This window comes from Xenopus tropicalis, chromosome 3 (assembly GCF_000004195.4).
Source record: "Xenopus tropicalis strain Nigerian chromosome 3, UCB_Xtro_10.0, whole genome shotgun sequence".
Taxonomy (NCBI): Eukaryota; Metazoa; Chordata; class Amphibia; order Anura; family Pipidae; genus Xenopus; species Xenopus tropicalis.
This window is the reverse complement of record NC_030679.2, coordinates 138,532,003-138,653,898: the sequence shown is the minus strand read 5'-3', so window position 1 is coordinate 138,653,898 and position 121,896 is coordinate 138,532,003. Positions and strand designations below refer to the sequence as shown.

At 45.2% G+C, this 121,896-nt stretch overlaps 1 protein-coding gene across 5 annotated transcripts; it reads left to right on the top strand.

The window, feature by feature from the left end:
• The first annotated feature begins 4,758 nt into the window (after nt 1–4,758).
• Nucleotides 4,759–66,995, top strand: kcnt2l (potassium channel, sodium activated subfamily T, member 2 like). 5 transcript variants are annotated; one of them, XR_001924274.2, is made up of 30 exons: nt 4,762–6,722; nt 6,926–7,110; nt 31,051–31,130; nt 32,429–32,531; nt 32,780–32,827; nt 33,724–33,772; nt 34,033–34,092; nt 34,423–34,497; nt 36,647–36,730; nt 42,685–42,779; nt 43,222–43,402; nt 46,869–47,033; nt 47,317–47,453; nt 48,862–48,925; nt 50,102–50,210; nt 50,913–51,021; nt 52,055–52,204; nt 57,394–57,629; nt 58,056–58,272; nt 58,451–58,556; nt 58,716–58,888; nt 60,143–60,214; nt 60,468–60,602; nt 61,152–61,263; nt 61,461–61,562; nt 62,806–62,889; nt 63,104–63,232; nt 63,408–63,712; nt 64,397–64,481; nt 65,098–65,187. XR_001924274.2 is itself a non-coding variant. In XM_012953117.3 (30 exons), exons 2-30 carry the CDS (start codon nt 7,025–7,027, stop codon nt 65,207–65,209), a joined length of 3,480 nt encoding a protein of 1,159 aa, XP_012808571.1. In that variant the 5' UTR covers nt 5,348–6,722; nt 6,926–7,024; the 3' UTR covers nt 65,210–66,995. The 5 variants fall into 5 exon arrangements, 3 of the variants coding, with proteins under 3 accessions (XP_012808571.1, XP_012808573.1, XP_031755262.1); XM_012953117.3 differs by having other exon boundaries at nt 5,348–6,722; nt 63,408–63,729; nt 65,098–66,995; XM_012953119.3 differs by having other exon boundaries at nt 5,349–6,722; nt 63,408–63,717; nt 65,098–66,995.
• Nucleotides 66,996–121,896: the final 54,901 nt, after the last annotated feature.

Here is a 121,896-nt window from a genome sequence, read left to right as displayed (position 1 = left end):
TGGGATAGCAGGTATAGTAGGGAGAGATGGTGCCTATAGTAGCAGTGGGGGATAATAGCCTCTGGGAAGGGACTGGGGGCTGTGGGATAGCAGGTATAGCAGGGAGAGATGGTGCCTATAGTAGCAGTGGGGGATAATAGCCTCTGGGAAGGGACTGTGGCTGTGGGATAGCAGGTATAGTAGGGAGAGATGGTGCCTATAGTAGCAGTGGGGGATAATAGCCTCTGGGAAGGGACTGTGGCTGTGGGATAGCAGGTATAGTAGGGAGAGATGGTGCCTATAGTAGCAGTGGGGGATAATAGCCTCTGGGAAGGGACTGGGGCTGTGGGATAGCAGGTATAGCAGGGAGAGATGGTGCCTATAGTAGCAGTGGGATAATAGCCTCTGGGAAGGGACTGGGGCTGTGGGATAGCAGGTATAGTAGGGAGAGATGGTGCCTATAGTAGCAGTGGGGGGATAATAGCCTCTGGGAAGGGACTGGGGCTGTGGGATAGCAGGTATTGTAGGGAGAGATGGTGCCTATAGTAGCAGTGGGGGGATAATAGCCTCTGGGAAGGGACTGGGGCTGTGGGATAGCAGGTATAGTAGAGAGAGATGGTGCCTATAGTAGCAGTGGGGGGATAATAGCTTCTGGGAAGGGACTGGGGCTGTGGGATAGCAGGTATAGTAGGGAGAGATGGTGCCTATAGTAGCAGTGGGGGGATAATAGCCTCTGGGAAGGGACTGTGGCTGTGGGATAGCAGGTATAGTAGGGAGAGATGGTGCCTATAGTAGCAGTGGGATAATAGCCTCTGGGAAGGGACTGTGGCTGTGGGATAGCAGGTATAGTAGGGAGAGATGGTGCCTATAGTAGCAGTGGGGGGATAATAGCCTCTGGGAAGGGACTGGGGCTGTGGGATAGCAGGTATAGTAGGGAGAGATAGTGCCTATAGTAGCAGTGGGGGGATAATAGCCTCTGGGAAGGGACTGGGGCTGTGGGATAGCAGGTATAGTAGGGAGAGATGGTGCCTATAGTAGCAGTGGGGGGATAATAGCCTCTGGGAAGGGACTGGGGCTGTGGGATAGCAGGTATAGTAGGGAGAGATGGTGCCTATAGTAGCAGTGGGGGGATAATAGCCTCTGGGAAGGGACTGTGGCTGTGGGATAGCAGGTATAGTAGGGAGAGATGGTGCCTATAGTAGCAGTGGGATAATAGCCTCTGGGAAGGGACTGGGGCTGTGGGATAGCAGGTATAGTAGGGAGAGATGGTGCCTATAGTAGCAGTGGGATAATAGCCTCTGGGAAGGGACTGGGGCTGTGGGATAGCAGGTATAGTAGGGAGAGATGGTGCTATAGTAGCAGTGGGGGATAATAGCCTCTGGGAAGGGACTGGGGCTGTGGGATAGCAGGTATAGTAGGGAGAGATGGTGCCTATAGTAGCAGTGGGGGGATAATAGCCTCTGGGAAGGGACTGGGGCTGTGGGATAGCAGGTATAGTAGGGAGAGATGGTGCCTATAGTAGCAGTGGGGGGATAATAGCCTCTGGGAAGGGACTGGGGCTGTGGGATAGCAGGTATAGTAGGGAGAGATGGTGCCTATAGTAGCAGTGGGATAATAGCCTCTGGGAAGGGACTGTGGCTGTGGGATAGCAGGTATAGTAGGGAGAGATGGTGCCTATAGTAGCAGTGGGGGGATAATAGCCTCTGGGAAGGGACTGGGGCTGTGGGATAGCAGGTATAGTAGGGAGAGATGGTGCCTATAGTAACAGTGGGGGGATAATAGCCTCTGGGAAGGGACTGGGGCTGTGGGATAGCAGGTATAGTAGGGAGAGATGGTGCCTATAGTAGCAGTGGGGGGATAATAGCCTCTGGGAAGGGACTGGGGCTGTGGGATAGCAGGTATAGTAGGGAGAGATGGTGCCTATAGTAGCAGTGGGGGATAATAGCCTCTGGGAAGGGACTGGGGCTGTGGGATAGCAGGTATAGTAGGGAGAGATGGTGCCTATAGTAGCAGTGGGGGGATAATAGCCTCTGGGAAGGGACTGGGGCTGTGGGATAGCAGGTATAGTAGGTATAATAGGTGCCTATAGTAGCAATGGGTCCCTAAACATGGCCTCATCCTTTCTCACTGTAGCTACTTGATGGTTTGGTCAAAGCAATTAGAATGAAAGGCCAGACACACACAGTCTATGTAATATGAGATGTTGATTGTCTAAATTCATGCTCTTCTGTCTCTCTCTAAGCAGCCCATTTTCTGCCTCTCTGTAACCCAATTAAGCTCTCAGGTTGGAGAGATATTATTTAACCCCCACCCCTCGCTATTGCAGACTTCTCTGAATGAGCGCCCTACAGTATCTCAGCTTAAAGGCACAGTTGTTTACCTTTAAGCTTTTAATAAGGTAAACACAGAACTGGCACCAGCAGGTAAAGGGTGGGGCTCTAAAAAGTTTTTGCTGTGGGGTCCAGTTACTACTGAATATGAGGATGGCCACCTTGCTAATATCTGAGTCCTTCTCCTTCTAAATGCTACCTGGTTGCTAGTGTGACTGACCTTAGCAACCAAGCAATAATTAAAAAAATCAAGATAAATAGGGCTTGGATAGAAGAATTAGTAACAAGTACTAATATCAGTGTAATTCTCATTTTAAAGTCAGTTTCCTTACTGTTTGCCATAGCAGATCATTTACTAAGTTGCTTATATCTATCTGCAAGGTAATAAGTGCTAATTTAAAGGCAAAGTCTGCCTGCTAGCTGCACCACTGGTTAATATTAAGACGTCTAACATAATTTGCCCTCTCTGCACTACCCTAAGGCTACAAGCAGTCTCTCAGAGCTGTCTCTTGGAAGCATCTCCGGCAGCAGCTTGTTCCTGTCTCTTTGTACCTCAGTGCCCCCAAGCAAACTCTTGTTAGCCCCTGTTCATCTGTGGGCTCTGTATGGCGGAATCTCAGTATAGGACAAGTGCTCCCTCTCTAAGCCAGGTGCTCACTGCGGGCAGTCTTACATCTGACATCGACTAGCACTCTCTCAGCCTTGAGCGTCTCTCTGAATACTAATCTGGATTTGCATTCGGCTCTGTGAATCAGCCTTTCTTTCCTACTCTCACAGAATACCAATCTGACCGGCCTTTGCTTTGTGCTACTGTCACTTACATGCTCCCTCTACCTTCCTCGGCCCTTACCCTTTCCTTCATTTTTATAAATCATTCCATGATTCTCCCACTTTCTTTATTCACAGGTCACTGTCATTCATCTAGAGTTTCATTCATTAAAGGGCACCAATCATCAAAAAATGGGTTCCCCCAGTGGGGGTGTGTTTTAACAGAGCCCAGGGAAACCAATAGTATTTCCAAAAAAAGCCCCTTGTATGTGGTACCAGGGCTGCCTTCAGAAATCATGGGGCCCCCCTCCCATGCCCCTCCCCCAGAGCAACTCCCCCAATGGCTCCTCCCATCAGTACAAAGGGAACACAGACATTGGTAGCCAGCAGTGTCCCCCTAATACATTGGTAGCCAGCAGTGTCCCCCTAATACATTGGTAGCCAGCAGTGCCCCCAAATAGAATAGTAGCCACCCCAGCAGTGCCCCCCTAATACATTGGTAGCCAGCAGGGGCCTCCTAATACATTGGTAGCCAGCTGTCCCTCCCCTAGTACATTGAAAGCCAGCAGGGGCCCCCTAGTACATTGGCAGCCAACAGTCCCCCCCTAGTACATTGATAGCCAGCAGGGGCCCCCTAATATATTGGTAGCCAGCAGGGTCCCCCTTGTACATTGATAGCCAGTCCAGCAGTGCCCCCCTAGTACATTGATAGCCAGCAGGGTCCCCCTAGTACATTGATAGCCAGCAGGGGCCCCCTAATACATTGGTAGCCAGCACTGCCCCCCTAGTGCATTGGTAGCCAGCAGTGCCCCCCTAGTACATTGGTAGCCAGCAGTGCCCCCCTAATACATTGGTAGCCAGCAGTGCCCCCCTAGTACAATGGTAGCCAGCCCAGCAGTTCCCTCCCCCTAATACATTGGTAGCCAGCAGTGCCCCCCTAATACATTGGTAGCCAGCCCAGCAGTGCCCACCTAATACATTGGTAGCCAGCAGTGCCCCTCTAATACATTGGTAGCCAGCAGTGCCCCCCTAGTACAATGGTAGCCAGCAGTGCCCCCCTAGTACATTGGTAGCCAGCAGTGCCCCCTAATACATTGGTAGCCAGCAGTGCCCCCTTAGTACAATGATAGCCAGCCCAGCAGTTCCCCCCCCTAATACATTGGTAGCCAGCCCAGCAGTGCCCCCCTAATACATTGGTAGCCAGCCCAGCAGTGCCCCCCTAATACATTGGTAGCCAGCCCAGCAGTGCCCCCCTAATACATTGGTGCCAGCAGTGCCCCCCTGATACATTAGTAGCCAGCAGTGCCCCCCTAGTACAATGGTAGCCAGCAGTGCCCCCCTAGTACATTGGTAGCCAGCCCAGCCGTGGTACCTGCAGTGAGAGGGAATTCCTAATGCAGGCAGCCATGTTGGGGTGCCCCAGCTCTCACTATGAGTATGCATGTCAATTAAGATCAGGGGGCGCATCCACTGCCGCTACTGGGATTTCCCTCCCCAGGGGGCTGGCATAACACTGGCTACAAACAGTTTTTGGACAAAATATTAGCGTCCCCCCCTGGGAGTGTGGGCTTTTCTCACTGGGGCATCTGGTGGGTGGAAACAATGTTTTAATTGATTGGTTCTCTTTAATTCCTGAATGCATTATGTATAAATTATGTACAAAGTTACTTTCACCCCAATAATCCACCTCTATAACTTTGCCCTACCCTCCATTTCCTCAATCCATCTCTTTACATCATGGCCACACCCACTCCTGGCCCAGCCCTAATGTTACTTCCTCATCCCATTTCCTTCCTAGCCAGTATAACCAAAGGCTCCACCCCTAGGTGAAGGATATGGTTGGGATGTACCGGGGGGCAGTCAGTGATATAAGGAAGCAGTGTAATGGCATAGGGGGGTTATTGGGTGGAGATTGGATCAGAGCAGGGCCCAGCAGAGTAGGGGTTTAATGCTAAAATGGAAGCAGGGATTGGAGAAGATCATCGCTCAGGTGAGAGGGCCGGGGCAGAACACAAGGGAATGACACTGTTATGTGGTACTGTTGGTAAATTTATTACACATACCCCAGCCTTTCATAGTGTTTTACCAACAAGGCCAGTGAATAGCAGCCAGGTATAGGGGCAAACAGTGTGTGGGGCAGTGATGCAAGGGGGCAGATGGTGGGAAATGGATAACTCATTGGAAAGAAGTCTAGCAGATTGGTGGAAAGCTATGATGGGAACAGGGATTGGGGCTGATCAGGGGTAGAACTGGGCAGGGGTGGAAACATGGGGTGTTACATATTTAGTGGAAAGTATATTGCTGGCAAATATGTAGGACAGTCCCCAGCCTTACCAACAACCCTCCAATGTCACCTTAGGGTGCAAAATGGAATTCTGGGAAAAATATCACATTTTGGGTCAGATTCAAGTAATTAAAAAAACATTATTTTCAGGTTTATCATGTGAAAACATTTAATTACCGGAGAGAAAAAACCTTTATCCTACGTCAGTTCCAGTTTTTCCTATAGGCTATAGAGAGGACTATAGAGACGTTATTCATATTGACTTACTTAACCCTTTGTATCAAAGTTTCTATTTTATAGAAGGAGGAGACAGCCCTAAGCAGAAAACACCATCAGTCCGGATAAATCATTTTTAATTCTTCTGCAGAGACTTTTGTGGAAAACTTCGATTTTTGCTTGATTTGAGATTGAAATGGAAGGAGGAGGGACTTATTTATTTTATTTACATTATCAATATGGCGGTTATTTGTGCTAAGGCTTGCGGTGAATTGACACATGAACCCGAGGACCAATCAGGTCACTTGCTTTCCCTGAGCCACCAAAACAGTATCAACGACATTGTCTTTATCCCGCCAACTCACACAGTTTATCTTCTAGGGATTATCTACAGGGGCTCCTCTTCCTCCTCATACTTATCTCTCTGTCATTTTCCTTCTATATCTTCCTGACTGTAATGTCTTCTCTTTATTATACTGGATAATTCTCCCAATCCCTCACCCTCAGAATAACTGCCCTAATTTACCAGCCCCTCACATATCTCTCCTATACATCACGTTCTCATTATATCTGTCTTTCTCTCCTGTCTGTGCATTCCACTCCAGCCTATTCTCCCTGTCACTGGCATCTCTCTCATCTTTCTATTCTCTTCCCTCCCTATATTCATTCTGTCATTTCTCTTTTTTTTCCGTTTCTTTTCTAAGAGCTTTCTCAGAATAAAGAGCACCGTTCTTTTTAATGTCTTCCTATTTCCCTCCTCCCTCCATCTCCCCCCTCCTTTCCGGCAACTCTACAGCCAAGCATATTACACATATATAGAGATATACTGGTCCTAGCAAGGACCAGGCACTTATCTTCCATTCTCTTGCTGGGCATATATCTCTATGGACTTTGCCGGCTGCTCTCCCTCTCTTGTTTCCTTAACTCATCTTCACAGCAGGCATTAACCACTCCAAGCTTATTAAATGAGAACATCTCCCCTAAACGCACTGACACCCTCAAAGGAATTAGGATCTAAAGAACTTTCATCGACAAAAAGAATGTTGTAAAGATTAGCGCTGGAGAAATGCCTGATCTGTGGTGCTTATTCCTGCAGATACAAGACCCAAACTGCTGTATTTCACTGCAGCACCCAACTCCTACAGGTATGTAATGTGTTAACCCTCTCTCCTCTTCATCGTATGTCCCATAGACGTTTTGATCCTGCTGCCAGATCACCATTGGCTTCTTTAAAGGGGAACAAAAATGCTAATTTAAGGGTGGGGGCAGTGCCTGGAAATAAGCAATAAAGAAGGAGGGGGTAGGATCCTTGCTATTAATATAAAAACAATGTTTTCCGCTCTAATAGACATTTCTTCAAGGAATGGACATTGCTGATTGAGCCCGAAGAGCATCAGACCTCCTGATCATAGAAAAGTTTCTGCAGGGGAAAGAGAATATCATTACTATGGAGCTGGAGAAAGATGTGCAACCTTTGCCTCCACGCTATCGATTTCGGGACTTGTTGATGGGTGACTGGCAACAGGATGACAGGTAAGGGTGTCAGTGAGGGGGGCAGTACTTCTTGCTGATAAAAAAAGCGTTAAAAGAACCTTTACAGTATCTTTCACCAACCTAAATACTAGTCGGCTTTCTCTCTTGATTGACATGTTCACTTTATATTTACTTAGCCACGTGTTGCATAAGGGTTATATTACGTAATACCCTATGCTGGAGACAGTAGGATTCTGCACGAGATATGAGATTCTATTATTTGTCATTTAATAATTGTTCCAGCGCTCTAAACTATTATTTGGTTGCTGAGGTCCCACTTATCCTAGCAACAGAATGACAGGCTGCAAGATGGATTGGAGAGGGACTGAATAAATAGATGCATAATGGCAAAAAAAAAAATCGTATCAATAAATAATCTGCTTTCTGCAAGCAGACGGCATTTTATATCTCAGGCTGGAGACAGGCAGAATACTAAGGCAAATAGTTCAGAAATCCCAGCACAATAAAACTGGAGACCATTTGTTATAATGTCAGAATATCAGCATTTATTTTTATTTACTTATATGGCAACAACATATTCTGCAGAGATATACACAGACTGTTCTTCATTCACATCAGCTCCTGCACCAGTGGAGCTTACAATCTAATGTCTCCATCACAAACAATGTGGTCTATTTAATCAGGAGCCAGTTATACTACATGCATGTTTTCAAAATATGTGAAACCCTCACAGGCATGGAGAGAACATACAAATGCCTTGCAGACAGTGCCCTGGCTGGTATTGAACCTAGGACCCTAGCACTGCGAGACTACCCACTACTCCTCCATACTGCCCATCATAGCTTTAAATGAAACCACTAGTATTTGGCCATCACTGCCTCAAAACTAGTGTATGGGCACCCCCAATGGGCCTCCACGACCAACATCTGGTCTAAAATTGGGCAGATCTGGATCAGACAGGTTTGACTTTTCCATCAGATCAGGGACCACATTGTTGATAGGGTCCCCAATCCAATGGTGTCTATGCCCGCCCTTATAATTTGATCGCTAGGCCCTAGGGCCAAACAATTGAATTAGCCCAATAGCCCACCCATAGGTACGGAGAAGTTCCGCTTGCTCGGCCAAACGAGCGGATCATACAGTGTATGGCCACCTTTAGACTTTCAGATCAAGTCCACTTTAAATAAGGGTGATATGCCCCACCCCAGAGGGGGGGCGCCTGTATAACTGTAAAAGAAAGGGGCCGTATAAATGCGCAGATATTACTGGGATCCCTCCCCAGAGGGGGGCGCCGCGTATAACTGTAATAGAAAGGGGCCGTATAAATGCGCAGATATTACTGGGATCCCTCCCCAGAGGGGCGGCGCCTGTATAACTGTAATAGAAAGGGGCCGTATAAATGCGCAGATATTACTGGGATCCCTCCCCAGAGGGGCGCCGCCGTGTATAACTGTAATAGAAAGGGGCCGTATAAATGCGCAGATATTACTGGGATCCCTCCCCAGAGGGGCGGCGCCGCGTATAACTGTAATAGAAAGGGGCCGTATAAATGCGCAGATATTACTGGGAGCCCTCCCCAGAGGGGCGCCGCCGCGTATAACTGTAATAGAAAGGGGCCGTATAAATGCGCTGATATTACTGGGATCCCTCCCCAGAGGGGCGGCGCCGCGTATAACTGTAATAGAAAGGGGCCGTATAAATGCGCAGATATTACTGGGATCCCTCCCCAGAGGGGCGGCGCCTGTATAACTGTAATAGAAAGGGGCCGTATAAATGCGCAGATATTACTGGGATCCCTCCCCAGAGGGGCGGCGCCGTGTATAACTGTAATAGAAAGGGGCCGTATAAATGCGCAGATATTACCGGGATCCCTCCCCAGAGGGGCGGCGCCGTGTATAACTGTAATAGAAAGGGGCCGTATAAATGCGCAGATATTACTGGGATCCCTCCCCAGAGGGGCGGCGCCGTGTATAACTGTAATAGAAAGGGGCCGTATAAATGCGCAGATATTACTGGGATCCCTCCCCAGAGGGGCGGCGCCGCGTATAACTGTAATAGAAAGGGGCCGTATAAAATGCGCAGATATTACTGGGATCCCTCCCCAGAGGGGCGGCGCCGCGTATAACTGTAATAGAAAGGGGCCGTATAAATGCGCAGATATTACTGGGATCCCTCCCCAGAGGGGCGCCGCCGTGTATAACTGTAATAGAAAGGGGCCGTATAAAATGCGCAGATATTACTGGGATCCCTCCCCAGAGGGGGCGCCGCCGTGTATAACTGTAATAGAAAGGGGCCGTATAAATGCGCAGATATTACTGGGATCCCTCCCCAGAGGGGAGCGCCTGTATAACTGTAATAGAAAGGGGCCGTATAAATGCGCAGATATTACTGGGATCCCTCCCCAGAGGGGCGGCGCCGTGTATAACTGTAATAGAAAAGGGCCGTATAAATGCGCAGATATTACCGGGATCCCTCCCCAGAGGGGCGGCGCCGTGTATAACTGTAATAGAAAGGGGCCGTATAAATGCGCAGATATTACTGGATCCCTCCCCAGAGGGGCGGCGCCGTGTATAACTGTAATAGAAAGGGGCCGTATAAATGCGCAGATATTACTGGGATCCCTCCCCAGAGGGGCGGCGCCGCGTATAACTGTAATAGAAAGGGGCCGTATAAATGCGCAGATATTACTGGGATCCCTCCCCAGAGGGGCGGCGCCGCGTATAACTGTAATAGAAAGGGGCCGTATAAATGCGCAGATATTACTGGGATCCCTCCCCAGAGGGGCGCCGCCGTGTATAACTGTAATAGAAAGGGGCCGTATAAATGCGCAGATATTACTGGGATCCCTCCCCAGAGGGGCGCCGCCGTGTATAACTGTAATAGAAAGGGGCCGTATAAATGCGCAGATATTACTGGGATCCCTCCCCAGAGGGGCGGCGCCTGTATAACTGTAATAGAAAGGGGCCGTATAAATGCGCAGATATTACCGGGATCCCTCCCCAGAGGGGCGGCGCCTTTATAACTGTAATAGAAAGGGGCCGTATAAATGCGCAGATATTACTGGGATCCCTCCCCAGAGGGGCGGAGCCGCGTATAACTGTAATAGAAAGGGGCCGTATAAATGGGCAGATATTACTGGGATCCCTCCCCAGAGGGGCGGCGCCGTGTATAACTGTAATAGAAAGGGGCCGTATAAATGCGCAGATATTACTGGGATCCCTCCCCAGAGGGGCGGCGCCGCGTATAACTGTAATAGAAAGGGGCCGTATAAATGCGCAGATATTACTTGGATCCCTCCCCAGAGGGGCGGCGCCGTGTATAACTGTAATAGAAAGGGGCCGTATAAATGCGCAGATATTACTGGGATCCCTCCCCAGAGGGGCGCCGCCGTGTATAACTGTAATAGAAAGGGGCCGTATAAATGCGCAGATATTACTGGGATCCCTCCCCAGAGGGGCGGCGCCGTGTATAACTGTAATAGAAAGGGGCCGTATAAATGCGCAGATATTACTGGGATCCCTCCCCAGAGGGGCGCCGCCGCGTATAACTGTAATAGAAAGGGGCCGTATAAATGCGCAGATATTACTGGGATCCCTCCCCAGAGGGGCGGCGCCGCGTATAACTGTAATAGAAAGGGGCCGTATAAATGCTCAGAAATTACTGGGATCCCTCCCCAGAGGGGCGGCGCCGCGTATAACTGTAATAGAAAGGGGCCGTATAAATGCGCAGATATTACTGGGATCCTCCCCCAGAGGGGCGGCGCCGCGTATAACTGTAATAGAAAGGGGGCGTATAAATGCGCAGATATTACCGGAATCCCTCTACAGAGGGGCGGCGCCGCGTATAACTGTAATAGAAAGGATTTATACAAATGCACTAATGTTAATGGATTTTCCCACCATAGGGGGCTGCACTATTTGGGTATAACTGTAATAAAAACAAATAAAATGTTAACATTGTATATGACATTGTATATTGTTAAATTCACAGATATCGCTGTAAACTGCCCCTGTATGTGACTGTGTGGGTAAATATAAATGCAGATACTGACGGAAAGATTTCAGGCCTAGGAGTTAATGCATGGATAGCCCTAACGTATTTGTGAATATGACTAAATGGTTTTATATTTCTGATCTGTAATTGAAAGCCTGCAGATTATATGTAGACAAATAACGAGCAATATCCTCTTTATAATCCCTGGGCAAACTCCGGATGTTGACAGGCTGCAGCTGGTGTGACCTGCCATGCACGAAGCTAGTTAGCTTAATACCAGTTGGGTGCGCTAATGGGAGGAGAGCTTGTTATCTGCGGGTCTGTGTCCTGGAAAGTGTGATTGTCTTACACAAACTGAAGCAATTAATGAGGCCATTTTCTAATTGGAGAGATGGACCTTCTAATTTCTATTAGATGGGTATAAAAAAAAGGCTTCTAATCAGGCCCAGATCTAATCTTGGGGTGTCATGCTACCCGCGTTTTGCATCTCCTGGGGACTGGAATTTCCCACTTGCCCAATCACCAGTGGGGTGACCCCACTCTATGGGTGCATGATTTTTATATCTGCCTCTGCTTCTAATGGAGGATAACTGTTCCCCAACAGGGGAATACCACCCCAATAACCTCTGTGTCTGCTTGCTGGGTCCAAGAAAATCCTGCCCAACGTATAGCTGATCCATAAAAAGCAGGAAAAAGTTCTCCAAGTTGGATGGTTCTTTCTTAACTCCAATTGTCAATATGACCAGTCCCAGGATCTACTTGGTACTAAAGGGTAGATGTATCGAAAATCAATATTATTTCTTAGTATTCAAGGCATGCTAATGTGATCTATTAAGGATCTACTGTTGAATAAAGCATCAGAGAGTTTATTGGTTCCAGTGTCAGGCTAGTCCATTGGGATACCAGGAAAAACCCTGGTGGGCCCAGTCCTTTTGGGGTATTCCAGGGTCGGACTGGGTGGTGCAGGGCCCACCGTGTCCCCTGCTTCGTCCCTCGACGCGCCCCCTAACCCCCCACAGGGGCCCCCTCCCGACTTCCTCCCCTGAGCGCACATATGTGAAACGCATCAGGGGAGAACACCGGCAGCTGGGGGAGCGGCAACAGGCATTGGGTCTGGGCCACCAGGGCCCACTAGGTTTTTTTCCGGTGTTCTGGTGGCCCAGTCCAACCCTGGGCTATTCTGGCCCAAACACCCCTGACTCAACCCAATAGTCGCAGTGTCTGAAGCTGATGACGTCAGCCATTGGTGGGCTGGGTACTCCTATCGAACTGGGCCCGAGTTAGGAGAGGGTGGGGTTAGGTGTGCATATATACTTACATGTGGGTGGCCACTTGTTTGGCCAGTGGTGGCAGTTCTGGTGGGCCCTGGGTACCCAGTCGTACGCTTATTGTATTGGCCTCTTATATATTTATACACAGACATCAAGGCTAATTTAGTCCAAAGTGTAATTTAGGGCTGCAAATTACAATGTTTTTCTTTTTACAAATAATGCAGCTTTTTCTTTCAAAAAATTCTACTGACATAGGCTGCAGCCTAATAAAAAACACATTCTACTATAACAATATAGCTTTTTATGTTATACCCCAATCTATGGGGGTGAAGAGAGCAACTGCGGAAAGAAAAATTCTTTACAATTACAGGTATGGCATCCCTTATCCGTAAACCCGTTATCCAGAAATTTCCGAATTACAGAAAGGCCATCTCCCATAGACTCCATTATAAGCACATTTTTAAAAATGATTTCATTTTTCTCTGTAATTATAAAACAGTACCTGTACTTGATCCCAACTAAGATATAATTACCCCTTATTGGGGGCAGAACAGCCCTATTGGGTTTATTTCATGGTTAAATGATTCCCTTTTCTCTGTAATAATAAAACAGTACCTGTACTTGATCCCAACTAAGATATAATTACCCCTTATTGGGGGCAGAACAGCCCTATTGGGTTTATTTAATGGTTAAATGATTCCCTTTTCTCTGTAATAATAAAACAGTACCTGTACTTGATCCCAACTAAGATATAATTACCCCTTATTGGGGGCAGAACAGCCCTATTGGGTTTATTTAATGGTTAAATGATTCCCTTTTCTCTGTAATAATAAAACAGTACCTGTACTTGATCCCAACTAAGATATAATTACCCCTTATTGGGGCAGAACAGCCCTATTGGGTTTATTTAATGGTTAAATGATTCCCTTTTCTCTGTAATAATAAAACAGTACCTGTACTTGATCCCAACTAAGATATAATTACCCCTTATTGGGGCAGAACAATCCTATTGGGTTTATTTAATGGTTAAATGATTCCCTTTTCTCTGTAATAATAAAACAGTACCTGTACTTGATCCCAACTAAGATATAATTACCCCTTATTGGGGCAGAACAATCCTATTGGGTTTATTTAATGGTTAAATGATTCCCTTTTCTCTGTAATAATAAAACAGTACCTGTACTTGATCCCAACTAAGATATAATTACCCCTTATTGGAGGCAGAACAGCCCTATTGGGTTTATTTAATGGTTAAATGATTCCCTTTTCTCTGTAATAATAAAACAGTACCTGTACTTGATCCCAACTAAGATATAATTAATCATTATTGGGGGCAAAACAAGCCTATTGGGTTTCTTCAATATTTGAATGATATTTAGCAGACTTAAGTTATGGAGAGATCCCTTATCAGGAAAACCCCAGGTTCCGAGCATTCTGGATAATAGGTCCCATACCTGTTCTAAAAAGGTTATACTGGGTATTTTTTGGTTGCCAGGATAGGGGTGTTGCATTGTAGCCGCGTTGCTGCATTTAATCACGTCCTTTTTAAAAACAAAAAAGAAAAAAACCCATAGTATAAGTCACAGAATAGTCAAGAATTGAAGTGTTCTCTGGAATATATGGGGTTTCTATGGTTGCTGAGTCCCCCCCAGCATGGCTAAAGCCATATGAAGAGCCACCAATCCAATGTACTACATGCCAGCGTTTAAACCTTAATGGTTTTATTCAAATGGAAATAAGTGCCTCCAAACAAGTGTTTTTGTGTAAAAAGGGTAATTATGTGATAACATCATCACTTTGTAATTAGTTAAGGAACCCCCTAGTGCTTCTCCAACTTCTAATGATCGATAATATCTTCCAGTAGCAGTTAATTGCTAAGAAAGTCTCCTGTGTGCCAGCAAAAAGCCAGAGACAGCCTTCTTCTTCTCTGCTAATAATTGATGAACCCTCTTTTGGCATCCTTAGCTTCTGAGTCAGTTCCTAGATCAGCGGGAGACAGCCACCTCATCGTTATTAGATCTTCATGCTCATAAAGTTATTATCGCACCAACTTTATTCCCTACGTTAAGTTTTCAGCACTTTCTTTGCTCCTGTTAGAGATGAGTGGGTGCTGGTTTGAGACAGGAGATGTGCCAGGACAAGGCACCATGGCTGATCCCCTAGAAGGCTCAGTGGGACTGGTCGGTCTCCAGGCTTTCGACTGCTCTCGCAACTGGCTGGAACTTTACACTAAAATGGTCAACAAGAGACTTGTCTACAGAAAGTAATGCTGTAGGGCTAGAAACTGTGGAGAGTTCTTGACAGCAATGCTACTGCCATAAGTAGCCTGCCAAGTGCCTTTGCTGGTAGTAACTGCTAGACCACAGCTACTAAATAGTCCCATAGTCCAATAAATAGTGACTGTCTGTGGCATCTTATACCCCTCAGAATCCACAGATTGCCAGTACGCCTCTACTAGTGGCACTTCTTATTGCTCTCATTTTGGTTTCCCAATTACCCCAACATTAATGGGAAAAGTATTTCTCAATACAGAATGTCCTTAATAAGGCTGTTAAATCACCTAGACCCCTATCTAGCAACAATGGATGCTATTAGCCAGCCAAGCATTGAGGTTACCGATTCCCCCATTATTTTAACCCCACGACCCATGCTCACCATTAGAAACATACTTGGCAGTCGAGGTTATTAGGGCCATTTCCCAGCTCTCCTCACTTTCCACAGTCCCAGGAATGGCCGGGCCCTGTATACAACTACATTCTCTACCTTTCTGTTGTGTGTCTGAACCTTCCCTAGAAGGGATACCAGTATTCCTGACACCATTAACCTTTCATCTAAAGTTCAGGGACAGAGGGATTTAACATTCCTTGACCTTTAGTACTGGATGGAGTACAAGCCTTTGCCTGTCTATCAACTGGTGAGACTCCATTAACATTGAAAGGGCTGCCTGGAGATCCCTTAGAGAGTGTTCCTCTAGGACAAGACGGCATATTAAGTAGGAGAGTGTTGTATCGATGGCAGTGCTCTCCTCCCTGCCTGTATCCCCCCTTCTGGCTAGGTTTTACTGCTGGAGTCAGTGCGCTTGACCTCTTGTTCCTTCCCTCACGTGCCTATGATTACCTCTTATCAGAGGAAAGAGCACAAATCAATATTAACTCCTGCTACCAGCTAGATAATACAGAGCCTGGGAGATCTGCCAGTAGGGTTTCCATGGAAATCTCAGGTTTAGAACCCCCCCAAAAAATCCTCAATCCTCCTCATTCTGTGTGTATCGGGCAAGTGGCAGAGGCAACCTGTTCTCCTGGGGGCCCGTAGCTTATATTAAATAGAGAACAATTTAGAGAGAAATTAGTGAAGGGTTTTCTCATTTTCCAGACACAGTGGGTTCCTATAACGTGATATATGAATTATGGGCCTTATTACACCCAAGAGGGGTATAAATATGGTTGACTCCTGAAAATCCAGTTTTGACAGCGTTGTATAAATGATTATTATTGTTGATAATGATAATAAATGAACATTCTACATCTATGCTTATAACATAAGCCGACTTACAGGGTGTTAATGTTTCCCCACAGTATCAGTCTGGGATGCCAGTGACCCAGCAGAAAACCTTGGGCCCACTTTCCAAATTCCCCCTCCCCTTGCTCAGTCTATTCATTCTTCCAGTATCTTTTCTTTATATAGTTTTATCTGTCCCTTCATCCAGTTCTTCTTTCGTTCCCAAACAGAAATGGACAATGACCCGCCGGACCTGCGGGTTGGGCAGGTTTGGGCCGACCTTGCAACATCAACTGTGGGTTCTGGGAGAGTTCGGACTGACCTTGCCACATCAACTGTGGGTTTCCGGGCGGGTTCAGACCGACCTTGCCACATCAACTGTGGATTCCGGGCGGGTTCGGACCGACCTTGCCACATCAACTGTGGGTTCTGGGCGGGTTCGGACAGACCTTACCACATCAACTGTGGGTTCTGGGCGGGTTCGGACCGACCTTGCCACATCAACTGTGGGTTCTGGGCAGGTTTGGACCAACCTTGCCACATCAACTGTGGGTTCCAGGTGGGTTCAGACTGACGTTGCCACATCAACTGTGGGTTCTGGGCGGGTTCGGACCGACCTTGCCACATCAACTGTGGGTTCTGGGCGGGTTCGGACCGACCTTGCCACATCAACTGTGGGTTCTGGGCGGGTTCGGACCGACCTTGCCACATCAACTGTGGGTTCTGGGCAGGTTGGACTGACCTTGCCACATCAACTGTGGGTTCTGGGCGGGTTCGGACCGACCTTGCCACATCAACTGTGGGTTCTGGGCAGGTTGGACTGACCTTGCCACATCAACTGTGGGTTCTGGGCAGGTTTGGACCAACCTTGCCACATCAACTGTGGGTTCCAGGTGGGTTCAGACTGACGTTGCCACATCAACTGTGGGTTCTGGGCGGGTTCGGACCGACCTTGCCACATCAACTGTGGGTTCTGGGCGGTTCGGACCAACCTTGCCACATCAACTGTGGGTTCTGGGCAGGTTAGACTGACCTTGCCACATCAACTGTGGGTTCTGGGCGGGTTCGGGCAGACCTTGCCACATCAACTGTGGGTTCTGGGCGGTTCGGACCAACCTTGCCACATCAACTGTGGGTTCCAGGCGGGTTCAGACCGACCTTGCCACATCAACTGTGGATTCCGGGCGGGTTCGGACCGACCTTGCCACATCAACTGTGGGTTCCGGGCGGGTTCAGACCGACCTTGCCACATCAACTGTGGGTTCCAGACAGGTTCAGGTTGAGCACTTTCACTCACCCTCCCCACCCGCAACCTTACACTGCCGGCTTCCTCTTCTGGCTCTATAATTTATAGGCGTGCCCGGCATGCCCCACCCCTTTTGTGACATCATTGCAGGGCGGTGCAGGCGCGGGTCTATAAAGAGAAGGATGAAGCCGGGTCGGGTAGGGTTCCGGTTGGGAGGGTGCGGGTTTAGTATTTCTCGACCCGTACATCACTATAGGCCAGCGACTGGGGCACTATGTGCAAGGAGGGCGTATATACTTCCCGTGTACTCATGGGTCCCCTCCCACACCCCAAATACAGGCAGGTTAATTAACTCCTAAAAAAAACTATTTACATTTACAAACCATAAAACCAGTGAGAATGAGAAAAGAATGGATATTGGGAAGTTGCTTAGAATTACATTTTCTTTAATTATCCACTTTTTGGGTGGATTTCCCCTTTATGATAAATGTATAGTTTGTTCATCAAGCTAGGGGCAGGCTGTCAGCTATTGGCCTGGGGGGGGTTAAAAGAGAGATCAAGTGGCAAGTAGGCCCCCAAATCCATTAGCCGCTCGCTGAGTAAATCCCACTGCCGTGTGTTTATTCTACGATATTCTGAAAAGCTTGACTCCTTATCTTACATGTTGTAAAGCAATCCGTGCCGACTGCGCGCCCATATTTGTTTAGCATCTCGGAGCACATCAAAGCGCCTGGGTCTGGGCGGCAGACATCTGTGCTTTATTTACGCTGGCGTTTTATCGGAGATGAACAGCTAAATTTGTTTTGGACAGAAGGAGGCGAGGATGTTTACCAGAGATTCAAATTAAAATCACGTCACCCAAAATAGGATTTTTTTTTTCCTCCATGAACTTCTAAGTTAAAAATGTCAGGGTAATATCTACACTCAGTGCTGGGGACGGCGCGGTACTGCTGGACAAATGTGGCACATTGTATCAGTGACTGACTGGATCAGGGCCGGAACTAGGGGTAGGCAGAAGAGGCAGCTGCCTAGGGCGCAAAGATTGGGGGGCGCCAGGCAGGAGCCTCTCTTGCCTACCCCTAGTTTGTGCTCCATTTTAACTATCCGTATCGCCCCTGTATCTGCGCTATCGCATCTGCCACCCAACCCCGCCCCGCGTGCAAACTGCACATGCGTGCCAAAAAACACAGGCGGCGCCTGTTCGGCTCGGCCCGCCCCTGGACTGGATTAGCCATGATTCCAAAGTTGGGTTGTGTGGCCCTAGAATCGTCAATGGGTACAATCAGGGTTGGACTGGGTGGTGCAGGGCCCACCGGGGTGCCTCCTCCGCACATGTCCCCCACCGCCGCGCACCCCTTATTCCCCCCCGCAGGGGCCCCTGTCCGACGTCGTCCCCTGAATGCGCGTATGTGAAATGCATCAGGGGAGGACCCGACCAGGGTCAGGTCTGGGCCGCTGGGGCCCACCGGGTATCTCCCAGTATCCCGGCGGCCCAGTCCGACTCTGGGTACTACAGTATGTGGCCGACTGCAGTCATTTTCTGTACGCACTAGGAATGCACCCAGTCCACTATTTTAGGATCCGGCTGAACCCCCAAATCCTTTGTTAAAGATTCGTCCGAATACCGAACCAAATACGTGTCCTAATTTGCATATGCAAATTAGGACAAGGAAGGGTTAAAGAGAACCATGCGCTTTTCATACTGTTTTGCATGCGGAATTTCAGCTCCATGTTTATGTGACAAAAAGTTTCAAGGCAAATGAAATGTATATCATTATGTACAACAATCAGCCTGATTCTGTACTGGAAGAAATAAGCTGAGGTAGGAGGAAAGGGGATTCCACTATCAGGACAGAAAGGCTTCTTTTACTCAAAGGGCACTTCATGGGCATCATGAATCCAATAATCATCTACCTACCTTTATACAAATATGATTATGTCCAAATGAAGTAGGGATGCACCAAATTCCAGATTCGGTTTGGGATTCAGGCCGAATCCAGGCTTTTTTCAAAGTATTCGGTTTCAGCTGAATTCTCGCTCTGCGACGAACCAAATCTGAATCCTAATTATCATAAATGAGCATATGCTAATTAGCATTTGGAAGGGTTAAATGTTAGGGGTAAAGAAAATTCTTTGTACCCTTTTTTTTAACCTTCTCGATCCTAATTAGGATAAGCTAATCAGGATTCGGTTCAGTATTCCCGGAGTCTATTAACGGCCGAATCCGTCGGGATAGGTTTGGGGTTTCGGCTGAACCCAAAAATGTGGGTTTGGTGCATCCCTAAAATGAAGTGCTTTAAGGGTGAAGACACACAGAGCTACTAGTTGCAGCTACTTCTTGTGGCTACTAAAGCTGGCCATACACGTGGCGATCTGACAATGTTTCGTGCGACCATCGGTCGCATGAAACATCGTCAGATCCGCCACACACAGTCAGGGCTGAATCGGCAGGTAAGGAGGTAGAAACAATAGGATTTCTACCTCCTTCTGCCCATTCAGCCCTGACGGCAGATTTTGGTCAGGCGCCTTCTATGGCGCCCGATCAAAAATTTCTAACCTGGCCGATCGGCGAGTCGTCCAATATCAGCAGCTTCCTGCGATATCGGTCGGCTCGCTGACATGCCATACACGCACCGAATATCGTAAGAAACGAGGTTTCGTACGATAGTATCGGTGCGTGTATGGCCAGCTTCAAATGGACAATGCTGATCATTTACTGATAATTGTCTCTACGTGTGTTTTAGCAGAGGCAATTCTCAGTATTGTCTATGGCAGGGGATTTTCTGGCGTTTAGTAGCTGTGACAAGTAGCTGCTACTAAGTAGCTCTGTGTGTCTTCACCCTAAAGCATACGGCATACGAAGGGGATTAGTAACTGCTACTTGATCAGGTGTCAGTGTTTACAAGAACCATTCAGTACTCGCTGAGATCAAGGAGATGAGCCGACATTTCCTGCAGGCCAAACAGAGTTAATACACTCTTTGCCCTAGAAAAGCTTCTCGCTGCTCCCTGGCGGGTAGGGATTCCACTAACTACCCTATAGATTGCTGCTGTGTTGCTACATGGGAAGCTTCTGGCCATATCCTTGAGAGAGGCACACTTATTATTGGTGGCTGCTGGTCACCCATCTGCATGGAGAGATAAAATAAATTAGCAATGCCACCCAAATCCCTTAATATCCATATAATCCCAATGCTTCACGCTCATTAGTAGCTAATTAAGAAGTTTGCATGGCTTAAATGAATGTTGGTTACTGTTCTGATCAGGCCTAATACAAACAACTGCATCATTGAAGTAAAGGTGGCCGTACACGGGCCGATTGTAGCTGCTGATATGGGTCCCTTAGACCAATTCGGCAGCTTATTGGCCCGTGTAGGGGCAGAAATTGGGCAGATATCAATTGGGCAGGTTAAAAGATTTAGTCGGATGTGCCATTGCTGCCGTTAGAATTTGATCGTTTGGCCCCAGGGCCAAAAGATCGAATTAGCCTACATTTTCCTGATATCGTCCACCCATAGGTGGATCCGAGCGGATCTTAGTGTGTATGGGCACCTTAAGTGTGTTAATAAGTAGGGTTTGGGCAGTATTGCCAAAGATTTGGTTGGGGAGAACTACCTATGGGATCGTTGCTCTGGGACTGCTAGTTACTTGGGGCAACCTTTATGGGCTGATAGTCCATGATGTCCTCTTGGAAATATGAAATAAGTTATACAGCAATATATAAGCTAAGAAAGTCTTTTATTTTTAAGTCTAGAGATTAAATAAAGGCATCTGCAAGAATTCAGATACTGTCAGAGCCATTGATGCTTGCATCCAAACTAATAATCCTTGGGATGTTTCATTCTCTACAGCAATCACTGTTGGGACTGATGAAGCTCCACTTACAGGCCCAGCTTTTAGCCAGGGCCCCCGTAGTGCAAAATAAGGTTACAGATATTGGAAAATATTGTTATATAAGTCATTCAGCCATAGTTCCAAGAATGTCTAAGACAGTGAACAATGAGTTTTCACCCAAACATTCAACCCTAGTTGGCCTTCAGGTTGGGCTTCAGGTTAAACTAGGAGAGCACTGCAAATAGGCATTATATGAGCATATATAGCAGTTGGTCTCCTTTTGGAGAGGTTAAGCCACCCAAAATATTTATTGATTCCCCACCAATTGATTATTCACCTCAAATATCACTCTAACTGGACTTTAGACTGAGCTCCTGATCCTACAGGGGGCAAGCATCACAGTTTGGGAGCCACTGCTTTACAGCATACATGGGACTACTGAGATGTGTCCTCAGGAACTAAAGCAAAAACAAATATTATGTGACTCCAAGTAGAACCGTCTATTTCTGTGGTATTTCATTTGCGCTAAAGTAGTTTTGGCTGGCCTCCAGGACCACCAGTAGTTAGGGAGTAATGCAGCCCCCCAAAAAATGTAAAACAGCATTTAGTGGACCATGCTGGTGATGGGCTTGTGTAGAAATGGATGAGCTTTGTGGTGGAATTCTGGCTTAATGGAGTGGATCAGTGGTGTGGTTGTACATGTGGAGGCCATTCTATGTGTTTCCAGGGTTCTCCACCCAAGGGCCCAGATACCTAATGGGTTACTAATAAGGACCCCCTGGGGGGAGAGCTGTGCTAAGGTAGTAGTATGATACCCCATAATTCCCTACTAGCCTCAGACTGGGAACAGTGATATAAAGTGTTGCTGCCAACATCTTGCCTTACTATACCTGATATCCCCACTCTTCCACTTCTTGTTCTTTGGGGACATCATGAAATCAAGGACCTGTATTTATGTCCCCCTTAAACCACATGCTGGGTTACATTTTCCATGATAGGTCCAATGGGAGCTGAGGGCTGCTTCATTATCCTCTCTTGGTGCCCCATCTTTCCACTTGGCAATTCAACTCTCCGTCCAACTACTGCACAAGTTAATAGCCCTACACTTGGATATAAGGAGCTCGCTAATAGGGAAAAAGCCCTCATTTGGGTTATCAGAACCACGGTCGGCTCAGAATAACATCTGTTGAGCCCTTTAATGTATTTCTAACGTGATTTCCCATCTTGTGCTATTCAATCCCTATATTTAATTTAGAGAAGTACCAGGGGCTGGCCTCCTGTGCAGGCCCATATTGCCATGGCAACCCCCCTTAAGCATCAGTGTCCCTGCTATGGTCTCTGTCATCCTAACGAGGTGGCGTTCGAAAAAAAAAAAAAAGAGGGGATTTAAACCTATTACACAATGTGGGAGGGAATTAAAGAGAAGCCAAATTGCTAACAAGCCGTTAATTTTCTTCCCTTCATTTGGCAGGGAAAGCTTTCTTGTTCTGTATCTGTGTTCTTGTGCTCCACATCTTTGCATTACCACTTGTTTTTTTTATTTTGCTCCAATTAAAAGAAGAAATTGCAAGTTGCTTAGAAAAAAACAGGGGGTTCAGATTGTCCGGGGGGTGTTGGAGACGGCGGTGTTTATGGCAAAAAGTTGGGATCTGAAATGTGGGTTGGATACAAGTCAAAGCTGTAGGCCTGAAGCCCAGCCGCAGGTGTATCCCTAATATGCTGAAAGCGTTGGACTGAAGGAGAACTTGTGCATAGAAAGAATATGGTGGATCTAAAGTTCTTTGGGGGAGTGAATTTCCCCGGGCCAGCCGTGGATTCTGGGTAAGTGGTGACAAAATGATCTTCCTCTGTTTAGTCAGGGATTGTTTCATAATGTGCGAAACTTTAATGGCAATGCTGTGAATAATATAGAGAATGTAGTTTAGCGGAAAGGAATATCAGAAAGAATGGAAGAATTAAAGGGCAAGTTATACCTAAAATGGAGTTTAGGTCGTTCCCCAGTCAAATGGACCCTAAAATGGAGGTTACCAGAAAGTGTGTGGGGTTCTGGGATTTATATTAACATGCCAAGTGAACTAGGGGATTTGGTGTAAAATGTTCCAGTTTTTTACTTACAAAGGCTGAAAGGTATAGGTCTGAAGCCCTTGTATTCTAGGCAGCTTGTCCTTTATTTACTGTGCAAACATGGGCTCTATGGTGCTGAAGGAACTTGAATGGCAGCCAGGGGCAATTCTCTTCTCCCTGTCACCTGAAGTCACAGACCAATGCTGCGCCAGTTAGCTGTTCTGTACTCACTGTACTCACACTGGGGCGAGGGAGGCATTGCCAGCGCACTCTGACTGGCGGCCCACATGGCCGTATAGCCATTTATTTATATAGTCCAGATTTGTGTTCTACAGTAAATAAACCTTTTTACTAGTACAGGTTACAGAAAATTCTATGTAAATAAATGGTTTCTGGCTCTTTAATTTGGCTATACAGGTTGCCAAATTTACTTATACTTGATTGGATCAGAGATGGGGCAGAATGATTGGTTGGTGGGATTTTCAGTCAAGCTCAATCAATATCAGAACAAGCTTTGATCAAATATCATTTGGAAGGGGATTTTTCTAGGCATTTTCACAGCTCTATTACAGGGGGGTTCATCTTTAACTGTTAGTATGTTATAGAATGGCAAGTTCTAAGCAACTTTTCAATTGGTCTTCATTATTTATTTCTTATAGTTTTTAATTATTTACCTTCTTCTTCAAACTCTTTGTAGCTTCAAAATGGGGGTCACTGACCCCGGCAGCCAAAAAACTATTGCTCTGTGAGGCTACAGCTTTAGTGTTATTGTTACTTTTTATTCAGGCCTCTCTTATTCATATATCAGTCTCTCTTTCAATGCACTCCCTGGTTGCTAAGGTAACGTGGACCCGAGCAACCAGACTGAGCGAAAATTTAAATAATTAAAAAACTACAAATAAAAAATGAAGACCAATTGCAAATTGTCTCAGTACATTACTCTACACCATACTAAAAGTTAACGATTGTAAGCTCTTTTGGGCAGGGCTCTCTTCACCTCTTGTATCGGCTTTATATGTTACTCTGTATGTCCAATGTATGTAACCCACTTATTGTACAGCGCTGCGGGATATGTTGGCACTTTATAAATAAATGTTAATAATAATAATAAACTCAAAATTATACCCCCAGAATGAATATCAGTGAATATTGCTATTTTACATCTTTTACTTTGAGCCACCATTTTGTGATGGTCTCAGAGATCACATGACCAGAAATAATGCAGCTCTAAGTGTAACAGGAAGTAGTGTGGGAGCAAAAGGCAGGAGTCTGTCCATTCATTGGCTGATGGGGCCTAGCATGTACAGTGGCTTGCAAAAGTATTCGGCCCCCTTGAACTTTTCCACATTTTGTCACATTACAGCCACAAACATGAATCCATTTTATTGGAATTCCACGTGAAAGACCAATACAAAGTGGTGTACACGTGAGAAGTGGAAGGAAAATCATACATGATTCCAAACATTTTTTACAAATAAATAACTGCAAAGTGGGGTGTGCGTAATTATTCAGCCCCCTGAGTCAATACTTTGTAGAACCCCCTTTTGCTGCAATTCCAGCTGCCAGGCTTTTAGGGTATGTCTCTACCCGCTTTGCCCATCTACAGACTGAAATCCTTGCCCATTCTTCTTTGCAAAACAGCTCCAGCTCAGTCAGATTAGATGGACAGCGTTTGTGAACAGCAGTTTTCAGATCTTGCCACAGATTCTCCATTGGATTTAGATCTGGACTGTGACTGGGCCATTCTAACACATGGATATGTTTGGGTTTAACCCATTCCATTGTTGCCCTGGCTTTATGTTTAGGGTCGTTGTCCTGCTGGAAGGTGAACCTCCGCCCCAGTCTCAAGTCTTTTGCAGACTCCAAGAGGTTTTCTTCCAAGATTGCCCTGTATTTGGCTCCATCCATCTTCCCATCAACTCTGAGCAGCTTCCCTGTCCCTGCTGAAGAGAAGCCCCCCCAGAGCATGATGCTGCCCCCCCATATGTGACAGTGGGGATGGTGGGTTCAGAGTGATGTGCAGTGTTAGTTTCCGCCACACATAGCGTTTTGCATTTTGGCCAAAAAGTTCCATTTTGGTCTCATCTGACCAGAGCATCTTCTTCCACATGTTTGCTGTGTCCCCCACATGGCTTGTTGCAAACTGCAAACGGGACTGCTTATGGTTTTCTGTTAACAATGGCTTTCTTCTTGCCACTCTTCCATAAAGGCCAACTTTGTGCAGTGCCCGACTAATAGTTGTCGGACAGATTCCCCCACCTGAGCTGTAGATCTCTGCAGCCCCCCCAGAGTCACCATGGGCCTCTTGGCTGCATTTCTGATCAGCGCTCTCCTTGTTCGGCCGGTGAGTTTAGGGGGACGGCCGTGCCTTGGTAGGTTTACAGTTGTGCCATACTCCTTCCATTTCTGAATGATCGCTTGAACAGTGCTCCGTGGGATGTTCAAGGCTTTGGAAATCTTTTTGTAGCCTAAGCCTGCTTTAAATTTCTCAATAACGTTATCCCTGACCTGTCTGGTGGGTTCTTTGGACTTCATGGTGTTGTTGCTCCCAATATTCTCTTAGACAACCTCTGAGGCCGTCACAGAGCAGCTGTATTTGTACTGACATTAGATTACACACAGGGGCACTCTATTTAGCCATTAGCACTCATCAGGCAATGTCTATGGGCAACTGACTGCATTCAGACCAAAGGGGGCTGAATAATTACGCACACCCCACTTTGCAAATATTTATTTGTAAAAAATGTTTGGAATCATGTATGATTTTCCTTCCACTTCTCACATGTACCCCACTTTGTATTGGTCTTTCACGTGGAATTCCAATAAAATTGATTCATGTTTGTGGCTGTAATGTGACAAAAAAGTTCAAGGGGGCCGAATACTTTTGCAAGCCACTGTATGTGTGCCTTGGCTTGTTTGTGTGCACTGTGAATCCTATGATCCCAGGGGGCGGCCCTTAGTACTTAAAATGGCAGTTTTCTATTTAGGTTTACCCAATGGCACATACTGCTAAAAATTATATTTGTATGAAAATGGTTTATTTAGAAGAAGCAGGGTTTACATATGAGCTGTTTATGCAATATATTTTTATAGAGACCTACATTGCTCAGGGTATAGTTGCTCTCTAAGAAAGAGCCAATCACTGCTTGGGTACAGATGCTTAAGTTAATAGACATGTAAAGGTGTCAGGCAGAGGTAGAATTTGGAAGGCAATGGAGGGAATGTGGAAAAGAACAGCAATATTGAAACTTGGTCAGCCCTCTGACCCATATGGGGAGCAGAAGTGCCCCATCCAAAGGTGGCCCTGCTTATGTACAGCATGATGTTAGGGCAGGATAGGTCCCTAAGGGTCTATTTTTTCCAAACTATGCCTTTTGTCAAGCACCATTTTGTGGACTAAGTTAAGAAGAAGCTATGCATCGAGCCAAAATCTTGTTTATGTAGCGGAATAGCGGAACCTGATACACATGGCCATGCACAGGCTACACACTTAGCTGGTGGGGAGGGAGGGGGAATGAGAGGAGTGCAGTGACATGTAGAAAGTGCTGAATGAAAAGTGAAAGTAATTGTCTGCCCCACCTTTATGCCTAAGTCATAGAGGCGGGACGGGCAATGTAAGATCGACAGCTGGGATTTTTAAAAGCCTTTATAATGGGTATGGCTATTTTAATACGAATAGGAATTTAGGTTTCATGTTTAATTTGAACAGGACTTTTATAATATAGCTTTTCATGTCTGGGTGACAGTTCCCCTTTAAGGCATGGCCAGACCTCTCCTTGTTGGGTTTTTAGAAAATTGGGTTGGATAGGAGGAAAGAGTGAAGGCCTTAATCTCCAAACCAGATAAACAGTAATATCTGTGAAAGTAGAAACTGTATGGACAGATAGAAACCTTGTATGGATGAAAAATACAGTACTAGCTTCTAAAGTTCTTAACGCTCCCCTTTCCTTACTCGCTTGGGCAGCCATGGATTTGGGGGATCAATACATTTTCCTCTTTATTACATGTCCCCGAGTTACAGAGAACATACCTGTAAGCAGGAATGATATTATGCCTGGGAATTGGGAACTGGGCCGTGTATGTGTAATACCCATAGAGCAGTAACACTAATGGGGGATATCGCCAGTTTACTGACTTGTCTTTCTGTTGTCATGGGTGGCTTCAGGCCACAAAGTCTGATCAGGCAGTTCAGTAAGAGGCAGGCAGATGTTGGGCAGTCGGACGAGGCACAGTTCAGTAAGAGGCAGGCAGATGTTGGGCAGTCGGACGAGGCACAGTTCAGTAAGAGGCAGGCAGATGTTGGGCAGTCGGACGAGGCACAGTTCAGTAAGAGGCAGGCAGATGTTGGGCAGTCGGACGAGGCACAGTTCAGTAAGAGGCAGGCAGATGTTGGGCAGTCGGACGAGGCACAGTTCAGTAAGAGGCAGGCAGATGTTGGGCAGTCGGACGAGGCACAGTTCAGTAAGAGGCAGGCAGATGTTGGGCAGTCGGACGAGGCACAGTTCAGTAAGAGGCAGGCAGATGTTGGGCAGTCGGACGAGGCACAGTTCAGTAAGAGGCAGGCAGATGTTGGGCAGTCGGACGAGGCACAGTTCAGTAAGAGGCAGGCAGATGTTGGGCAGTCGGACGAGGCACAGTTCAGTAAGAGGCAGGCAGATGTTGGGCAGTCGGACGAGGCACAGTTCAGTAAGAGACAGGCAGATGTTGGGCAGTCGGACGAGGCGCAGTTCAGTAAGAGACAGGCAGATGTTGGGCACAGTTCAGTAAGAGGCAGGCAGATGTTGGGCACAGTTCAGTAAGAGACAGGCAGATGTTGGGCAGTCGGACGAGGCACAGTTCAGTAAGAGGCAGGCAGATGTTGGGCAGTCGGACGAGGCACAGTTTAGTAAGAGACAGGCAGATGTTGGGCACAGTTCAGTAAGAGGCAGGCAGATGTTGGGCACAGTTCAGAAAGAGACAGGCAGATGTTGGGCACAGTTCAGTAAGAGGCAGGCAGATGTTGGGCAGTCGGACGAGGCACAGTTCAGTAAGAGACAGGCAGATGTTGGGCACAGTTCAGTAAGAGGCAGGCAGATGTTGGGCACAGTTCAGAAAGAGACAGGCAGATGTTGGGCACAGTTCAGTAAGAGGCAGGCAGATGTTGGGCACAGTTCAGAAAGAGACAGGCAGATGTTGGGCACAGTTCAGTAAGAGGCAGGCAGATGTTGGGCACAGTTCAGTAAGAGGCAGGCAGATGTTGGGCACAGTTCAGAAAGAGACAGGCAGATGTTGGGCACAGTTCAGTAAGAGACAGGCAGATGTTGGGCAGTCTGTCAGATGTTGGGCAGTCAGTCAGATATTGGGCAGTCAGTCAGATGTTGGGCAGTCAGTCAGATGTTGGGCAGTCAGTCAGATGTTGGGCAGTCAGTCAGATATTGGGCAGTCAGTCAGATATTGGGAAGTCAGTCAGATGTTGGGCAGTCAGTCAGATGTTGGGCAGTCAGTCAGATGTTGGGCAGTCAGTCAGTAAGAGACAGACAGTCAGTCAGATGTTGGACAGTCAGTCAGATGTTGGACAGTCAGTCAGATATTGGGCAGTCAGATGTTGGGCAGTCAGTCAGATGTTGGGCAGTCAGTCAGATGTTGGGCAGTCAGTCAGTAAGAGACACACAGTCAGTCAGATATTGGGCAGTCAGTCAGATGTTGGGCAGTCAGTCAGATGTTGGGCAGTCAGTCAGTAAGAGACACACAGTCAGTCAGATATTGGGCAGTCAGTCAGATATTGGGCAGTCAGTCAGATGTTGGGCAGTCAGTCAGATGTTGGGCAGTCAGTCAGATGTTGGGCAGTCAGTCAGTAAGAGAGGATGATGGGACAGACAGGCAGGGCAGTGCAAGAGGAAAGCACATAAACAGATCACAGTTCAATCTCATGCATATAAGGCAGCCATATTTCAAGGGAGGACATTCTGCCCCGGGCTAGCGCCCCTTAGCAACCTATGAGATAATTTCCTTCACACAACTCCCCAATTACACCTGTTGAATATTTGGCCCGACTGCCCCAGTGACAAACCTGCCAATTGTGGCGCTGAGTCACCAGGTGCAAAACCACTAATTCCCACTTAACCATTCCCAGCTATTGATTCCCTTTCTTATCTGTCTCCACTGAAAGGCTAATCTTCTATATGGGGCACCCCAGGGAATTCTGGGAGATGTAGTTCTCCAGCATCAGGAGGCCCCCCTTTAGTTTGCTTTGCAGAGGTGCCACTTTGCTCCTGATTTTCCCATTTGTCTCTGTGATTTTCCGCCTGGTTATCTTTCCACTTTAATTCTGTTCTCTCTGCTCTTTTCCCATCTCTGCTCTGTTCCCTTCCTCCACCCCCGCCCCCCCATCCCTCTATCTCCTTTTCCCTCCATTGCCCCTTCTGTTCCCAGCCTGCTATTGTACTTTCAAGTCCCTCTCAAGCATGAAATTACCAGCCAACCCTGAATAAACACATTGCAGAATTCATTATCACACGGGTGGGATTTCTTTTCCCCGGCAGCTCCTTCAGCAGCCAATTCAAGCGCAGGATGGCTGGCTCATTAGCCCACTCCATGGCATTAGTGCCCACGTAGCTCTTATTATGGTGGCACCCACCCATGGGACGGCTCATACGCCGTGTCATGTCACCCTGCTAAGAACTTACCAACTTTGGGTCAAGGAAATGGAAACAGAAGGCTGAGACGTCTTCCTTATGTTTTATTCAGGGAAACAGCTCGGCGAGCGGCGCGTATCTGTGCTTCATTACAGGCCGCACACTTGTGTTTATTGCCAGTAGCGGTGGGGGCAAGTGGTTACATTGCATATACAAGTAGTGCTATATAAATAGAATTATACATACATTGCACTGTGTGCTTACTGCTGTGCTAGAGCACCCTAATCCAGGCCCGGACTGGCAATCTGTGGGTTCTGGCAAATGCCAGAGGGGCTGCTGTAAGGTGCCATAGTCACTCACTATTTATTGGGCTGCTGGGGGGGCTGTTTGGGCCTCTGTGTACTGAAAATCAGGCCCAGACTGGCAATCTGTGAGTTCAGGCAAATGCCAGAGGCAATCTGGCCCGGATTTTCAGTACACAGAGGCCGAAACAGCCCCCCCATAGGCCCAATAAATAGTGAGTGTCTATGGCACCTTACAGCAGGCCCTCTGGCATTTGCCTGAACCCACAGATTGCCAGTCTGGGCCTGAATTTCAGTACACAGAGACCCAAACAGCCCCCCCCAGCAGCCCAATAAATAGTGAGTGACTATGGCACCTTACAGCAGCCCCTCTGGCATTTGCCTGAACCCACAGATTGCCAGTCCGGGCCTGATTTTCAGTACACAGAGGCCCAAACAGCCCCCCATAGGCCCAATAAATAGTGACTGTCTATGGCACCTTACAGCAGCCCCTCTGGCATTTGCCTGAACCCACAGATTGCCAGTCCGGCCTGATTTTCAGTACACAGAGGCCCAAACAGCCCCCCATAGGCCCAATAAATATTGAGTGTCTATGGCACCTTACAGCAGCCCCTCTGGCATTTGCCTGAACCCACAGATTGCCAGTCCGGCCTGATTTTCAGTACACAGAGGCCCAAACAGCCCCCCCCATAGGCCCAATAAATAGTGAGTGACTATGGCACCTTACAGCAGCCCCTCTGGCATTTGCCTGAACCCACAGATTGCCAGTCCGGGCCTGATTTTCAGTACACAGAGGCCTAAACAGCCCCCCATAGGCCCAATAAATAGTGAGTGTCTATGGCACCTTACAGCAGCCCCTCTGGCATTTGCCTGAACCCACAGATTGCCGTAATGGACCTGAAAGGCTCTTACAGTGCATTTTGGGTTTAATATTTTCAACCTACTTATTAGTAGATGGATATAGCAAAGTTTGCCCAGGTCTAGTTGCCCACAGCAACCAATAAGATATTTGCTTTCACTGTTCTAATTGCACTGGACACGCAAGCTAACTGCTCATTAGTTTCCTATGTGTTCATGAGAAAACATGAAGATTCTGATTCTTCACATTGCGAAAATGCATGGATTTCTAACCCTCTTTTTTATTTTATCTTTGTTTAGGGTCCATGTGGAATTTTATGTCAATGAAAACTCGTTTAAGGAACGACTAAAGTTATTTTTTATAAAGAATCAGAGATCAAGTAAGTGTTCCTTCCTTTCCCCAGAAGAGACACTTTGTGCTTCCGGCTATAAGGTACCAAAGGGGCCGCTCTGGCTTGAAATAACTGCTCAAACAAGAGTCCATGTTCCAGTCGGAGCTTCATGAACCCCGTAGCCTCTCCTGCATTCCCTGCCATAGATTCCTTCAGGTCAATAACCACCATGGCCAAGTGAGCCATTAGCCAACAAAGAGAGGATTAATGTGATCTGTCAGCTATTGGTGATAAATGTGCAATTTAGCCACTCACCTGTGTAACCAGCGGGTCAGCCCGTGTGTCTCCGGCTTTAATCGTTGCCCTCTAAATGCACAGAGAAGTCATTTCTGTCATTAACCCCATCCTGCACTTGTTTCATAAGCCGTAACAGTGTTTCTTTTAATCATGGGGTTTCAGTTCAGTTCTGTAAAGCCCATGTACTGGGTTCACATTGTGCCAGTCTGTACCCGCGCTATGGGTGGGGATCCTCTCCTTTCCCCTAGACACAAAGCCCACCCAAGTGCAATAACCTATAGAAATCAATCAGATGTTTGCCTTTAAACAGGCACTTTCTGATTGGTTGCTATGTGCTACTGCCCCTGACTTTGTGTTTTATATTAAATAACCAAATAACTGGGGCACCCCCCACTTTCCTTCTCCTTTAAAACGTTAGCGTAATAACTGATGTACTTTTGTTGCAGACAGGAGAAGCTAAGGCACTTTGCACTGCATTCTATGGCCAAACTTGAAATGGCAATGACATTTGGCTGTTGGTCAGGGTCGGACTCGGGGGTGAAGGGCCCACCGGCGCTCCCACCCCAGGAGCCCTGCAGGTGCCCCGCCGGCCCCCCTCCCCCCCGCACGGGCCCCCCTAACCCCCCTCTCAGGGCCCCCCACCCGACGTCCTCCCCTGAGCATGTACATTTAACACGTCAGGTAAGGTAAGGGTTGGGTCTGAGGTGCCGGGGCCCACAGGGATTTTTCCTGGTGTCCCGGCGGCCCAGTCCGAATTTGCTGTTGGTGGGCGGAGCTTGGGAAATACATGGAGGCTTTTGATTTGTGGCAGGGCTTTGGGACATGATGACCGTGCCTGGTCATTTATACAACGTAGGCCTCCCTAACCTGCTGCCCTTCAGCTGTTATTGAGATACAGTTTCAAGAACAACTGGAGGGCAGCAAGTTGGTCAGCACAGATATGAACAATAACTGCTGCCATTTTGCCCTAGTGGTTTGGCACTATGTACCAACATGTGCACTCCCGGTCCTTCTCCATTCTCACCCACTGCTTTTTGTTTGTTCTACAGGTTTGAGAGTCAGAGTCTTTAACTGTTCCTTAAAGTTACTGAGTTGCCTCCTCTATATTATAAGGGTCCTTCTGGATGATCCGAGAGAGAGCAGGGGCGGATGGTGAGTTTGTTGTATATTCCTTGTTCTTCCATTTCTTCCCACTTACTGTATATCTGTGGCCCAGTCTTATATATATATATATATATATATAATATATTCCTCACTAGCTCGTTCACATATGTGTCCAGTCCAGTAGCTCTCACTGATTCAGTCAGCCAATCAGCACATTATCCCTAGCTCTGTAATCAACTGTCTTCTGAGTCCCCTCACGCCTTGTAACTCCAATCATTTTTTTCCTCTTCTTTCAGCTGGGAATGTACCAAACAGAATTACTCTGCACAACAGAAATTTGACTGGTAAAAGAAAATGTTCTGCTTGATATAGTTTTAGTGATACAGTGACACAGACAGGAGGGAGCTATGGGACACGGAGTCTGCCCCTCCCACTGCAGGGTGATACAGTGACACAGACAGGAGGGAGCTATGGGACATGGAGTCTGCCCCTCCCACTGCAGGGTGATACAGTGACACAGACAGGAGGGAGCTATGGGACATGGAGTCTGCCCCTCCCACTGCAGGGTGATACAGTGACACAGACAGGAGGGAGCTATGGGACACGGAGTCTGTCCCTCCCACTGCAGGGTGATACAGTGACACAGACAGGAGGGGGCTATGGGACACGGAGTCTGTCCCTCCCACTGCAGGGTGATACAGTGACACAGACAGGAGGGAGCTATGGGACACGGAGTCTGCCCCTCCCACTGCAGGGTGATACAGTGACACAGACAGGAGGGGGCTATGGGACACGGAGTCTGTCCCTCCCACTGCAGGGTGATACAGTGACACAGACAGGAGGGAGCTATGGGACATGGAGTCTGCCCCTCCCACTGCAGGGTGATACAGTGACACAGACAGGAGGGGGCTATGGGACACGGAGTCTGTCCCTCCCACTGCAGGGTGATACAGTGACACAGACAGGAGGGGGCTATGGGACATGGAGTCTGCCCCTCCCACTGCAGGGTGATACAGTGACACAGACAGGAGGGAGCTATGGGACATGGAGTCTGCCCCTCCCACTGCAGGGTGATACAGTGACACAGACAGGAGGGAGCTATGGGACACAGAGTCTGCCCCTCCCACTGCAGGGTGATACAGGGACACAGACAGGAGGGGGCTATGGGACACGGAGTCTGTCCCTCCCACTGCAGGGTGATCCAATGACTTGATTAATTATTTAATTTCTTTCTTGTTAGGACCCCAATTATTTGGGTAAATAGACCTCTTCCCCTGTGGGGGCTTCAGGTAAGCAAACTGTAGTGTAAGTTGTTTAGTTTGTTCCTTTTGTAAAGAATGTCAAATTCTAGGGGTGCCATTGCCTTAGCACCCCCTTTGTTCCCCCCGCATTGCTGGTGGATACTCTTATTAGGAAAATCTGGTAAGGACCACTGTAAATATGGAGGTGTGTGGAAAGTACCATCATAAGAACTGTCTGAACTGAACAAGGGTTTGCCTTGTCCCATTAGTTACCTTGTGTTTAATTCTCCCTTCCTCCCCACAAACAGGTACTCGTGGCGCTAATTAGCTTCTGGGAAACAATGCTTCTCACCTACCTTGGCTACAAGGTTAGTTGCCTCATTCTTGCATATAAATGTAGGGGGGGGGGGTAAATTACATATTCACATATTCATATTCCCATTTAGCAAATACAGAGGGATAATTATAAAAGTTTGCTGGCCCTTTAATATTATTTGGCTGGGAACCAGCCAGCAGTGTCTGTAGCGCATTGAAGTGGCCAATCTTTTCCCGAAGGAGACCAAGTCCGCGGGGCCAAACATGTTTGCAAATTGCCGTATTTACGGCTCTTCCTGCCAATGACAGGCTTGTGCCGCTAATTAAAGCTGTGACTAATAAATGGGAGTACTGACGGCTGACACGCTGCTTTATTTTGCCAGGGAAACATATGGGAGCAGCTCCTCCGGATCCCCTTCATTCTAGAGATGCTGAACACCCTGCCTTTCTTTGTCACGGTGAGTAGTCGCTTCCTGCCGTAGCCGTTATTTTGTGCGCGTATTTATATCCCTTGTTCTCCGTCGCCCTTTCTCCATCTGTGCCTGCCGACGCCAGCCGAGGGGGCGCTTAGTGAAGCAGATCCCAAATACCTATGTTAGGGGGTGGGTAGGGGGTAGGTAAGGGGATGCCTAATGCAGGTACCCTGGGTCTCTGTGTGTGAGGCTATAGTTTCCATTGTGCTTCTTCTTCCTTCAACATAAGGTGGCCATACACGGTAAGATTCACTCGTCTGGCGAGGTCATCAAATGAGCAGACATCCCAACATCGCCCACCTTTATAGCCAAATGATTGAATGATATTGGCAAGCATAGGAGCCGTCGGACCACATCAACGATCCAATGCGGCCCCTGACCCAACGGGAAATTAAACCTGCCCAAATGAGATCTGGCCAATTTTATTCCAGATATCGGTTGGGTAGGCTCATCGGCGGTGCCCATACACGGGCAGATAAGCTGAAGGACCCGAATCAGCAGCTGAAATCTAAATCTGCACCTTTAAGGTGGCCATACACGGCCCGATTGTAGCTGCCGGTATCGGCCCCTTGGACTGATTCGGCAGCTTATCGGTCCGTGTATGGGCAAGAACGAGGGGCCTTCCCGACTGATATATGGCCTGAAATTGGGCAGATATCGATCAGGCAGGTTAAAAGATTTAGTCGGATTGGGGACCGTATAGGCTCATTGATGCAGTCCCCGAACCGACTGCCCCATTGCTCCCGTTATAATTCGATCATTTGGCCCGATATCGCCCACCCGTAGGTGGGGATATAAGGAGAAGATACGCTCGCTTGGCGACCTCGCCAAGCGAGCGGATGTTAACGTGTATGTGCACCTCTCACACTCCCTACTTCGTTCCTTCTACTCTACTTTTCCAGCTTCCCACTCTCGCGCTTTCATGGTACCTAAATAGAACCTGTCAGAGAGGCCCCGCATCCCACTCACTGTGGGTGTCTCTCTCTCTCTCTCTAAATCACACACTCACCAGATAAGGGACGACCGGAACCGCGCGCTACAGATCTCATCTCTCCAGCAGCTTAAGCAAACATGGCCTGCTCTCAGAGACAGCGCTGCCGCTTTCTTTTTATGTTCATCGCTCAGATTTCCCCTTTAATTGAGCGGGTTATTTTTTTTTTTATCCTCCAAATGCCAAGAGCTGGCACAGGCTTAAGGTCCCCATACACGGGCCAAGCGAGCGGCTCTTCTACCGATATCCCCACCTACGGGGCCAGATATCATTCGGGCAGGCCGTTTAGCTGCCCAAACTGTCTAAGGGACTAATATCGGCAGCTAGAATCGGCCCGTGTATGGGGGCCTTTATGGGAGACTTGCTGATCAGATCAGGACCACCATCAGTTACTACTGAGTCAGCAGGGCCCCCCTCCCCAGGTAGCCTATAATTCTTAGTCTGTTTATCATCCATGCCTCCTGGTTGGTGTGCCCAGCAATCAAATAAAAGGGGGCCCATTGAAAAGAAAAATCCCCCCTTGCACACCCCTAATCTTCCATGACCACTAGTGAAAAATTGTCTTTTTTTGACACAACTTCAACATTTTTTACACAACCGCGACTTTTTTTGAGGTGATCCTCAGAAAAGCAACCCCCTAACAATGGGATTTTTATACCTACCCGATAGATATCTGCCTGATTTTCAGGTGGCAAATCTCTCTTAGTCCTTCACTAGAATAAGCAAAACATTTAGGACCACTAGGGGGGGCTGTTACTGCTGCGCTTTATGTTAAAAACCTGACAAGCAGTATGGCAGCTCCATACTGAAACAGGATGAATGTTCTATGCACACAGTATTATCTTTCCATCTGTCTCTATGTATTTCCAAGCACAATAGTGTGAATTCAGCTACTTCCACCCTAGAAATTTTCATTTTGCATTCCATCAAAGGCTTCCCAGCCCTCATGTGTGTATATGTATTATTATTGCTTGGGCAATTGTCTGGGGGAAACTGCCTGCTATCTTACAGTCCCACATTACCATAGATATTGTGCTCTTTGTAGTTTCCATACAGGCAAAGGGATATATTGTGTCACTGCTCCTCACTCATTGATTTCCTTTGGGTTTTCACTGACAGTGAATCTTTTCTTTTGTTTCCCAGATTTTCTGGCCTCCGTTGAGGAATGTCTTCATTCCTGTTTTCCTCAATTGCTGGTTGGCTAAACATGCGCTGGAGAACATGATAGTAAGTAAAAGATTTGGGTAAATGAAATTGGGAGGTGCATGGTTGCTCCAGGCAAAGTAATCCATAGTTACCATTAGCATTTACCATGTTACTGCTCTTAAAGGTGGCCATACACGGGCCAATTGTAGCTGATGATATCGGTCCCTTAGACCAATTCGGCAGCTTATTGGCCCATGTAGGGGCACAAACGACGGGGTTGCCCAACGTGTGGCCTGAAATTGGCCAGATATCGATTGGGCCAGTGAAAACATTTAGTTGGATCGGGGACCGCATCGGCTTGTTGATGTGGTCCCTGAACCGATTGCACCCATTGCCACTGTTATAATTCGATCATTTGACCCCAGGGCCAAACGATCGAATTAGCCTAAATTTGTCCGATATCGCCCACCTGTATGTGGGGATATCGGGAGAAGATCCGCTCGCTTGGCATCATCACCAAACGAACAGATCTTAACGTGTATGGCCATCTTAAGAGTAATGAAAGCAAACATCTAATTATGTGTTAGGTGGGGCAGGTTTGGCCTCCAGTCTGTTTGACTAGATGGGGTTTGGCCTCCAGTCTGTTTGACTAGATGGGGTTTGGCCTCCAGTCTGTTTGACTAGATGGGGTTTGGCCTCCAGTCTGTTTGACTAGATGGGGTTTGGCCTCCAGTCTGTTTGACTAGATGGGGTTTGGCCTCCAGTCTGTTTAACTAGATGGGGTTTGGCCTCCAGTCTGTTTGACTAGTTGGGGTTTGGCCTCCAGTCTTTTTGACTAGTTGGGGTTTGGCTTCCAGTCTGTTTGACTAGATGGGGTTTGGCCTCCAGTCTGTTTGACTAGATGGGGTTTGGCCTCCAGTCTGTTTGACTAGATGGGGTTTGGCCTCCAGTCTGTTTAACTAGATGGGGTTTGGCCTCCAGTCTGTTTGACTAGTTGGGGTTTGGCCTCCAGTCTGTTTGACTAGATGGGGTTTGGCCTCCAGTCTGTTTGACTAGATGGGGTTTGGCCTCCAGTCTGTTTAACTAGATGGGGTTTGGCATCCAGTCTGTTTGACTAGATGGGGTTTGGCCTCCAGTCTGTGTGACTAGATGGGGTTTGGCCTCCAGTCTGTTTGACTAGATGGGGTTTGGCTTACAATAACAACTGTGTACTGCAACTGGTTTTCCCATCCTGCCACCATTTATAGGTGGGATACTGTTGTGCTGTGCCCTTTCTGATGTCACCATAAAGGATAGGATGGTGCAGGTATAAAACTCACTTCTCATGTTTAGGCTGTGTCAGGCATGGCTTGGGTAGGGGCTGCTAAGGGCAGATATGGGTTGGGAAATTCCTTACCTGTGCATCACTAATACATGTTGTTACCATTTAGTAACATAGTAAGTTAGGTTGAAAAAAGACACATGTCCATCAAGTTCAACCATAATGCCTATATATAACCTGCCTAACTACTAGTTGATCCAGAGGAAGGCAAAAAACCCCATCTGAAGCCTCTCTAATTTGCTGCAGAGGGGAAAAAATTCCTTCCTGACTCCAAGATGGCAATCGGACCCGTCCCTGGATCAACATCTCCCATAACCCTGTATTCCCTGACCTGCTAAATACCCATTCAGCCCTTTCTTAAAGCTATATAATGTATCAGCCAATTGGAACTGGCAATTGGCTCTGTTCACATTTACTCTGATTGGTTAAGTGCCTCTGTAAACTTGCCTTTCCCCCCATTCTTCTAGAATAAAGATAGATATATATATATGACTTAACTCAGATGTAAAGTATTTAATAGAAATGAAGAGGACAGCATTGAATAATGACAAGTCAGAGGGGACAGTGTTGTAAAGCAGCAATCAAGAAAGCAAAAATGAGGAACACATTGCTTCACTTGCACAGACTAATTCCAAAAACATGTTAAAAAGATATCTGGCTCCATTAAACATTGAGATATTTGGTTTCAGGTAACTCTGAAAAAGCAAATGATCCTAAGGGAACAGTTCAATGTAAAAATAATACTGGGTAAATATGCCGTGCAAAATAAAAAATGTTTCTACTTTCAGCTCTTTAACCTCTTACTTAAGGTGCCCATACACATAAAGATCCGCTTGCCTGGCGAGGTCACCAAGTGAGAGGATCTTCTCCCAATATCCCCACCTACGGGTGGGCGATATTGGGGGAATTGGCTGGCACATGATATCATAACTAAATCTCCTTCTAGATTGTAAGCTCTTTTGGGCAGGGCTCTCTTCACCTCTTGTATCGGTTATTGATTGCTTTATATGTTACTCTCTATGTCCAATGTATGTAACCCACTTATTTACAGCGCTGCGGGATATGGTGGTGCTTTATAAATAAATGTTAATAATAATAATGTTTAAGCAAAAATAAATGTGAATAAAGACCCAAGACCTGATGGAATACGCCCTTGAGTATCAGGTATGGTACCAATGGATTGCAGTAAAGCAGATGTATTTAAAAAAAGGGATTATGATCTCTGCCTGGCAATCATAGGCCAGTAAGCCTGACATCTGTGGTGGTCAACTTATTGAAAGATCTGCTAAGGGATCACATTCAAGTTTATCTTCTGGAGCAGTGCTGTCCAACTGGCGGCCCGCGGGCCGCATGCGGCCCGCGACCCCCCTCTGTGTGGCCCCCCACCTGTCTGGCTGCTTTGATGGCTTACCTTTGAGTAAGCTTTAAATGCTATCAGTACTGAGATTAACTGCCCCCCTGCATGGTTCTCACCTCAGATTCAGGCTGTAATCAGGCTGTATTGTTTAAATATGTAATCCCCTGTGTTGTTCACACCTTTTAATCTCTGCATTGTTCAACCCCTGCAGTGTTTACACCTCAGGCTCAGGCTGTAATCACCCACATTGTTCCCCTGTTCACACCTCAGGAGCAGTAGAAACCCACAAATAATCCCTGCACACTACAAAAGGAACATATACTGAGGTGGTACTGCAATTAAAAAGTTTTTTAATATATAGTTATTGTGCAGACTGTAGGAGCAGTGCCAGCATTGTGTCACTGTAGGCTGCCTGTGTGTGCCATACACACAGGCATCATAGGGCAAGCAGAGTATGGCACACACAGGCAGGGTAGGGAAGGCAGAGTATGGCACACACAGGCAGAGTAGGGAAGGCAGAGTATGGCACACACAGGCCAAGTATGGCACAAACCAGCCAAGAATGGCAAACACAGTGAAAGTATGGCACATGCAGGCAGGGTAGGGAAGGCAGAGTATGGCACACACAGGCAGGGTAGGGCAGGCAGAGTATGGCACACACAGGCCAAGTATGGCACAAACCAGCCAAGTATGGCACACAGGCAGGGTAGGGAAGGCAGAGTATGGCACACACAGGCAGGGTAGGGAAGGCAGAGTATGGCACACACAGGCAGGGTAGGGCAGGCAAAGTATGGCAGGTTTTTGCTGTACTACAACCATTAATATGGGTATGGTCATGTAATAACATGGGTGTGGTTTCAAGTGGGTGCGGTTTCAAAAAGGGGAGTAGTCAAAACTGGCTTCCATTATCGGCCCTCCACCACGTAGGTCGGAAAAATTCCGGCCCTCGGTACAACAGAAGTTGGACAGCACTGTTCTGGAGAATGACAGTAATTCCCATGGCTTTATGAAGGACAGATCATGTCACAAACATTATTGCTTTTTATGATGAGGGAAGAAGGAAGTTGGACAGTGAGGCACAATAAATCTGCTTGGATTTAGCCAATACAGTGCCATATAAATGTTTGCTTATTAAACTGACGTCTGTTAGTCTTGTTAATGCTGTTTGTACATGGATAGAACACCGGCTAAAGGATTGTGTACAGAGGGTGGTTGTCTGTCCTCGGAGTAAAGTTCTCATGGGGTGCCACAGGGTTTGTATTGGGCCCAATTTTCTTGAATTTGTTCATTAATGACTTGGGGGAGGGTATTGTAAACAATGTATTGTGCTTAATGATGACACAAAACTATGCTGGCCAATTAGGGTGTGGCATCCTTGCGGGGGATAAAGACAACGTGGCAAACTGGGTGGCTAAATGGCAGGTGAGATCAAATGTTGGTGTAAGGTTAATGGGACTGCATTAGGCAAAATGGAGAGGGACCTGGGAGTATCTGTGTATAATAATCATAGCAGGAGTCAGTCAGCAGCAAGGGCCAGCAAGGTATTGTCCTGTATCTAAGGGGAGGCTCACCTTAAGAGCGAAGACACACGGAGTTACCTAGTAGTAGCTACTTGTCACCCAGCCATAGAGAATACTGAGAATTGCCTCTGGTAAAACACATCTACAGCCAGTTGAGCTGTGACAAGTAGCTGCTACTAGTGGCTCGTGTATCTTCACCCTTAGATTTGTTTGATGTAGACAGTGATATTCTGAGATAATTTGTATTTGGTCTTTATTTTTTAAGTTTGGTATTTCAGCAGCCATCTGGTTGCTAGGGTCTTATTTTCCCTAGCAACCAGGCAGTGGTTTGAGTAAGAGGCTGGAATAAGCATAGAAAAGGGACTGAATAGGAAGATAAGTATTGAAAAGTAATGAAATGGTGGTAGGGTATTCCTCTATACATTGGGGAGACAAAACAACCTCTCTGTAAGAGAATGGCCCAACACAGGAGGGCAAACTCCTCAGGCCAACACTCAGCAGTCTGTCTACATCTCAAGGAAAAGGGACACTCCTTTGAGGACAGTAACGTGCTTATTTTGGACAGAGAAGCCAGATGGTTTGAAATTAGTGTGAAAGAGGCCATTTATGCCAGCCTGGAAAAACCATCCCTGAACAGAGGAGGGGGCCTGCGACACCGCTTGTCAGCAACTTACAATGCCGCTTTGACATCCTTGTTTCACAACAATTCACACTTCCAGTCATGTACTTTGAAAGATTAACACCTGCCTCAATGAGAATCATTGTACCACCGTGACTGGAATATACTTTCTCACACCTCTGGGTTTCAGCCAACACCTAACTGAATAAGTTCAATGGAACCATTGTGATCGGTGGTGAAATGTTCTCAAGAAAAGTCCAGTTGTTTTAGACTTCTACTATATACTGTATATCACGACCTGGATGAATGAGAATCTTGCCAGACATAGAAGAAGAGTGACTGAACTAATTAAGGCAATGGAAGCTCTTAGTTACGAGGACAGGTTGGCCAATAGAATCTGGATTGGCATATTAGACCCAATGAAAACTCCCAGTTTGCCCAAGCATTTCTCCAGCTAGTGAGGCTCTGCCCGGATAACCTACTTGCCAAGTCTGACAATGAGGCCAAAGGGGCTTAAAGACAGACATTCTGTAGGAGGAGAAGGAATAAGGACGGAATAGGAATGTGGAGACAAGAAGGGTTCAAGAAGGGGCTATGAACCTGCAGGGTTGCACAGTAGCTCCTGACCTCATGTGGGATCTTGAACCACAAAAGATAGGTGTTGAGGACCCAATCGACAACCCCACACTGAGGGGCTGGGATAAGAACACTAGTGGCCACAGGGGGAGTGGGAATTTTGGGCTAACATCTGATGTTGCATCTGGGCCTTGGACCTCTACTTAACTTCTCAAATACCTAGATTGTGCTATTGTGCTATAGTGTGCTATTGTGCTATTGTGTGCTATTGTGCTATAATGCTATTTTGTTGTCTACTGACAGCTCCTCATTGGAGGCTTCCATTCACCTAGTCATGCAAACAGGTTACTAGGCCTCAAATATTAAACCAGGTAGAGCAGTACAGCAAGATGCAGCTTCATCAGCCAATGGGATATAAGCTTTGATAGGTCTAGTCCATTCTAGTGTATTACAGCTGATGCACCATATCTAGAATTGGCCAACTACCAGCATTTTTGAAAATTAATCTGAGCTTCAAGCCACATTTTTTCTAAAGTACATTGTATTGGGTAATCATAAAATAACCTAATAATGATAGATTCTGTGCAGACTTACTATACCTTCATATGTTTCTGATTACAAGTTTGTTCTTTTCTCTCCCAGAATGACTTGCACCGAGCCATTCAGAGGACACACTCGGCCATGTTTAACCAGGTCTTTATTCTGATATGCACCCTCATCTGCCTCATGTTCACTTGGTAAGCCTCTCTGCGGCTTTGCTATGTATTGCCTTGAACTGAATTTCCATATAATTTACTGGATGGATGTCCAGACTAAGGTGCTCCGACTGTAGTTGCACTACAACTAGCATTTTCTGTAAGGGAAGGCTGGGGGTTGTAGCTAAAGGAAGCTGGAAGGTTGGAAGTCAACTCACACAGGGGGGCCCTCCTCTCTAACGAGTGGAAGTCTGTAACAATTACAAATTATTGATGCACCTTGACCTGCTTAATGACTCCACCAATCAAATACCCATTTAAGTCACTGAAGGTGTGACCACCATTTTGGAGTAGGTACCCTGTTATATCTGTAACTGTCCCATATTTAGAGTGAAAGCAATTATGTCAGCCATACCGATGATGTCATCTTTGTCATGATGTCATATTCTCTGCCATCTTGCTTAATTTATTGCTCCTCTTTCAGCATCTGTGGGATTCAGCATCTGGAGAGAGCGGGCAATAACCTCACCCTCTTTGACTCCCTGTATTTCTGCATTGTCACTTTCTCCACGGTGGGCTTCGGAGACGTCACCCCAAAGATCTGGCCGTCACAGCTCCTGGTTGTCATTATGATCTGTGTGGCACTCATTGTGCTGCCCATCCAGGTAACAACGGTCACCCTCTGGTTGTCAGGATTCCAGGCACATGTTCCCCCCTGGATTACCCTATAGCTTGGTCCTTAGTGCCTCTTCCAGCAAAGCCAAGTAATACTGGCACCATCACTGGTGTATTAGAATTAGGGTGGCGTAACTAAAGCTAAGTGCAGTATTTGCACTCAGGCCCCCCAACCCTCCAGACAGGCCCCCTTGTGGACACTAAGGTTGCCACCTGGCTAGTATTTCACCGGCCTAGCTGGTAAAATATCAGCCAAGGGCAGAGCCAGTATCCACCCCCAGCCAGCCTCTAATGTGCCCCTTTATCCCCCTCCTCATGATGTCATGACTCATGCCTGTGTGATGTCAGGACCCTGCCCCTTGATGTCATGACTCCACCCATCAACATCTCAGTCCACCCCCTTATGGACCCACCCCCAGTCCCAGCGTATATCGATATTCTAAACCCTAGTGGACATGCCCCCCTGTACCTTCCCCTACCCCCGTGCATGATTGGGTACCGGCATGTTTGCGATTGGTCTCATGGAGGAATGGGCTTGGCGTGGGCCTTCCTGGCAGTTACACCGCTCTCCCCAGTGTTAGTGTGAATAGTAAGTGTGCCTGTGCTGACCTGCTAGTACACTGTGTTAGATACTGACATCAAGTTGTTATCCTTAAACTACATCTCCCATGTCTATGAAGATTTTCATTCATCCAGGTCATGGTATATCTAGTATAAATAAATCTAAAGCAACTGGACTTGTTAAGTAATCACTGAAGACGTTTCACTACTCATCCGAGCAGCTTCTTCAGTTCAACTGACTGGTATGGGAAGTCCTCAGCATATATACTCTTCCACTAATCCAATCACAATGGCACTATGTTGAAAGAGGTGTAAAAGAGGCCATTCATGTCAAAGTGGAGAAATCATCCCTAAACAGAGGCGGGGGACTTCAACACCATCTGTCTGCTACATACAATGCTGTTCTAACATCTGTACCCCGGCAGTTTCAGAACTCTTCACACATCCATTCATGCAACTCTAACAAGTAACACCTGTTTGAAGACTTGCATGATACTTTGGTAATCATAGTAACTCCACAGCATTCACACCTCTGTGAGTTTCAGATGTCACCTTTCTGAAGAGTTACATAGTGCCATTGTGATTGGATTAGTGGAAGAGTATATATGCTGAGGACTTCCCATACCAGTCAGTTGAACTGAAGAAGCTGCTCGGATGAGTAGTGAAACGTCTTCAATGATTACCAAACAAGTCCAGTTGCTTTAAATTTATTTATACTAGATGTACATCTCCCATCATCCCCTGACAGCCAAGGCCCCTCTCTTCTCTAACGCTCACCCTGATCACATGGAGCCTCTGTGTTTCTGTATCTGCTGTCACATTTCTGACTTGTTTTTTCTGTTCTTCGCTCTGCCTCGTACATTCCTCGGATAATGATGGATTTCTTGTCCCCCTCTCTCTCCCTTGTGTCTGTATGACGAGCTGTATGCGGGACACACGCTGGGCTTCCCGGCGCCATCTCATCCGCCGCCGATGACACTTGTGATTAGATGAGCTGACAGATAAAAGAACAGGGGAGAGAGAAAGGAAGACAACAAAACCCTCACTGTCACCTACTCCCCTGACTAAGGGCCCGTGTAACAAGTCATGTTTAAAGGTTAAAAACAATGTATCGCTTAACCTGCCTGAAAGCGCCTCTGCCTCTCCTGCTTGGCTGAATGTTTAAAGAGATACCATTGGCTCATCATTCCTACATTTTTTTTGTATTATTCCATTAGGGGTTGTTCACCTTTATGATGATATTCTGAGAATTTGCAATTGGTCTTCATTTTTTATTATTTGTGATTTTCAAATGATTTAGCTTTCTATGTAGCAGCTCTCCAATTTGGAATGTAAGCAGCTATCTGGTTGCTAAGGTCCAAACTACCCTAACAACCAGGCTTTGATTTGAATGAGAGACGGGAATATGAATAGGAGAGGGACTGAATAGAAAGATAAGTAATAAAGAGTAGCGGCAACAATAAAATTGTAAGCTCACGCAACAATAGTCAGTGACCCGCAATTGAAAGCTGGAAAAAAGCAGAAGAAAAGGGTAAGTAGATCAAAACTAAAAATGAAGACCAATTGAAAAGTTGCTTAGAATTAGCCATTCTATAACATACTAAAAGGTAACTTAAAGGGGAACAACCCCTTTATGTTTTTCGACAATTTTAAAGGGATACAGACATTTTTCTCTCTTATCTCTCCTATGCTTTTAGTTATAGCCATAAAGCTGACCACACACAGTGAGATAAAGCCTGCCATCTTTTTCCAGAGGGGCTCATGTACTTACCCAAACCATTATTCTAGCCATCGGGCAGGTTTGAAAATTTCAACTGGTGAGAGCTGCATCAGAACTTTCATGCCGTCTCCTCTCAACAGGCATTATTCTGTGCTAGGATCCAGTCATTGGTCCCTACCCAGACCCAGTACCCCAGCAGGCCAGTCCGACACTGGGCAGAAGAGGCACGTGCCTAGGGTCCTAGCACCCCCCTCCCCATTGTTGCACCCTAGACAAGTGCCTCTTTTGCCTACCCCTAGTTCCAGCCCTACCAACTATTGACAGAGGTCCACTTATTTGCCAGCCTCATCAAATGGTGAGATCTCCGAATGAGTGGATCTTTCCACCAATATGGTGGCTGATATCAGAGTAATTCAATGGTTTGGCCCTCATGCCCAGGGTCAGACTGGGGGGTGCAGGCCCCAGGGGCCCTGCAGGTGCCCCCCGCTGGCCATGTCCCATAACTCCCCCCGCAGGGGCCCCCCTAACCCTCCGCAGGGTCCCCCACCCAACATCCTCCCCTGAGCGCTCGTAAGTTTAACGCGTCAGTGCAGAAACAGTTGGGCAGGGGGAGCGCCAGGAAGGGTTGGGTCTGGGCCACCAGGGCCCACTAGAGCCGGGGCCCACTGGGATTTTTCCTGGTGTCCCAGCAGCCCAGTCCGAACCTGCTCGGGCCAAACCATCAAATTGCAACAGCGGGAATAGGAACCGTCAGAACAAGAAGCCAATGCGTCCCTGATCTGAAGGAAAAATCAAACTTGCCCGATTGACACCTGGCCAATATTTTAGCAAAGTATCAGTCAGAGAGACCCGTTGAGGGTCCCCATACATGGTCTGAAGGACCCGAATCAGCTGCTAAAATCTGACCTTGTGTGGGGCACCTTTAGATTGCCCAAAGCCTTTACAGAGAAATACTATAAAAGAATGTCAGCATAGGTGTTCCTTGTACTAAGCACAATTCAGCAGGAACAGCCCTATAACTTTGCTTATAGCCTGCCAGAAACACAAGGGCTGTAACTAAGGGGAAGCAGACCCTGGGGTTGCAGGGGGGCCCAGGAGTGTAGAGGGCCCACTTAATGAGCAATATCAATATATCTTTGCACAAAGTGATACTAATGGACTTCTCTGTATATCAGTTTGAGCAGCTCGTCTTCCTATGGATGGAAAGGCAGAAATCTGGCGGGAATTACAGCCGATACCGAGCGCAGACGGAGAAGCACGTGGTCCTGTGCGTCAGTTCTTTGAAGATTGACCTGCTTATGGATTTCCTCAATGAATTCTATGCTCATCCCCGGCTTCAGGTTGGGAAATCCAGGCAATATTAAAAATACTGTATAGTGAATAGGGAGGCATAAATGGCAGCTGTGAGAGTCCCTCTAGTGGAAGGAGAGGGGAGCGGCTAAAACCCTGTTGAATATAAATAGATGTGAGATAACATTACACTCAGTTACCTTATTGGATCCAGAGGAAATGAAAAATAAAACCCAATTCACCCCGGCAGGGAGAAAATGTCCAGTCTGTAACAATTTTATAATAGGATTTGTATGTATTCAGTACCATAATTCTCTATCCCTTTATTTGCAGGACCATTATGTTGTTCTCCTGTGCCCCACTGAGATGGACCTGCCTGTGAGGAGAGTCCTGCAAATTCCTCTCTGGTCCCAACGAGTCATCTATCTGCAGGGTTCTGCCCTCAAGGACCAGGATCTCATGAGAGCCAAGTGAGTGGGACTCTATAAAGCGCCCTGCACTGTTATCGCTATGCTCCTGGGCCACTGTCTGCCCTTCATATAAAGCAATGCCACATAGCCACAGTGCCCAGCTACACGCTAAACTCTACTGCTGCCCAGCTCTTCACATCACACCCATGAGGCATTATCCACCTTAGTGGGTAACTCCCAATCATACCTTCTACTGCTATTCATACTGTCTATACCATGCCCACCCCCACAAACAGGGCTCTGCACCCATGGGGGTCCCGCACCAGGGGGAATAAGCCCCCAACAACTATTGCCTGATAATGCTGCTATGTGTTCTGGGACATTAAACACAAAGTGGGCACTGAATTCATACTGTTACCCCAGGGTATGCACTGTGTATAGTGTGCCTGAGGGCCCAATAATCACTGTCTTTCACTGTATATAGTATGCTTGGTGTGCCAGTGTCCAGCGCTTGGGGCCCACAATGTGCCATGAAATGTTGGAGGCCAATGAAAAGGCAGGGTTACACCATCAGTCACAGAGCAAGAGGCAGGGACTATTTGCCCACCCAGCCCTGGAACCATGTGGCAGCTGGCAACACCTTGTGTAGCGGCCCCCGCCAAAATGGTTCCAATTGAGCCATTACTGTCTTCTGAGTAACAGGCTACTTAACTAATAACTCATCTACCCACTCAGTCCCTAACTAAACTAACTAGAACTTTTGCACCCCCTGAGATGGCATGATTTACAAATTAACAATCTAACAAATAAAATGGCCACTGCCAAATCTAGAGAGACTCTTTGCTATTGCTCACCTCACAAAATGGAAGCTGGCAAAATCCTCCCTCACACACTTGAAACTAAAGCTCCTCCCACCACCACCTATAATCTTTACCCTAATTTTACTTAATCATACTTCCCAACTGGCCTGATTTTCGTGGGACGTGAAACATATTATCAGATGTTGGGAGGTGTGTAACCTATCCCTGCTCAGTAGTCTGAACTTAGGCCATTTCTCTCAGGCCTCACTCAGGAAGTCAGTCAGTGGCATCATTACTAAAACCTGGGCAGCCATATTGTGACCGGCCACTCCTGCCTTGTGGGATTCCTGGCACCCTGTATAGCTACTTGTGCCCCATAATCTGTTTCTACAACATGGCTGACACATTTAACGGCTTCTCTCAGAACCTCCCTTTTGTTCATTATTTCACATTGTTTATGCCAGTAACAATACTAACCATATCTATTCTGTATGTGTTCCCTTTCTTACTGCCCCAACCTCCCCCTCCTTGGTAAATAACCCCATCTTGCCTTAATTTCCCTCCGACTCTCACCCTATTCCCCTCCTACTCCCTGTCGGCTTCCCTTATGAGCCCCTTCACTTGTTTTCCCTCCCCTCTCCTCTCTTTTTCTCCTGCTTTTTTCCTAGAATTGATGACGCAGAAGCCTGTTTTATACTCAGCAATCGTTTCGAGCGAGACCGCATCGCAGCTGTATGTCTAACGGGGCTTGGGGATGAGGGTGGTGACTGCCATTAGATTTCCTGCTAATAACTGTGATTCATCTAAGTACTGCGGACAGAAAAGAGTCCGTCCTTCCCCCAGCAGGTGGAGAGACTGGCACAAACCATAGATATGGAACAGCCAAGGGCCAATTTACTGGGGAATCAAGATGGACTGCCAAGTTATTAACAGTTTTGTGGCACCTACCATATAGAAATGGGAGCGCACGTGTATGACATCGGAATGGGGGATGTGTCGTACAACCCTACATGGCATGTATTGAAATAATGAGTGAATTGGGGTCCTTACTCATGCACATGTGTGTGCCCCAACATGGCCACCTGCACTGTGAGCTCCCTCCCAGTGAGGGGGTCTTACCGCTCATGATCAGCGCATATGTAGTATAGTTTTCATACCTCACATGTGCCGATTGCCAGGCAAATGAGTACCTCCCATAGAATTTCTATATTTAATTGTGAAATTTCACATGGGGCTAGCCATGTAATTCATTTCCCAGGGTGCCACAGTCATGTGACTTGTGCTCTGTAGTGATGTGTGGGCCGGCCCGATACCCACGGGACCCGCGGGTTTACATTTGAGCATCGTGGGTGAGTTCAGGTTGAACTCTTCTGCCTGCTGCACATCACTAGTGCTCTAATAAACTTCAGTCTCACTTTACTGCTACGTTGTAAGTTGGAGTGATACCCTCCCCCCCCTCCCAGCAGCCGATCAGCAGAACAATGGGAAGGGAGCAAGATAGCAGCTCCCAGTAGGTATCAGAATAGCACTCAATATTAAGAAATCCAAGTCCGGCTTGGGACTCCTCCAGTTACATGGGAGTAGGAGAAACAATAGGTTAGCTGAAAGCAGTTCTAATGTGTAGCGCTGGCTGAAAGCTCAGACTCAGGCACAAGGTACTGAGATGGCGCCTACACACCAATATTACAGCTACAAATACATTTGTTGGTTGAAGAATAAAAGTTTAAATGGCAGAGGGAATTATTTGCTATGTAAACAGTGTAACTAAGAAATTGGAAACTAAGGCCCATACAATTACTGCTTACACCATCCACCTCCATTCCAGGGTACCACCAGGTGTAGCTGACTAGGAGCAATCCATTCCTTGAGGAGAGAGATAATATCTGCCATACTCTTCCTCACCTGTAGGACCATCAGACCATCCTCCGTGCCTGGGCCGTGAAGGACTTCGCACCAAACTGTCCCCTCTACGTTCAGATACTCAAACCGGAAAACAAGTTTCACATCAAATTTGCAGGTACTGTCACGGCTCAGTCCCTCGTGTAGCAAGAAGCTCCGTGCCCTGCGGGTTATAGATCCAGAGCTGGGGGCTAGTAATTGATATCTGTATAAGCAAAATGGGCAACTAAAACGTTTATCATTTATAGACACGCATGTATATTCATGGGGAGGTTTGATGATAAAAATATATTGATTTCTTGATGATTAATGCAAGGGTATGCCATGTTATGGTGCGTTACGTCCTTATATAATAAATACAGCGGCAGCCATCAGTCATGTTTGTTTGCTCTGCTGCTTATAACATAATAACATAAATATATTGTTACGCTCCAGTGCTGCATTCAGAAATAATCCATTTATGAGAGTTGCAGTCTACAAAGGGGAAACCAATGGGGAGTTTTCACTGGTTGCTCTGCCTCTTATGAGGAACAGTCAGTATGGCAGCTATGCCAGACAACTAAACAAGGGCCCGGGGCAGAATTAACCTACAGAAAATAATAATAAATAAATAAATAAAGGTTAATGCCAACCCTGGTCATAATAAGACCTGTTTTCCTTTCCTTTTCCTTCAGCTGGATACTGGGGGTATTCATGGCCTGTGTGTGGTTATTAGGTGAAGCCAATTTGGATCACAGTGTCTGGGTAATGTCATTTACCACTAGACCATGTGTAATATTTCTTCTTCTCTTACCTTCTGTTCTCTTATTCTCTTCTATAGATCATGTGGTCTGTGAAGAAGAATTCAAGTACGCCATGTTGGCTCTAAATTGCGTCTGCCCAGCGACTTCCACCCTGATAACTCTGCTCATCCACACCTCTAGGGGGCAGTAAGTGGCAAATGTTCTTTATTTCTGGTCTATTCTCTACTCCTCACATCCTGCACTACTAATTTTTTCTCCATATCATTTTTAGTGTGGACTTTGGGGGGGATGTAGCAAATAGAATGCAGAAAAAGAAAATAATTAAGAACATACTTTTTGAACAATTTGATATTATTTGCGTCAGGAAAAGAATCAATCATTGTTTCCTTTGTCTTCCATTTTAATTTAGAACCTCCCATGCTTATTTTCCACTTTCTCAGGACCGCCCCCACGGAACAGTTACATCAGTATAATTTAATTAATAAAAGCTGCAGGTTCGGACTGGAGGGTGCAGGTCCACCGGGGCTGCTGCCTCAAGGGCCCCTGCACCCCCCACATGGGCCCCTTTAGAAACCCCACAGGGGCCCCCACCACCCATCCGACCCCCTCCACTGAGCTTGCTTAAATTAAACTTACTTTTAGTGCGTTGGGGGAGGGAGAATGGAGATTCAGGGGAGTGCCCTGTGGGGATCGGGTCTGGGCCAAATCCGACCCTGTACAGCTGCCTCAGAAGTACCCCCTGATCTGCCTCAGAAGTACACCCTGAGCCCCCATAATCTTCCCTCAAATACTCACTAACCACTTCTTTTCACCTCTCACTCCACACTTACTGTCACTTTACACACCAACATGAACTCTAACTACTAGCCATGCTAGTTACCCTGACCTTATGTCTCAGCCGCCCTCCCTTTAGAATGTAAGCTCTTGTGAGCAGGGCCCTCCCCCTAGTGTCTCCGACCCTCATCCAATGTAACTGCAAACCATGTTTGTGAATTGTTTATATGTACATGTTAACTGTTATGTCTTTGTACCCCTTTACTCTGTAAAGCGCTGCGTAAATTGATGGCGCTATATTAATAATAATAATAATAATAATAAATCCCTGGTAGGCCCTCTCTAAATAAATTCCCTACAGATTATAGGGAAGGTTTGCCTCTTTTCTCTACCAGTCTACGGCTTGTTTACCTAACATAAAGATCTTTCTATTTTGCCTTTCTAGAGACAGTGCCAGTTCTCCGGATCAGTGGCAGAACACCTACAGCCGCTGCTCGGCCAATGAAGTTTATCACATCCGACTGAGTGAAAGCAAATTCTTTGGAGAGTATGAAGGGAAAAGCTTTACCTATTCATCCTTCCACGCACATAAAAAGTGAGTATCCCTTATTAAAATCACTTCTCTGAGTGGAGTTGATCACAAAGAGGCGCCTGCCTAGAGCATAATGGTGGGGTGATTTGTGCATATCCTTCTGCACCCCCTTTATACAGTCTCTTGTCCCCCCACTGCTGCATGTAAACAAGTGTATGTGGTATACAAGAGCAAAGCTTTTGGAGCACACAAGAGCACCCTTTGATAATACTAGTTCTGGTCCACTTGGAATTAGGAAATATTTTTCCTACTTCTAGGGCAGCTGCCCCCGGGGCTACACAGCGGGGTATTTATATAAACTATAGTAGGGTTTCTGTAGCAAACACCCCAGCTGTACCAGTGCAGGAATGGCTGCCCCCGGGGCTACACAGCGGGGTATTTATATAAACTATAGTAGGGTTTCTGTAGCAAACACCCCAGCTGTACCAGTGCAGGAATGGCTGCCCCCGGGGCTACACAGCAGGGTATTTATATAAACTATAGTAGGGTTTCTGTAGCAAACACCCCAGCTGTACCAGTGCAGGAATGGCTGCCCCCTGGGGCTACACAGCGGGGTATTTATATAAACTATAGTAGGGTTTCTGTAGCAAACACCCCAGCTGTACCAGTGCAGGAATGGCTGCCCCCGGGGCTACACAGCGGGGTATTTATATAAACTATAGTAGGGTTTCTGTAGCAAACACCCCAGCTGTACCGGTGCAGGAATGGCTGCCCCCGGGGCTACACAGCAGGGTATTTATATAAACTATAGTAGGGTTTCTGTAGCAAACACCCCAGCTGTACCAGTGCAGGAATGGCTGCCCCCGGGGCTACACAGCGAGGTATTTATATAAACTATAGTAGGGTTTCTGTAGCAAACACCCCAGCTGTACCGGTGCAGGAATGGCTGCCCCCGGGGCTACACAGCAGGGTATTTATATAAACTATAGTAGGGTTTCTGTAGCAAACACCCCAGCTGTACCAGTGCAGGAATGGCTGCCCCCGGGGCTACACAGCGGGGTATTTATATAAACTATAGTAGGGTTTCTGTAGCAAACACCCCAGCTGTACCAGTGCAGGAATGGCTGCCCCCGGGGCTACACAGCAGGGTATTTATATAAACTATAGTAGGGTTTCTGTAGCAAACACCCCAGCTGTACCAGTGCAGGAATGGCTGCCCCCGGGGCTACACAGCAGGGTATTTATATAAACTATAGTAAGGTTTCTGTAGCAAACACCCCAGCTGTACCAGTGCAGGAACGGCTGCCCCCGGGGCTACACAGCGGGGTATTTATATAAACTATAGTAGGGTTTCTGTAGCAAACACCCCAGCTGTACCAGTGCAGGAATGGCTGCCCCCGGGGCTACACAGCGGGGTATTTATATAAACTATAGTAGGGTTTCTGTAGCAAACACCCCAGTTGTAACAGCGTAGGGCACTTATATTGGAATTACCTTTCTACACTTTCATTTTTTGGTGTTACTGTTCCTTTAATAAAGTAACAAGTAGGAGTTTCCCACAGAAAGAGCTCGTCAGTATTCCCCCTACATCACAGAACTATTAGAAGGAAATAAAATGCCCATTAAACGCTATTCTCAGCATTCTACCTTCAGCGCTCCCTCTGCGTACAGAAATAGCCTGGCCTCCGACCTGCATTCAGCTAGACTCGGAGCTGCATTATAGGAAGGTCCAAGCCTCAGCTGCAACAGAGAAAAGCAAATCAGATAACTCCAAGTCTTCAAAAATTGAATTTTCTTGGGGGACACCCTGCTAAATGTTCCTTGGGTCGTGCTATCTCCCTATACTGCTTATTGATTTTATTTTCCAGGCTTGCTGCTACATCTCCTGCATTTTAAACCCACATGAAATGGTTATTTCTACCCATTTATGTTGCATGTTTTGATTTGTTATGGTTATGCATCCAAATGTTAGAGGCCACGCCACCGATCTACCCCAGATCCACCCCAGATCCACCACAAACCATGCCCATTTCTGTGAGCCCCCTTTCTTTTGGGGGTCCATGAATTAGACAAGTCTTGCCTAAACAGAGACAGCTCAGAGGTATTGTATGTGCAGGGTTTTCAATATTCCCATCTACCTCTTTGTTTTTTATCCCAGGAGTCCAGGGGCAAGCCTTTATCCTGATAAATGTAGGCCTCCTATAATGCAGGGTCTTGGTTGATCCCTTCATTTTTGGGATTTTATTACTCAGGATTAAAGCTGCAGGTTCCAAGCCCAGATTTATTTTGTTTCTCTATTACAAGCCTCTGAACTGCAGCTCTTTTACTGACTTCCTAGTGTGAAACTTCTCCCCTTTTGCTTTCTGAGCATTCCTTCTCTCTCCAACTATAAAGACCCCAAAGAGCTGCCTACTGTGCATGCCTGATTGATTTTAATTGGAGCAAAGGCAGTGAGCATGCCCAGTAGGCACCTCTTTGAGATCTTCATAGTCAGAGAGAAGGAGGGCTCAGAAAGCAAAAGGGGGCAGAGTTTCACTCTAGACAAGGAAGTCAGTAAAAGAGCTGCAGTTCAACAGCTTGTAATAGAGGGGCAAAATAAATCTGCATGTAGGGAAAAAGGGGTGTTATTCCGGGGGTTGTACAGAGTACAAGATTTAAAAAAGAAAATAAAAAGGTTTACTTACTCTTTCAAGGCCCTCTTTAATTCACCCAGATACTGCAATCATAAAACAATCAAATCTGATTGCAGCTTCATTGTCTCAGAAAGAGGTGGGCAAACCCAGTGATTGTAGCTCTGCAATGTAAAACCCAAACTGCTTCCATATATGATTAAAATCAGCACCCAGGGCTGGCCAGGCGTGATGTCCGCCTCTTGTTTTACATACATCTCCATTTGTATTTCCTCAGTGTTTCCAATTATACATTATCATACGCAAACATTATCACTGCTGTGCAATTTCCTTCTGCGAGCGTCGTGACTGCTGTACGTTTGTTCAATATGGATTTATGGACAAATACATGGCACTGCGGCTAATAATGGGGATTGCTTATCTATGGGATAATGTGCCCCTCGCTATGTAAGGATAATTAGATTTGCTTATGTGCATACATTACTCACAGTACATCCCAACTAATCTTAAACCTGTTTTATAAATCTGTGGTGGTGGGCCCTTCGATATTTTATTTTCTCAGTGGAGCTTACAATCTAAAGGTGGCCATACATGGGGCGATTCTAGCTGCCGATATCGGTCCCTTAGACTGATTCGGCAGCTAATCGGCCTTTGTATGGGCACTACCAACAGGCCTGCCCGACCGATATCTGGCCTGAAATCGTGCAGATCTTGATCAGGCAGGTTAGAAAATCTAGTCGGATTGGGGACCTGCATCGGCTCGTTGATGTGGTCCCCGAACCAACTTTGCCTATACCCGTTGTTATAATTCGATCGTTTGGCCCCAGGACCAAATGATCGAATTAGCCTGGATTCTCCCGATATTGCCCACCCGTAGGTGGGGGATATTGGAAGAAGATCCGCTTGCTTGGCGACATCGCCAAGCAAACGGATCTGAAGGTGTATGGGCACCTTAAGGGTCTCACATTCACACACAATTGGCATTTTCGTTAGGAGCCAATTAACCTGATTGTATATTTGTGAAAACTAGAAACTCACAGAGACAACAGGGTGGGCCCATCACTAGGGCATTTAGTTCCATTCCAGGATGGAATACAGCTCCTTTAGTCAAATTCCAGGATGGAATACAGCTCAGGGTCCCAGTGCTGCAAGGCAGTGACCAGTGAGCAGGCCTACAATCAGGAGGTACTGCAGTCAGGGGCCCCATAGCGTAAGCTGACTAACCATGGTCAAGGTTTTGGCAAAATGGGACATGAATGGGGTGGATCAGGGGTGTGGCTTTGGGCGCCCGGCCCATTTTTTAATTTGGGTGTCCATTCTACTCATTGGCGGGGCCGTCTTCAAAGGTTAACAGTTGTGGCTTCTTGGAAGGGGCTCTCTGATTCCTGATGGTGACCTTGTCAATGAGCCACCATGGCATTCACCTGTAAGATAAGCTGCCCCTTAGTTTATAGAGTAAAATGAACCTTATAACATGTTATAAAGATTTTATATGTTTTGCTGCAAGACACTAAGGTATATTTTGCTATAAATGGAATAAAAAGACCCCTAAATTCTCAACTGTGTGTTAAGTAGAGGGACATAACTTCCCTAACACTAAATCATTCTTTTTTTTGCCTAATCTGAAATATGTGGGTTGCAGTTATCTGTACCTAAGCAGAGAATGTGCCTATTACTGGCATTCTAATTCGATTGTTTGGCCCCAGGGCCTAACGACCGAATTAGCCTGAATTAACCCGATATCGCCCAGGGGAGATATCGGGAGAAGATCCGCTCACTTGGCGACCTCGTGTAACATGTATGGCCACCTTAAGCATGAAATGAAAACCCTAGGGAGGTTCCCCTAAATGACTCTTTCTTAACTGGTAATTTTAAGACCACCAAAAATGTCTTCATGCACCTTAAGTTTCAAAATGCTTTTCAAAGGTAGCTTGGTGAATTGAGTAGAGATGCAAAAAAATCGAGGATTCTGCTCAGTACTCAGCCTATTCCTGGTACAGAGATTTAGATGAATCCTTTGGGTTGAGTCATAATTCAAATTCATGTGATTTCAAAACACAGGAAAGCTGATAACATTTCTAACACATTTTTAGTATTTTCTTCAAAATGAATAGATTCAGTTTCAGTTTCTCCAGAACTGAGAACATTTCCATCCACCTTTGTTTGCACTTCCTAGGACAAATAAGAAATACTTAGCAGGCCTGAATACGAGACATGCTTGTTGGGTTTGTTGGACCTCTTGGCTCGTAACTTTCTCCTTTTTTTTTTTCATCACACACCAGATGAGCCCCTCTTCATCTACAGAGGCCATAACAAATAAAAGAAAGTACAATATGCATATTGTGTCTTGGTTGCATGCTCTTTTCCACTGCTCATGTTACCCTTCATCAGGACACTGGCAGAGAGAGTCTTCAAAAACCAACAAGGGTTGATTAGGATTATATGTAGGCCCTATTTTATTCTCCTTCCGGCTCCATTACTGATTAATACAGCAACAAGGGAAGAGTCACAGTCCATGTACATTATTACAACCCTATCTAAACCCAGTGGTATATAAACCGCCATGGTCAGTCACTACAAACTAGATATTATTGTCATTTGTGACCCATTTGGTATTCACAGGTACGGGGTCTGTTTGATTGGTGTCCGTCGGGATAACAAAACCAGCATCCTGCTGAATCCAGGGCCTTGCCATATAATGTCCTCAACAGATACCTGCTTCTACATAAATATCTCAAAAGAAGAGAACTCGGCATTCAGTTTGAAAGACAACGAAGAAGCCAAGAAATCCGGGTACCCAAAGTCTACCTACCATGGGCTGACAAGGCTCCCTGTTCACAGCATTATAGCAAGCATGGGTAAGTCCCAAGATATTGAGTATAAATAAATCTAAAGCAACTGGACTTGTTAAGGAATCATTGAAGATGTTTCACTACTCATCCGAGCAGCTTCTTCAGTTCAACTGACTGGTATGGGAATGGATTGAAGAAACGTCTTCAGTGATTACTTAACAAGTCCAGTTGCTTTAGATTTATTTATACTAGATACTGTATACCATGACCTGGATGAATGAAAATCTTCATAGTCGTAAGTCCTATGAGTTTCTACAATAAACACTGCACAGTGTAACTGGAGAAAGATATGCTTTGTTCTTCAGATCTGAAGCTAAGTTAATATACCCATCTTTACCTCAACGTCAGAAGAATTGATGCTTCAGGTTTATCAATCAATAGTGTTTGTTTCCCCACTGACACAACGTCTAACCTCTCTCTCTCTGTCTATAGGAACAGTGGCCATGGATCTCCAAGGCTCCAGAAGCCCAGAGAGTGTGGATGGGAATATGCTGAGCCCACCTGCTGATGGAACTCATACAAGGAAACACAGTATAGACGCAGTGCTAGATGTTGTGGATGGCGACACCAGTACAAATTTCGACCTTTTGAGTGACCAATCAGAAGATGAGACCAGCCAGTCAGACGAGGAGCTGGATTCCTCCATCAAGTAGGTGCTATGAAAGTAGGCGTGGGGGCTTTTATTTAAGCAAAAGGCTTAAGATGCACAGTAACATGGTACCAAACAGTTTCCATCAAAAGTGTTTGTTTATGTAGAAGAGGCAGTCGCTATAATATTCAGTGGGGAAAAAAAGAATAGTTTAATCTTCAATATTATATCTCCTCAGCCTGGTTAAGGGATACCCCTCAAACACACCGTACATTGGCAGCTCACCCACTCTGTGCCACTTGCTCCAGCAGAAGAATCCATATTGTTGCCTGCGTCTTGACAAGGTACCAGAGTCTGTCAATGTATCTGTCCAGTCACCTGCCTAAATGTATTCTATGCTCTGTAATGAGTATGTGTCTGATAAATGAAATGGCCATCTTGCTTGCATTCTACCTCCACCATTGGCCAATATTCCATATTAACTATGTCTCTCTTGTGCGCAGAGCTGCCAACATTACCCATATGAAGATGCAAGGGCATATGGCTTTAGAAATGCACTGGTGATAGTGTCTGCAGAGCATGCTGGTAACGGGCTGTATAACTTTATTGTTCCACTAAGAGCTTACTACAGAGGCAAGAAGGAGCTAAGTCCCATCATCCTGCTTCTGGAGAACCCGTAAGAACCAGTATACAAGATGCATTAATTATGTAGTGCAATTGTAGCAGTTATAGGGAAGGTTAGGTAGAGACACTGGAGGAATATGGAGCAGTATGAGGAGTTATAGGGAGGGGTTATATGGAGCAATAGGAGGAGTTATAGGGAGGGGTTATATGGAGCAATAGGAGGAGTTATAGGGAGGGGTTATATGGAGCAATAGGAGGGGTTATAGGGAGGGGTTATATGGAGCAATAGGAGGAGTTATAGGGAGGGGTTATATGGAGCAATAGGAGGGGTTATAGGGAGGGGTTATATGGAGCAATAGGAGGAGTTATAGGGAGAGGTTATATGGAGCAATAGGAGGAGCTATAGGGAGGGGTTATATGGAGCAATAGGAGGGGTTATAGGGAGGGGTTATATGGAGCAATAGGAGGAGTTATAGGGAGGGGTTATATGGAGCAATAGGAGGAGTTATAGGGAGAGATTATATGGAGCAATAGGAGCAGTTATAGGGAGGGGTTATATGGAGCAATAGGAGGAGTTATAGGGAGGGTTATATGGAGCAATAGGAGGAGCTATAGGGAGGGGTTATATGGAGCAATAGGAGGAACTATAGGGAGGTATTATATGGATCAATAGGAGGGGTTATAGGGAGGGGTTATATGGAGCAATAGGAGGAGTTATAGGGAGGGGTTATATGGAGCAATAGGAGGAGTTATAGGGAGAGATTATATGGAGCAATAGGAGCAGTTATAGGGAGGGGTTATATGGAGCAATAGGAGGAGTTATAGGGAGGGTTATATGGAGCAATAGGAGGAGCTATAGGGAGGGGTTATATGGAGCAATAGGAGGAGCTATAGGGAGGTATTATATGGATCAATAGGAGGAGTTATAGGGAGGGGTTATATGGGGCAATAGGAGGAGTTATAGGGAGGGTTATATGGAGCAATAGGAGGAGTTATAGGGAGGGGTTATATAGAGCAATAGGAGGAATTATAGGGAGGGTTATATGGAGCAATAGGAGGAGTTATAGGGAGGGTTATATGGAGCAATAGGAGGAGTTATAGGGAGGGGTTATATGGAGCAATAGGAGGAGTTATAGGGAGGGGTTATATAGAGCAATAGGAGGAGTTATAGGGAGGGTTATATGGAGCAATGAGGAGTTATAGGGAGGGTTATATGGGGCAATAGGAGTCACTGTGTATCTGCCCACACAAGCATTATTAAAATGTCTTCGCAAATTGTGAGTATTAATTTGAGCTCCTCCCCCAGGCCAGATGTTCAGTTCCTGGAAGCCATTTGCTGGTTCCCTCTGGTCTACTACATGGTTGGATCCATCGATAAGTAAGTAACTATGAGTCTGTGTTTACTCAGTAGCTCTCGGGGTGACACTGATATTGTATTAAACATAACATTATGAGCTAGGGCTTTAGTTTTTTGACTGATGATTTCCTGGCCAAAACACAGCATGAAAACCTCATAGCTAGCTGCTATGGCCGCCCTAAAGTCAAGGGCCAGGCATGGGTGAGGTTAGCCCAAAACTGAACACTTTCGATGTTGGTGTATGGCAGTGATAATGATCCCACTCTCTCCCCAGTCTAGATGACATGCTGCGCTGTGGGGTCAGTTACGCGGCACACATGGTAGTTGTTGGAGAGGAAAGCTCTATGATTGCAGAAGAAGACTACATGGCTGACGCGCGCACTATTGTCAATGTGCAGACTTTATTTAGGTATAGTGGCCTGAATTAACCAGAGAACCCTTGTGCATTATGGCTTTGCTTCTCATAAAGAACCAGCGCTTTGCTGTGATTCAACCCACTGGCACAACAGGTCACTGTGTTCTCCAGCTCCCATGGCTTTGTGGGTGGGTTTCGATGGGATTGTTATTACAATGGTTGTTTGTTCACATATGACCAACTTTGAAGTCGATTGGCTCTGCCCAGCCTGTGTGCAAAAGAAGCATAATGTGCTAGGGCAATATGGCTCCCCTTCCCCCCGCAGGTCTTCCCACTCCATTTATGCTGTTATATGGAAGAGTGGGTCAGGGGAGCAATGGAAGCATCCCTCTTATGGCTCCCTACCTGACCCCTCTTCTTCAAGACCTTCAAGATGGAAGGTCCATACCTTCCACCTTGAAGGTCTTGAAGAACTTGAACTCAAAATTCAAACAACCACTACTCAGTATTAATGCATTGCTAATAGCGCATGAGAATATGGGTCGTTATGGGTTACAGCTGGCCATGTTATTATATTATTCCTGACTTTTCTTCTTTTCTTAGGCTGTTCCCAGGGTTGAACATCATCACAGAGCTAACGCATCCTGCAAACATGAGGTTCATGCAGTTCAAAGCCAAGGATAAATACTCCGTTGTACTCTCCAAGCTGGAGAAGGTACCGATACCTACTGCTGTAACCCCTTCAGTAATCACCATCATCTTCCCCTCTCTTTAATATTCTTTTAATATCTGCGTCTCCCCTCTTTCTCCTCCCTCTGGCTCTTCCGCTCCATCTTTCCTGTTCTCACCCATCCCTTCTGTCTTTCTTTCTTTTTCCTTCTGTCCCTTCTTCACAGCTCTCTCCTCCCACAGAGGGAACGGGAACGGGGCTCGAACCTGGTCTTCATGTTCAGACTGCCCTTTGCCGCTGGGAAGGTTTTCAGCGTCAGCATGTTAGACACCCTCCTATACCAGGTACTGTATATACCAGTATATATATACTGTCATATGGGTGCTGATATCCCCCTGTGTAACACTAAGGGTAATGGCACAAAGGTACCTCTGGGTGCTGCGAGTGACATTTTTTTTTGGGCACCAAGATTCTCTACCCCCCTTTTGTGCTATGTAGTAGCCTTAACGTGTTCCTGCAGCCACTGATGAGTGCATTTCCATCTTCACACCGGGCCATATACACACTTTGCCTAAACAAATATGGTTGGTCCAGTCATTGTGCCTGGCTCCAGTGCTGTAACAATAGAGGAGGCAGATCCTGACCCCGGGGGGCTCGGGCTACAGGGTCTGCTTTCTCTATTTAGTAGGTAAATCTCCACTCCACCAAGGTAGGAGAATGGGTAGGGAGCGGGGATTTACAGGCCAATGGGTGGGGGACACGTTAGAGCTGAGGGACGATGCGTCAGGGCAAGGGGGCCAAAGTGAGTTTGCTGCTCTGCGTCGGGCCCCTCTGAAGATTTTTTTGCAGGGGGGTCCAGTGCAGAGTAGTTACGCCACTGCCTGGCTCTTTTAGGTCCTTTAGTCGTAGAACTGAAGAGCCACTTATTGCAAACAGGACTAGAACTTTAGCTCCATGTGCCCCTACTGCCTACTTATTAGTTGTTATGGGTTACTAGACCTGCAGCACTTGGCACCTTATGGCTTATACCCTCACTTGGCCCCTCAATATCAGTGTTTAAGGCCCCTATTCAGTTAATTGATTCACTTTGTCTAGCCAAAGCGCTCTCAGTATAGTACCCTACCATCCAGAGTCCCTACTAAGGAGATAGTGACCCCTTGTGGCAGGCTGAGAAATAACAGCAAATAATTCTCAAAATACTGACTATTGTATGAATCTGTTCTATATCAGTGATCCCCAACCAGTGGCTCGGGGGCAACATCTTGCTCACCAACCCCTCTGATATTGTTTCCAGGGTCTCAAAATTGGTGCCCATTTTTAAATTTTTGGCTTATAGGCACATTTTAGAAGCACAATGACACAATTATACTCCTAGCAGAGCCTCCCGCAGGCCAAGTAGCCAATCACAGCCCTTATTTGGCACCCCCAAAGATGCTTGTGTGGCTCACCAACACTTTCTTAGTGTGGTTCATAAGTAAAAAGTTTTGGGGATCCCTGTTCTACACCCGTTATCCATCTATATAAAGTCACACTACAACTTTACCTAGTTATAACTTGATTCTTCTGCTTCTTCCTGGTATTGTGCAGTCATTTGTTAAGGATTACATGATCTCCATCACACGACTGCTGCTCGGCCTGGATTCCATGCCTGGTTCTGGATTCCTCTGTGCCGTAAGTCTCTCCTCATCTATATGGTCCCCTTTCCCCTTACCTTGGCCTAGATCACACTACACTGTTTATTGGACCTGTAAGGGTTGTTTGGGCCTCTGTGTACCAGAACTGTCAGAACCTATTTTCAATCCCAGTCTGGCCTGGGCACAGCTGTTGATATTTGTCTTGTCTATGTTGCAAAGTTTCTGACTTTTCTGACGTGGCGCCACTTTAGCTCCGAGTGACAGAAGAAGACCTGTGGATCCGTTGCTATGGGCGGCTGTATCAGAAGCTCTGTTCCACTACAGGCGATATTCCCATTGGGATATACCGTACTGAGACACACTTGCTGCCTGCCTCTGAGGTACATCTGATGCCCTTCATTCACCCCCCATTTTACCCCATTTGGCCAGATCAGAACTGGTCGATCTGCTTTCATTTTGCCCATTTGGCCCTGATTTTCTTTGTATTCATATCTAATTATTTTCCTTTTTTCTTCTCTTCTCTCTAATATTCACCTTTTACAACCCCTTATGAAGTCTCAGGTATCAATCAGTGTTGAAGATTATGAAGATACAAGAGAGACTCGATGGGGAGACCCTAGCCAGGGGCGACCCCTTCACCGGAACTCAACCTCCAGTGACCAATCAGAGCACCCCTTACTGCGCAGAAAGAGCATGCAGTGGGCCAGAAGGCTAAGCCGCAAGGGAGCAAGGCAGCCTGGGAAATCGGCTTCGGAACGAATCAGCCAGCAGCGAATGAGTCTGTACCGGCGGTCGGAGCGGCAGGAACTCAATGCACTGGTCAAGACCAGGATGAAGCATTTGGGGCTCTCCACTGCTGAGTACAGTATGAAACAGAGTACACCCAACACTAATGTGGGATATATATATACTGGGGGATTGTATCATCTACATCAAGAGCCATGATTAGCCTGTAAATTATATGCTTATAAACAGTGCTTAGTGATGTCTCTCATGTATTATAAGGGATAATGTACCCCCTACTGTAAATGATAAGGATATTAGCAGTCACTGAGGGGTTCTGTGCCCCCCATATAAAGGCACAAGGCTGCAGGCTGAGTTATACAGGGAACTCTGAGTATCACTCATGTATTATAAGGGATAATGTACCCCCTACTGTAAATGATAAGGATATTAGCAGTCACTGAGGGGTTCTGTGCCCATATAAAGGCACAAGGCTGCAGGCTGAGTTATACAGGGAACTCTGAGTATCACTCATGTATTATAAGGGATAATGTACCCCCTACTGTAAATGATAAGGATATTAGCAGTCACTGAGGGGTTCTGTGCCCATATAAAGGCACAAGGCTACAGGCTGAGTTATACAGGGAACTCTGAGTATCACTCATGTATTATAAGGGATAATGTACCCCCTACTGTAAATGATAAGGATATTAGCAGTCACTGAGGGGTTCTGTGCCCATATAAAGGCAATGAGATGTATATTTAGCATGGGTATGAGTATTATTATTTTAACATCTGAAACTTTTCTGCTTTTTTTACAGTGGACATTATGGACACTGACAACACTTTGTCCTATATCCTAATAAACCCATCTCCAGATACCAAACTGGAACTTAATGATGTTGTGTAAGTTTCTCCCTGTTTCTTCCCATGATAACGGTCTCATGTTTATACCCCTCTTTCCACTGTTAATAGCCCCTAAATTCCTGTCACCAGCCCAAGCCCTGTACATACACACATGGGGGCTCATAAAGCAACGCTCTTCATTATTATTATTATTAATATGCCCCTGGGCCCCAGTGGGCCTCGCACACCGTAGTCCAACCCCCATCCCAGTCGTGAATGCTGCGGTTTTCTCTTTACAGTTGATGTATTTTGTTGTTTTTCTCAAATCTGAATATGGTATTGGATTCATTTGATAGAGTATATATATACAGTATATATAATATACAGTTTGTTTATTTCCCTATGGGACCAAACTGTAAATTATATCCTTATAAACGGTGCTTAGTGATGTCATCAGTTATAATCGGAGCTTAGTGATGTCATTTCTGTCACATGACTCACTAAAACTTGAATATTATAATAAATAAAGTACCCCCTGTTGTAAAATATGAGGATATTAGAAGTCACCCCGGAGTTCCATGACCTTTATATGGTCATGAACTCCCCGGTGACTTATAATATCCCTATATTATACAATAGGGGGTACTGTATTCACTATATATTGTTTCCTTTGCAGTTACCTCATCCGACCAGACCCTCTTACTCTGGTGTCTATGAAGTCCCGTAAAGCTAGCGTCACACGCTCGGAAGGCACGGTATACGACATGAAGGACAGCACCCATCTGTGATGTCACATCTTGCGCAATAACGGCGTGAGATTCTGGAAGTGGAGGACAAGGAAAGGTCGTGGTGTTGGGGACATTGTCTCGCTTGGGGCTGACGGTGACAATATTTAGAGGCCACAGTGTCACATCCTGGTAACATGCAAGGATCTCAACCCTACTCATTGTCCCTGTCAATACCTTTTGTCCTGCTCTGTGGCTTCCCAGACGTGCAGGCTGCTCCCTGGAACCTCTGCTTATATCACAAGCGACTAGATGAATGTATTAAACGAAGGGAGATGATTGGCCAGCTACAGTAGCCCCTCAGTTCAGGATTTGGGGGCCCAGGTGCTATGCTTCTGGGTTAATGGCTGCTGAGCTGAGAAACTGGCTGGTAGCCATGATAGCCCCTTCTGGAAAACGAGTCTCAATCAGAAGTAGTAGAGTAGGTATATAATATTTTTGCTAGACAAACAACTGAATAAACCCCTAGACTTTATAAAATCAAAAGATTCTGCTTATTTTTGCTACACAGAGGTCTGAAAAAGTTATTTCTGCTACCCGGAGTCTGTTTGTTGGTCCAATCAGAAAGTAAGATTTGCCCTACAGGGTTTCCATATCCCTCTGCACACTTTAAGCTCCTCCCTCCCAACATTATATGTCCCAAGCCACATTGAAGACTAGTGTGCTTTTATCTAAAGCCGCAGCCTTGGGTATGGGGCTAGCTACTGGAGCCACAGAGCCATTGTAATTGATAATGTCCTGGAAAGGCTAACAGCGGCCCTGGCTTATAGCACCATGGAATCATCACTTTGGTTGATGGCCATAGACCAGCAATGAACATCAGAACCCCAGTATTTCTGGGTGTCCCTGAGGGTTTTCATATAGAGGAGACCCTAGGATTTCTACACAGAAACATTCACCAGCAAACGAGGGGACCAAACCTTAATCTCCAGACCTAAAATAGTAAAGGAGCCTCCTAGGCCTCCTTTCCCCGTATACAGATTACATGAGGAACATCTAAAGGTACCAAGCTCAGACTGCCCTTGGTTCAGTGTTAGAGATGCCAGTCTTAAGCCTTAGACGACGTGCCAAACATGTGTAAATGCACATTTGAGGTTTTTAGATGTTAAGCCACCGTACCAACATCAAGGTAACCCCCATAGAGTGACCCTAAGCCTTTAACCTTTGGTCATCATTTTTATAGGCTTGCACCTCCCTGCTTGGTCTCCTCACCAAAGCATTGGTCCTACAGGCTTATCCTCCCTACTGTAGCTCAGACATCTCCACGGCCTACATCCATTTGTAAACCCATAAGCCCACCATTAAAGGAACAGGTGTTGGGGGTGCATGTATTTGATATCCAGGCAACCAACAAACTTCAATGCAGTTGCGGCAAACTGATAACCATCCCCTTAAGGCAGTGTGAAAGTGAGTGCTGGTCTGTGAGATACACAGGTACAACAGTGGTACAGTATTGTGTATATGGCCATCCCATAACTTGGTAGACATTGTTTGTCTTGATTGTATAAGTGTAAATCTGTATCTGTACATGATCAGGATCCTGTGTGTAATGTTGTGTTTTGAGTCTTGATGCGCAACTCTTGACCTATTAAGTTGTCTATTGTGTCCAGCCTTGCCGAGGGCGAGCTACATTCCATCTGTGGGGTAGGGGAGATAGGCTTGGAAGCTCTGTATCCAGCCCTGCGCAGGTTGCTAGGCACAGAAGGTGCACATGATTACCCTATGGGAGTAAGGAGTAACATATTTTGCCATTAATCACTGTGAAATAAAGAATGTGCCCAAAAATCTTCTTACTGGTCTTTGTTTCCTTCTTTTACTAGAGCCTTACTATCCCATTACTCCTCAGTGGAACTAAAGTCTGATGCTTCTAGACCAGGGCAGTCCAACCCAATAGTGGGCCAGCTATTACTCACCATGTTCAAGCGCCTGATTATATGAAAATGATGATACAGGTATGGGATCTGTTATCCAGAATGCTCGCGACCTGGGGCCTCAGGATAAGGGATCTTTCCATAGTTTGAATCTCCATGCTTTAAGTTTACTAAAAAATCATTTAAACATTAAATAAACCAAATAGAATTGCTTTCCATCCAATAAGGATTAATTATATCTTAGTTGGGATCAAGTACAGGTACTGTTTTATTATTACAGAGAAAAGGGAATCATTTAACCATGAAATAAACCCAATAGGGCTGTTCTGCCCCAATAAGGGGTAATTATATCTTAGTTGGGATCAAGTACAGGTACTGTTTTATTATTACAGAGAAAAGGGAATCATTTAACCATGAAATAAACCCAATAGGGCTGTTCTGCCCCCAATAAGGGGTAATTATATCTTAGTTGGGATCAAGTACAGGTACTGTTTTATTATTACAGAGAAAAGGGAATCATTTAACCATTAAATAAACCCAATAGGGCTGTTCTGCCCCCAATAAGGGGTAATTATATCTTAGTTGGGATCAAGTACAGGTACTGTTTTATTATTACAGAGAAAAAGGAATCATTTAACCATTAAATAAACCCAATAGGGCTGTTCTGCCCCCAATAAGGGGTAATTATATCTTAGTTGGGATCAAGTACAGGTACTGTTTTATTATTACAGAGAAAAGGGAATCATTTAACCATTAAATAAACCCAATAGGGCTGTTTTGCCCCAATAAGGGGTAATTATATCTTAGTTGGGATCAAGTACAGGTACTGTTTTATTATTACAGAGAAAAAAAATATTTTCTAAAAATTAGAATCATTTGTTTAAAATGGAGTCTATGGGAGATGGTCTCTCCGTAATTTGGAACTTTCTGGATAACAGGTGTCCGGATAATGGATCCTATACCTGTACAATAAAAAGTCTATGGAGCCCTTGTGTAGACTGGGGGGCTCAGAAATCCTTTGAAGGGCCACATTCAGCCAGTGGCCTCCAGTTGGACAGCCCTGACCATCTGCACATAGGATCGAACAACCCTGGATAATTTTCATTAATGGGGCCCTGATCTTTTTCCTCTTCTGTCTACTGTTGCAGTAGAGCGAAAGACATCTTTTTGCGTCTACATTTGAGTGTCTGGTCCTGTCTGGACCAGAACGAAGGGAAAGCAGAAGAAGCTGAGGAAGATGGCGATGGTGCAGGTTTTAGCGAACAGAAGCTATTCTGAGACAATTTGCAATTGGTCTTCTTTTTTCCATTATTTGTCATTTTTGAATTATTTAGCTTTATATTCAGCAACTCTCCAGTTTGGAATTTTAGCAGCTACGTGGTTTCTAGGGTCCAAATTACCCTAGCAACCAGGCAGTGGTTCGAATGAGAAACTGGAATGCGAATAGGAGAGGCTCTAACTAGAAAGATAAGTAATAAAAAGTGTGTGTGAGTTAACGGAGCCAGTTCTTCTGGCCTGAGGCTGTACTCACTTTTTTGTGGGCTCCGACCCAGCTCCCCATCCTACAGGCCACAAACATCCGGCTCAGAGGCAGCACCCCGTAACTAGAGGAGGCAAAAAGCCACTCCTGGTAACTTTATGAGCCAAATTTCTGCTGCCCCCCCCCCCAGGATGCTGTCCGGCACAGTGTGACCTCAGGGTGGCACAGGGTCTAGAATCGCCTGTTTGCACCCTAGACACATCTCTGCTGTTTGCCCCTAGTTCCGCCCCTGGTGCATCAGCCCATTAGCTATTGATGAAAGTCACTTTCCCCGGTGCCAGTGTATGTGGGCACATATGAGAGGATGGCGCTGCCCATGGAGTTCAGCTGCACAAACCAACAATCTCTCTCTGTCGCGCAGCAGGTACTGACATCCTGGAGGGAAAAGGCAACAGGTGGATTGGGGAAACGCCAGCAAATACTGGGTGAGATAAAGGATCAGTGTGCTAAGGGGCAACAGGTGACCCGAGATATTGTTCAGGCAAAGAAAGGCACATTATTCACAATGGCACTAATGGAACTACGGCTGGAAAAAGGTGACTGGCTGCCCCTGCTTTTGTACTGCCACACAGCCTGTTGCATAGAGCACCTGGGAGGGGAGAAATTAACCCATGAGAGCTATCGGCAGCCATTTTATCATCTTAAAACTCAACCGCGCTTTATAATACTGGGGGGTGTCCCTGTGCGTGGGGTACTGTGCCCTGTATACAGCATCGCTGTGTTAATTATTGTTATGTCCTACATTCTCTGTGCTCTCAGCTAGCAGTGACTGTTTGGCCCCACTCCCTACCCGTACTCACCTCTCACAAACCCCTGCACACAGCAGCAGGTTCCTAGTGCCACTATTAAACTTGGGCAGTAATATAATTAGTTAAATACAATAATACCAAACCTTGCGTTTCTACCTATGACTACGTGTTGAAAGACACGAAACGCATCAGGATTATTGTGAATAAAGCTATATCTTAACCACCTTCACCCGTGTCTGGAGTGCGTACCCATGGAGAAATTGTGCCAGGGATATAATTAATATAAATATAATGTGTACCTTGCAACCATTCCCCACCGCTAACTCCGGGCAGGGGGGTGGGTGTCGAAGTCACAGGGTGGGTACATCACAGGGCAGGGCAATGACATACCAGGTGGGCAGTTTTGTCCTGGGCAGCCCTTCTTAACACCGGGCTCTCTGAGTCAGAACCAGAGGGGTAGCGAACCCTGGCCCCTATCCTCCTTACTGTGATGCATCTCCTATTGACCCTCCAACAGGCCCAGTGCCCCAATATCAACACCTTGTTGCTGGTTGGACAGGGTTCCTCAAACTAAGGGCCATGATTCAAATAGCCCGATATGGCCCACCCGTAAGTTGGGCATATAGGGAGAAGATCCGCTTGCTTGGCGAGGGGTGGATCTTCCCCTTTGGCCTGCATCTGTTGAACCAGGTGGATGTCCCGCTGACTGGTATAGTACACTCTAGGAGTGTAAGGCAGATAGATTGAGCTAGAAAGAGCAGTTCTGAGCTCCAACATAGGAGGATAGATTGGAGGTATCTCTCTCACTGCCTGTTAGTGTAAAAGAAAATCAGGTTAGAAGATTTCCCTGAGGTTCCACTGGAGGTGATCCAATTCAAGTGGAATCCTGCCATGTCTGTCCTCAGAGAGGAGTGTCCAGTGTCAGACTGGCCCACCAGGATACCAGGAAAACTCCCAGGGCCCAGGCGCCGGTGGGCCCTCTTGCTTCTATCTGTTTAGCCAATTGCATGGCCATTACCTATTTCTGTATTGGGAAAAAGAGATGGAAGGACAGAGACTTGGATAATAAAGAGGTTGAAAGAGGAGAGGGGGAATAATAAGTTTAGAGAGTGGGCCCATGGTCCAAGTTTTTCTGGTGGGCCCCTGGCATCTCAGTCCGACCCTGGGAGTGTTAGTGTGTGATATGCTCTGCAATTGTATATTGCTGTGACCACTTTACCTTAATTCTGTCAGTGGTACTACATGAGTATTTTACCTTATGAGCTAAATAAATGTTTGCTATTGGCGTAAGAACTCCTGCTGTCCAGAAATTCCGTTTGTGCAGCTGAGAGATATTGTTCTGCAACACCTCTTTCTTCCTTCACTAAATGCGAGGGCCCAGCTGAGACAGAAGGACTAATGTAACCGGTGCTCAGTCTACACTATCCGTTACTATTACGTTAAAGGAGAAGCAAAGTCATTTTGGCATTTTACTGCCAATAGATTTGCCACATTAGTGCCACCTAGAACTCTCTATTTATTCTGCAGAAACCATTACCATACCTGGGTAAACAGCTTTAGAAGCTTTCTCTGTTTGCTTAAGATAGCAGCTGCCATTTTAAGTAGCTTCCTGCTGCAGCTCTAGCTGTTATAGCTCAGATCACACATTCCTAAGGGAGGGAGTTATTAGCATTCTCACAGGAGGGGGAGCAGGAGAGGGGAGAGAGGAGAGAACTGTGCAGACTCTGGCAATGGGAATTAAGGATGTTTCTGAGAGAGGAAGTCAGACACTGGAACATCATGTTTACAAAAAAAGAGACAAGAAATCCTGTGTTTCTTTTGATAGAGGACTCTCTGTGAGTGCTGATGGCTGCATTTACACAGACCTTTCATCTTACTGAGTTTTTACCTTTCCTTCTCCTTTAATGTAGGCCACGGGGATGTTTATTTCTAAAGAGTAACACCTGTATTTAAGTAAATATTCTATGTTCTGTCAAGGTGAGACGCTACAACACAATCTCTGAGGCAACTGCAGCAGAAGTCACCAACACTGCACAAGTTGAAATATAGCTGACTTATTTCTTAAAGGGACACTACACCTTATTTTCTATACATATTGGTCAGAATGTATATTATGATATTAGCCCCAGCTTTAGCTTTAGTTTTAGTAAAGGAGTTACTGACTCATTTAGTGCTTTACAGCCCCCCCCCCCCCATACCCTTACTGTCCTATTATAAACCCCCAGCAAGAAACCAGCTGGGAGATGATTCTCTGCTTGTAGTTCAATCGCAGCTTGAGAGCCTTTCATATACTCTAAAATTAGTAAGTTTTAAGATGGCTCCCAACCCTTGGATTCCAGCCAAAAAAGGGCCACCATTTTGGGTGCAGGTTGGGTACCAGTCACTATTGCTCACCACAGAGCACAGAACTAGGTATACACAGAACTGGGTTCCAGATCACTTAGCTTATTGTTGGTGGGATTGCATTCCCAGACCCTCCACTCTGACATCTTATGGCAGCTCTGGGGTGGGCGGGGCTTAGGTTTTCTTGTTCCTTCTTGACCTTAGGCCGGATAAGGGTAAGTGTGGGTTGGAAAATTTCCTACCCACAGATTTCTAGTAACTATTGCTTAAAGCTTAATGGGGGCTACTGCCCTAGGAAGAATATCAAGCTGTTTGAAAGGTGGGCCAGTACAGGCCCCTGGGCTAGAGTCCTGCACAGAGCCAATTTTTGAGCTATGGACTTGACCCAGACCCGCAACCAATGACTCAGTGACTCGCAACCTGCATTTTTACTTGCTTTGACCTGCCACCCAACCTGGCCCACAACTGCCTTATCCACATCCCAACCACCATTAAACAGGAAGTGCTGTTGCTGCAAACCAGAAGTGACATCATCAGTGGGTGGGGGTAGGATAATTTTTTTTAAAAAAAATGTTAGTCGTAAAATACAGATAATATAGCTAATATAATATAAGAAATATAGACAAGACCCTCAACCTGACCCCTGACATGCTGACTCCCATCTATACCCACATCTATATATCCTACCCACAGGGTACCCGGGGGTGGGCGGAGCTTAGGTTTCTTGTCCCTTCTTGACTTCTAGATTTCTAGTAACTATTGCTAATGTGTTTAACAAAAAGCTTAATGGGGGCTACTGCCCTAGGAAGAATATCAAGCTGTTTGAAAAGTGGGCCAGTACAGGCCCCTGGGCTAGAGTCCTGCACAGAGCCAATTTTTGAGCTATGGATTTGACCCAGACCCTCAACCAGTGACTCACAACCTGAATTTTTACTTGCTTTGGCCCGCCACCCAGCCTGACTCACAACTGCCTTATCCACATCCCAACCACCATTAAACAGGAAGTGCTGTTGCTGCAAACCAGAAGTGACATCATCAGATGTTTAAAGTCATAAAATACAAATAATATAGGTAACATCAGGGCCGCCATCAGAAATCACGGGCCCCTCACAACAAAATTTTCTGGGCCCCACCCACCCAAGCCCCCAATGGCCCCTCCCACACCCCCAATGGCCCCTCCCATCAATACAAGGGACACACAGGCATTGGTAGCGAGGGCCCACTAAAACCTTGGTAGCCAGGGCCCCCCTAAAACATTTGTGGCCAAGGATTACGTTTTGCATTAGTGCCAGTGCCCCTAAAACATTGCTAGCCTGCCCAGGGCCCCCTAAAACATTGGTGGTCCTCCCCCAGTGTCCCCATACAATGGCCCGCTCTCCGCTGCTTCTTGCCGCTCCCCCCCACCACCACCCCCCCACCCCACAGAATCCTCCTGCTTCTTCCAGGGTCCCCCAAGCATCCTGCTGCTTCCTTCAGGGGCCCCCCCAAGCATCCTCCACCTTCCCCCAGGCCCCCCCCAAGCATCTTCCACCTTCCCCCAGGGCCCCCCCAAACATCCTCCACCTTCCCCCAGGCCCCCCCCAAGCATCTTCCACCTTCCCCCAGGGCCCCCCCAAACATCCTCCACCTTCCCCCAGGCCCCCCCCAAACATCCTCCACCTTCCCCCAGGCCCCCCCCAAACATCCTCCACCTTCCCCCAGGCCCCCCCCCAAACATCCTCCACCTTCCCCCCAGGCCCCCCCAAACATCCTCCGCCTTCCCCCAGGGCCCCCCCAAGCATCTTCCACCTTCCCCCAGGGCCCCCCCAAGCATCTTCCACATTCCCCCAGGCCCCCCCAAACATCCTCCACCTTCCCCCCAGGCCCCCCCCAAACATCCTCCACCTTCCCCCCCGCCCCCCCCAAACATCCTACACCTTCCCCCAGGCCCCCCCCAAACATCCTACACCTTCCCCCAGGCCCCCCCCAAACATCCTACACCTTCCCCCAGGCCCCCCCCAAACATCCTACACCTTCCCTCAGGCCCCCCCCAAACATCCTACACCTTCCCCCAGGCCCCCCCCAAACATCCTACACCTTCCCTCAGGCTCCCCCAAGAATCCTCCAGTCCTCTACCACCCCCCCCCCCCCGCCAGCATCTTTTTGCATCCTCCGGCTCCTACTCCCCTGCGACAGTTGTCCAGGAGGGCCCGGGTGTTTAAAGGGGCCCGGCCGGGCTCTGTTACTGTTATTGCTGGTATCCGCTGTGATGTCCCGAACTCGCCGCTACATGTGCGCTTTTATAGGGTTGCGCCCCGTGCGTGTGACGTCAGTACGCACAGGGCGCAACCTTATAAAAGCGCACACACAGCAGGGAGTTCGGGACATCACAGCGGATACCAGCAATAACAGTAACAGAGCCCGGCCGGGCCCCTTTAAACGCCCGGGCCCGGGACAACTGTCCCCCCTGTGCCCCCCTGATGGCGGCCCTGGGTAACATAATAAAAGAAATATAGACAAGACTCGCAACCTGACCAGTGACCTGCCGGCCCCATCTATACCCGCATCTATCCTACCCACCACCCGCTTTTCTTGCTTGCAAAGTGCTGGTACCAGTGGGTACCTGCAGTGAAAGTGGAAAGTGGAAACTAATAATACAGTGGCTCTATCTGAATATACACAGAGTGGCCTGTGGCCCCGTTTAAAGTGAAATCCTAGTCTAGAGGTAATTTGCCATCCACAAACAATACCCCAGAGCTGTTATTAGGAGCCCCAAGTAAGAGCAACAGAGCCGGCAGGTCAAACTGGTGTTTTTGGGGCTCTATGCAGCCCCCCAGTTGTCAAGGGATATAGAAATGCTTGCTGTGGACCCCTAAGATATTCACCTTATACTAACTAGCATGTAACCCTAGCCTTACTCTTATCTTTATAAGGTTGCCACCTTGCCATACTAACTAGCGTGTAACCCTAGCCTTACTCTTATCTTTATAAGGTTGCCACCTTGCCATACTAACTAGCGTGTAACCCTAGCCTTACTCTTATCTTTATAAGGTTGCCACCTTGCTATACTAACTAGCGTGTAACCCTAGCCTTACTCTTATCTTTATAAGGTTGCCACCTTGCCATACTAACTAGCGTGTAACCCTAGCCTTACTCTTATCTTTATAAGGTTGCCACCTTGCCATACTAACTAGCGTGTAACCCTAGCCTTACTCTTATCTTTATAAGGTTGCCACCTTGCTATACTAACTAGCGTGTAACCCTAGCCTTACTCTTATGTTTATAAGGTTGCCACCTTGCTATACTAACTAGCGTGTAACCCTAGCCTTACTCTTATCTTTATAAGGTTGCCACCTTGCCATACTAACTAGCGTGTAACCCTAGCCTTACTCTTATGTTTATAAGGTTGCCACCTTGCCATACTAACTAGCGTGTAACCCTAGCCTTACTCTTATCTTTATAAGGTTGCCACCTTGCCATACTAACTAGCGTGTAACCCTAGCCTTACTCTTATCTTTATAAGGTTGCCACCTTGCCATACTAACTAGCGTGTAACCCTAGCCTTACTCTTATCTTTATAAGGTTGCCACCTTGCCATACTAACTAGCGTGTAACCCTAGCCTTACTCTTATCTTTATAAGGTTGCCACCTTGCTATACTAACTAGCGTGTAACCCTAGCCTTACTCTTATCTTTATAAGGTTGCCACCTTGCCATACTAACTAGCGTGTAACCCTAGCCTTACTCTTATCTTTATAAGGTTGCCACCTTGCCATACTAACTAGCGTGTAACCCTAGCCTTACTCTTATCTTTATAAGGTTGCCACCTTGCCATACTAACTAGCGTGTAACCCTAGCCTTACTCTTATCTTTATAAGGTTGCCACCTTGCCATACTAACTAGCGTGTAACCCTAGCCTTACTCTTATCTTTATAAGGTTGCCACCTTGCCCATATTCTACTACTTCAGCTTGTAAAAATGATTCCGGGTACTACTTATATTTGTATAGAATATAAAAAGAACAGGAACCGGAAGGCTGGTATTTACTCTAACCATATCAAATATTAGAATGTTTCCTTTTGTGCGGTCAGTAATCTGGCGTTATTGAATAAGAATGTTTTGGATCCGGCATAGTTTCCTTATGTGATCTCTCAGGGGGCACAAGGCAATAACCGTAAAAAATAAGGCAATTCCAAGCTAAAGGGGCCAGCATGAACAGAATCCTCAAGGCAATCTTTATATAATATACTGTATATATATGCTTGGGACTGGTTATCCAGAATGCTTGGGACCTGGGGTTTTTCAATAATGAATTATTTGATTTAAACTAAGTCTATGGGAGATGGCCTTTTTTGTAATTCAGAAATCCAAATAATGGATCCTTTGCCTTGTATTATACATATATATAAATATACATAGGGCATACATATAAAGAAGGGCTGATTCAAACAATGAGAAACTCGGCCATATTCCCTATATTTGATGTGGCAGATGTGGAGAGCAGGGGCCGTTGGTTCCATGACTACATGGCCTGGAGTGACGCTGAGACCTGATGAAACCCAAAGCTGGCTGTAGGACACAGATTTAGGCCTAAATCAGCTCCCCTGTATTATCATCAGCGATCACTGCCTCAGTCCAGCGCCAGTCCAGGCATTTATATTGCTTATTTCAGGCAACTTAAGTGCTTTCTTGCTCAATATTTCCTCAAGCATGGAAAATTCTGATGCACCCATATGCCAAATGTTGCATCACACAAGGCAGGGTCTGCCATACTGACTAGCCTCCCAGCAATGAAATGATCCATGGCTTAAGGGCACCTAGTAAGAAAGAGGCAAGGCATGTGTAGCCAAGGGGTGGAGAACAAGGCACATCAGTTAGTGTGCCTCTCCCTCATTCAGTACCAGCTGCCTCTGTGCTCTGCATTTGCCTTTGTGCCCATCTCAATTCAGCAGCCCCTGCAGGCTGGCTACCAGGTAAGGAACCTAATTACCCCCCTCCCTCGGGGTGAGATGGTCTCTACTCACCTGCCCCCACCTACTCTCCCAATAATTTCACCCAAGGTGCCCCTCTGATAACCTGCTGCTCCTTCATCTCTGTTTCTTTATAGGGTATGTACTTTGTATACACAGCTTTCTTTCTTTCTTTCTTTCATCTTTCTTTCTTTGTTTTTGTCTCTTATTCACCTCCTTCATTACTGTATATGTACTTTTTATATACAGCTTTCTTTCTTTCTTTCTTTCTTTCTTTCTTTCTTTCTTTCTTTCTTTCTTTCTTTGTTTTTGTCTCTTATTCACCTCCTTCATTACTGTATATGTACTTTTTATATACAGCTTTCTTTCTTTCTTTCTTTCTTTCTTTCTTTCTTTCTTTCTTTGTTTTTGTCTCTTATTCACCTCCTTCATTACTGTATATGTACTTTTTATATACAGCTTTCTTTCTTTCTTTCTTTCTTTCTTTCATCTTTCTTTCTTTGTTTTTGTCTCTTATTCACCTCCTTCATTACTGTATATGTACTTTTTATATACAGCTTTCTTTCTTTCTTTCTTTCTTTCTTTCTTTCTTTCTTTCTTCCTTTCTTTCATCTTTCTTTCTTTGTTTTTGTCTCTTATTCACCTCCTTCATCACTGTATATGTACTTTTTATATACAGCTTTCTTTCTTTCTTTCTTTCTTTCTTTCTTTCTTTCTTTCTTTCTTTCTTTGTTTTTGTCTCTTATTCACCTCCTTCATCACTGTATATGTACTTTTTATATACAGCTTTCTTTCTTTCTTTCTTTCTTTCTTTCTTTCTTTCTTTCTTCCTTCCTTTCTTTATTTTTTCTTTCTTTCTTTCTTCCTTCCTTTCTTTCATCTTTCTTTCTTTGTTTTTGTCTCTTATTCACCTCCTTCATTACTGTATATGTACTTTTTATATACAGCTTTCTTTCTTTCTTTCTTTCTTCCTTCCTTTCTTTCATCTTTCTTTCTTTGTTTTTGTCTCTTATTCACCTCCTTCATTACTGTATATGTACTTTTTATATACAGCTTTCTTTCTTTCTTTCTTTCTTCCTTCCTTTCTTTCATCTTTCTTTCTTTGTTTTTGTCTCTTATTCACCTCCTTCATTACTGTATATGTACTTTTTATATACAGCTTTCTTTCTTTCTTTCTTTCTTTCTTTCTTTCTTTCTTTCTTTCTTTCTTTCTTTCTTTCTTTCTTTCTTTCTTTCTTTCTTTCTTCCTTCCTTTCTTTCATCTTTCTTTCTTTGTTTTTGTCTCTTATTCACCTCCTTCATTACTGTATATGTACTTTTTATATACAGCTTTCTTTCTTTCTTTTTTTCTTTCTTTCTTCCTTTCTTTCATCTTTCTTTCTTTGTTTTTGTCTCTTATTCACCTCCTTCATTACTGTATATGTACTTTTTATATACAGCTTTCTTTCTTTCTTTCTTTTCTTTCTTTGTTTTTTGCATCTTATTCACCTCCTTCATTATATGTACTTTGTATACACAGTTATCTTTCTTTCTTTCTTTCATCTTTCTTTCTTTGTTTTTTTGTCACTTATTCACCTCCTTCATTATAAGCCCATTATACATTCCTTATTTGATTATCCTCTGATTTGAAGTTTAGGGTTAGTTTATTATCCGGCCACTTTCTTTCATTTGAACAATTAACTGTTTTTTTTTATTGACTTATTGACTGATTGGGTCACGCTTGTTGTGGGCAAAAGTCATACCAAAGAAAGCAATTCTGCCAATAGATAACTGGTGTTTGTAAGGGCAGTGGTAGGGCATTGCCGCGATGTCCCGCAGTTACCCGAAGTTTTCTTCGTGGACAACTTCGGGCGACGCGTATATGATTTACATTCTAGCCAGCGGGATGGCATTGCGGGGGGCAACTAGTCTCCCCGTGTACCACTGCCCTAAGGGGTATATCAAGTGTGGCCCATTAAAGAGGTGTTGTGCACTGTATCATTCCAGCATATTTAGACATGGGCCTGGGTATGAATAGTGGCCCCAATTTGTGCCCCTTATCCTTTCTTTCTGCCTGTAGGGGTTAACTCACGGCCTTCCCTCTTTTGTGCATATTTCCTTCTATTTAATTCTTGTTCCTTAGACTGAGCCCCCAGGCACCCTCTTTGTTACCTTAAAGGAGAAATAAACCCCAAAAATAAAAATGGCTACAAATGCTGTACTTTACTTACTGCCCCAGCCTAAGGGTTCAGCATCTCTATAACAGAAATAATCCAAGCCTTCAAAGTTGAGAACAGGAGCTCCCCTTGGATTCTGCTACCGTAGGAGTGTCAGTGGCACTGCACATGCTCAGTGGGCTCTGAGAAGCTGTTCGGAAACTAGGCTAGGGGTCGTCACAAATTATCATTAAGGAGAGATCTGCCTGCCATAGAAGCTAATGCTACAGGGCTGATTATTAAAATTTTCATTGAGTTTTAACAGTACAAAGAGAAGGAAACAATAGCAATCATGAAGGCATAAATACAGTGTTGAAAAATAAAATATTACATGTCATCAGTTACAGCTATTCCATTTCTTTGCATTAAGTATCTTAATGAGTCTGGTTGTTACATTCTGATACAAATTGTTCTGTTTTATGAGCTGCCATGTAATTAGAATCTGAATTAATTACTAACCAACCTGACATTGTGCCATTTATATTCTGTATATACAGTATAGTGTGAGCGGGCCCCTAAGCTCAGGTTATATTGTGCCATTTATATTCTGTATATACAGTATAGTGTGAGCGGGCCCCTAAGCTCAGGTTATATTGTGCCATTTATATTCTGTATATACAGTATAGTGTGAGTGGGCCCCTAAGCTCAGGTTATACTGTGCCATTTATATTCTGTATATACAGTATAGTGTGAGTGGGCCCCTAAGCTCAGGTTATATTGTGCCATTTATATTCTGTATATACAGTATAGTGTGAGTGGGCCCCTAAGCTCAGGTTATATTGTGCCATTTATATTCTGTATATACAGTATAGTGTGAGTGGGCCCCTAAGCTCAGGTTATATTGTGCCATTTATATTCTGTATATACAGTATAGTGTGAGTGGGCCCCTAAGCTCAGGTTATATTGTGCCATTTATATTCTGTATATACAGTATAGTGTGAGTGGGCCCCTAAGCTCAGGTTATATTGTGCCATTTATATTCTGTATATACAGTATAGTGTGAGTGGGCCCCTAAGCTCAGGTTATACTGTGCCATTTATATTCTGTATATACAGTATAGTGTGAGGGGGTCCCTAAGCTCAGGTTATATTGTGCCATTTATATTCTGTATATACAGTATAGTGTGAGTGGGCCCCTAAGCTCAGGTTATATTGTGCCATTTATATTCTGTATATACAGTATAGTGTGAGTGGGCCCCTAAGCTCAGGTTATATTGTGCTATTTATATTCTGTATATACAGTATAGTGTGAGTGGGCCCCTAAGCTCAGGTTATATTGTGCCATTTATATTCTGTATATACAGTATAGTGTGAGTGGGTCCCTAAGCTCAGGTTATATTGTGCCATTTATATTCTGTATATACAGTATAGTGTGAGCGGGCCCCTAAGCTCAGGTTATACTGTGCCATTTATATTCTGTATATACAGTATAGTGTGAGTGGGCCCCTAAGCTCAGGTTATATTGTGCCATTTATATTCTGTATATACAGTATAGTGTGAGTGGGCCCCTAAGCTCAGGTTATATTGTGCCATTTATATTCTGTATATACAGTATAGTGTGAGTGGGCCCCTAAGCTCAGGTTATATTGTGCCATTTATATTCTGTATATACAGTATAGTGTGAGCGGGTCCCTAAGCTCAGGTTATATTGTGCCATTTATATTCTGTATATACAGTATAGTGTGAGCGGGCCCCTAAGCTCAGGTTATATTGTGCCATTTATATTCTGTATATACAGTATAGTGTGAGCGGGCCCCTAAGCTCAGGTTATATTGTGCCATTTATATTCTGTATATACAGTATAGTGTGAGTGGGCCCCTAAGCTCAGGTTATATTGTGCCATTTATATTCTGTATATACAGTATAGTGTGAGCGGGCCCCTAAGCTCAGGTTATATTGTGCCATTTATATTCTGTATATACAGTATAGTGTGAGCGGGCCCCTAAGCTCAGGTTATATTGTGCCATTTATATTCTGTATATACAGTATAGTGTGAGCGGGCCCCTAAGCTCAGGTTATATTGTGCCATTTATATTCTGTATATACAGTATAGTGTGAGCGGGTCCCTAAGCTCAGGTTATATTGTGCCATTTATATTCTGTATATACAGTATAGTGTGAGTGGGCCCCTAAGCTCAGGTTATATTGTGCTATTTATATTCTGTATATACAGTATAGTGTGAGTGGGCCCCTAAGCTCAGGTTATATTGTGCCATTTATATTCTGTATATACAGTATAGTGTGAGCGGGTCCCTAAGCTCAGGTTATATTGTGCCATTTATATTCTGTATATACAGTATAGTGTGAGTGGGCCCCTAAGCTCAGGTTATATTGTGCTATTTATATTCTGTATATACAGTATAGTGTGAGTGGGCCCCTAAGCTCAGGTTATATTGTGCCATTTATATTCTGTATATACAGTATAGTGTGAGTGGGCCCCTAAGCTCAGGTTATATTGTGCTATTTATATTCTGTATATACAGTATAGTATGAGTGGGCCCCTAAGCTCAGGTTATATTGTGCCATTTATATTCTGTATATACAGTATAGTGTGAGTGGGCCCCTAAGCTCAGGTTATATTGTGCCATTTATATTCTGTATATACAGTATAGTGTGAGTGGGCCCCTAAGCTCAGGTTATATTGTGCTATTTATATTCTGTATATACAGTATAGTGTGAGTGGGCCCCTAAGCTCAGGTTATATTGTGCCATTTATATTCTGTATATACAGTATAGTGTGAGTGGGCCCCTAAGCTCAGGTTATATTGTGGCATTTATATTCTGTATATACAGTATAGTGTGAGCGGGCCCCTAAGCTCAGGTTATATTGTGCCATTTATATTCTGTATATACAGTATAGTGTGAGCGGGTCCCTAAGCTCAGGTTATATTGTGCCATTTATATTCTGTATATACAGTATAGTGTGAGTGGGTCCCTAAGCTCAGGTTATATTGTGCCATTTATATTCTGTATATACAGTATAGTGTGAGTGGGTCCCTAAGCTCAGGTTATATTGTGCCATTTATATTCTGTATATACAGTATAGTGTGAGCGGGCCCCTAAGCTCAGGTTATATTGTGCCATTTATATTCTGTATATACAGTATAGTGTGAGCGGGCCCCTAAGCTCAGGTTATATTGTGCCATTTATATTCTGTATATACAGTATAGTGTGAGCGGGCCCCTAAGCTCAGGTTATATTGTGCCATTTATATTCTGTATATACAGTATAGTGTGAGTGGGCCCCTAAGCTCAGGTTATATTGTGCCATTTATATTCTGTATATACAGTATAGTGTGAGCGGGCCCCTAAGCTCAGGTTATATTGTGCCATTTATATTCTGTATATACAGTATAGTGTGAGCGGGCCCCTAAGCTCAGGTTATATTGTGCCATTTATATTCTGTATATACAGTATAGTGTGAGTGGGCCCCTAAGCTCAGGTTATATTGTGCCATTTATATTCTGTATATACAGTATAGTGTGAGCGGGCCCCTAAGCTCAGGTTATATTGTGCCATTTATATTCTGTATATACAGTATAGTGTGAGCGGGCCCCTAAGCTCAGGTTATATTGTGCCATTTATATTCTGTATATACAGTATAGTGTGAGCGGGTCCCTAAGCTCAGGTTATATTGTGCCATTTATATTCTGTATATACAGTATAGTGTGAGCGGGTCCCTAAGCTCAGGTTATATTGTGCCATTTATATTCTGTATATACAGTATAGTGTGAGCGGGCCCCTAAGCTCAGGTTATATTGTGCCATTTATATTCTGTATATACAGTATAGTGTGAGTGGGCCCCTAAGCTCAGGTTATATTGTGCTATTTATATTCTGTATATACAGTATAGTATGAGTGGGCCCCTAAGCTCAGGTTATATTGTGCCATTTATATTCTGTATATACAGTATAGTGTGAGTGGGCCCCTAAGCTCAGGTTATATTGTGCCATTTATATTCTGTATATACAGTATAGTGTGAGTGGGCCCCTAAGCTCAGGTTATATTGTGCCATTTATATTCTGTATATACAGTATAGTGTGAGCGGGCCCCTAAGCTCAGGTTATATTGTGCCATTTATATTCTGTATATACAGTATAGTGTGAGCGGGTCCCTAAGCTCAGGTTATATTGTGCCATTTATATTCTGTATATACAGTATAGTGTGAGTGGGTCCCTAAGCTCAGGTTATATTGTGCCATTTATATTCTGTATATACAGTATAGTGTGAGTGGGTCCCTAAGCTCAGGTTATATTGTGCCATTTATATTCTGTATATACAGTATAGTGTGAGCGGGCCCCTAAGCTCAGGTTATATTGTGCCATTTATATTCTGTATATACAGTATAGTGTGAGCGGGCCCCTAAGCTCAGGTTATATTGTGCCATTTATATTCTGTATATACAGTATAGTGTGAGCGGGCCCCTAAGTTCAGGTTATATTGTGCCATTTATATTCTGTATATACAGTATATAGTGAGTGGGTCCCTAAGCTCAGGTTATATTGTGCCATTTATATTCTGTATATACAGTATAGTGTGAGTGGGCCCCTAAGCTCAGGTTATATTGTGCCATTTATATTCTGTATATACAGTATAGTGTGAGCGGGCCCCTAAGCTCAGGTTATATTGTGCCATTTATATTCTGTATATACAGTATAGTGTGAGTGGGTCCCTAAGCTCAGGTTATATTGTGCCATTTATATTCTGTATATACAGTATAGTGTGAGTGGGCCCCTAAGCTCAGGTTATATTGTGCCATTTATATTCTGTATATACAGTATAGTGTGAGTGGGCCCCTAAGCTCAGGTTATATTGTGCCATTTATTTTCTGTATATACAGTATAGTGTGAGTGGGCCCCTAAGCTCAGGTTATATTGTGCCATTTATTTTCTGTATATACAGTATAGTGTGAGCGGGCCCCTAAGCTCAGGTTATATTGTGCCATTTATATTCTGTATATACAGTATAGTGTGAGTGGGCCCCTAAGCTCAGGTTATATTGTGCCATTTATATTCTGTATATACAGTATAGTGTGAGTGGGTCCCTAAGCTCAGGTTATATTGTGCCATTTATATTCTGTATATACAGTATAGTGTGAGTGGGCCCCTAAGCTCAGGTTATATTGTGCCATTTATATTCTGTATATACAGTATAGTGTGAGTGGGCCCCTAAGCTCAGGTTATATTGTGCCATTTATATTCTGTATATACAGTATAGTGTGAGTGGGCCCCCTAAGCTCAGGTTATATTGTGCCATTTATATTCTGTATATACAGTATAGTGTGAGTGGGCCCCTAAGCTCAGGTTATATTGTGCCATTTATATTCTGTATATACAGTATAGTGTGAGTGGGCCCCTAAGCTCAGGTTATATTGTGCCATTTATATTCTGTATATACAGTATAGTGTGAGTGGGCCCCTAAGCTCAGGTAAGTGACAGCAGCACAGAGTATGCGCAGGGGAATCAGCAGGAAAGAAGATGGGGGGCTACTGGGGCATCTTTGGGGGCACAGATCTTCCCTGCTAAAGGGCTTGGGTTGCGTTGGGATGGTACAGAATCCCAGTGGTGGGAGGTATAGGGGCCCCAGTGGTGGGAGGTATAGGGACCCAGTGGTGGGAGGTATAGGGGCCCCAGTGGTGGGAGGTATAGGGACCCAGTGGTGGGAGGTATAGAGGACCTAGTGGTGGGAGGTATAGGGACCCAGTGGTGGGAGGTATAGAGGACCTAGTGGTGGGAGGTATAGGGACCCAGTGGTGGGAGGTATAGAGGACCCAGTGGTGGGAGGTATAGGGACCCAGTGGTGGGAGGTATAGGGACCCAGTGGTGGGAGGTATAGGGACCCAGTGGTGGGAGGTATAGGGACCCAGTGGTGGGAGGTATAGGGACCCAGTGGTGGGAGGTATAGAGGACCCAGTGGTGGGAGGTATAGGGACCCAGTGGTGGGAGGTATAGGGACCCAGTGGTGGGAGGTATAGGGACCCAGTGGTGGGAGGTATAGGGGCCCAGTGGTGGGAGGTATAGGGACCCAGTGGTGGGAGGTATAGGGACCCAGTGGTGGGAGGTATAGGGACCCAGTGGTGGGAGGTATAGAGGACCCAGTGGTGGGAGGTATAGGGACCCAGTGGTGGGAGGTATAGGGGCCCAGTGGTGGGAGGTATAGAGGACCCAGTGGTGGGAGGTATAGGGACCCAGTGGTGGGAGGTATAGGGGCCCCAGTGGTGGGAGGTATAGGGACCCAGTGGTGGGAGGTATAGGGACCCAGTGGTGGGAGGTATAGGGGGGCCCAGTGGTGGGGGGGTATAGGGGGGCCCAGTGGTGGGAGGTATAGGAACTCAGTGGTGGAAGGTATAGGGACCCAGTGGTGGGAGGTATAGGGGGGCCCAGTGGTGGGGGGTATAGGGGGGCCCAGTGGTGGGAGGTATAGGGGGGTCCAGTGGTGGGGGGTATAGGGGGGCCCAGTGGTGGGAGGTATAGGGGGGTCCAGTGGTGGGGGGTATAGGGGGGCCCAGTGGTGGGGGGTATAGGGGGGCCCAGTGGTGGGAGGTATAGGGGCCCAGTGGTGGGAGGTATAAAGGGACCCAGTGGTGGGGGGTATAGGGGGGCCCAGTGGTGGGGGGTATAGGGGGGGCCCAGTGGTGGGAGGTATAGGGGCCCAGTGGTGGGAGGTATAGGGACCCAGTGGTGGGAGGTATAAAGGGACCCAGTGGTGCAATGACAGTTTAATGTGCAGCCTTCAGTAACACTGCAGATGGGAATGAAAGAGCAGGAATTAGCTCTGCACACAGTAAGTAGAGAGAAACGCCCCAGTGCTGATATTACAGTTAGTGGGTTAGTAGTGCACATTTACATTTGCTGAGTAAACTAGTAGTGAAAGAGTAATCAGCACTTATTGTTAAATGTGATGATGATGTGTCACTCCAACAGGCAATGATGTCAGTCCCCGATCACCCGATTGTTCCCAACTCCCTCTGTCACTGTGGGTGCCGGGGTGCATAGTATTAGGCTGGATCATAGCTAGAAAGGTTACACCCAAACACAACTTAAAGCGATAGTGACACCAGAAATGAACCTTTATCTATCATAACGCTGTCTTTGCATGCAATTTATAATGTTGCCTTATGCCCACTGCTGCTACATTAGATTCTCCATCTGATCCCCCATGTTCCTCTATGCGGGGGCGGCCATATTGGGGCAGCAGGAGGAAAAATGACCAACATGAACCCTAGGGAACTTTCAAAGTAGATGAATGTTTTGAAGAGTAGTTTTGTAGTGTCAGTATCCCTTTAAGCTTTTTGAAAAGTAAATATAGTTTCAACAACTTTGCAATAAAAACATATTTTAATGCCTGTTAATAAAACATGCCGATGTTTGTTAAGGATACTTTGTATTTACCTGCTATTGTCGCTGTTTGTGCGAATGTATCTCGGGTCACCTTGCCCTGAGGTGGGGTCTCTCTCCGTATGCACTGCTCTGTGCTTTTTTCAACAAAAAGAAAAAATGGGAGGGCAAGGTGACCCGAAATCCATCAGCACAAACAGCAACAAGAGCAGCGAAATACAAAATATGCTTAACAAACATCGGCATGTTTAGTCAATATTATTACCAGACCATGTAGGATTCTGATATAGAAGGAGTGCTGACCTAAAAGACATTTTATGCCACAGTCATTTTGATAATTATAGGAAAAAAGGGAGTAGTTGGGAGATCTGATGGGGTGGGGAGACAGGTTGCCATGGCGACTCTCGCGCCACATAATGATAACATGGGGGAGAGAGTCAGGGGGGAAGGGGGCGGAGAGAGAGTGGTGAGGTTTGTGTGGGCATTGGAAAGTGAATTGGAGGTGGGGTAATGAAGAGGCAAATGTCATTGGGGGGAACAGATGGAGAAAGGGAGAGGTTCAAGGGTGGAGGCATCTAATTGTTTAAAACAGGGGTCCTCAAACTATGGCCTGCGGGTTGGATCCAGCCCCCAGGGTAATTTACCCGCCCCCCCACTGCGTCCTCACCCCTGGCAGCAGAGAGAGAGGCGTCAGCAGGGAGCGGAACAGGAGAGCCAAGAGGGAGCACGGGCGCTTACAGAAAGAGGACTAGACGGTGGAAGACTGGGGGGAGCTGGAAGAGGTAGGACTCAGATGGAGCGCCCATGGGGGGAGGGGCAGGTTGGTGGGGGGTGCTGGAAGAGAATGTAGGAGCAGGGGAGCGGGCCATAGTTTGACGACGGGGGGGAAGGGGTGATGGTGATGGCGGTCCGGCCCTCCAACTGTTTGAGGGGCCATGAACTGGCCCCTTGCCTAAGAAGTTTGAGGACCCCTGGTTTATAGGGTTTAAAAAGACACCACACTGAGAGGGTTGTTTTTTGCCTTTTGATAAAGCCGTTGGCGAATGTGGTAAAATGTGGTTAATGTGGTAAAATGTATTTCTCCTCCTTATAGTTTATTCATGTGAATGCACCATGGGAATGATGGGTTCATTATACGAAAAAGGGTGGAATCTTTTTTAATTGGGAAATCATTTCTGATTAATTAATCCACCAACAAAAAGGGTTTTCTTTTTTTCTTCTATAAATTTTCTAGCCTACTATGAGATTGTCCTCAGCCTCAGTTGCTGATTTGGGTCCTTCGGGCTGATTTGGCAGCTTATCTGCCAGTGTATGGGCACCCCGATGGGCCTACCTGACTGATTGCTGGGCTAAAATTGGCCAGATCTCAATCAGGCAGTTTTGTATTTCCATCGGCTCGTTGATGTGGCCCTTTGTCCGATGGCACCTATACCCGCCATTGTAATTCAATCATTTGGCCCTAAGGTCGAACAATACGGTTGCCACCGTTTCTGAAAAAAAAATACTGGTATTGCTATATTTTTAGCTATTTTCCCTATTAATAACATTAGCATTAAGCATCATATTTACCGGCCAGGTGGCAACCCTATCAAATGATAGAATTAGCCCAATATCACCCACTCAAGGTGGGCATAGTGGGAAAAAATCCACTCGATAGATAACCTCCTGATAACCTTTACTCTGATTCACACATTTGACCGAGGTTCTCTGCTCTTCTCCATACAGCAACATCTGGAAGTTATAATGGTTGGCGAACGTACATTGTGGAGGTACTGTAAAATTTCAGTCCTCACTATATTCTCATTTTCTACATTCTACTTCTTCATAACAAGGAGAGACCATTTTCATATCTCATACTCTTCATCAAATCCTCCAGAACTCAATGAGCAACTAAACCCTCTGGAATTCGAGCCACAACCAAACCCTCCTGGACTCAAGCCACAACCAAACTCTCTGGAACCCAACCCACAACCAAACCCTTCAGAACTCAAACCACAACCAAACCCTTCAGAACCCAAGCCACAGCCAAACCCTTCAGAACTCAACCCACAACCAAACCCTTCAGAACCCAACCCACAACCAAACCCTTCAGAACCCAAGCCACAACCAAACCTTTCAGAACCCAACCCACAACCAAACCCTTCAGAACCCAACCCACAACCAAACCCTTCAGAACCCAAGCCACAACCAAACCCTTCAGAACCCAAGCCACAGCCAAACCCTTCAGAACTCAAGCCACAACCAAACCCTTCAGAACCCAAGCCACAACCAAACCCTTCAGAACTCAAGCCACAACCAAACCCTTCAGAACTCAAGCCACAACCAAACCCTTCAGAACCCAAGCCACAACCAAACTCTTCAGAACTCAAGCCACAACCAAACCCTTCAGAACCCAAGCCACAACCAAACCCTTCAGAACCCAAGCCACAGCCAACTGAAAGCCCTGGTTTGGGCCTACTTTTGTCTACTACAAGACACCCATTGACACCCCCTTATCCCTATCCTTATAAGTTTCTCCTGAACCCACAAGAAAAATGCCAGAAGCAGAAGCCCTTCCTTATTTTACTTGTGATCGGAGAGAGCCATGATATCAACTCCCGATTAATCATTCGGGAAACCTGGGGAAATGAAAGTATCTACAGAGATGTTGCTGTTGTAACGGTTTTCCTGGTTGGGGTCTCTGTGACTGCGACAGACAAGGTACAAAAGCAGTTAGAAGAGGAAATGAACACCTATGGGGACTTAGTACAGCAGGACTTTATGGATACCTATTATAATTTGACTCTTAAAACCCTAATGGGCATGGAGTGGATTTCTAAATATTGCCCAGATGCCAGTTACGTAATGAAGATAGACAATGATATGTTTCTCAATGTGGACTATCTTGTACATCACCTCCTGCAACCAGAATTACCAGTCCGTCAGAACTACTTTACAGGATATATTGTAGCCAACACAGGTCCTTTAAGAGGCAAGGAATACAAATGGTATGTCCCCAAGGAAGTGTATCCTAATGACACTTATCCCCCATACTGCTCTGGTCCTGGCTATGCCTTCTCTGCTGATATGGCCAAAAAGATTTACGATGTAGCCCAGACGATTAGGGTGGTGCCAATGGAGGATTCCTTTATGGGAATCTGCTTGTACGAAATGAAGATCCCACCCACTAACCCACCTCCTAATATATTTAATGGGCACAGGATAAATTACGACCTCTGCCTGTTTAACAAGTTGATCACAGTGCACCATTATAGGGGGGATGAACTGCGGGATGTATGGAAGGACTTCTGGGCTAAGAGGTCGGGGTGCAAGGACTAAAGACTGATATGGTATAAGGGTCAGTTGTAAGTCTAAGAAAGTGACTTTAGAAAGTACTGTTCTACATATAAATGAAAAGGGGAAATATCTCATAATTGGTCTTTATCCAGTATATGGAACAAAAGTCAGTAGTTATTATCTTTTATTCACATAGTGCGGGCATGTTTAATAGCATTTTCATTGCTCTCTGCACTAGAAGAGACAAAACTCAGATTGAGAAATCAGAATTTTGGCTCTGGTTACCAGGAGTGGCTATCGCGGGTTTCTCAACTTGCCTTATGGCAGCAGCGCCCATTGTTGTGGGAGAGAGTGCATCGTTGGGCCCTGTCATAATTTCATGGCAGCTAATATATGTATGCCTAATCCCACCCATAATCATAACCCCCATGTACCTTCTATCATTTAACAAACATAAAGGTTTTGAGGTGCAAAGTGCAAAATAGAGGCTCACTTGTAAACTTTAACATCCCAAACTTAACTGTAAACCCGGAACCCATGAATCAAGGTACCCAACAACGTACACAAAATCAGTATGGGAGCCCTGCCATAAAGGTGCATTCCATGTACATCTAGAACAGTGCATTCCATGTACATCTAGAACAGTGCTGTCCAACTTCTGTGGTAGCGCAGGCTGGAAATACTTACTTGTATTTACAATGCCAGGGCCTATTTTGAATCCCAGTTCAGACCTGAGTTGGCATACAATGGCACCACAAGGCTTCCCTCTGACATGGACAGGGTATCTGTTGCCTCCTCAGACAAAGTTGCACAGCTTGTATACCCAAATGGAATAACAGTGTACAAAGATATAATATCCAGGTTCACAAGCCAAATATCCCCTCCATTTACTTGTAAGGCTGATAATAGAAAGTTACTACAACTCACATACAAATGAACAATTCACAGCATTAAGAACAGAGCAACATATAACAACATGATCATATTATTCCTTTTCTAACTTCAGTCACTTTCCTCCATTTGCTTTCACAGAGAGCAACTTAAAACTAAATCATAAAAATAAATATGGCTAGAAATGCCATATATTATATATTGAACTTACTGCACCAGATTAAATGTTCAGCATCTCTATATTAGTAATGATCCAGGTCTTCAAAGTAATGATCCAGGTCTTCAGACGCTCCCCATCTTGGATTCTGTTAGGAGTGTCAGTGGCACCGCACATGCTCAGTGGGCTCTGGGTAGCTGTTGGGAAGCGAAGCTTAAAGGTTGTAGCAAATCATCAAGCAGAAAATGGTTGGCCTGTCATAGAACCCAATGCTACAGGGCTGATTATTAAATTTTGATGCAGAATCACTGGTTTCTGAGCTGCCATGTAATGAGAATCTGAATGAATTACTAATCAGCCTTATATTATTATGACATTTATATTCTATATATACAGTATAGTGTAAGTGGGCCCCTAAGCTCAGGTTATATTGTGCCATTTATATTCTGTATATACAGTATAGTGTGAGTGGGTCCCTAAGCTCAGGTTATACTGTGCCATTTATATTCTGTATATACAGTATAGTGTGAGTGGGCCCCTAAGCTCAGGTTATATTGTGCCATTTATATTCTGTATATACAGTATAGTGTGAGTGGGCCCCTAAGCTCAGGTTATATTGTGCCATTTATATTCTGTATATACAGTATAGTGTGAGTGGGCCCCTAAGCTCAGGTTATATTGTGCCATTTATATTCTGTATATACAGTATAGTGTGAGCGGGCCCCTAAGCTCAGGTTATATTGTGCCATTTATATTCTGTATATACAGTATAGTGTGAGCGGGCCCCTAAGCTCAGGTTATATTGTGCCATTTATATTCTGTATATACAGTATAGTGTGAGTGGGTCCCTAAGCTCAGGTTATATTGTGCCATTTATATTCTGTATATACAGTATAGTGTGAGCGGGTCCCTAAGCTCAGGTTATATTGTGCCATTTATATTCTGTATATACAGTATAGTGTGAGTGGGCCCCTAAGCTCAGGTTATATTGTGCCATTTATATTCTGTATATACAGTATAGTGTGAGTGGGCCCCTAAGCTCAGGTTATATTGTGCCATTTATATTCTGTATATACAGTATAGTGTGAGCGGGCCCCTAAGCTCAGGTTATATTGTGCCATTTATATTCTGTATATACAGTATAGTGTGAGCGGGCCCCTAAGCTCAGGTTATATTGTGCCATTTATATTCTGTATATACAGTATAGTGTGAGTGGGCCCCTAAGCTCAGGTTATACTGTGCCATTTATATTCTGTATATACAGTATAATGTGAGTGGGCCCCTAAGCTCAGGTTATACTGTGCCATTTATATTCTGTATATACAGTATAGTGTGAGTGGGCCCCTAAGCTCAGGTTATATTGTGCCATTTATATTCTGTATATACAGTATAGTGTGAGTGGGCCCCTAAGCTCAGGTTATATTGTGCCATTTATATTCTGTATATACAGTATAGTGTGAGTGGGCCCCTAAGCTCAGGTTATATTGTGCCATTTATATTCTGTATATACAGTATAGTGTGAGCGGGCCCCTAAGCTCAGGTTATATTGTGCCATTTATATTCTGTATATACAGTATAGTGTGAGTGGGCCCCTAAGCTCAGGTTATATTGTGCCATTTATATTCTGTATATACAGTATAGTGTGAGTGGGTCCCTAAGCTCAGGTAAGTGACAGCAGCAGAGAGTATGTGGAGGGAATCAGCAGAAAAGAAGATGGGGGGCTACTGGGGGCATCTTTGGGGGCACAGATCTTCCCTGCTAAGGAGTTGGCGTTGCCTTGGGCAGAACCTAGCTACCTTCTGATTGGTTGCTATGCAAGCATGTCAAGACAGGGTCCATGACATAAAAGAAACTATGGGTCAAGAACCAGTTAGTCAGGAAGGAAAAGCAATATTGAACACAACTAGAACTTATCTAGAAGGATCTATAATAGGGAATTGAACCCAGGTCCTTAGGGACAATCATGTCACGTGCCTGTAAGGGGCTATTCCCTTTTTGTTTTTGAGACCATAGAGATAACTAATAATGAAGATGAACAGTGGTGTAACTATATATATACAGCAGACCTCCGTGGTCGTGCGGGAAGGGCAACTGGATCTAGTTGATCCAGAGGAAGGATTTTTTTGTGACATTTTCACTGGTAACCTGGGTTACACGCATTGGATTTGCAACCAATTACTTACAGTATAACATAGGGGGGTGGGTATTTAAATGAAAACAAAACCCCTCAGTGGCCTATTAAAGAGCGGCCTATTAAAGAATCTCACAAAACTAGAATATATATATATATCAGTAAATATTGCCCTTTTACATCCTTTCCCTTGAGCCGCCATTTAGTGATGGGCTGTGTGCTCCCTCAGAGATCACCTGACAGGAAGTGATGCAGCTCTAACTGTAACAGGAAGTAGTGTACTAAATAATAATTATCCGGCCCGCAGTTGACCCTCTACCGGTGGACATGTCATAATTTTAACCATCCAGTGATATTACCCAAAAGGCTGCCAAGGGGATTTTTTTTCTGACCTAAACCCCCACCCAGCTCCCCAATATGTGTTGCCTACCCCGCCTACCCTGCCTACCCCGCCTACCCATAGTTCCAGCACAGAGTATTTTGGATTCAGGACCCTAACCTGCTGTTGTTAAAAAATGCAACCCTTGCCTTTTAGAAAGCTCTAAATAACTGATTTGTTAGAAATATTTTGATAAATACTACCAATATATTAAACATATAGGTTCTCTATTACCTCAGAAATGTCAGTGGTGTGTATACAGAGTGTATGAGGTGAAGTGGCCACTTAAGTCACTTACCCTGTGGCCCCAGTGCCAGTGTATGTGGGCACATATGAGAGGATGGCGCTGCCCATGGAGTTCAGCTGCACAAACCAACAATCTCTCTCTGTCGCGCAGCAGGTACTGACATCCTGGAGGGAAAAGGCAACAGGTGGATTGGGGAAACGCCAGCAAATACTGGGTGAGATAAAGGATCAGTGTGCTAAGGGGCAACAGGTGACCCGAGATATTGTTCAGGCAAAGAAAGGCACATTATTCACAATGGCACTAATGGAACTATGGCTGGAAAAAGGTGACTGGCTGCCCCTGCTTTTGTACTGCCACACAGCCTGTTGCATAGAGCACCTGGGAGGGGAGAAATTAACCCATGAGAGCTATCGGCAGCCATTTTATCATCTTAAAACTCAACCGCGCTTTATAATACTGGGGGGTGTCCCTGTGCGTGGGGTACTGTGCCCTGTATACAGCATCACTGTGTTAATTATTGTTATGTCCTACATTCTCTGTGCTCTCAGCTAGCAGTGACTGTTTGGCCCCACTCCCCTGTGCCCAGCAGCACCACGTGGTGCAGGTTCTACTCATCTTATCAAACCGGCATTTCCATATCTGTATATATAGTATATGTCTGACATATTTTACCTGTAGCCACCATTATGAGATGTTGATCACCTGACAGGAAATAATGCAGGTTTTGTCTGAAACAGGAAGAAGTGTGTGAGAAAAAGACACAGCTCTGCCCGTTGATTGGCTGATATAACCTAGTGTGTATGTGTGCCCTTGGTTTGTGTGTGTAACCACGGGGCCTTATAGAAGCTGCTAGGTGCTATTGCTAAGTGGGCCTGCCTCATTCACAGCTCCTATGAAAGTGCTATGAGAGAAGCTGCTGTCCTTTGCCTTCATCTTTTTCACAGGGCACTGCTCCCCGACTTTTATAAGGGTGCCAGTGTCCCTAGGGTCCAAAGCTTCATACTGGGGCCTTATGAGCCAGACTCCCTGCATATGCACCCCTGGTACTTGGTGGAGACCATACCTCCCAACTGTCCCGATTTTCTCGGGACAGTCCCTCTTTTGACAGCTCAACCCCCAGTCCTGGATTCTTACTAAAAACTCCCTCATTTCCCTTTCGATCTCCTGCATTGAAGCTAAGGGCCGTGGCCCTTAAGGCAACTTCGGCAAATTGATGCGCCACGTTTCACATTCTAGGCGGTGAGATGGCATTTGGGGAGATTAGTCACCCACGACAAGGGAGATTTGTCGCAGGCGACTAATCTCCCCGTCTGTCACAGCCCTAAAAAAGATACAATTTTAATTAAAAGTAGCTTTTGGCAGAGAGCCCAGAAATCTTAACGAGTGTCACCTGCACTTAGATACATTGTTTCTCACATTTAATTAAATAAGTAGCTTTTGGCAGAGCCCAGAAAGGTAAAAAGCCCCCCCTGCACTGAGATACAACTGTAACTAACAAGCTAAACAGGTCTCTTGGGGGAACTGAGACTCACAGCTTAAACCTTTTTCAGCAAAACTGTAATAACACATAAAACAGGTCCCCAAAACCCCCAGAAATGTGTTCAAACTTTCAATAACCTGACAAATTTAGTCAAATGGGAGTGGTATTTAGGGGGTGTGGTCGCAAAAATGGGTGTGGTCAAAAAATACACCGCAGCATTTATTTTTGTCCCTCTTTCTGTTTTCAAAATGTTGTGAAGTATGGTGGAGACCTAAACCAGACCTGTCATTACTGACTGCTGAGGTGCCGCACACTGCCAACATTGTGTGGCCTTGTCTTCTTTGACAGTAATGTGGGCAGTGAGGTACTGGGGATCCACATAACGTTATGGAGACCGGGGGTGGGTGGGAAATTCATAAGATTCCCCAAAGATCTGGGAGGGTTGATACCTGTAGAATTTATTGTGTCTCTAATAAAAATCTGTGTACGTGCTCTGGTCAATGTACCACTCACTGGGGTGATAACAAAATATCACAGAATACACCCAAATCCTAATAAATCATTTGAAATCCTATTTTATTTTGCTAGTCGGACAAAATAACTTTACTAACACTAAATAAATGATTCAAATATTGTTTCTTTTCTTCCTTTGGAATCCAAAATCACAGCAAGCAGGTGGCAGCCATTTTGTGGAAGCTGTTATCATGACAAAGTTTGCAACATCCCCCAAATCATGTGTATGCGCCAGGAGGAGGACCGTCCATGTTCCAATGCACAGGCTACAAACTATAGAGAGTGGGAAGGGTGGGGAGAATGTGAGGAAAGAAATTACATCTAGGACATGCAGAAATGAAAGTGAAAGTAATTGCTATGCCTGAGGCATAGAGGCGGGGCCGGCAATATATGACTGACAGCTGAGAATGTATAAATATATTCAAAGTACACATGGATACACTAGTGTGGTTTAAAAACTGAGTGGTCTGTTGACTAAAAGTTGAAATGTGAGGTAAATAATCAAATACACTTTGGCTTGAGGTTTAACATAACTAATAGTGATAAGCGAATCTGCTTTACCCAAAAATTTGTGAAACAACAGGAAAATGAATAAAACATTAATGTCCAACATGTCACGCTACTTTTTTGCCGCAACCGCGCTCAATTTGATGCAACCACAACTTTTTTCTGACACGCGACAAATTTTTTTATGCCCAATTTTTGCTGAAGTGTCGCAAAGTGTCACCATTCGCCAATGGTGAAATGAGGGAATTTGCTGTGAATCCATGCCTGGCAAAAAAATTTGCTCATCACTAAAGAATCTCCCTCCGTTTGTTTCAGATAGGAGCTGCCATTTTAGCTTGGTCTCATTAGCTTCCTGCCTCAGCTCTAGCCATTAGTAGCTCAGATCACACATTCGTATGGGAGGGGGGAGTGAATTCTTATGGGAGGGGGAGCAAAAAGAAGGAGAGGAGAGTGCCCCAAACCTGAAGGAGCCCTAAAGGAGAGGAAGTCTGATACTGAAGAACATGTTTACACAAAGGAAAACAAGAAATCCTGTGTTTCTTTTGATAGCGAACTCAGTGCAACCTTTACTTCTCCTTTAATATTACGTAAGCTGCGTACAGAGGGCAGTACGAATGCTTTCTGCCTTGCCTTGTTGTACAAAATGACAAAATCCCTTTTCCTTTACTTACACTATCAACACATCATCTTTAGCAATAAGTACAACTGTGGGAAAACTGTGACCAACAGTTTTGCAAACAAACCTAAGTACTTGATACTATTGTTTATACATTATAAATAGCTTATCGCCAGTTTAACGTAGGCGCTATCAGTAACTCACATTCGCATTATTCTGCTGGTTTGAGCTTGATAAATCAGGTGAAAATAACATTTTAGGGGACAATATGTCACAAATCATTATCATACCAGAGACACAACCTCCCATTTAAGGTGATTATATATCTATTATTCCATATTGACCTTTGTTATGTCAGAATTGGCTACAAACTGTGGTTTCATTAACAAATAACAATTAGGGCTCTGGCACACGGGGGAGATTAGTCGCCCGCGATTAACTCCCTGTTCGCGGGCGACTAATCTCCCCGAGTTGCCTAGCCCTGCCATCCCACCGGCGAACATGTAAGTCGCCGGCGGGATGGCAGACGCGGCGGCGCGATTTCGCGCAAATCGCCGAAAAAGTCTCGCGAGTCTTTTTCGCCGATTTCGGGAAATCGCCCCGCCGCGTCTGCCATCCAGCCGGCGACTTACATGTTCGCCGGTGGGATGGCAGGGCTAGGCAACTCGGGGAGATTAGTCGCCCGCGAACAGGGAGTTAATCGCGGGCGACTAATCTCCCCCGTGTGCCAGAGCCCTTACACTTCAGAGATGTTACTGCCTTTCACAAACACAATTTCATATGCTCCTTGTGATTCCTGCCACCTATTCCATTATCCTTTTGTATTATCATTTTGTAAGACTCATCATAAAAATACATTATAAACTGTGCTAAAATGTAGAAAGATACAGGAATATATAACAATGATGACCCATTTCAATATCACATTTCATTTGATCTAATGTATCTCAACAAAATCACCTTTCATAGAATCGGCCATAAGAGAACCAGGAAACCGATTCCTTCCTGCGTCATAAATTGTCTATACATTTCCCACCCAAAATGACTATAATTTGTGAAATTGTACAAGCCTATTGCCTATGACAGTGCAGCGCCAATTCCGCAGGCTCCTTACCATAGCTCTTTCCCCCCACCCCCGGTACCTCAGAGACAATAATGACGCCCAGGATGGGATATAACAGGCCACAGCTTTATTAACAGAAAATATGCCAATATATAAATACAAAATAATTTATAAAATGATCAACATTTTAACAGTAACCATCCACGTTATGCCCATTGGAATGCTTGCCCACTCCAAACCACCAACCATGGCTGCCTGCCATGCCGGCCACCTTCCGCAGCAGCTTCAGGTGGGCAAGTGAGAGCAGGCAACCAGAATCCACTACTCTCCTGGGACCCTTGTCCGAGGAGGTTACCATCCACCTTTTGACACCCACGTGCCAAAAATGGGGCTTAACCCCCACCTTCCAGCAAGCATTCCTACCGCAAGCTGTGACAGCATAAACAAACCCCTCCCCAACCCGGTCAACCTTGCTTGTATTCAAGGGCGGGCGGGACAATGCTCCTTGACTTTCCAGGAGGTAATGATACCGCCCCTTCCTCTGTTGTTACTTTCCCTATCCTGGTCCCTCCTCTTACTTTACAAACCCTCCTTCCCCCCAGTCTTAGCCTGTATTAATTAATCCCTTCCACTCCCCCTGCTGTTCCTAGAACCGCCACGGCTCCTGCTACCTTATAGGTACGGAGCACCCTTCATTCCCAGTTGCTTTCCAATACACTCCTGCAATTGGTCAAATGCATCACAAGATACTGGCTGTTCTCCTACCAGTGGGCAGCTGGCTACAGTTCAATATGACTCTTATCAGATCCCTATGATTCATATAGAATAAAATTCAAGGTATTAACTGTTTTTCTGCTGGTAATCTAAGTGGACTTCTACTTCCGGGGAAGAGATTTTTTCAAAAATTGCTGCTGTGTCAGAACCTACGCAACCTAAAATGAGCAAATGTGTTTATTATTTATATATAATACCCAAGAGCCACAAATATTCTGCAAATTATATCTTTATAAACGATGCTTAGTGATGTCATCAGTTATAATCGATGTTCAGTGATGTTCATTTCTGTCACATGACTCACTGAAACATGTGCATTATATTAAAAAATACCCCCTTTTGTACAATCTGAGGATTTTAGGAGTCCCATGAACCGTATAAAAGCTTTTTTTATGGTTATGGAACTCCTCGTGACTTATAATATCCTTATTATTTACAAAAGGGGTACTTTTTTTATAATCGGTGGTCTGTGAAGTCATTTGTGTCACATACTCACTAACAAAAATAAAGTACCCCCTGTTGTCAAGTATGAGGACATTAGAAGGCACATTGGAGTTCCATGAACTGTATAAAAACACTCGACCTACAGCCTTGTGCTTTTCATGGAACTTCTCAGTGGCCAATAATATCCTAATAGGCAATAAAATGGGGTACATTATCCCCTATGTATCTTGGTATGTCATTTACCTTACACTTTGGGGCAGATTTACTAATCCACGAACGGACCGAAAGCGTCCGAACGCGTTTTTTCATAATGATCGGTATTTTTGTGACTTTTTCGTCGCCGTCATGACTTTTTCGGATGTCCTGCGATTTTTACGTCGCCGTTACAACTTTATCGTATATTTTCTGCAACTTTTTTGTCGCCGTCGCGAAAAAATCGCATTGGCTTTTCCGTCGTTTACAATTGCTCAATACGAAAAAATCGCGACGAAAAAGTTGCACAAAATACGATAAAGTTGTGATGGCGATGAAAAAATCGCGCAAAATACGGAAAAACGCAACGGCGACGAAAAAGTTGCAAAATTTTCGTTTTCAATCCGATTTTTTCTCATTCGGGATTCGTGGATTAGTAAAGGTGCCCCTTTGTGTTTAAGTGCCCCCCCAACTGAGTAATATTAACAGACTTTTAATTCTGGGAAATGCTTAGAGCAAAAGCCATTGGCGTCCACAAATCCCATTGCCACTTATCCGCTTTTTACCATTGTGGGCAGCCAAGTGTATGTCTATAGACAGCACTACAACAGCCCGTTGGATCATACAGGCCCTGTCATTTCAGGCACACAGAGGCCCAAACTGACCCCCCTAGGTCCAATAGTCACTTGTTTATGAATCTTACAGCATTTGCTGTTCCAAGTAGGGTTGTCACCCTTCCGGTTTTAAACCAGACGGGCTGGTTTTTCAAGGGGCACTCTGGATGAAAACATTCTACCTGGTTTTCAACATTGAGAAAACTGAACAAAAAGCCACCCAATTGTGGCTAGGTGATGCAGTAACCATGGCAACATCAAAACCCAAGCACCATGTCAATGTCCCACACCTGTTGTCATTGGTCCCCTTGAACCAGAAATGACTTTATTGCTAAGTTCTCCAAAGGCAGAGCAGGCAGACTGGAGTAAACCAACCAGGATTCATACATTACGCCTACCCTGAAGTCTCCAGGACCCCTGTCTCTTACAGTGCCCAAGCTTCACCTGAGCTGTCTCTCTACAACTTCACTACAAGGCTGCTACTCTAACCCTATGCACTCACAATCCCTATCTGGTGTACAATCATCACTGGGGCACTACCCCAAATACTGACTCCTCGTGGGGGCCCGAGCTGTCTTACTAGATAACCTGTCTAGCATTGTTTCCAGAATGAGCTAGTTATCACCTTCTACCTCTCATCTTCCCTAGTAAGGTACGGGTGGCCCACCTGGTTTAACTCAATGATGTCTCATTGTCTGCAGAGCAAGTGCACTGCCAATGTCTTATATAGGCTTTGCAGGTGGCCGGCCCTACATATAATTAACTATTTATATAATTAAAACCAATTCTTTTGTTTCTCCTTAACCCCACATTTCCAAAAATAAATTATCCATTTTTAATGTGGGCCCTTGCACAATAACATCTCACTTATGTGTATAGAAAGACAATTTGTTAAATTGTTTTATTTACACACACAATAGAAGTTTTATAAGCAGAAGTTAACAGTTCACATACATAAATTCCAGTAGCTGACAGGTCACATCTATTGTATTATTGGGGTGCTGATGCCCTGGACCAATCCCCTTCATCCAGTATCTCACTGTGCCCGGTTTGTATAAACATGTATCATCAATCAAGCTAATATGTGTTTGATCCATTGAGGTAATAGGAAGTGTTTCAGATAAGATTCCAATATACTTGCTATCTGCCTTGCGGTGGCTGATGTGTTTGGGCAGAGAGCATTAGGAAGAGGAGACAGACAGAAACAAATGGTGGGAAACAAGTGCATAGGTCAGACTTGAGCCGGACTTGGATTTTTACTATTGAGTGCTGTTCTCATATATACCACTAGGTGGGGCATGGGAGCATTTTACCAATGCAGCTGCCAAGGAGCTGTTACCTTGTTACCTTCCCATTGTTCAGTTGATCAGCTGCTGGGGGGGAAGGAAGGGGGTGACTAAGGTAAATATGGCACGAGCTTTCAAAACCATTTTAAAAATGGTGTCAAAATTAAAAAAAACAAAAAGAATGTTTTTGTTATACATAAATAAAAAATTCTGAAACGTCTGTGTTTTAAAGGAAAATGACATTTTGGAATGGAAATACATGTAAGCAATAACGTTCCCCTTATTGTATAGTGTTTTAAAGTCTGTGGAAATTCAAAAACAACCCGAAAACATGTTTTAAAAAATTACCTGATTTGCCGCATTCTCATCTTTTGCTGCAGCAATAAAAGATACAGTTGCAATAAGAGTCAAAGACACAAGAGGATGGAGGTCCCTGCCCCATAGAGCTTACAATCTATATGGGATTCCCACCTAAACCTGCCTCCATCCTCTATTTAAAATTACACTTCATCAAGTTCACCCGACATCCATTCTCCAAAGGCAGGTGTCTGCAGGGCTGGAACTAGGGGTGGGCAGAAGAGGCACGTGCCTAGGGTGCAACAGTAGGTGCCACTCGTGTACCTCTTTGCCTACACCTAGTTTGTCCTCCAACTGCCTCCAAGTCTCCCTCACACCTCCATTACTTCCCCCCCACCCACGACAGGTGTGCTTGTTCGTGCATACTCTCTCCGGGAGGGGAGGGTGCCTAGGGCGCCCGGCCAGATTGGGTGCCTGGGTGTCACTCTAGACCAGTGATCCCCAACAGTTGATCCCAGTGCCCCCAAACCAGGGAGTTATTTTTGAATTCCTGACTTGGGGGCAAGTTTTGGTTGAATAAAAACAAGATTTCCTACCAAATAAAGCCCCCTGTAAGCTGATAGGGTGCATAGAGTCTCCATAATAGCCAATCACAGCCCTTATTTGGCTCCTCCATGAGCTTTTATGGTGCTTGTGTTGCTCCCCAAGTCTTTTTTCATTTGACTGTGGCTCCCGAGTAAGAAAGGTTGGGGATCCCTGCCATAGACCCTTCTCTTACTTTCTCAACACCCATTGTATCCCTCACCTGAATGTGCCATTTCTTTCTAAGAAACATTGCAAAAATACATCGCTTCTTCTGTCCCTCTACTGCTAAAACACTGTTGCAAGCCCTCACATTCTACAGAATAGACTACTGTAGGTATAAGATCTGTTACCCAGAAACCTGTTATCCAGAAAGTTCTGAATTATGGAAAGGGTATTGCCAATAGGCTCTTTTATAAAAAATAATTTCCTTCTTCTCTGTAATAATAAAACAGTGCCTGGTATTTGATCCCAACTAAGATATAATTACCCCTTATTGGGGGCAGAACAGCCCTATTGGGTTTATTTCATGGTTAAATGATTCCCTTTTCTCTGTAATAATAAAACAGTACCTGTACTTGATCCCAACTAAGATATAATTACCCCTTATTGGGGCAGAACAGTCCTATTGGGTTTATTTCATGGTTAAATGATTCCCTTTTCTCTGTAATAATAAAACAGTACCTGTACTTGATCCCAACTAAGATATAATTACCCCTTATTGGGGCAGAACAGTCCTATTGGGTTTATTTCATGGTTAAATGATTCCCTTTTCTCTGTAATAATAAAACAGTACCGGTACTTGATCCCAACTAGGATATAATTACCCCTTATTGGGGGCAGAACAGCCCTATTGGGTTTATTTAATGGTTAAATGATTCCCTTTTCTCTGTAATAATAAAACAGTACCTGTACTTGATCCCAACTAAGATATAATTACCCCTTATTGGGGCAGAACAGCCCTATTGGGTTTATTTAATGGTTAAATAATTCCCTTTTCTCTGTAATAATAAAACAGTACCTGTACTTGATCCCAACTAAGATATAATTACCCCTTATTGGGGCAGAACAGCCCTATTGGGTTTATTTAATGGTTAAATAATTCCCTTTTCTCTGTAATAATAAAACAGTACCTGTACTTGATCCCAACTAAGATATAATTACCCCTTATTGGGGCAGAACAGCCCTATTGGGTTTATTTAATGGTTAAATAATTCCCTTTTCTCTGTAATAATAAAACAGTACCTGTACTTGATCCCAACTAAGATATAATTACCCCTTATTGGGGCAGAACAGCCCTATTGGGTTTATTTAATGGTTAAATAATTCCCTTTTCTCTGTAATAATAAAACAGTACCTGTACTTGATGCCAACTAAGATATAATTACCCCTTATTGGGGCAGAACAGCCCTATTGGGTTATTTAATGGTTAAATGATTCCCTTTTCTCTGTAATAATAAAACAGTACCTGTACTTGATCCCAACTAAGATATAATTACCCCTTATTGGGGGCAGAACAGCCCTATTGGGTTTATTTAATGGTTAAATGATTCCCTTTTCTCTGTAATAATAAAACAGTACCTGTACTTGATCCCAACTAAGATATAATTACCCCTTATTGGGGGCAGAACAGTCCTATTGGGTTTATTTAATGTTTAAATTATATTTCAGTAGACTTCAGGAATGGAGATCAAAATTACGGAAAGACTCCTTATCCAGAAAACCCCAGTTCCTGAGCATTCTGTATAATAGGTCCCATACCTGTATTACTATCTGTCTCACAGAATCTGATGCCTGCACACCACAATCCATCCTCACCGCTCCTGCTGCCTGCATCATCTCACCTGTATCTAAATCTCTCTAAATATTGAAATATTTTCTTCTCTTATTTTTATATTGTAACACTTGTTTGGCTTAGAAGGGGTTAATCCAGACTAGAATATGGTAGAGCATATGTTACATGCGACCCCCTTTCCTAGGAGTGGGCCTTCGCTAAGTGGAAGGTTGCCTGCACGATGTAGTTGTACTACAACTCCCACGGGTACTGTGTAGTGTGTTAGGTAATAGGACACCAGGAGCTCTTGCAGATGAACTAGTTAACTCTTTATTGTCCAAGACAGATGTTATTAATACAGGGATCAGTAAATACTCACAAGCAGTTGATATAGAATGTCACAGTGGTAAGTAGCAGTTGTGACCTTTAGAGACAGTGTAGCCTACAATGGAGATATGCAGAGGTAGTAGCTGGGAGTCCCAAGATGGATGCCCTTTATTGGAACGGATCCCTACAGCCAACGGTGGTTCAGGGGTAAATACTAGCCTGAATCCATTGTCTTAACTGTGGTCCCTACAGCAAGGCATACAGAGCCTGGGGTAGGCTAAACCCTTAGAGTCTCCTTTGGTGGGGCTAATAGCTGCCCTTTCTAGCTAAAGCTGACTATGCTCACTTCTTCTAGAGAGTGCTATGAAATGAATCTGCTGTCCTTACTTATCCTCATTCACAGGGCCCTGTCCCCGACTTCTCCAGATAGTAGGTAGGTATCTGGGGTGAAATGGCTGTACTGGGGCCTGTGTCTGCACCCAGGCTCAATGGAGCTGTTGATGGGAAGCAGACAGGCAGCCAAAGAGGAAGCCACTCCCTTTTGCCAGACACTTTATCAGTCTGCAGGGGGAGTGGTCAAATAGACCTATAGGGCATAGTGTTAGAACTGTAACTTAAGTACAGAGGCTATTACCCTATAACAATAAAGGTGTGAAGAGGTAGGGGATAAAGCCATAGGGAGCTTAACCCTATGGGTCCCTACAATATATTTTTAAGAATTTAGGACAGTTTAATAATTTTCTACTTATTTTTCCCTCTATTATATCTTTATTCTACCTCCACCCCTGCTTCCCACCTCTTTGTCCCACCCCAGAGACCATTACCCTGTTCTAGCACCCCCTCCCCTGATGTTATGGATCATTGCCACCTAAATAAATACAGAACGCTACAGTAGGGAATGCTGCATGGCCTGTATTAGCGCTGTTACTGATTGTATTCATGTTAATTAACCACAACTGGTTTACCGGGTGCCACTAGAGAGACTTTAGAAAAAGGGCAATAATGCTGCAAAAGTGCTTTTATTACTATGCCATGCACAACATGTTTTGGGCCCCTTCCGTGCCCTTTATCTTGATCCCTTCCCTATTCTACTGCTACTATAGGCACCATCTCTCCCTACTATACCTGCTATCCCACAGCCCCAATCCCTTCCCAGAGGCTATTATCCCCCACTGCTACTATAGGCACCATCTCTCCCTACTATACCTGCTATCCCACAGCCCCAGTCCCTTCCCAGAGGCTATTATCCCCCACTGCTACTATAGGCACCATCTCTCCCTACTATACCTGCTATCCCACAGCCCCAGTCCCTTCCCAGAGGCTATTATCCCCCCACTGCTACTATAGGCTCCATCTCTCCCTACTATACCTGCTATCCCACAGCCCCAGTCCCTTCCCAGAGGCTATTATCCCCCCACTGCTACTATAGGCTCCATCTCTCCCTACTATACCTGCTATCCCACAGCCCCAGTCCCTTCCCAGAGGCTATTATCCCCCTCACTGCTACTATAGGCACCATCTCTCCCTACTATACCTGCTATCCCACAGCCACAGTCCCTTCCCAGAGGCTATTATCCCCCCACTGCTACTATAGGCACCATCTCTCCCTACTATACCTGCTATCCCACAGCCCCAGTCCCTTCCCAGAGGCTATTATCCCCCACTGCTACTATAGGCACCATCTCTCCCTACTATACCTGCTATCCCACAGCCGCAGTCCCTTCCCAGAGGCTATTATCCCCCCACTGCTACTATAGGCACCATCTCTCCCTACTATACCTGCTATCCCACAGCCCCAGTCCCTTCCCAGAGGCTATTATCCCCCCACTGCTACTATAGGCACCATTTCTCCCTACTATACCTGCTATCCCACAGCCCCAGTCCCTTCCCAGAGGCCATTATCCCCCCACTGCTACTATAGGCACCATCTCTCCCTACTATACCTGCTATCCCACAGCCACAGTCCCTTCCCAGAGGCTATTATCCCACTGCTACTATAGGCACCATCTCTCCCTACTATACCTGCTATCCCACAGCCACAGTCCCTTCCCAGAGGCCATTATCCCCCCACTGCTACTATAGGCACCATCTCTCCCTACTATACCTGCTATCCCACAGCCCCAGTCCCTTCCCAGAGGCTATTATCCCCCCACTGCTACTATAGGCACCATCTCTCCCTACTATACCTGCTATCCCACAGCCACAGTCCCTTCCCAGAGGCTATTATCCCCCCACTGCTACTATAGGCACCATCTTTCCCTACTATACCTGCTATCCCACAGCCCCAGTCCCTTCCCAGAGGCTATTATCCCCCCACTGCTACTATAGGCACCATCTCTCCCTACTATACCTGCTATCCCACAGCCCCAGTCCCTTCCCAGAGGCTATTATCCCCCACTGCTACTATAGGCACCATCTCTCCCTACTATACCTGCTATCCCACAGCCACAGTCCCTTCCCAGAGGCTATTATCCCCCCACTGCTACTATAGGCACCATCTCTCCCTACTATACCTGCTATCCCACAGCCCCAGTCCCTTCCCAGAGGCTATTATCCCCCCACTGCTACTATAGGCACCATCTCTCCCTACTATACCTGCTATCCCACAGCCCCAGTCCCTTCCCAGAGGCTATTATCATAGTCAATATTTTCAGGCCCTTCAGTTGGTAATTCTACGTATGGGATCTTTAGCCTCTGCAAACAAAAATCTCACCCTCTGCCTATGATCGAGCTTTTGTTAAACAAAGATGAAAGAAAGTGGTAAGTTCTTCTATAACCCACCATGTGGCAGTGTGTGACCCCCAGGGCTGACATTCAGTGGTCTTTCCCATAGATATTTTGTGTGATTTTTCCACTTGGAAGACTGGTAAGTTGATGCATGTTCTCAAGCCTAGAACCTGGAACACATACCATTATCTAGAATAGAATAAATACATTTGTTTCAGATACATTGATATTCACTGCATGAAACCTGCTAACATCCACTGCATATGTAATACTTCTACTTCACACATCTGACCTAAGTTCTCTGCTCTTCTCCATACAGAATCATCTTGAAGTTACAATGGCCGGTAACAGTTGAAACTGAGACTCAAATCTCTAACTGCCTCCTGGCTATCTCTAATTGGATGAACCAACGCCACCTCAAACTCAACCTAACAAAAACTGAACTAATGATCTTTCCCCCTAAACCTGGTCCTACCCCCCTTCCTTTTCTATCTCTATTGAAGGCACCCTCATCAACCCTGTCAATTCCATGCGTTGTTTGGGGGTGATCTTTGACTCCAGTCTCTCCTTCTCTGACCATACTAACACCACTATCAAAACCTGTCACTTTTTCTTACGCAATATTGCCAAAATCCGTCCCTTTCTTTCTCCTGTAACAGCTAGGCTGCTCATGCATGCCCTCATCCTATCCCGACTTGACTATTGTAACCTGCTGCTAACCGGCCTCCCTAACTCCCATCTTTCCCCCCTACAGTCTATATTAAACACCGCTGCCAGAATTCTCCTCCTCTCATCCAGGAGAGTTCAGGCCCTTCCCCTGCTAAAGTCCTTATCGTGGCTCCTATTAAACCAAGAATATCTTACAAACTTCTTCTCTTAACCTTCAAAGCCCTCCATTCCTCTGCTCCTCACTACATCTCTTCCCTTGTGTCTCCGTACGTTCCTGGCCGACTCCTTCGTTCCTCGCAGAGCAATCGTTTGGTTGCGCCCCCCACTACTACTGCGGTTTCCCGCCTTAACCCTTTCTGCCCTGCTGCCCCTTACATTTGGAATGCCCTCCCTGATTTCCTCCGGAGAGAATCCTCCCCCAGTCTTTTTAAAACCAAACTAAAAGACTACCTTTTGGAGCACTCGCCCAGCACCTGATCTGGGAACTGGCACTTATACTGTAATGTCACCCACTGTGACCTATAGCACTTATATTTGCCCATTTGTGTCTGTTAGTTACCCCTCCCATATAGATTGTAAGCTCTACGGGGCAGGGACCTCCGTCATCTTGTGTTTCTGACTCTTATTGCAACTGTACCTTGTATTTATTTGTATTTATTGGTGTACTTTGTATTTATCCATTATCTTTAACCCCCTGTTTGTATTAATGGATTGTACTGTACAGCGCTGCGTACATAAGTAGTGCTTTATAAATAAAGATATACATACATACATACAAATGTACATTGTGGAGGTACTGTAAAATGTCAGTCCTCTCTATTTTCTTATTTTCTACATTTTACTTCTACATTACGAGGAGAGATTATGTTCATATCTCATCTCCTTCACCAAACTCTCTGGAACCCAAGCCACAACCAAACCCTTCAGAACCCAAGCTACAGCCAACTGAAAGCCCTGGATTGACCTTACCTTTTTCTACTACAAGACACCCATTGGAACCCCCTTATCCCTATCCCTATCAGTTCCTCTTGAACCCACAAGAAAAATGCCAGAAGCAGAAGCCCTTCCTTATTTTACTTGTGATCTCAGAGAGCCATGATATCAATTCACGATTAATCACTCGGGAAACCTGGGGAAATGAAAGTAACTACAGAGATGTTGCTGTGGTCACGGTTTTCCTGGTTGGGGTCTCTGTGACTATGACGGACAGGGTGCAGGAGCAGTTAGAAGAGGAAATGAACACCTATGGGGACCTAGTACAGCAGGACTTTACGGATACCTATTCTAATTTGACTCTTAAAACCCTAATGGGCATGGAGTGGATTTCTAAATATTGCCCAGATGCCAGTTACGTAATGAAGATAGACAATGATATGTTTCTCAATGTGGACTATCTTGTACATCACCTCCTGCAACCAGAATTACCAGTCCGTCAGAACTACTTTACAGGATATATTGTAGCCAACTCAGGTCCTATCAGAGACAAGGAAAACAAGTGGTATGTCCCTAAGGAATTGTATCCTAATGACACCTATCCCCCATACCCCGTGGGTCCTGGCTATGCCTCCTCTGCTGATATGGCCAAGAAGATTTACGATGTAGGCCAGACTGTTTAACAAGTTGATCACAGTGCACCATTATGGGGGGGATGAACTGCGGGACGTATGGAAGGACTTCTGGGCTAAGAGGTCGGGGTGCAAGGACTAAAGACTGATATGGTATAAGGGTCAGTTGTAAGTCTAAGAAAGTGACTTTAGAAAATACTGTTTTATTTATAAATTAAAAGGTGAAATATTTGGGGGCGTGGTCTGACGCTGATGTGAGCACACGCACTAACTGGAGCTCCACTGCAACACCCGGGAAAATATCCTGAACAACTCCCTACACTACTTAAATACGGAGCCCGACGATCCCATCTGGGACCCCTTACCACAGAGGGAACTAATGGGGCAAAACAGGGCACAAAAAAGGGCCACGGAAGCAGCAGCACGACTAGAAAAGTTTGCTCGCGAGACTGTCCAAAATGGCGGTGCGACAGAAAGGCCTGCCTCTACCCCAGGATCCGCTACTAAACACAGTGAGCAACCGGCAGCGGGAACTGCAAACCAGCGACAAGCCGAAATACCAACGGTCACTGAGCCTACCCTCCATGATGTGCTGGTAGAGATACGCTCGGCAAACAACGCCTGCACGTCATTGATAAATAACAAAACGGAAGAAATCAAAATCGACCTGTCAATTATAAAAGGTGACTTGCAGAAACTACGGGAGAGAACTACTGCGGTCGAAGCCAGGGTGAGCAACCTTGAAGACTCCTGCAGAAACCTCCCTGAGCAGTGCCAATCAATACAAAAACTGGTAACGGAATGCCAACGCAAATCGGATGACCTGGAGAATCGCCTACGACGCAGCAATCTAAGATTTGTCGGCTTCCCGGAGCAGTCGGAAGGGAGTGCGCCAGAATCCTTCCTAGAATCATGGCTAAAAGAAGCGTTCGGAGCAGACCAACTCTCCAACACCTTCGCAATTGAAAGGGCTCACAGAGTCCCCACCAGACAAGCACCCCCAGGGGCACCGCCTAGGCCGCTGATCGCTAAGCTGCTCAACGCCAGAGACCGCGACAAAATCCTAACACTCGCGAGGACGCAAGGCCAACTGCGATATCAAGCTGCAAGCATATCAATCTATGCGGATTACTCTGCCGAAATTCAAAGACCCAGAAACACCCTAATGGTCCGTAAGTACTCTGCACTCCCTAACTCCCGCCCGCTGCCAAAGAATCAAATCTGTTCCCTATACCCTACACCAGCTAAGGGCTCCCTGGTACCTGTCATGCACTGCATTACGATACTCACCATGCGGCCCAAGTCACGAGCAGTGCGTACACTGCTAGCCCATCACCACCCCGGCGATAGTGAACCCATCACATCCCGGGTGGCACCCCAGCGTCTCCAGCTCTTCTCCTCACGAGCCGCAAGCCACTAGTTCCCAGTAACCTGGGAAAGCACTGTGCCGAACAGGGCGCCACGACTCACCCCCAAAGAAGCTACTAAAGTTTTTACAAGTTTACTTATGGGACTAATTCTACCCAAAATTGGGGAATGGGTGGAAGGGGAGGGGGGCAACGGTTGGGAATGTTCACCTATCTGTACGCCGTTTAAGTACAGCAAAGCAGTTCTGACAATCCTGTTATTGTATTACATTCAATGTTTAATGCTCAATGTTATATGCTCAATGTTTTACTGTAAATGGTCCATAGGAAAAACCCAAGGGAAATGGCCAGCAGCAGGTGCGTGGTACTACCCAACCCGGAGAGACTATGGCTATCCATTTGACTAGCTGGAACGTTAGGGGCCTAAACTGCCCCATTAAACGCAGACTAGTTCTAGATTTCCTGAAAAAGCACAATACAGGTTTGAATCCTTGAAGTCAGACCCTAAAGGCAGATACCTATTTTTACACTGTTACCTATATGCATGTGAACTCATACTGGCAAATATCTACATACCTCCACCATATGACCCAGAGGTACTGCAGGTACTCGCGGACGAAATGTCCAAACTCCCACACGCACTGTGTATAATAGCAGGAGACTTCAATGAAGTCCTTACCCCCAGCATTGATAGGACATGGAGACAACCAGACAAGGTACCCCCCAAAACAACCCAATTCGCACAGGTGATAAAGTCACTGGCACTTTTAGACCCCTGGAGATTAGCCAACCCCAGCACTCGCCAATTCTCCTGTTTCTCAACATCCCATCTATCCCTCTCTAGAATTGACTTAGTACTAGTTAACGCTGCAATGATTCCCTACATTAGGAAGGTAACCTACCTCCCGAGAGGAATCTCAGATCACGCACCAGTACAACTTCAATGGCAACTCCCCTATAGAATTAAGAACTCCAGACCAGCCATTAACCCTACATGGCTGAATATACTCGATAATTTTGCAACAGTAGAAGCCAGCATTAAAGAATTTATGATGCTAAACCAGAGCGTAAACCAGATACTTCCCTTTTGGGACGCTCTAAAGGTGTATCTCCGCAACTCTATATCAGCTGAAATATCAGCATACAAACAGCAAGCGAAAGCCGCACACACAGAGCTAGAACACCAGGTATCCCAACTAGACATACAGGCAGCCAACCTCCAAACTCCTGAATCCCTAGCTGCGCTACACGAGGCACAAGAAAAATATGCAGGCAGCCTCAGACAAAGAGCCCAACATAAACACTATTTCTCAAAAATTAATATATATGAGCACGGGGAACGCTCAGGTAAAATGCTAGCTCACCTGGCCAAGGCACATACCACCCCTCCCCCTATCCCTGCTCTAAAGGACAGCAATGGCACACTATGCACAGACCCAGGGGAGATTGAAAACCTGCTAGTCGCATACTACACTGACCTCTACTCTGCTAAAACACAGGTCCTAACAGATGACACTAGAGCCTTCCTAGAACCACTGAACCTACCATCCTTACCCCAAGAGTATAGGGAATTCCTAGAAGCCAAGATCACAGACATAGAAACTCAAGAAGCCATAGACTCCTTCCCACAAGGGAAAGCAGCAGGCTCCGATGGAATCCCAATAGAACTCTACAAGAAGCACGCCAAATCCCTAACACCACTGCTTACCAAAATGTATGGGGAAGCCATATCAACAGGTACTCTCCCTGAATCAATGTACGAGGCAGCTATAATATTACTACCCAAACCTGGCAAGGACCCGCAGCTCTGTGAGTCATTTAGACCTACATCCCTACTAACCACAGATGTTAAAATATACGCAAAGATCTTAGCACGTAGACTGGCCAGAGTAATAAAAACATTAGTCAACCCAGACCAAATAGGGTTCATACCTACTAAAACAACTGCCCTGAACACCAGAAGGCTCTACTTGAACCTATTACTCACACCTAGCAACACCGGCAACAGAGCAATAGCAGCCTTAGACATAGCTAAGGCGTTCGATGCGGTGGAATGGCCATACCTATGGTGTGTCATGAAACAGCTAGGCCTTGGTCCAACGTTCATAAAAATGGTCCAGCTACTATACAAGTCCCCAAGGGCCACCCTGCGTATCAACTCACTCTGTACCTCCAACTTCACTCTCTCCAGGGGCACAAGGCAAGGCTGCCCGCTATCCCCCCTACTCTTCGCCTTGGCCATGGAGCCCTTTGCTCAGGCAGTACGTAAGCACCCACTGATACGGGGCTACGAGCTAAAAGGCACAATTGAAAAAATCCAGCTATACGCTGACGATACCTTAGTATACCTGGGAGACACGGGCCAATCGCTAACAGCTTTGACAGAACTTACGGGCAAGTTCGGCCTAATCTCATGGCTAAACACGAACATGTCCAAGTCAACACTATTCCTAGTAGATGATAAACATAGAGGCAACCCCGGGGAGCCCTGCCCCCTACAAGTCACCACCAAATTTACTTACCTTGGCATCCAGGTAGCACTACCCATTGCAAAATACACAGAGCTTAACCTAAACCCCCTGCTCCTGTGGGTTCAGGAGAAATTCAGAACATGGGAAATGCTACCACTAGGCCCAACATCTGATAAAAATGTTTATACAACCTAAAATGTTATATATCCTATGGCACTCTCCGATCCGAATCCCCAAGAAAACTTTTACCAAAATACACTCACAATTTACCAAATTTATCTGGGGAACCTCGAGAGCAAGGCTCCGCCTCAGCACCCTAATGAGACCCAGGGACAAAGGTGGACTAGCCATGCCAGACATGTATATGTACTACCTAGCTGCACAGCTAACTCATATCTCCCCTATGATCCACAAAGAGCTCTCACCCCCACTCTTCCAGCTGTGGTCACAAGCAACCAACGGCATGGAAACACCCCGGAATGCCCTGCTAATTAAGCACAAAAACAATGAGCACCTTCCAATTACGGCACTACAATGCTCGGTGCTGTCCACTGCACACAAACTGATAAAATATACAGGCTACCCGCCACAAATGCCAATATGGCAAAACGCTATCCTCCCCAAAATGGCACAATGTAACCCCTCTAAAGTTTGGCAAACCCTTAGTATAACCACCTTGGGAGAGGTATGGGAAAACGGCCAAACCATACCGTTCTCTACCCTGCAAAAAGACAGGCATCTGCCAACCAACCAATGGCTAACGTATCACAAGCTCAAAACAGCCTTAACAACACGCTGGCCTTGTACAGGCCTCGAGGTAAATAACTCCCAGGTACTAGAGGGTCTGCTAAACCCTACTCAAAAAGGCAAGATGTCTACCCTGTACAAACTGCTCAGTAAACCAGTGTATAGCAACACCGAACTAGGGTCTAGAGCCCGTTGGGAAGAGGAACTAGGGTCAATTTCAGATGACCAATGGGACTGGGTCCTTGAAACCCCAAAGATAATATCGTTCTCCCAAAGGCATAAGCTACTACAACTCTACACAATACATAGGGCCTACTACACAGTTCAAAGACTGCATGTAATGAAAATACTAAGTTCTCCCTACTGCCCTAGATGTAAAACCGAAATAGCCACATTGGTACACACACTATGGGGATGTACACACCTTAAAGCCTACTGGGATGGGGTCTGCAACTGGTTAATGAATAAAATTCCAGAGTGGGGCCCCGGTGACGCCAGAAAATGTCTCCTGGCACTTGACCTCAATCCCTCACTGGACCTACATACAAAGATATTTATAGCAAAGGCACTGTTCCAAGCCAAAAGGATATTAACCCTGCATTGGAAGGACACTGAACCTCCCTCCATACATGAATGGAGGAAAGCAATGGAGGACGCTTGAAAGAACAATACTGGACAAAAAAGGCCAGATGCTAAAATTCCTACAAATCTGGCGTCACTGGGCAGATGGTACCCAACAATAACCAGTCCCCCACATAGCTGGACCCACGCAACCTAACCCAAAACAGGCTAAGTCTTACCTCAAAGGGGAAACCTCCCAAAACGCAATACCTTCCAGGGTAACAAGGTAATTGCATGTAACTTGTACCATTATATGCCTACTCATACCACTGTAAAATACGCACTGCATGAATGTATGTACCTTGCTAAACTGTTTAATAAAAGACAACGCATTGAGCAAAAAAAAAAAAAAAAAGGTGAAATATTTCATAATTGATCCTTATCCAGTATATGGGACAAAAGTCAGTAGTTATTATCTTTTATTCCCATAGTGCGGGCATGTTTAACAGCCGAAACTTAGATTGAGAAATCAGAATTTCAGCTCTTAAAGTTACCAGGAGTGGCTATCGCGGGTTTCTCAGCTTGCCGTATGGCAGCAGCGCCCATGGTTGTGGGAGAGAGTGCATCCTTGGGCCCCTGTCATAATTAACCCTTTCACTGCCAGCTGTTTTGGTCAAAGCGGAACCTCTACTGCCAGACAGTTTTTGAACATATTGCACTGTTTTATGGAGATTTCTCACTTGTACAGGTCACAAACTCCCAGCAGTACACTACCAAATTCCCAAAGCACTGCTTCAGAAAGCTGCATACTTTAGATTTCAAGGCCAAAAAATCCACTAACAGAAGGTTTATCCCAGAAAATTATACATTTCTGGAAAGAACAGATTCTGGGGAATCCAGAATAGGCACAACTGTCTGTCTACTCCAAACTATCAAGTTGTAATACTTTCCTAAAATTATTGGTTTTTAATCAAAAATCACTTCAAAGCTTTCAATCTATCGTATCTTATCTCCTATAGGTCATAAAGTAACCAAATAAAGCACCCTAAATATGAACGCCAGGGGTCCGCTGAACAGTTTGATGCCCAATATGTATAGGTTTATCTAAGTATGTGGCATGTAGGGGCCCCAAGTATGTAGCAAAATCAACACATTTACATCATTATTTGTGGAATAAAGCTAGTATAAAGTATGCTCACCCCAGAAATCCATATATTTTTGGAAAGAATACATTCTCCCGAATCTACCCTGTTTCCCCGAAAATAGGACATCTTCCGAAAGTAAGGCACCCCCCCCCCGATTTTTCACCCCCCTTGGAAAATAAGGCACCCCCCGAAAATAAGACACCCACCTAGGGCTGGGCGATAAATCTCGCCCAAATGATGGAATAAATGTGTAATGTATTCTACTTCATGGAAAAATAAGACATGCCCTGAAAATAGGACCTAGTGCATATTTTGGAGCTTAAAAAAATATAAGACAGTGTCTTATTTTCGGGGAAACGCGGTAAAATGGGTACCCATGTCTTTCTACTCCAAAGTACCAAGCCCCACAGCTTTCCTAAATGTAGCAATTTTGATGACATTTCCAAAAATCCCCTCAAAGCTTCCACTTTGCAGCATCTTATCTCCCACATAGCATTAGGTACCAAGATAAAACACCCTAAATATGAACGCCAGGGGCCCACTGAACAGTTTGATGCCCAATATGTATAGGTTTACCTAAGTATGTGGCATGTAGGGGCCTCAATGTGAACATACCCCCATATGATCTATCATTTCAGCTCCAGCAAAATCAACACATTTACATCATTATTTGTGGGATAAAGTTAGTATAAAATATCCTCACCCCAGAAAGTCTTATATTTTTGGAAAGTACACATTCTCCCGAATCTAAAATGGGTACCCATGTCTTTCTACTCCAAAGTACCAAGCCCCACAGCTTTCCTAAATGTAACAATTTTGATGACATTTCCAAAAATCCCCTCAAAGCTTCCAATTTGCAGCATTTTATCTCCCACATAGCGTTAGGTACCAAGATAAAACACCCTAAATATGAACGCCAGGGGTCCACTGAACAGTTTGATACCCAATATGTATAGGTTTACCTAAGTATGTGGCATGTAAGGGCCCCAATGGGAACATGCCTCCATATGTCCTGTCATTTCTGTCATTTCAGCTCCAGCAAAATCAACACATTTACATTATATGTGGGATAATGTTAGTAAAAAGTACATTCACCCCAGAAAGTCATTTATTTTTGTAAACTACACATCCCCCTGAATCTCCTTGTAGAGTGTAAGCTCTTTTGGGCAGGGCCCTCTTCACCTCTTGTATCGGTTATTGGTTGCTTTATATGTTACTCTGTATGTCCAATGTATGTAACCCACTTATTGTACAGCGCTGCGGGATATGTTGGCGCTTTATAAATAAATGTTAATAATAATAATCTATAATGGGTACACATTTCTTTTAACTCCAAAGTACCAAGCCGTAAAGCTTTCCTGTATGCCGATTTTTATGACATTTCTGAAAAGCCTAAAAATATAGCATTTTTCCACATTTATCTCACCCAATTTCTTGCGTACAAAGGCAACACACCCCAAATAGAAACACCAGAGGCCTACTGAACAGTTTGATGCCCAATATGTATAGATATACCAAAGTCTGTGGTGTGTACTGACCCCAAAATGAAAATAGCGCATATGGATTTCTTCTTCTTTCTTGCTTTTGCACACAGAGCCCCATTCAGCATATTATGTGCTGTAACCCCCCCTAACTATACACAGACCCCCACAAAACCATATATTCATCACACATTCTGATGAATTCAAAATAGGTAAAGTTATTTTTCTGCACCAAAGTTTCACATGGCAAAGCGAAGCTAAAAACAGATCAGGAACACTAATATAGGGATAAAAATGCAATAAAACCACAAAAATTGTGCAAATTAGCGAAACGACAAAATAAGTCACATGACAGTGTAATTAGTGGTCAGAATATCTGATCCAATAGTCACGCTGTCAAAATATACAGTTTTTAGGGGAAAAAAACTAAAAACAAAGTGGTAAAAATGTTTTTTTTAAAAAAGTGGTTGTGTATATGTGTGTATATGTGTAAAAGTTGTGTGACAGTGTGTAAGTGTGTATATTAGTGTATATAAGTGTGCAAAATGAAAAAAGAAAAAAAACTGCTAAATTTTCTGCTGTGAGTGTGTGTAAATGTATGTAAGTGTAAGTGAGTGTGTGTAAGTGCAAAAAAAACCCACCCTACCTGTCCTGAAGTAGGGATCGCAGTCCTGGTCCTCCTGCTTCAGTCTTCAACCGGGGCCGGCGCTTGGTGGGGGGAAACAGGAGGGAGGAAGTAAAGACAAAGCAGCAGACGCAATGCGATCGCGTCTGCTGCTTCTGGGTCAGCCCTGCGACGATCGCGTCACAGGGCCGACATGACAGCCCCCCTGTCTCGTTGCCCAGGGGGCTGTCATCGCTAAAAACTCTCTGCAGAAGCGGCACATGCCTCTTCTGCAGAGAGCACCTTTATCTGCTAAACAACGTACGGTGCACGTTGTTGGCAGATAAAGCCTTTTACTGCAACAACGTAGCCATACGTTGTTGGCAGTGAAAGGGTTACATGGCAGCTTATATATGCGTGCTTAATTACCCATAATCTTAACCCCCATTTACCTTCTATCATTTAACAAACATAAAGGTGTTGAGGTGCAAAGTGCAAAATAGAGGCTCACTTGTAAACTTCAACACATCCGGAAAAGCAATTCCGCTGGGTAACATCCGGTTGCTGAAAATCCAGATACATCTCACCGGTGGGTGGGTTACCGAATGTACATGGGTATTATGTTATTTTGACACTAATAGGGGCTGATTCACTAAAGGTCATTAACACTTAACACATAGGGGCAGATTTATCAAAACACGAGTTCGGATTGGAAACGAAAATTTCTGAAAGTCGCAAATATCACAAAAAGGCTTATGGAAAAATCATATTAGTCATGATAATATCGTATTGGCGATCCGAAAGTCACTAAATTTTCGTACTGAACCATTGTAAACAGCGGCAGAGCCTTTTCGAATTTTTCATGCAGCCGAGTGAATAAGTCGCGCAATTGCGAAAAAAAAGGCGAGAATACGCTCGGAGCGTTCGTGTCTTGGTAAATCTCCCCCATAGTTTTATGCATTAAAAAGTGTTCCACCAAAGTCATTTCGCATTATCCTGATTATCGCGACGCATTATTTCCATCGCATTGAGGTAATTATCAAATAGAAATAATAATAACGCATAATTCACAGACATATTAGAAGCGTTAAAAGCATAAAATGTGTCGATAATTACTGTGAAAGTTAACGCTTCCCAGGAGTAGGCGGTACTAAACAACATTGCAGCTGGTGATTGGCTGTGGTGACATGATGGAGTTTGCAATGGGATTTATTCAAGTCTGTGTTGGCCCTAGAGTGATGCAGCCGCCAGTTTGCAGGGAAATGGGCATTTTCGGAACGGTTGTTTTCAGAAAGTAACGGTTCCGTGCGTAATAGCGTGCGCTAATATCACTTTCTATGAAATAATGTATACATATATTGCATGGTTTAAAATATCGCTTAAAAATGTCATTGCACCATAAATAACAGCAATAAAATCGCTTCTTAATTCAGACAAGTGTCTTTTTTGTGAATCGATCCTTAATTCTCCATATATAAGAAGTGATAATGCTATAAATAATACTCGTTTTTTTCGTCCTTTAGTGAATCGGCCCCGAAGTATCTTTCCTTTCCTGCCATGTTTAGACCTCAGTTACAGGTATGCTAGTGATGCTCAGATACATGCGGTTCGGACCTTGGCATCGGCTAAGCCTTTATACAATAAATATAGATGTGTTTACTGTAACTGGAGATAAATATCACCTTGATGTTGCCCATAGCAACCAATCAGATCTTAGCTTTTGACTTCAATGTTGTAGGTGACTGGTCAAATCTAATTGCTGATTGGTTGCTATGCAGAACATCACCGGGGATATTTTTCTCCAATCTTAGTAAACATGCCCCTAAGTCAGGGATCCCCAACCTTTTTTACCCATGAGCAACATTCAAATGTAAAAAGACTTGGGGAGCAACACAAGCATGAAAAAGGTACCTGGAGGTGTCAAATAAGGGCTGTGATTGGCTAATTGGTAGCCCCTATGTGAGCTGGCAGCCTATAGAAGGATTTGTTTGGCTTTACTTTTGGTTTTATTCAACCAAAACTTGCCCCCAAGTCAGGAATTCAAAAATAACTCCCTGGTTTGGGGGCACTGAGAGCAACACCCAAGGGGTTGGGGAGCAACATGTTGCCCCTGAGCCACTGGTTGGGGATCACTTGCCCTAAGTGCACCAAGTTTGTAGAAAATCAATTTATCATCAAAGCCCATAAAGTCACTCTCAGCTTTCAGTATTGTGTAACTAGGAGGATGTTGTTTAAGTAAAAATCATGAAAATATGTGGCGCTATACCAGTTATAACCAATAATAGGTCAAGTTCTATCTGATAAATATTCAGCCAAAAGCAGTCGCTTATGTTGATGTCCAAGCTGGGACTAATACAAGCCAGAAAGGCTACCATTTAAAAACAACATATTTTATGGTTTATTAATGTGTATATCGACGGACATATTTTATAGGGTGGAATTTTGGATATGAAGCAAAACAAACGTTGTGTAAAGGTGACTCCTTTATTAGCTAAATAAGGTGATAAGCAGGCATTCACTTGAGTTTCTCCTTCAAAGCAGATTACAGCAGGTAATAGGCACGCTCCTACAGCATGAACATTTGGGCAGATAAGTAGATCTCATTTCTTGTATTTTGCATTCTACTCTGTGTCAAAATTGTCTAGTAAATTGGGAGAGAAAAAAATCATATTGGCAAATTGGAAAGAGTGGAAATTGGGCGTATGAGATATGGGGTCTAGGAATAATATAGTCTGATAGTGGGGCCCGGGGGTAGAAAGTCTAAGTTCCTGATTGTTTTGTGTGATATGTCGGCATGGACAGTTCATTATACATCTCTGACAATTCCGAACATTTCATTGCATTATTATGGCGGCTTGCCTGATAATCCAAATGATCAAAGATCCTTAAGGTGTATATGGGGTACTCCTTCACTATATTCATAACATCATTATTTAAACCGTATATTTGCCTGTAGAACTTGTATTTAAAGTTCTACATTCCCAAGTGTGTAAATTGATTTTCCACTGGGAATGGAATATCCAATGGTGTTTGCGATTCTTCGGGTGAGTCTACTAAGAAAGTTATTGATTTTGTGGGGCTGGTAACCAATCCTGATATTTGTGCAAATTTTTCAATTAGGATAGAAAGATTTGGTGGAGATTCAGTCCAATCCCCTATATACAGTATATTAGGATATCATCCACATATAGTTGTATGAGCTCTTCCCTGTCTCCAATGCGCCAACCCTGTATTTTGGCATGTTGCCGGATTGCCTGGGCAAAAGGCTCAATGGCCAGTGCAAACAGGAGTGGAGACAGTGGACATCCTTGGCGTGTACCCCGTTCTAATGGGAACATGTTGGATTTCATTCCATTTACTGTCAAGTATGCTTTTGGTGAATTGTACATGAGTTGGACCCATTTGATGTAATCTATACCAAAGTTTAATTGTTTAAGCTCCTCCCACATATATGACCACTCCACTGTATCAAAAGCTTTGGCTATATCGAGTGCAGCTATTGATCTCTGACCATGATTGTCATGTTTTGTGGCCAAGTTTAAATAGAGTCTTCTGATATTAAGGGCTGTGGACTTGCCTGGCATAAATCCCATTTGATCCTCTGAAATAATAGTGCTAAGTACATTATTCATTCTAGCGGAAAGGACCTTCGCCAATATCTTAATATCAGCTGACAAACGTGAGATAGGACGATATGCATCCATTTGAGTTGGGTTTTTCCCAGGCTTATTTAACAGGACTATAGAGATCTCATACATAGAAGGGAGAAGAACACCCTCCTCTTTTGCACATTGCAATGTTTTTTGAAGGTGGGGGCCAAGTACCTCTTAAAGTTCAATGGGGAGGCCATCAGGGCCTGGTGCTTTATGGGTTGGAAATGAATCAATGGCTTCATATAGTTATATATATACTTATATTCCTCTAGAAGTCCACTGTCTCTGTTTCAGTGGTATTTATTTTGGATTGATAGATTTCATTATAAAAACCTGTTAATAGGGACGTTATCGATTCAGGTTTGGTATGGTGAGTACCTTCTGAGTCTACCAATTCTGTTATTACTGGGAGGGATGAATGTTGTTCTGCAAGGCAAGCCTGTAGTTTACGTGCACGTTCCCCTTGATCAAAGAAGCTTGCTTTTCTTTTTGCTATTAATGTTAAATAGTTGGCATAGTTTTGTTGGGCGGCTTTCAGGGTAGTGGAGTTTTGTTGCGCTACCACCATTAATGTGGGTATGGTCTTAAAAGCTCTTGTGATAACATAGGTGTGGTTTGAAGTGGGTGCAGTTTAAAAAGGGGAGTTGTCAAAACTGTCTTCCATTATCAGCCCTCCATGATATAGGCCAGAAAAATTCCAGCCCTAAGTACCAAAGAAGCTGGACAGCAGTGTCTTCGGACATAATTAAGTTCCTTGGCTTTGAAATTCCAAACATGTACCTGCTGCTTTTTATTGAAGCCCGTCAGTGCTGCATTCACCCAGTGCCAAAAAGTGCTCACTTAAAAGTGCCACACAGTGCCAAAGGGTGCAGTGACTTAGCCTCAAAAGAGGCTAAGTCCATAAAACTCCAGGTCCGCCTGTCTAAAAGGCGCAAAAATGGTCTGGAATTTCTTCGGGAACCCCCTCACCGAGGCTTAGGGGAACCCCTTTATCCCCGACCTCCCCGGCCAAAAGGAGGCAAGGGTCTTCGGATCCCCTTCGCCGCAAGGCTAGGGGGATCCCTTTATCCTTTCCCCTCCCAGCCGAAGAAAAGAAGGGGTCAGGGTACAAGTGGACCTCCGAAGAGGTCCCGCCGTCAGGGTGCGCCCACTCCAGGTACCTGCTGCTCA

What these genes read in the sequence shown, in the direction of transcription:
- kcnt2l (XM_012953117.3), top strand. Translation starts at nt 7,025, where the DNA reads ATGGAGCTGGAGAAAGATGTGCAACCTTTGCCTCCACGCTATCGATTT. An exon ending in CCCTGCCTTTCTTTGTCACG is followed by an intron (nt 34,498 to 36,646) that starts GTGAGTAGTCGC and finishes TTTGTTTCCCAG; the next exon opens with ATTTTCTGGCCTCCGTTGAG. An exon ending in TCATTGTGCTGCCCATCCAG is followed by an intron (nt 43,403 to 46,868) that starts GTAACAACGGTC and finishes TCTGTATATCAG; the next exon opens with TTTGAGCAGCTCGTCTTCCT.